The 144,179-nt window shown below is 41.3% G+C and overlaps 7 protein-coding genes, 1 long non-coding RNA gene and 1 pseudogene across 10 annotated transcripts; 4 read left to right on the top strand and 5 right to left on the bottom strand.

Moving 5' to 3' along the window:
* Positions 1 to 40,123: 40,123 nt before the first annotated feature.
* Positions 40,124 to 79,989, bottom strand: LOC124267448 (WD repeat-containing protein 47-like). The gene is given in 17 exon segments (XM_046702370.1): positions 40,124 to 42,556; positions 47,029 to 47,247; positions 47,562 to 47,684; positions 49,183 to 49,353; positions 50,504 to 50,597; positions 50,599 to 50,674; positions 51,109 to 51,199; positions 51,202 to 51,262; positions 59,108 to 59,175; positions 61,739 to 61,816; positions 64,939 to 65,304; positions 65,400 to 65,618; positions 71,566 to 71,697; positions 72,520 to 73,408; positions 73,410 to 73,454; positions 73,456 to 74,031; positions 79,642 to 79,989. Coding segments are annotated over 16 exon segments (3,258 nt in total). The 5' UTR covers positions 73,936 to 74,031; positions 79,642 to 79,989; the 3' UTR covers positions 40,124 to 42,410.
* A 2,174-nt stretch (positions 79,990 to 82,163) lies between these two features.
* On the top strand, positions 82,164 to 110,947 carry LOC124267447. The gene is made up of 10 exons (XM_046702368.1): positions 82,164 to 82,315; positions 84,084 to 87,055; positions 89,155 to 89,283; positions 90,290 to 90,810; positions 95,537 to 95,541; positions 99,175 to 99,233; positions 99,463 to 99,670; positions 100,960 to 101,076; positions 107,635 to 110,339; positions 110,713 to 110,947. Exons 2-10 carry the CDS (start codon positions 85,086 to 85,088, stop codon positions 110,945 to 110,947), a joined length of 5,949 nt encoding a protein of 1,982 aa, XP_046558324.1. The 5' UTR covers positions 82,164 to 82,315; positions 84,084 to 85,085.
* LOC124267457 lies at positions 89,165 to 89,285 on the top strand (annotated as a pseudogene).
* On the bottom strand, positions 89,750 to 93,922 carry LOC124267412. Its single transcript, XM_046702327.1, has 3 exons — positions 93,817 to 93,922; positions 91,157 to 91,227; positions 89,750 to 90,847 (listed from the first exon to the last, which is right to left on the bottom strand). Exons 1-3 carry the CDS (start codon positions 93,833 to 93,835, stop codon positions 90,137 to 90,139), a joined length of 801 nt encoding a protein of 266 aa, XP_046558283.1. The 5' UTR covers positions 93,836 to 93,922; the 3' UTR covers positions 89,750 to 90,136.
* Positions 101,119 to 103,816, bottom strand: LOC124267411 (zinc finger protein 93-like). Its single transcript, XM_046702325.1, has 2 exons — positions 103,747 to 103,816; positions 101,119 to 102,180 (listed from the first exon to the last, which is right to left on the bottom strand). The coding sequence occupies exon 2, from the start codon at positions 102,086 to 102,088 to the stop codon at positions 101,255 to 101,257; it is 834 nt and encodes a 277-aa protein (XP_046558281.1). The 5' UTR covers positions 102,089 to 102,180; positions 103,747 to 103,816; the 3' UTR covers positions 101,119 to 101,254.
* A 5,797-nt stretch (positions 110,948 to 116,744) lies between the features above and the next one.
* Positions 116,745 to 126,275, top strand: LOC124267446. Its single transcript, XM_046702367.1, has 6 exons — positions 116,745 to 117,504; positions 117,578 to 119,721; positions 119,844 to 120,344; positions 121,686 to 122,381; positions 122,750 to 124,635; positions 125,911 to 126,275. The coding sequence occupies exons 1-5, from the start codon at positions 116,745 to 116,747 to the stop codon at positions 124,598 to 124,600; spliced, it is 5,952 nt and encodes a 1,983-aa protein (XP_046558323.1). The 3' UTR covers positions 124,601 to 124,635; positions 125,911 to 126,275.
* LOC124267413 (RNA polymerase-associated protein LEO1-like) lies at positions 119,289 to 122,599 on the top strand. Of its 2 annotated transcripts, none has more exons than XM_046702328.1 (2): positions 119,289 to 119,393; positions 121,667 to 122,599. In XM_046702328.1, exon 2 carries the CDS (start codon positions 121,704 to 121,706, stop codon positions 122,481 to 122,483), a length of 780 nt encoding a protein of 259 aa, XP_046558284.1. In that variant the 5' UTR covers positions 119,289 to 119,393; positions 121,667 to 121,703; the 3' UTR covers positions 122,484 to 122,599. The 2 variants fall into 2 exon arrangements, with proteins under 2 accessions (XP_046558284.1, XP_046558285.1); XM_046702329.1 differs by having other exon boundaries at positions 119,308 to 119,396; positions 121,670 to 122,599.
* Positions 126,276 to 129,763: 3,488 nt separating the features above from the next.
* On the bottom strand, positions 129,764 to 131,136 carry LOC124267418. Its single transcript, XR_006896023.1, has 2 exons — positions 130,966 to 131,136; positions 129,764 to 130,904 (listed from the first exon to the last, which is right to left on the bottom strand). It is a non-coding gene; the product is annotated as an uncharacterized LOC124267418 (long non-coding RNA).
* Positions 131,137 to 131,374: 238 nt separating this feature from the next.
* On the bottom strand, positions 131,375 to 136,793 carry LOC124267408 (oocyte zinc finger protein XlCOF6-like). Of its 2 annotated transcripts, XM_046702322.1 has the most exons (3): positions 136,758 to 136,793; positions 131,480 to 133,791; positions 131,375 to 131,418 (listed from the first exon to the last, which is right to left on the bottom strand). In XM_046702322.1, the coding sequence occupies exon 2, from the start codon at positions 133,725 to 133,727 to the stop codon at positions 131,484 to 131,486; it is 2,244 nt and encodes a 747-aa protein (XP_046558278.1). In that variant the 5' UTR covers positions 133,728 to 133,791; positions 136,758 to 136,793; the 3' UTR covers positions 131,375 to 131,418; positions 131,480 to 131,483. The 2 variants fall into 2 exon arrangements, with proteins under 2 accessions (XP_046558278.1, XP_046558277.1); XM_046702321.1 differs by lacking the exon at positions 131,375 to 131,418 and having other exon boundaries at positions 131,425 to 133,791.
* Positions 136,794 to 144,179: the final 7,386 nt, after the last annotated feature.

Genomic DNA, 144,179 nt, shown 5'->3' with positions numbered 1-144,179 from the left:
AGGGCTGGGTGAGTGAATGGTTGAGGCGTGGCTGGGTGAGTGAATGGTTGAGAGGGGTCTGGGTGAGTGAATGGTTGAGAGGGCTGGGTGAGTGAATGGTTGAGAGGGGCTGGGTGAGTGAATGGTTGAGGCGTGGCTGGGTGAGTGAATGATTGAGAGGAGCTTGGAGAGTGATAGGCTGTGAGGGGCTGGGTGAGTGAATGGTCGAAAGGGGCTGGGTGAGTGAATGGTTGAGGCGTGGCTGGGTGAGTGAATGGTTGAGAGGGGCTGCGTGAGTGAATGGTTGAGAGGAGATGGGTGAGTGATTGGTTGAGAGGGGCTGGGTGAGTGAATGGTCGAAAGGGGCTGGGTGAGTGAATGGTTGATGCGTGGCTGGGTGAGTGAATGTTCGAGAGGGGCTGGGTGAGTGAATGGTTGAGGCGTGGCTGGGTGAGTGAATGGTTGAGAGGGGCTGGGTGAGTGAATGGTTGAGAGGATATCGGTGAATGAATGGCTAAGAGATGGCTTGTCGAGATATTATTGTTATTTTTTAATTATAATGAGAATCCCCAATGCAGATGTTATCAGTCTCTACATATTACCTGTCAACCTCAATCAAATTGGGATTGTTATGTTCCAGCCTCACGATCCCCATTTTCTTTGACTTTTTATCTTGGTACCCCCCAAAACGCAAAGTCTGCAATATGTGCATCACAAACTTCAAGATACAAAATATGCAAAAACATTTTGTGTGTTTGAGGCAGAATCTAACGTAGATATTAAAGTGCATAGAAAAGCTATTTGAAACTATATACAATCGCTTGTTAAAGTGACTCCCCCTTCATGTTTATTGAAAGAGCTTGTTTTGGTGTCACTACCCACGCCCTTTCAGACGACGTATTCATAAGGACATAACTTACTCCAATGTTTTCACTTATTCATACATGATGCCAAGGGTTCAAACTAAAAACTGAATGGCCACACAAGTATCATCTCTCAATATATTGTAAACAGTGCCAGCTTGAATATCTGTACACACAGTTTTTGAAAGATTAAAATGGGGTTGTCCTTGAAAAACAGCCCCCTATTAAATATAAATCAAGCAATCCAAATCTTCGACTGTTGATTATGACGGGAATTCATCCAATACTATCCTGAACATATTTCATATGATATTATCTGAGGGTTTACCATTATCCAAGAGGTACCAAATGATAGATCGTTTTCCATATTCTGCACTTTGTTAAGAAATATTATACCCCAATGTGTTGTGATGACTGATATCTCGTTAACCACATTACCCATATATGTGAAATTTTGGATATGGCTTTACTAATGATTCCTTCAGAAAACAATGGAAGCTTTTCAAACATTGGACATAGAGAATATATAGTTAGGCTGACTACTTTTTGAACTTCCCCCGTACACACGAACACGCACACGCACGCACACGCACTCACGCCCGCACACACACATTGAGCATTAATAACATTTCGCACACGCTTGCAAGTGAAAACATACCTGGGACCACGTGACGGCATAATCTGGCAAGATGTGGTGATACTGCTTGGTCCAGTGCCAAATAGCGCACAATCTTCTCTGGGACATTGGCGTACCATTGGAGCTTCATAGACTACAGTGCAGCTGGTGCAGGTGTGTGTAGACACGTCTCAACACGTCGTTCTTATTGATAGAATTCATCGCATTATTGCGTAAAGAGAGGATGACGTTATCTTAATCGGATAATATTGTGTTGATTTGGCAGGTTTAGAGGATGGTGTAGATCGTTTCACGTTTTGTTTTATCTGTGCCGAGGAAATAAACAAAGACTGGTTGCAGACCTACTGTAATAACGACATCATAATAAACATGGACTGGTTGTAGACCTACTGTATTGATGACATCACAATAAACAAGGCCTGGTTGTAGACCTACTGTACTGATGACATCATAATTAACAAGTTCTAGTTGTAGACATACTGCATTGATGACATCACAATAAACAAGTTCTGGTTGTAGACCTACGGTATTGATGACATCACAATAAACACGTTCTGGTAGTATACCTACGGTATTAAGGACATCACAATAAACAAGTCCTGGCTGTAGACCTACGGTATTGAGGACATCACAATAGAGAAGGCCTGGTTGTAGACCTACTGTATTGATGACATCACAATAAACAAGAACTGGTTGTAGACCTACTGTATTGAGGACATCACAATAAACAAGAACTGGTTGTAGACCTACTGTATTGAGGACATCACAATAGAAAAGGCCTGGTTGTAGACCTACTGTACTGATGACATCACAATAGAAAAGGCCTGGTTCTAGAACTACTGTATTGATGACATAACAATAAACAAGGCCTGGTTGTAGAACTACTGTATTGACGACATCACAATAAACAAGTTCTGGCTGTAGACCTACGGAATTGAGGACATCACAATAAACAAGGCCTGGTTGTAGACCTACTGTACTGATGACATCATAATTAACAAGTTCTAGTTGTAGACATACTGTATTGATGACATCACAATAAACAAGTTCTGGTTGTAGACCTACGGTATTGATGACATCACAATAAACACGTTCTGGTAGTAGACCTACGGTATTAAGGACATCACAATAAACAAGTCCTGGCTGTAGACCTACGGTATTGAGGACATCACAATAAACAAGTCCTGGCTGTAGACCTACTGTATTGATGACATCACAATAAACAAGAACTGGTTGTAGACCTACTGTATTGAGGACATCACAATAAACAAGACCTGGTTGTAGACCTACTGTATTGAGGACATCACAATAGAAAAGGCCTGGTTGTAGACCTACTGTACTGATGACATCACAATAGAAAAGGCCTGGTTCTAGAACTACTGTATTGATGACATAACAATAAACAAGGCCTGGTTGTAGAACTACTGTATTGATTGATGACATCACAATAAACAAGTTCTGGCTGTAGACCTACGGAATTGAGGACATCACAATAAACAAGGCCTGGTTGTAGACCTACTGTATTGATGACATCACAATAAACAAGTTCTGGTTGTAGACCTACTGTATTGACGACATCACAATAAACAAGGCCTGGTTGTAGACCTACTGTATTGATGACATCACAATAAACAAGTTCTGGTTGTAGACCTACTGTATTGATGACATCACAATAAACAAACCCTGGTTGTAGACCTAGTGTATTGATGACATCACAATAAACAAGTTCTGGCTGTAGACCTACGGTATTGAGGACATCACAATAGAAAAGGCCTGGTTGTAGACCTACTGAATTGATGACATCACAATAAACAAGAACTGGTTGTTCGCCTACTGTATTGATGACATCACAATAAACAAAACCTGGTTGTAGACCTAGTGTATTGATGACATCACAATAAGCAAAACCTGGTTGTAGACCTAGTGTATTGATGACATCACAATAAACAAGTTCTGGTTGTAGACCTACTGTATTGATGACATAACAATAAACAATGCCTGGTTTTAGACCTAGTGTATTGATGACATCACAATAAACAATGCCTGGTTGTAGACCTAGTGTATTGATGACATCACAATAAACAAAACCTGGTTGTAGACCTAGTGTATTGATGACATCACAATAAGCAAAACCTGGTTGTAGACCTAGTGTATTGATGACATCACAATAAGCAAAACCTGGTTGTATACCTACTTCATTGATGGCATCATAATAAGCAAGAACTGGTTGTAAACCTACTGTATTGATGACATCACAATAAACAAGAACTGGTTGTATACCTACTTCATTGATGGCATCATAATAAACAAAATCTGGTTGTAGAACTAGTGTATTGATGACATCACAATAAACAAGAACTGGTTGTAGACCTACTGTATTGATGACATCACAATAAACAAGAACTGGTTGTAGACCTAGTGTATTGATGACATCACAATAAACGAGAACTGGTTGTATACCTACTGTATTGATGACATCACAATAAACAAGAACTGGTTGTATACCTACTTCATTGATTGCATCATAATAAACAAAATCTGGTTGTGGAACTAGTGTATTGATGACATCACAATAAACAAGAACTGGTTGTAGACCTAGTGTATTGATGACATCACAATTAACAAGAACTGGTTGTATACCTACTGTATTGATGACATCACAATAAACAAGAACTGGTTGTATACCTACTTCATTGATGGCATCATAATAAACAAAATCTGGTTGTAGAACTAGTGTATTGATGACATAATCAACAAAACCTGGTTGTATACCTACTGCATTGATGGCATCACAATAAACAAGGCCTGCTTGTAGAACTTCTGTATTGATGACATCAGAACTATGTCGTCGCAAGCCATGGCTATAGCAATGTCCAGCTGTATGCTCCAATCCAGTTGTCAGGGGTTCGAACCCAGTTTGGGCCTTGGTCTATTATTTGGTGAATCAGCACCATACCCGTGGGTTCCACCGAGGAGTCAAACGTCAAAGACCAGCATGACTCCGGGTTTTCCTCCTTCATTAACCCGACACGCCTTGCACTGACTGGCATGACGTTAAACACTCTCCCTATATAATTTATATAAACAATTATTCAGGAAGAATATATTAGTGTTGTGGAATATAATTGTGGTGGCGGACTCGATAACCATGGAGGACGCCCTGTTCACTGACACCAGTTAGGAAGGAAAGCCAATTTGAGTTATTAACGCGAAGGTTCAGACAAGTGGACTTAAATTTGGTTTTGCACAGAAAGTGAGGTTACGAAATGAATGTCATATATGAAAGACTTGCATAAACAATAGAAGTCCTCTGGCTACAGATTTTATGAAAAGTTAGCGGTGTTCACTTCCTTGAAAACGACATTCTGCTGTGTACGGCAGCTCGTAATTGTCGCAGACATTGTTCACTTGTGACGAGTGAAAGAGAAATTGTGGCCGTCGATCTGATGTCCGTGACAACATTTTGACTTAGTCGTGTGTGAATCTTGATCTAGTATGGACAGCCTTAATCCCCTGATCTATCGCTGAAACAGACAGCCCGGCGTTCAATGATATATCTAAAGTGTCTGAATGCACAGTGGTCCTACAGCTGGTGAGGCATGGCAGTTAGACGGTTATTCCCTCACGAGTGCTCTCCCTTTTGGACGTTATCATTCGAACGTTCATCCACAAAAAGTAAGGACTTTCCCATTGTACTGTTTAATTTGGACAATTGGTTATATTATGTTAATGGTAGTTGTAATGGACAAAATATGTGTGATGCGACACGTCATAATTGATACCATCTGTGTGAGAACTGTTCAGTCGGGAAGTTGGCGTCCCCGAGGGCACTCTCCCGTCATCCAGTATACCACGGCGTCATCCAGTTTATTACTCACGTGGTCAACGTATGGGCAGTTGCATACTAATCTCGTACGTCACACGAGTGTCGTATCGCATTGACCTGTGTCGTAACGACTTGACCTGAGATTCCAACGATTTGATTGGATAACCGATGACCTCTCAATTAGGTCACATTCTGACGTAACTATTTTTTCATTCATAACAAACACGTGAATTCATTCATTCAACAACTTAAATGCATTGTGGGAATGTAAACATTGCGAACGTTGCCGTATCGCTGTTTAATTGTGAGTCATCACGGCGTCATCCAGTATACCACGGAGTCATCCAGTATACTACAGCATCATCCAGTATACCACAGCATCATCCAGTATATTACAGCGTCATCTAGTATACCATGGCGTCATCCAGTATACTACAGCTTCATCCAGTATACCACGGCATCATCCAGTATACTACAGCATCATCCAGTATACTACAGCTTCATCCAGTATACCACAACATCTTCCAGTATACCACGGCGTCATCCAGTATACCACAGCATCATCCAGTATACCACAGCATTATCCAGTATACCACAGCGTCATCCAGTATACCACAGCATCATCCAGTATACCACAGCATTATCCAGTATACCACAGCGTCGTCCAGTATACCAGGCATCATCCAGTATACCACAACATCTTCCAGTATACCTCGGAGTAATCCAGTATACTACAGCATTATCCAGTATACCACAGCGTCATCCAGTATACTACAGCATTACCCAGTATATCACAGCATCATCCAGTATACCACAGCATCATCCAGTTTACTACAGCATCATCCAGTATACCACAGCATCATCCAGTATACCACAGTGTCATCCAGTATACCACAGCATCATCCAGTATACCACAGCGTCATCCAGTATACTACAGCGTCATCCAGTATACCACAGCGTCATCCAGTATACCACAGCGTCATCTAGTATACCACAGCGTCATCCAGTATACCACAGCGTCATCCAGTATACCACAGCGTCATCCAGTATGCTACAGCATCATCCAGTATACCACAGCGTCATCCAGTATACCACAGCATCATCCAGTATACCACAGCATCATCCAGTATGCTACAGCATCATCCAGTATGCAGCATCATCCAGTATACCACAGCATCATCAGTATACCATCATCCAGTATACCACAGCATCATCCAGTATACCACAGCGTCATCCAGTATACCACAGCATCATCCAGTATACCACAGCATCATCCAGTATACCACAGCATCATCCAGTATACCACAGCGTCATCCAGTATACCACAGCATCATCCAGTATACCACAGCGTCATCCAGTATACCACAGCGTCATCCAGTATACCACAGCATCATCCAGTATACCACAGCGTCATCCAGTATACCACAGCATCATCCAGTATACCACAGCATCATCCAGTATGCCACAGCATCATCCAGTATACCACAGCATCATCCAGTATACCACAGCATCATCCAGTATACCACAGCGTCATCCAGTATGCTACAGCATCATCCAGTATACCACAGCGTCATCCAGTATACCACAGCGTCATCCAGTATACCACAGCATCATCCAGTATACCACAGCATCATCCAGTATACCACAGCATCATCCAGTATACCACAGCATCATCCAGTATACCACAGCATCATCCAGTATACCACAGCATCATCCAGTATGCTACAGCATCATCCAGTATACCACAGTGTCATCCAGTATACCACAGTGCCATCCAGTATACCACGGAGTCCAGTATACTATCCAGTATACCACAGCATCATCCAGTATACCACAGCATCATCCAGTATACCACAGCATCATCCAGTATACCACAGCATCATCCAGTATACCACAGCATCATCCAGTATACCACAGCATCATCCAGTATACCACAGCATCATCCAGTATACCACAGCGTCATCCAGTATGCCACAGCATCATCCAGTATACCACAGCGTCATCCAGTATGCTACAGCGTCATCCAGTATACCACAGCATCATCCAGTATACCACAGCGTCATCCAGTATACCACAGCGTCATCCAGTATGCTACAGCGTCATCCAGTATACCACAGCATCATCCAGTATACCACAGCGTCATCCAGTATGCCACAGCGTCATCCAGTATGCTACAGCGTCATCCAGTATACCACAGCATCATCCAGTATACCACAGCGTCATCCAGTATGCTACAGCATCATCCAGTATGCTACAGCGTCATCCAGTATACCACGGCATCATCCAGTATACCACAGCGTCATCCAGTATGCTACAGCATCATCCAGTATGCTACAGCGTCATCCAGTATACCACGGCATCGTCCAGTCCAGTATCCAGTATGCCACAGCATCATCCAGTATACCATCATCCAGTATACCACAGCATCATCCAGTATACCACAGCATCATCCAGTATACCATCCAGCGTCATCATCCAGTATACCACAGCGTCATCCAGTATACCACAGTGTCATCCAGTATACCACAGCATCATCCAGTATACCACAGTGTCATCCAGTATACCACGGCATCATCCAGTATACCACGGCATCATCCAGTATACCACAGCGTCATCCAGTATACCACAGCGTCATCCAGTATACCACAGTGTCATCCAGTATAAGTGTAATCCGTGTGTTTGAGTGTCTGCAGTTAAGTGTAACCCGTGTGTTTGAGCGTCTGCAGTTAAGTGTAACCCGTGTGTTTGAGTGTCTGCAGTTGAGTGTAACCCGTGTGTTTGAGAGTGACAGTGGCGAGGTTACTGTCACCATCGGGGGGGAACTGATCTTCCTCGCCACAGGCTTCCTGTTTTCCCGACGCCCGAAACTGCCACATGGTATGTTACTGATGTTACGGTGTTGCGTGGATGCGAATTGGTTATATCGTGCATGTTACAAAGACATTACATTTTAATAGTAGGGGCGGTGGGGTAACCTAGTGGTTAAAGCGTTCGCTCGTCACACCGAAGACCCGGGTTCGATTCCCGCATGAGTACAATGTGTGAAGCCCATTCCCGGTGTCCCCTCAGTGATATTGCTGGAAAATTGCTATGGGCGGCGTAAAACCATATTCACTCACTACATTTGAATAGTAAGCTTCGGGGAAGTATGACTTGTGTGTGCCGTGCCTGTAGATGTGTGACTGCTTCGAAAGGACATGGATCCTGCAAACGTTTCACGTTGTTTCACCGAGTGTGTTCTGGTTCTGACTGCCATGGAGGCTGGGAATCGATCTTTATCGGAAGATTCATCAGTAAAAAATGTCTCGTTCATCAGTTCATCAGTGAAACCACGAGACAACTCGATCTCCCCATGGAAAGGCACATGGAAAGGTTTTTGCCAGACGAAACTTGAAACTTGTCGATCTCTCCAGTAAATGTTCCAATGTTGTACATTTTTTATCTTCAAAGGGAACCACGCCCTGTATGTCGCGGAGAGATATTCACATAATTGTTTACAGAGGTATCACTGATTGCGCAAACAATTTTGAATTCAAGACTAGAATCAACAGTTATAAACGATAAAGGAACTTGGAGGAGTGTGATTTTTTTTTCATAAATACCTGTTTACATTACAACTGCGGTAGATATAAAAAGTGTTTATCACGAGTAACAGGTTTGCGTTCCATTGAAGGATGTGTGAAGCCCATTTCTGGTGTGCCCCGCCGTGATATTGCTGGAATATTACTGAAAGCGGCGTAAAACTAAACTCACTCACTCCATTGAAGAACGAGTTACTTATCACTGGATTAAAGTCAAGAAAGTAGTTTTCACCATCATCATAGAGCAGCCAATCATGGCTGGAAATCGATCTCACATTGTTCATACCCCCAGCGGGCACATAACGTTGAATCAACGTTGAATCAACGTTGAATTTTGGTTGTTTGGTTGATCAACCTTTCATAAACGTTGATTCAACGTTTATCATGCGACCAAAGAAAGTTAGTCGAGATTCGTTTAGTTGTCAACGTTGTTTCAACGTAAGGAACCAACAAAATGTCAACTAATTGTTTCCTTGGCAAATTTGATACATAATTCATATTGGTAATAGGTATCCAACTTAGCAACTATCATTTCGAACATTATTTTCATAAAAGATCAAGATCGAGCTAGTGACAGATATAATCTTATATATTATTTGATTGTGCATCGATCAACGGACGGAAATATTACGTAAATCGCAGTTTTAGGTATAAAGTCATCAGTTATCCAAATTGCATTACATTTGATATTTTCCCACAAAACTGTGAAAATTGTATAATTCCCGACAATTTGCTTTCAAACACAAGCCAGATGTTGACCTTCGATCGCCTCGTTTGGCCATATCCGGACATGCGCACAATTATCGCGCGCGCAAAGGCAGCTGATCGTTGTCAGTTCACTTTGGCGAAGTTCAACGCAATATCGTTCTATTTTCACCATCTTCACGGCATGCTGGTGTTTATTTGGTAAGTATGTCCTTCATGTATAATGAAAACGTAGGAATGCCGTTTAAATCTAGCAGTAGCAAGAAACTCCGAATTAGGGCTCATGTTTTATCTCACAAGGTTACCAGTATGTCACAGTACATGTTTCTCAAAATTTAGTGGAAGCCCGTGTTTTCCATGTATTTCTTTTGTTATTTTTCAATATATTTGCATGCATATATTTGGCATTTTACTATATAATCGAATAAGATTTCCTTTCGTACCCATCACCTGATTTGAATTTTGCAAATATACATTTTCAAATAATCAATGAAGTACATCAATATAAGGAACCGTTCATAATTAAATATATGGCTGCGGGTGGGGGTGTTGATTGTAAGGGTTGGAGGGTGGGGTGGGGTGTCACCCATTTTGTTCAGGGGAGCTAAGGGGTCAGCATTTTTGTACACACGCACTATGTTTAGAAATTATGGGAAGGGGAGAGGGCGTCATAGATAATGTACATGACATGCAGGGTGGGCCGTCTCTTATTCTGTACATACTCATACACTTTAGGGGGGGGGGGGAGGGGTGTAATTCACATTGTACATAAAAATCAACATCACCCCAAAGCCATACATTATGAACGGTCCCTAAGGGCAGCTATACAAAATGGGAAAGGATTAATCAACATTTTATATTGCATCCCATTATTATGAACATTTGTTCGTTTGAATAGATCTATCAGTAAATGATGCATTGAGCACGCCCTGAACCCTGTCAACATATGTATATTATTGGGGGGAGGGGGTGGTGGAGAATGGTGTAAGGAAATGCAACGAAAATTTTCACTTTAAAATGTCTTGTGAAAGTCTTTGTTAAGGATGAAATTGTATATAATATATTTTAACTTTTATTTATTTACAAAAAGTGTAACTTCACTAATGATTCTTTGATGGGACACCAAACGTTGCACCCACAGACTTTCATTCTTACACTTGTTTGGAAGGGATATGATAATTCATGTCTCTTAAAGGTTAAAATCTTACATACAACAGAAGTAATTTTAATGTAAGGAACATTTAATTATGAAATAAGATTATTTTAATGGAATTTGCAGAAATCTCATCTTCGAAGACTGGGTGGCAGCAATTTTGTGGATCACATAAAAGGAGCAAGGCTAAGGTAACACGTTTTTAACATTTCACTTGTTTCCAGTATATCCACCACAAAGTTTAAGAGAAAGATGATAATGCTCTTTCATTACCACCTGTTTTGAATATTTGTGATAATGTTTGGTCTTTTTTGGTGATAATAGTTGGTCTTTATTTTCATTTATATATTAAGGTTGATCATTTAAGAGAAAAAATTGACAATGATTTCTCCCGGAGATGTTTAGTTTAATGAGCACTCCCTTGCTTGGAGCCATATTGTTTTTCGACGTAAACAGCTGGATGCAAGATAGCACGCGAGAGGACAGAAGTCATACATTTATAGATATATAGAGATGTTTATTGCTGGGAAACACACTCTTCAGGTATTTGGTCAGCTGTAGAATTTGAATATGATGTTTTTTATTATTGTCAAAGGGTAGGTTTTTCATTATTTGCAATCTATTATGTGTGCAGTGAAACATACTGAGATTTGGAAGAGTCCATTATTTAAAGTACAGGTGTTGTTAGATATCAGCATTTTATGTACATGTTCCCTTGTTAAGATCATCTATCGAGTATATTAGAGAGAAGGTGTATATTTGTAGTGTTTTAAATCAGAGTTATTTTCAGTGTATGACCTACATTTCAATATGTTTTGGCCACCTGTCACCCCTTTGGTCAAATAGAGTAGGACTTCCATTTCTTGGAATTGAGAGTCAGAGATGCACTGTTTCCAAGAATTTGCGTGTGCCAGCGATGTTTGTTTACGAGTACATTTAAGTCTTTTTGAGTGTAGATTGGAGTTGTAAGAGATGTTATTCAATGTCTTATTATTCATGGTATGATAGATTATTTCTGGCAATGTAGAGTTTAATCTCATTATTTTATTGTTCATGATTCAGAGAAGCATAGTTATGACGTTGCAGATAATACGCACACATAATTCATTATATGAGAGATTTTCTAAGCGTTCCTATAAGAGATTAAGTGTAAACATTTATGAATTATAAAAAAGTTATTTATCTGAGTTTTATGAGTGTACAAATGACAAAGAGAGAGAGAGTAGATAATAGAGAATATATTGTATACTTATGAGAGCTCATTATTGTTTTCAGAACTCCATGATCCATACTTCCTTGTGTTTGGGAACAAATGGTGTTGGGAGACCTCCCACAATAGACTTGTTCTTTGACCTGTGAACCACCACCCATTTTGTTTTCTTATCATTTAATGTAAAATGGCTTTTGTTACAATTTATGACAAATTGCTACATCAGTTCAACTCCTATTAATTTGAAATAATCATTTCCAAGAATCCCTAAAGAAAACTAAATCTGACAGAATAACAACAATCTTCCATTGTTTTGCAGGACAATGTCAAACAATTTGATGTCAAGAATGAATGTTGATGGGCAAAACGGCAAGTTTTCTTCTAAGAATACAAGGTTGTATTCTATCATCTCTGGTAAGTTAATTACCAAGTGCAGCATTTTCATCATGACCATAGCAAATAATATATGACAGTAAAGCATCGTCTAATTCATCCTACCGGTAATTCATAGTCTAATTAAATAATCAACTTGCAATTGAGGATTTTCTTTGAAAATGTTTAAGAAAACTTCCATTCCTTCGGTTGAAAATATAAATTGTTTACACTTTTCGTCATATTTTGTATTGATGCTGTTCATATGTTCACATGCCAAGTTACAGCAGTGAAATGAACCTTTCAAGTGATTGATTAAACAAATACTTGAATCATTTAAGACAATATATCTTCCATATAACTTATTCATGTATTTAAATATAAAATTTCAGAATGTGTCCTATCTCAAGGGAATGAGATGGGAATGCATCCGAAGCAAATTTCAAGAAAGAGTTAGGAACGTTTCTGAAGTATCCACCTGACCGCCAGGCAGGAGTGGCAGAAAGAAGAGGAGCTGATAATTGTGTTTTGGAGTTGTAATTGTGTTGAAAAATCTGAACTGTGGTATTGAAATTGGTGGCGTAAATGTCACTTTGATGCTCTATGCAGATGATATTGTGTTATTAGCACAACAGAGATCACCTACAGACTATGTCATGTGTGATGTTTTACATTATGCATTAAACCACGTTTTCTGTGTGCGTGTGTGTTCATAAAGATTTCATGAAAAGTGACTTGTTTTATGTGCTGTCTTCAGGTATAGTTCCTGGTCATCTTGGATCCCTTTCATGGTGAAAGTAATTGCATTGTGTTTATTCAGGGTCTGTCTAAGAGCTGAAATTCAGACAAAATGTCTTCTCGACAATTTCCACCTTTTCAAGATAACAATACAACAGTAAATAGTTTTTCTTAATTTGGAATACTCTTTTCTTCTTACTGGAATTATACGTCCAACTGACATAAAACTTAAATGAACATTATATTGAATGTGGAATTTTAACCAAGTATTTTATCAGGTAAATATTTTTACTGCAATTTTCTGTTTGAACACTGTTTATTGCAGGTAGCTTTTTGGGTATTTTAGCTGGATGCAGGAGTTTGGTGCTACTTTATTGTAGTTTAAAGATGAAGTGCGAGTCTATTTACAGGAAAGCGTAATACCTCCCAGACACAACCACGAAACAACCCATTTTCAACGTTAATAAATATGTCAGACTTCAACATTGATTCCACGTCGGATATCTACGTCAAAAAAACTTTCATATACAGCCTATTTTCAATCTATTTTCAACGTTGAGGATCAACCTATTTTCAACGTTGATAATCGGTCAAACTTCAACGTTGATTCCACGTCGGATATCTACGTCAAAAAAACTTTCATATACAACCTATTTTCAATCTATTTTCAACGTTGAGGATCAACCTTTTTTCAACGTTGATAATCGGTCAAACTTCAACGTTGATTCCACGTCGGATATCTACGTCAAAAACTTTCATATACAACCTATTTTCAATCTATTTTCAACGTTGAGGATCAACCTTTTTCAACGTTGATAATCGGTCAAACTTCAACGTTGATTCCACGTCGGATATCTACGTCAAAAACTTTCATATACAACCTATTTTCAATCTATTTTCAACGTTGAGGATCAACCTTTTTCAACGTTGATAATCGGTCAAACTTCAACGTTGATTCCACGTCGGATATCTACGTCAAAAACTTTCATATACAACCTATTTTCAATCTATTTTCAACGTTGAGGATCAACCTATTCTCAACGTTGAAACAACGTTGATGTGCCTGCTGGTAAACCGAACACCTAATACCCCCAAGCCACACTTTTTACATATATCAAGTGCTTATGAGTTCCTTATAAAACATTTAATACGCAGCCCGTACGCTCAAAATTGCGAATTGTTCGATCACTTTGACTTATGTGTGCCGCACATCAAGCCTATAAATAACGAATTCAGCACATCCATTGCCTATTAAGTACGTATGATTTGAGAAACACTATTTTTCTTGCCGCAAATAGCTGCATATGCACTGCGCCGGTGTCCTCTCATTCTGCCTACATCTCATTCTGCCTACATCTCATTCTGTCTACATCTCATTCTGCCTACATCTCATTCTGCCTACATCTCATTCTGCCTACATCTCATTCTGTCTACATCTCATTCTGCCTACATCTCATTCTTCTGCCTACATCTCATTCTGCCTACATCTCATTCTGCCTACATCTCATTCTGCCTACATCTCATTCTGCCTACATCTCATTCTGTCTACATCTCATTCTGCCTACATCTCATTCTGCCTACATCTCATTCTGCCTACATCTCATTCTGCTTACATCTCATTCTGCCTACAGCTAAAACAACGCAAGTCATGGTCTGTTGGTCACAACTGTGAAGGCAGAATGAGAAAGCGATAGATAATACTTGACCCTACCTCGCCACAAGAAAAAATGGAAGAGCCTGATTTTTTGTGTGTCTTTTTTATTGTGTCTTCGGTTTTTTGTTTGAGTTGTTTTGATATGCGGACTGCTAGCTTCATCCTGTTTATAAGGACAGTGTTATGTTTTTATTACTTACTGTTTTCTTATTGTTACCTATCAATTAAAAACAGTGAACAGACTGGTTTCTCTCTAATCCACATTTAATCCTTTTGTTCTTCTGGTTAATTAGTTTTCTCTATCAATTAGCTATCTATTAAAAAGATAAGCACTGTTGATAAGTTTCTTGGAAACTCATCGCTACATAACCACGGTGTTATAGAAGATCCGACTACTCTGCGACTGATGAGTACCTTGAGGACCCGTGCCAGGAAGGAAGTCACACCTATTCAACAGATCTTCGAAGATGAGATGAGAACCCTGACCGACAGAATTCCGGTGTTCTCCACAGAAGACATGATGGAGACTATGCAGAGTGCCGACACCCTATTCATGGATGGTACATTCTATTCCTGTCCCAGCCTTTGGAACCAGCTGTATGCTGTTCACTGTCTCTCTGGTTCCACCATGTTCCCCGTTGCGTTTGCCCTAATGCCAAATAGACAAAGAGTGACACCCTATTCATGGATGGTACATTCTATTCCTGTCCCAGCCTTTGGAACCAGCTGTATGCTGTTCACTGTCTCTCTGGTTCCACCTTGTTCCCCGTTGCGTTTGCCCTAATGCCTAATAGACAAAGACTGACCTCCATCAGGCTGTTCCAGCAACTGAAGAATGTTGTCCATACTGTAACAGGTCCTGATCTAGATCCATCTACCATCCAGACCGACTTTGAGCTTCCTGCCATTCAAGCACTCGAAACTGTCTTCCCCAACTCTCATCTACGAGGATGTCTTTTTCACTACAGTCAGTGCATCCTTCGCAAGATCCAAACCATACGTTTGGTTCGACAGTACAGAGAGTACACCCCTCTCCTACACGACTTCTGCGACTGCATGGTGGTAAACCGAATGTTAGAACGAGTATATCGCGAACTTGATTCTCGTTTGAAGAGACTAAAGGAGGCCATTTATCAAGGTCGAAGGACAAAGCTTCAGTTTTTAGATGTCTCTGGTCATCTCTTGAAATTGAAATTGTAGATTGATGATGAAGATGATGATGATGGTGACATTACAATTATAATAATGATGATAATGACGGGGAAATATGAGATTTCTGGTATACAAATGTCTATATTTCATAGACCGCCTCCGTGGTGTAGTGGTTAGAGCGTCCGCCCGGAGAGCGGAAGGTCGCGGGTTCGATCCCCGACCACGTCATACCAAAAGACGTTAAAATATGGTACTTGTTGGTCCCTGCCTGGCGCTCGGCATTAATGGGTACAACAATGACTGGTCGGCTCGGAGTCAGTATAATGTGTCTGAGTGGGGTATTCATGCTTCACTGCGGCATAGTATCTCAATGGGCTAGCACTGTAAAACCAGCTCAAGTCTGGGCTAGTACAAGCAGCCGCACATACACATACACACGCATGCACGTCGTCATATGAGCGAAATATTCTCAAGCACGACGTTAAACCCAATTTCACCTCACCTCACCTCACCTCACCTCACCTATATTTCATATATATCATGTTATCTACTATAAATAAAATATGAATACAATCATGAATGTGTGATGTTATTGTCATGGTCAAGTCCATTGCTAAATTAGGAGTGGCCTGATTTTTCTCAATCTGCCTACACTTTTATTATATCTCTAGGCAGAATGAGATGTTGGCAGAATGAGATGTAGGCAGAATGAGATGTAGGCAGAATGAGAGTAAACCAGTGCGCCTGTCGAGCGTATTTCGGACGCACACAACTTATGCCGACCGCATGCCTAACGCACTTCCGACGAATGCCAGGACGTATTCCGAGCGTATTCCCGATTTATTAAAAAGGCGGCTGTTTTCGTTACCAGTGCAGATTCCATAGCGTGAACATCAACCTTTTGTCATCAGGGGCCGCCCGAGACATCATTTTATACCAAATCTCTAGTGTACCCTGGATGCTCGGCAAGTACGCTATTTATACACTATCTGTGCGTTTGTCATAAGTCACAAATATATACAATACGCTGCCCGATCGCAGGACAAACGGTACTAAAGTACTGTCGAAAATAGACAAAAAACTGTTTTTAGGCTGTTACTCTGTATCCCTAAAATTTACAGAATTGCAAATAGCATATGTCGAAATAACCCACTTCGGCCTAACTGGGCGTTCAGTGGGATGCGTAATAGGATATCCAGAAAAGCATGTTTACCCGTAAAATCGGGCAAAACTTAGAAAAAATACGAATAGCTGCTGAAAACAATAGATCAGACTATAGATGGCAATTTGGTCGGTCAGCCAAGTATGACGACGGGCCGTCGACTCACCTGGCATGAAATGCACGTGCTGCCTACAGGCACAAGGGGTCATCTCAATGTTTTTTTTGGTGCTTTTTCATGTGTGTTGACTATGCCTCATCTATTGATTAACATCTTACGTGTCTTTCTTTCATAATGTTTATGTTGAGATATGTAAAAGAGTATGATATCTGATAACCATAGAAACGCATCGCATTGAATGTATTAGGTGGCATGACCAACCCTGATCGCGAAGATCGACAGGACTGGATATTATTTGTAAATTGTTATGACATTCCGTGTACTTCCCCAGTATAATTGCCTTTAGGATTATCTTATCTTAGCTGATATCTCTATCCCCAAGCCCGACCCCAACGACCCCACCCGTCCAGGTTTTGCTTTTGAGACGACCCCTCCTACCTGTTTCTTTTTATAGTGACAGTGAGACAACATGGTAGCTACATCCTTAATAGTTTCAGCATGAAAGTTATTATTTTTTACGCCAGCTATCGTTTATAATGAAGCTACGTCTAATTTCAAATTGGGCATTTAAAAAGTGTCCTTTGTAATACAATATCGTCTCACACTAATTTGCATAAAGCCATGGTCTGTTCCAAATTAATCGCTTTGGACTTAGAAAAAAACGCATTGCTTATTTCTGCACTAATCTCTCCTCAGTAAAGTCCTTTTTCTTCGTTTCTTATGTCCCTACCACTGAGACTTGTAGTTAGGCCGAACTTAGTTTTACAGATATTTCACACTTGCACTTATCAACTACATAAATTGTAGAGATCAATGAGAAAATACAGTTTTTTTCTATTTCCGACAGTACTTTAATTCGTGCAATACGTCAGCATTCACTGGGAGTTCGTTCAGCGTGTGTTGTATCTGAGCTGCAAGTACGTTATGTATACAGTACGTCCAACGTACGCGGCTCATAACTCGTGCCGTGAGATCAGCGTATTGCCGCGTATGAACCGCGCATCCCCACGAACATTACAGCAGACTCGCACCGCGCTCGACCGATACACTGCGTATTTATAACTTATGACCTGCGTAACAAAGCGTACGCAGCATAGTTTTGTGCATGCCCAAAACTACCAAGTGTCCTGGGCCGTAATGTGCGCATACTGGCATACATTAAACTTACACAAAACCTATTGTGCGTTACGGCTGAATATGAAAGAAATGTCAATGCGCAACTCAAAAGTGTGACAGGGCCCCTTACTGCCTCGACAATCAAGCCCTAGAAGATCTTGGTATTGGAATCCTCAACAAGTTCATCGAACAACTGTAACACCTCTGGCACTCTTCAAACAACAACACGTGGCGTATTGACGTACAAACAATGGGCGTGGTGGCGATTAGGTGCCTGACTCTGAGGGGTGTGGGTTCGAATCCCGGATGGGACTCAACACAACAAAAGTACTAGAATCTGTACTTTTCTGAGAATGTGTAATCCCAAATATAACATGTGTTGCATTTGTCCATTTTCTAAATGGCATTGTGCATTCATAGCTTCAGCCTTGGGAGCAGTGCCAGTTTACACTTATCAGAGGGTTCACACACAGTCCGTGGTCTGGACTACTTGTCCGACTTCCATTTTGTGGCTGAGTTGGTTAGGCGGCTGACTTTGTGTCCTGGCGATTAGGTGCCTGACTCTGATGGTCTGGGTTCGAATCCTGGATGGGACTTAATCCAACAAGTACTAGTATCTGTACTTTACTGAGAAAGTGTCATCCCAAATAACGTGTGTTACAGAGAAAGTGTAATCCCAAATAACGTGTGTTACAGGGAATGGGTGTTTTTTTTCTCGCATGACACCTAAGTGAGGCAGGGCGATCAGCTGACACACAGTTTACACACAGTTTACAAAGTCCGACAGAAGCTAAAAGGAGAAGAGGGTGAAGTCAGACCGTTACTTGGGAAGAAGACATACTTGCCAACAGTCACGCCTTTGACTTGAGACTCACACTTCTATTTCTCATGTCTCTCTCTCACGACAAACTAGGTTCATTCTTTAGTATACACATTTTGACAACTTAAAATCACACAAACAGGTCTGAATACCTCGCTTTCAGTGACTTTTTTAGAGGAAATTATTTTGTAATCATGCGTTGGCCTCGCCCCAGAACCCCCTTCCACGTTCCATCCTGGGCCCAACCGGGGAGGGCCGCCCTTACACGGTTGCACCCCAGTATCTTAAGCTTTTTATCTCTTGGGGTTGGAAGCTCTGAGTAGATGGGCTGGATTGCCTGGTCAGTGTTCCTCCTTGTCCCTGGCTTGTCCTTCTGCTGGTCTGTGCGTGTTCTATCCGCTATCTGTCCACGCCCTGTCGGCTTCCCCTATCCTGCTTGCTTTTAAAGGCAGATGAACGACTAGCAATCTGTTTAGGTCGGCATCCTCATGGTCATTATGTGCTTAGCTTGTCATATTTGTACAAGCTTGACATATCTCTGACAATTGCACACGACTAATAATGTTACACTATACAGTGTTTTTGTTCAGTAGACAAGAGCTACACTTGTTATGCCACTGAATCATTAATCCTAGAAACTGAATCTGTATGCGTGGTTCACTCATACATTTTGACGTACATACGTTCTTCGCGAAATTGCATTCTTTAAATCAGTCAGTACTGACGACCCACTCCAATGACACTACATTTCAATCATCGGAATATTTATCAATGTCGTCAATATTATGAACATTATCAGCTGTTTTCCTTCATAAAGATGTGTCTCAGTCGTTGTTTACAGTGTACAGAATTCGATTCAGTGTGAATCATTCTTATCATGACATCCTTGACAGATGGGAAGATAATCACTCTGAACAATGGGGGACATAGAAGAAGAAGAAGAATACTTTAATGCCTTTTCAGGAATTTGTGTTACATCAGCAGAGCTACTGACACATTAGAGAGATACAAAACATATTTAAATAAATTCTTTGATTTAGGTATCTTCACATTTGTTTAAGAGAGATATGGTACTTGGAATAAAGGATGTACGGGGAAATATTCTCCCGTATACTTCCAGGTTCTCCAATAACTGGCCAAACTGTTGTAGATCATAACAGATTCGACAGGTATACATAATTGAAAAACTTTTTATAGGAAAAGTTTGATCGATACGACTGCTGATAACAGAATAGGAGAAAATCTATGCTGAGTGTGAATTATTTTTAACTTGCTTTCTTGTAGGGTTATCATTGACGTCTGGAACATCCAGTGGTCAGTTTCTGTTTACTCCAGGTAATTGGGTGTCAGCATCGACATCTGCAGTTCCTTGACGTCCTCTGACAAGTCCCAAACCATACACAATAACCATGCTGACAATGAACCTTCTGTGGATTGTTTCGTTCAGTGGAATGTGTTCCAACCTTGTTGCTGGGACGTCACCAGACATACGATATGGGGAATTCAAGAGGGCGCCAGGCAGACCTGTAACATGGGTTCCAGGGGGTCGTCTTGCGGAGTGCGCTGTGTACTGCATCCACGATGACAGGTGTGTCGCCATCGGAGTCGACAGGGACTGCATCGGGTTCAAGGAGATGCCCAAGACATCGACGAGCGTGTGGATGCGGGTTTCCGGAGCAGGTGCGCGGTCATTGGCTCGGTATTGTTTTGTATATATGATCTAGAGGGGCGGTGGGGTAGTCTAGTGGTTAAAGCGTTGGCTCGTCACGTCGAAGACCCGGGTTCGAATCCCCAAATGGATACAATGTGTGATTCCCATTTCTGGTGTCCCCCGCCGTGATATTGCTGGAATATTGCTAAAAGCGGCGTAAAACCAAACTCAGTCAGTCAGTATATGATCTAGAAGAAATGTTTGACTTAACATCTCTACTGAAACGTCGCATCGAACTTAACATCTCTACGCATAGAATGATTAAGTACTTTAAATTGACTAGCCAAGCCTGCCTTTTCTTCTATATTTTTTCAGTGTTACAGATGGTGGTTATTTTTGGGGTACATCAGCTGTGCTACAACGGCTACGTCTACTTAAATATGTTAACCGGAGCAAGATAATACCATTACATTACCACTGGATTTAGTTTTATGCTGTGGCAGTAATATATTGGTCTGGTCAGGTTTGATCACTCTCTGTGTGTGCGTGTGCGTGTGCGGGCGTGTTACGATATCTGGTTGCTAGATTGCATCACGACGGCATCTGTATTTGACAGAATCGGACGAGGCCTTGATCCCGAACACTGCCGCATGCCACCCAAGACACTCCAGGACATTGATCAGCGTTCCAAGGCCTTCTTCCTGCTGGCTAGTAACCGATCGCGCACCCTGACCTTGCTGGAGGGCCACAGAGGAAGATTAAGACCTGGACCCCAGACATACCGTCTTCTGGCAACACGTTCGGAGAAGACATTGCTGGTATATCTACTGGCGAAATGTTCGTGTACTACTACAATAAATTTGCCGTCTACAGAGGAAGTTTTTTCCAGACCCACATGGAACGTATGGTGATAAATGTCGGTAAGTACGACAACAGTGACGTTCCTTATCAAGTCATTGCATTGTACATTGCTATTCCTTTTGGTTGGATGTCTGTGGTGGCGCGTGGTCCTGTGCTCAAAGCTCAGGTCACAAATCAGTGAAGATTAAGCAGCGTCGAGGCTCGGAGAGTCCTTGGATGGGTGACCGTCTTTTGGCCGCTTGACACCTGAGGAGTGTCTAGGACTTGAGTCCTGCCCACAACGAAGCTACACATGTGACACATGTGTAGTCTCACCTTAGAGCAAGTGAGTTTCTTCAAAATTGTCTCCGTTCACCCAGCAGGAAAATGGGTACCCGGTGGAAAAAGTCAAATGACTATAACCTTCTAGCGCCTAACAGGCAGCTTGGGTTATCCGGGGGTAATAATGTGCTGCAGCCTGATTGTTAGCGCTATGAGCACACCTAGTGTGGAACACATTATTATTAAAGGGACACATTATTTTTTTTATTATTATTATTTTCGCGGATTCCTGTGTGCACTTGCAAAATCTCTTTACAAGTCGTTTATTGGTTACAGTTTGCGTGGGACCTTGGTAATGATTGTTTTCGTAATAATTAATGGAAGACAGTAAGCTTGATATTGTGTTGTTTATGTTCATATTCACCGTTTGAATATGTTCTATACACATACAAATAGGGTTGAGAATAGTGGCGACAGGGTAGCATAGTGGTTAAAGCATTTGCTCGTCACCACAAGACCAGGGTTCGATTCCCCGCACGGTTACAGTCTGTGAAGTATATTTCTGATGAGCTACGCCATTGCTGGGATATTGCTATAAGCAATCCTTGCTCACTCCTAAACCTGAGAAATACCTGGTCTCCTGAATATATATTTTAAATATATGTTTTAGATAAAAGAAAAACAATTAGAATATGTTACTCACGCGAAAAATTATTCATCGATTCCTGTCAGCAAGTGATAAATTTGGCGAGGAGAAAATATTTTTGGTAAAGGTTTCTTCAGAAGATTAGGTAAGTGGTTCAAGTATTTTCACTTGTTATTCTGAAGATCTGGGTTCGAATCCATACCTTCACACTCGTTCCTGTTATATTCGGACACTTGACGTAACTTCCATAGACTTACATGTTATTTCAGTGTAGCATAAATAATATTCATGAAGTGAGATTAGGATCGATCTTTGTAAAAATTTGACAGGCAAATTTAAAATCATCTCTGCTCTGCGCACATAATTTCAGTTCAATTTTCCGACCACTATTTAACTAATGACATCACATTTATCAACTTAAGTATAGTTCCACAATGCACAATCCCATAGACCGCCGTGTTAAAGGAGTTCACGGCACTGTACATATGTTGCTTGAATTGTTGCCATTCGATAAATAAGCAACGGAAAATTAAACAGAAATTATGTCATTGTAGGTAAGATGATTCCTCACAAATGTGCAAAATTTGACTTGGATCATACGAAAAAAAAATTCATGAAAATTATTTATGCTACACTAAATTAACATTTAAGTCTATGGAAGTTACGTCAAGTGTCCGAATATAACTGACACGGGTCAGTAGGTACACTGTCTGGATCAAATTCTTGGTGCCCCTTGACAAGTTAGTGCTGGAGTTATTCCGGTGATAACTTCACTCGCGGTTTGTGCTTCAGATGGTATAATAGGGGGTTTCGTGGTGTACCGAGACTCGGCGTTCTTCTCAGCTGGGAGGAAAATCAAAAAGATGGACTTGACCGACCCCAAGTTCAGGACAACGATCCTTGACACAACACCCGTGAACGCCGTCCCTGTATACCAGGATTACATAGGCGGGAGGTGGTGAGTGACAGGGTGATGTTCGACATTTCATTGTCAGGTGTAGCTTCTTATTGCTTAGTCCTCCCTATCTTACAGAATGTACTGGCTGCCGAACAGCTATCGCCATATTTTAGTGGTTTTTACAAAATTACTCCGCCGTTCGTTAAATTAATGAAACAGAATTAATTATTATACTTATAATTAGCTATTCGCCGATGTGTCCAGCCCATTCACTGCCGCCGATCATGTTTTTATATAACGCGGCGGAAGGGAATCATGGCAGTATAAAGAGATGTTTTCTCACAACTGACTGTAACAGTTATTGCTATTTCAGAATGTCTCATGTCATTCGTGAAATAATATATACATTATATCATACAGTAACCTCGAATAATTGATTGTGTGACTATTTGAGTGTTTCTTTTACAGTAGTGTGATATAGGGAATGAAACAATTAATGACTTGTAAACTTGAACTTGCAATATATAGATCGTGTGACATCCCCCCGACTAAGTAAAACAAAAAAATAGGGTTCATAAACTTATCTTTAATTTTTTAATTCTTATGTTACTTACCGTAAAAAAAAGTTCTTTTGCTGCTCTGAATTGTTGTCAAATACCGTGGGGAAAAATACCGGAATTGTAATTGACCGGAACTGCGCAGGTGTGATACTGATGTATTGGCGATAACTGTTACGTGGCGATAACTGTTCCTCAGCCAGTACGTATATGTAACACAACTGGTTCTGGAACATCCGGGAACTGGTCTTTGATTTGCATGGGCGGATCAATCGCCCCCTTTCAAAATTCCTGGATCCGCCCATAAAACGCAACTTGTGTGCTTGGTGAGCATAAACTATGAAATATTTCGTTTCATATTTTCTTACTTCACTTTCGAAATTCAAGAGGGATCAGTATTAAAACTTTGTGTTGGTGTATTGCAGCAGAAGATATTGACAGTCAGTGAGTCGCGTTTGATACCTGTTTGTACAGTATTTTACTTGTATCATCCCGATTCATTCATGCAACACAAAGTAAGCAAGTCGCCCTTGACCTTGTTAGAAAACCCATGAACAGAAGATGAGTGTACAATAATATGAAGCCAGGGTTATATTCTGGGTTTGAACCTACGACTATTGCACCAGCTGAGTAGTTATCTGCTATATCGTGCTGTATGATAATTAGCATGCTGTATCACGCTTTAGTGTTGTGGACAAACTATACTCTGAAAATCAGTGTTTGGTTGTTATAATTTCGCCATTACGATGCGGGTTTGTGTACATGGAAAGAAAGCACAGCGCAAAAACGCATTTTGGAAACTTTAATGCACGTTTACATTCGAAAGTGCAAACATGCATGAAATGTCATGGAGAAAAAAATGCTTTGGCAATATTACAGTTCATCACAAAGTGCTTCCATGGCCTTCAAATCGCCAAACCTCTCAACGCCATCATCCGGCATTGGTGGGGCAGGACTTCTGTCCTACGCGCACGTGAACGTCAACCGGCGGCCCAGACGTTAAATCAACTGTTGCAGGCCAGAATTCCACAAGAATTCAAAGACTTATTCAGTCCATGCCGAGACGGTGATGAGTATAGGGGCTCCGTGGTGGCTACATCAGATACTGAAGAATACAATTCAACTGTAACGGACGCCTTCACCTATTAGTGAACTGTTTATCAGCCATACAGGCTACAAGATATTTGGCTGCAACTGATCCGGGAAGAACATGTGTTATCCCCATTTTAAAGTTATAGAATCGTGAAAATACACCTATGCGTTTCCCTTTTGCCAGAGTATATATACATGCACGGATATGGTATACCCGTATTTTTGACCGAGTGTTGTGACAACATTGAATCGGGTTATTTTCTGACCTTGACCTTCTTAATATACGTCTAGATAGATTCAGGACCGATGTCATCCAAGCTGAACCATTGATCCTATCTCTCGTCTGTCTGCCCTTATCATCTCTTGGGCTGAAAGGAAAATAATAGGGTCCAGCGCCTCCTTTGGTAAGAGGACAATGCGGAAGATGCAATCCGTTGGTGGCCACTGGCGGCAGGAAGCTGTGGAACTTCCTCAGCACATGACCATTGACGTACACCGTAGGTACATGTTGGTGTATTCACAGGGGCGGTGGGGTAGTCTAGTGGTTAAAGCGTTGGCTCGTCACGTCGAAGACCCGGGTTCGAATCCCCAAATGGATACAATGTGTGATTCCCATTTCTGGTGTCCCCCGCCGTGATATTGCTGGAATATTGCTAAAAGCGGCGTAAAACCAAACTCAGTCAGTCAGTATATGATCTAGAAGAAATGTTTGACTTAACATCTCTACTGAAACGTCGCATCGAACTTAACATCTCTACGCATCGAATGATTAAGTACTTTAAATTGACTAGCCAAGCCTGCCTTTTCTTCTATATTTTTTCAGTGTTACAGATGGTGGTTATTTTTGGGGTACATCAGCTGTGCTACAACGGCTACGTCTACTTAAATATGTTAACCGGAGCAAGATAATACCATTACATTACCACTGGATTTAGTTTTATGCTGTGGCAGTAATATATTGGTCTGGTCAGGTTTTGATCACTCTCTGTGTGTGCGATGTGTGCGTGTGCGGGCGTGTTACGATATCTGGTTGCTAGATTGCATCACGACGAGGTGAGGTGAGGTGAAGTGGGTTTAACGTCGTGCTTGAGAATATTTCGCTCATATGACGACGTGCATGCGTGTGTATGTGTATGTGCGGCTGCTTGTACTAGCCCAGACTGAAGCTGGTTTTATAGTGCTAGCCCACTGAGATACCATGCCGCAGTGAAAGCATGAATACCCCACTCAGACACATTATACTGACTCCGAGCCGACCAGTCCTTGTTGTACCCATTAATGCCGAGCGCCAGGCAGGGACCAACAAGTACCATATTTTAACGTCTTTTGGTATGACGCGGTCGGGGGATCGAACCCGCGACCTTCCGCTCTCCGGGCGGACGCTCTAACCACTACTACACGGAGGCGGTCTAGCCTAGTGGTTAAAAGCATTTGCTCGTCACCACAAAGACCAGGGTTCGATTCCCCACACGGTTACAGTCTGTGAAGTATATTTCTGATGAGCTACGCCATTGCTGAGGATATTGCTATAAGCAATCCTTGCTCACTCCTAAACCTGAGAAATACCTGGTCTCCTGAATATATATTTTAAATATACATTAGATGTTTTAGATAATAAAAAACCAATTAGAATATGTTACTCACGCGAAAAATTATTCATCGATTCTTGTCAGCAAGTGATATATTTGGCGAGGAGAAAATGTTTTTTGAAAAGGTTTCTTCAGAAGATTAGCTAAGTGGTTCAAGTATTTTCACTCGTTATTCTAAAGATCTGGGTTCGAATCCATACCTACACACTCGTGCCAGTTATATTCGGACACTTGGCGTAATTTCCATAGACTTACATGTTATTTCAGTGTAGCATAAATATTATTCATGAAGTGAGTTTAGGATGGATCTTTGTAAAATTTGACAGGCAAATTTGAAATCATCTCTGCTCTGCGCACATAATTTCAGTTCAATTTTCCGACCACTGTTCAACTAATGACATCACATTTATCAACTTAAAGGTCACATGCAACGTAAAACACAACTTTGCAGATTCTGATACCTTTCGGTATGGACTTACCGAAACAAATCATCAAAAATGCAAATTCAACTTATAAAGTTGAAAAATAACGTGATGAAAAAAAACGCGCGAAATCGGAGTTCAAACGATTCACTAATTTTCCCCCGACTTTTCTGGGGAAAACTGGTTTCAACAGCTGGGCTGCGCTCATAGCACGTGCGCAGTGAAATAGGTTCGCGCAACTTGGAAGCGGGCTGTCCGGTGAATACTCGGTGAAGGCTTTGGTGTGAGCTATTTTCCTAATGATTTGTTGATATCTCACAGGCGCGAGCTTTTTATATGTTATGACAGTAAATAAACTGTTTATATAATTTCATTTGTCTATTTCACCACACGTTCTTCTTACCGACTCACTTTCTCAGTTCGATACTTAAAAGCAATGTCATTATTTAGCGTTGACAGAATTTCTAACTGTGATATAGATATGTCGTTGTCACAGACAAAATTCCATGTCTTGTTTTATTGACATCTGTGTGTCTGCCTGCCTGTCTGCTAATGACAATATTCAATACACAACTGCGATCACTGACCACATGCAATTTGAACTTAACACCAATCAGGCTATACACCATAAACAAAATGCATTGATTTATGGCCCGAGTTCGGTCTCTGTCACATTATGTAATTACACAGACAGACAGGTGTGATACTTGAACACATGACATGTTATGATGTCTGTTGATTGCAAAATGTTATACACAAAAAATGAGCATATATTTACAAAACCCAACATCTCTATATATACACACACAATGAGCCGTGAGGGCATACGCAAATGAACCAGCCGTTACACTTAAGTGCACGCGCACCCGCTCTGACTGGGTTCGGTATCCCGGCTGCTTCGTTTCTTGGGAAGTAAACCCAAGTACACAATATTGCACTTTTGATTTGCGATTGTACGCTTATAATTTTGTTTATATGTTTTTTCATAACCAGCAATGTATATGATGTGTCATGAATAAGTGATAATTGTGTTTTAATTATGTTTGATTTTTTGGTTGCATGTGACCTTTAAGTGTAGTTCCACAATGCACAATCCCATAGGCCGCCGTGTTAAAGGCGTTCACGGCACTGTACATATGTTCATTGAATTGTTGCCATTCGATAAATAAGCAACGGAAAATTAAACAGAAATTATGTGATTGTAGGTAAGATGATTCCTCACAAATGTGCAAAATTTGACTTGGATCATACGAAAATTAAATTCATGAAAATTATTTATGCTACACTAAATTAACATTTAAGTCTATGGAAGTTACGTCAAGTGTCCGAATATAACTGACACGGGTCTGTAGGTACACTGTCTGGATCCAATTCTTGGTGCGCCTTGACAAGGTAGTGCTGGAGTTATTCCGGTGGTAACTTCACTCGTGGTTTGTGCTACAGTTGGTACAATAGGGGGTTTCGCGGTGGACCGAGACTCGGCGTTCTTCTCAGCTGGGAGGATAATCAAAAAGATGGACTTGACCGACCCCAAGTTCAGGACAACGATCCTTGGCACAACACCCGTGAACGCCGTACCTGTATACCAGGATTACATAGACGGGAGATGGTGAGTGACAGGGTGAAGTTCGACATCGTCTGATTTCTTATTGCTTAGTCCTCCCTATCTCAGAGATTGTACATATGTGTAACGAAACTGGTTCTGAAACATCCGGGAACAAGTGTTGGATTCGCAAAAACAGATCAGCTTCTCGGATAGCGTTTACCAAAACGTACTTGTGTGCTCGGGGAGCATAAACTGTGAAATATTTCGTTTCATATTTCTTACTTCACTTTCTAAATTTCAAAGGGATCAGTATTGAAAACTTTGTTTTGGCGTGTTCCAGCAGAAGATATTGACAGTGAGTGAGTGATTGATCTCGTTTGATACCAGTTTGTACAGTATTTTACTTGTGTCACCCCTGTATGTCCGATTCATTCATGCAACACAAAGTACAAATCGCCCTTGACCTTGTTAGAAAACCAAGAACAGAAGATGAGTGTACAATAATATGAAGCCAGGGTTATATTCTGGGTTTGAACCTACGACTATTGCGCCAGCTGAGTAGTTATCTGCTACATCATGCTGTATGATAATTAGCATGCTGTATCACGCTTTAGTGTTGTGGACAAACTATACTCTGAAAATCAGTGTTTGGTTGTTATAATTTCGCCATTACGTTGCGGGTTTGTGTACATGGAAAGAAAGCACAGCGCAAAAACGCATTTTGGAAACTTTAATGCACGTTTACATTCGAAAGTGTCAACATGCATGAAATGTCATGGATAAAAAAGTGCTTGGCAATATTACAATTCATCACAGTGCTTCCATGGCCTTCCAAATCGCCAAACCTCAACGCCATCCGGCATTGGTGGGGTGACTTCGTCCTACGCGCACGTGAACGTCAACCGGCGGCCCAGACGTTAAATCAACTGTTGCAGGCCAGAATTCCACAAGAATTCAAAGACTTATTCAGTCCATGCCGAGACGGTGATGAGTATAGGGGGCTCATGGTGGCCACATCAGATACTGAAGACAACACCCAACTGGGAATGGACGCCTTCACCTATTAGTGAACTGTTTATCAGCTATACAGGTTACAAGATATTTGGCTGCAACTGATCCGGAAGAACATGTGTTATCTCATTTTAAAGTTAGTAGAATCGTGAAAATACACCTATGCGTTTCCCTTTTGGCAGAGTATATATACATGCACGGATATGGTATACCTGCATTTTTGACCGAGTGTTGTGACAACATTGAATCGGGTTATTTTCTGACCTTGACCTTTCTAATATACGCCTAGATAGACTAGACCGATGTCATCCAAGTTGAACCATTGATCCTATCTCGTCTGTCTGCCCGCAGTATCATCTTTTGGCCAGAAAGGAAAAATAACAGGGTCCAGCGCCTCCTTTGCAAGAGGACAATGCGGAAGATGCAACCGTTGGTGGCCACTGGCGGCAGGAAGCTGTGGAACTTCCTCAGCATGACCATTGACGTACACCGTAGGTACATGTTGGTGTATTCACAGGGGGCGGTGGGGTAGCCTAGTGGTCAAAGCGTTCGCTCGTCACGACGAAGACCCGGGTTCGATTCCCCAAATAGGTAAAATGTGTGAAGCCCATTTCTGGTGTTCCCCACCGTGATATTGCTGGAATATTGCTAAAAGCGGTGTTAAACCATACTCACTCACTCACTCATTGCGAGTGAGTCGGTGTCTATCTCACGGCTGTGTTCGGGGATCAGGCCTACATGGGATTAGATACGCCTCACAACTATTCACTGGTCTGTTACCATCCTAATCAATCAACCAGCAAAATAGTTGCAACAATTTGACAAAATATGTATGAATATTTACCACTTTTGTTCAACCAGTGAGCGATAGAAACATATCAAAGGTAGGAAGGATTCGGATTTACGATTTGAACTAACGAACACTGGTGGTGCTTAGCCTAAAAGGGGTAGCCTAGTGGTCAAAGCGTTCGCTCGTCACGACGAAGACCCGGGTTCGATTCCGCAAATAGGTAAAATGTGTGAAGCCCATTTCTGGTGTCCCATAATTTCTAAAGCGGCGTAAAACTACACTCATTCACTCACCTAGCCTTCAAACTATAACTGGGGCGGTGGGGTAGCCTAATGGTTAAAGCGTTGGCTTGTCACGCCGAAGACCCGGGTTCGAATCCCCACATGGGTACAATGTGTGAAGCCCATTTCTGGTGTCCCCCGTCGTGATGTTGCTGGAATAGTGCTAAAAGCGGCGTAAAACCAAACTCAGTCAGTCAGTCAGTCAAACTACAACTGCCCTTTGCACGCAGGAATAAAGTGATGTATTTATAAGAACGAAACGTTCTTACCAAACTTTTCTTTCATCTTCTTTCATCTCTCCTGATGAAGTAGATCCGTGAAGATCTGGGTTAGAATTAGACTTCGGCAACCCATGTTTGTCGTAAGGGGCGACTAACGGGATCGGGTGGTCAGGCTCGCTGACTAGATTGACACGTCATCGGTTCCTAACTGCGTACATCGATGCTCTTGCTGTTGAATACAAGATTGTCTGGTCCAGACTTGATTATTTTCATATAGCTAGACTATTGCTGAGTGTGGCTTTAAACAACAAACAAACAAACCAACTGATGAGATATATACAAGAAAATTCGAAATATATCTAAAGCCAACATCAATCATCGTGTACTACTTTTACAGGTCACGCCATCTTCACCCTGTCAGCTGTTGGCGACCTATGTCGCCTTGACGATATTGCATCTAGATACCCACGCCTACAAATGAAACGGGTGGTACGACTCGCGTACCCGGCGGTCCTAGGTCAGATGCTGATGCACCATGGGAACAGGGTGTACATAGTCAGACCCAACAAGAAGTGAGTATATCGGCTTAGAGTGAAGTGGGTTGTCTTGCAGTGATTGTGAGATTAGTTTCCATAACAACTTTGTTCTTTGCTTGTTTGTCTTTGAAGTTCTTTGCACCCATATATTTTTCGTGCTTTCATAATTTGGGGGTCATCATAACGGGAGTTGGGGGACTTTATTTAGGTGTGATTGTGTTTTTGTTGACAGAGCAAAGGTTATTTATTGGGACGAAGCAGGGGTTTGAAGCCATTAACAGCGGATCCTGACACTGCAAGAGGCCGCAACCCTGCACATCAACAGTTAACTATGCCCGTATTGCATTTATGGCATTACGTTCGTGCAAGAAAACGATAGTACAGATTTATCCCATCCTTTCCTTTCAGAAATATTGATGCCATGGATATGAAAATTCGTGTCTTCATCCGCGACATGGTAAGTGGCGACTGTCTGGACGGTCCCCCAACTGCCGTTACAATAGTGAAGTAACACCCAGTAGCTGAAGGTGTTCAAGATAGGCCTATATCCTTTCAAGCAACAAACACAGCGAGATTTTACAGCCAACTCCAGTTCGTTGACATCAACTTTCAGCAGTCTCCGGTACCACCGGTTTGTGTGAAGTGTTTATGTGACTCTTGTAGCAAAACTCGATTACGCGACACTTGTCACAGCCTCGATCACTTCAGTGATGGACGTAGTTTCTTCAACATGAGAACACAACAAGTTTATGATATTATTTGGATTTCTGTTCCATATATGAGGATACCAATGAAACTGCTGTTCGCGGAATGACATTTATCGTATTTGAAGAATGTCTTTGTAATAAGGTTCCGTGCAACCAGTTATGGCTTATATACGACAGTTCAGTGTGACGTTGCTGCCATGGGTGTTATGGCGTACATATAAAACAGCTTAGTGTGGCGTTGCCTGGTTGTCCGTGAACACTATTCACTTCTTGACAGTCTTTGCCATATTTGGATCTGCAGTGGACTGGGTAAGTTCTACCTGCCCCAACAATAACAGTCGTCTTGATTGGACGGACCTGTTCCGAAGCGAGGGAAGTCTTATGTGCAAGGATCGGTTTTAAATCGGTCTTTTTCACCCTTTACACTGAAAACTTGGGCACAGCATAGAGAATTACCACTTCAATCGACATATCTATGCTGATGACACACAGCCTGCTAACCCTACCTCCAGAAGCAACAGTATATAGCAAGATTTTGAGACGATGTTGATGTTAATGTTGAAGAATGGACGTCAGCCAACAAACTAAAAATATGTACGGCGAGTGCATAATGGTTTATCGGAGTGAAGACTGGACTTATATTATAGAATTCTCCTTGATGATTCACTTGTCGCCCTATAACAACCCGTCAAGATACTGGAGTAGTGCCTGATCCTCAGCTCTTTGGGAACAAACATATCAATCATTCAGCCAGAAGCTGCTTGTTAGGAACATTGAGAGGATCAGAAAAACCCTACAAACGAATCAGCCAAACTATTCGTGAACGGCCGGGTTGAATACGGCCACCGTCTCTTTGCAGGTGCCCCTTCACATCTGGTAAACAGGTGTCAATGGAAACAAATTACTGACTGACTGAGTTTGGTTTTACGCCGCTTTTAGCAATATTCCAGCAACATCACGGCGGGAGCCACCAGAAATGGGCTTCACACATTGTACCCATGTGGGGATCCAGAACCCGGTCTTCGGCGTGACGAGCCAATGCTTTAACCACTAGGCTACCCCCACCGCCCCATACAAATTACTGCTGCGAGGGTAGTGTCCTCAGTCACAAGCACGATCACCAGGTAATACCTACTTCCTGTGTAACAGAATAACTTTCAGAATTCCCTGACATGTCTACCTGTTCTTGTTTAGAGGTGCTCAACTCTTCTTATATATAAAAACAGTACAGTGTTCCACAGAGTTTCCAGGCTATCCATGATGTTATGGCTTAAATACAACAGTACACAGTGTTCCACAGTTTCCAGGCTATCCATGATGTTATGGCTTAAATACAACAGTACACAGTGTTCCACAGAGTTTCCAGGCTATCCATGATGTTATGGCTTAAATACAACAGTACACGGTGTTCCACAGAGGCGTTTCCAGGCTTTCCATGATGTTACGGCTTATATACAACAGTACACAGTGTTCCACAGAGGAGTTTCCAGGCTATCCATGATGTTATGGCTTATATACAACAGTACACGGTGTTCCACAGAGGTGTTTCCAGGCGATCCATGATGTTACGGCTTATATACAACAGTACACAGTGTTCCACAGAGGAGTTTCCAGGCGATCCATGATGTTACGGCTTATATACAACAGTACACAGTGTTCCACAGAGGAGTTTCCAGGCGATCCATGATGTTACGGCTTATATACAACAGTACACAGTGTTCCACAGAGGAGTTTCCAGGCTATCCATGATGTTACGGCTTATATACAACAGTACACAGTGTTCCACAGAGGAGTTTCCAGGCTATCCATGATGTTATGGCTTATATACAACAGTACACGGTGTTCCACAGAGGTGTTTCCAGGCGATCCATGATGTTACGGCTTATATACAACAGTACACAGTGTTCCACAGAGGAGTTTCCAGGCGATCCATGATGTTACGGCTTATTTACAACAGTACACAGTGTTCCACAGAGGAGTTTCCAGGCTATCCATGATGTTACGGCTTATATACAACAGTACTCAGTGTTACACAGAAGAGTGTGCCGGCAGTCCATGATGTTACGACTTATATACAACAGTAAACATTGTTCCACAGATGAGTTTATTGGTCAGCTGACTAGATATAGGCTGTGTGAGGAGGTTGTCCTACCAATGAACACAACACTACGAGACCAGTACTGCGAGGTCCTGCTATTTAGCACCTATCTAAACCACAATGCTTAAATACATGTCACTGGAACAGAGGTTGACAAAAGCAATAAACTTGACTCAGTCCTCTGAAACATTCAGTACTGTTGTGCAAAAACAGAGTATATAGTAGCATGTGTCTTGCTGGGAATCTGAATACACACAGCTGTTGTGGTGCACAACATGTATATGTTGGTGATCAAAGTAGACAAATTTAACATATGTATTGATATAAGAACAGGGCTTGTGATGTATCAATAGTTGGGGCTCAACTTCAAGAGTGATTAATCTAGGACCTTTTCTTGTACGCTTTTGTGTTGTCATAAATGTGCACCAAACTTCGCACACAAGTTCAAACTGATCCAAATTATGGAGTGCATTGTGGAAATAGATTTCTTTAGTCATTTACTGTCCTTTGGTCACCACTGTCCTCCACCTGTCTGGCATGAGCCACTGCAGATCGAGCAGATCCCATTCATTACAGACATCAAAATATTTTGATTAAGAAATCTAGTTTTTCTTAAGATGATCCAATATGTTCCTTTTCTTACATAGCTACGTCCTACATAAAAGGTTTCTTCAAACAAAAAGACAATGTTTTTCTACATATTCTTTTCAATTTAATCAATGAAATAAAAATAACTTGAGACGCAAACAACTCTTCATAGTCTTGAAATAATCATCTCTAATTTCAAGAAGAACCAAAAACCTGAAATACATTTACTTATCATGAAATGCATCATTTCCAATCTGACTTGCCATTAAGGATCCTATGGACTGAAACATAACACAAAATAAACTACTGAAAAGAAGTTAAGGACCACCAATTTTCATACATCACCATATTTAATGAAGTCATTACAGATGGTAATACGAAAACAATTGGGTGGTTTAACTTATTTAGAGCAGTAAATACCGTTGCAGAAGCAAAAACGGGATCACATGCAAATAAACACTATAAATGTATCACAAATCACAGTCAAGCGTTGGAAGAACAGGGTACAACACTGGAACTATCAGCAGGTGCCAGCTGTGGCACTGGGATGCAGGCTACACAACTACACTGAGTACAAACTGGGACATAAGGACTGCCAGTCACAAATATAGTACAAAAGTTGTCTTTGTGACAGGTCTTGAGAAAGACTTACAAAAGAATGGACTCCCAGTCTTGGTCAGTGTGCAACAAATCTGACAAAGGTTTTACATGTCTTGTCTATATCACAGCAGGAGACACTAAGCATGGGCTTCAATAATACTTCTAAAACATGGACCAACATATCCTTTCATATCATACTACAAACTTAAGTTAACTATGTTAGTATGAAAGAAACCAGTGGTCCTAAACACTACATTGTTTTGTGGTAGTATATTTTTACATGTAAATAATCCAGAGTCTTCATCCAGAAAAGCAAACTAACTCCAATGTTAGATCTCTCAGAAAGTCCTGGTGACTGTCGGGACATCCTTAACTACTGAAGGTTTGTTGTCATGTGGATGATTTACAGCAGAATTAGGCTCACATTTATGTAGCACGGCACTTCCTCTTTGTGTCAGCTTGACATAGGGAGGCAGCGTAATGGGAGTCTGGTTGAAGATGTATTTCTCACACTGATCAGTTGCAGATTGACCAAGGACATTTACCCATGTCAATCTGGGAATCAAACCTGCATCCACTGGATCCTGACACCTAAGGGGCATAACCCTGTACAGCAAGTTATAGCAGCTTGCATCATCTGGCCACCCATACACACCTTATGTGAAGAACAGCAACAAGTACGATCAGTAATAACACTGTTGTAAACACCAGGGTCTAGATTTTCTAAGCTCTCTTAGCGCTAAGATAGTCGTAAGTGCCATACATTAACATTAACTTACGACTGCCTTAGCGCTAAGAGAGCTTTTGAAAATCTTGGCCCTGGGTGTAAGAAGCATGAGCAAGCAAACTGAGACAAGTCTTTAACCATGACTTCCTTCCAGTCATGGCAACATTATCCATTGTATAATGATAAATGATAAATACACACAAACAATACATCTCCACATCAGTGAAAATACAGGAGGATTGTTGGTGCTACAGAGGAACAGCAACACAAGTACTCCATCACATGAACAGTAGGTGACATTGGTGGTAAACCACATCAAGGAGAAATGAGGTATTAAGACGTCCATGTTGATGGTATGTCTGACGTCCACCAACAACATCAGATAGACTCAAGCAGGAACACATACACCGATTTTCTCCATTTATTTTCTCTCCATTCGATTATCATAAACACTCTAGGTGCATATACTACCATGCTTCCCTTGGGAAAAGCCTTGGAAGGCTCCACAACACATGCAGGAAGTTATCATGCATCAAACACAAAACTTGCAACATGAAAATCTGAGATCCAGAGTTATAAAGAATTTCCATGCATGCCCATTGTCGTAATGGGTTAATGCTTTAAAACACATTCAGCTGTTCACAACACAACAGAAATATAAATATGAATAATCAAAACCATTCAACACTTTTTCCAAACCCTGGTTGACAGGTGCTTGAACAGGCTTAATTGTCTCAAACCGAACAAAAATAATGTCTTTACTTCTCAGTATCTGTTTCAGCCACAAATCATTATTTTACCATTTTGAAAATCTGACAAAAAGCAAAAATACTTTCATTTCTCAATAAATACAAACTAATGCTTATAACTGAAGTTTATTATATTACTACACCAGAAGCAAGCCCGCGACACCAGATAGTCATTAAAACCATCCCTCAGTCTCTGATTATGTTCATGACAAATGCAGGTGCTTGATCATGTGGGACATGAGTGATATCACATGTACACCTTTACTGTGGCCATGTGTTCTACATACAGCCTTCCCTCTCATCCACAAATCCACAGTCACAATAAGCAATAAAGTTAAATGACACATTTACACACACTCATAAATACATAATACAAAGTGAATCATAACATCACAAGCTTCTCCATCAAACATTTAGATACATGATGTTGAGAGACAGGCAGCATGTCTGCTACAGCAAGGTAACATCAGTCATCAACATGTATGATAGTTTATAAATAATACATATTACATATTTTGATTAATAAATCAAGGAAATGATATATTCTCCAAGAATTCCATGGAAACTGTTGCCAAAGCCATCAATCAAGTCACCAGTACAAAAAAATTGAAGAAAATATTTATCAAAATATTTACACTAAAATAGTGTTGCCATGGTTTCATGTGCTGTGAAATTTTGCCACCTTTGTTACAATGTGCAATGCCATTATTACAGCTTGTATTGTCACAGAAGCAACATATGCAGTAAATATGTTAAGCATTTCTTATATCCGTATCTTTCAAATGAACAAACAGTTCATGAATTTATCGCCAACAATAAAAATTGGAAACCATCTTTTATGTTCAAGAGGGACACCGTTCTGACAGAGATGATGAGATCTGACAGACATGTATTGTTAACATACCAGGGTTATTATAATATATTTAGCAATGTAACATTTGATAATAAAAATTGAAATATAAATGTCCTATATGAAATCATATGACATATTGATTACTTCATAGTTTCACATTATAATAATTTAACAGTGTGCCCTAAGGTAACAGGTATTCCTATATTGCCAATAAGTTCTTATTGATCCATGCTGGCACCATACATGACACATACATTACTGAACAAAGTCGGTAGAGTATGCACTTAGACTTCAAAATAGAGTAATGATGGACCTGTCATTCACACATTCACACAGATGTTTTTATTAAGATCAATACTTGCAAGTACTGACGGCAACCATTTACAATTTTACACCGGATGCGTGTTGATGGAATATTCTACCACATGTTTTGCTGGTGGTTGGCAGGTATATTGTTAAACCTTGCGACCATAGCCATAAGCCTTGCATGAATATGCACAATCTGTGTCTGATGAACTGAGGCAAGAATCAACATAGTCAATATCAGTAATAAGTAATATCAGGCAGAAACAAGGACAATACAGAGTATCAAAGAAAGAAGAATACAAAATATAAAATGTCATGAATTCAAAGAAGTAAACAGGGTCACAATGAGGTAAGTACAATGGCCTAGCATAGAGAAAATAGGAGTGTTGGAGCAGAGCATCAGAGACAGGCTTCACAGTGAGCAGAATGAGATGTATCCAGACATCAGTGAACTGTCCAAGTGAGGATGTTTTTAACGCTGCATTGAACAGTATTCCAGTTTTATCAGGGCATGGCAGTTTCTCAGTGTTCGGAAACCAGGGAGTAATGCACCACTTCGGTGACACCCACAAGCATATCTCTAGTAGTAACGTCAATTGGCACCACCCCTGGGACTGAATGGCCACCACATCCTAGTGTCAACATGCCTGCTGTATCCTGGTCTTCATTCGTCATACACAGCCCCACCCCTTAGGACTGAATGGCCACCCGGGAATCCTAGTGTCAACATGCCTGCTGTATCCTGGTCTTCATTCGTCATACACAGCCCCACCCCCCAGGACTGAATGGCCACCATAGGAGTCCTAGTGTCAACATGCCTGTTGTATCCTGGTCATCATTCGTCATACACAGTCCTACCCCCCAGGACAGAATGGCCACCATAGGAGTCCTAGTGTCAACATGCCTGTTGTATCCCAGTCATCATTCGTCATACACAGCCCCACCCCCAGGACAGAATGGCCACCCCAGGAGTCCTAGTGTCAACATGCCTGTTGTATCCTGGTCTTCATTCGTCATACACAGCCCCACCCCCCAGGACAGAATGGCCACCACAGGAGTCCTAGTGTCAACATGCCTGTTGTATCCTGGTCATCATTCGTCATACACAGCCCCACCCCCAGGACAGAATGGCCACCACAGGAGTCCTAGTGTCAACATGCCTGTTGTATCCCGGTCATCATTCGTCATACACAGCCCCACTCCCAGGACAGAATGGCCACCCCGAGTCCTAGTGTCAACACGCCTGCTGTATCCTGGTCATCATTCAGTCATACACAGCCCCACCCCCAGGACAGACCACCATGAGTCCACCCAGTCATCATTAGATCATAGGAGAGTGGCCACCCTAGTGTCAACATGCCTGTTGTATCCCGGTCTTCATTAGGTCATACATGGCCCCACCCCCAAGGACTGAATGGCCACCACTCATTAGTCATACACAGCCCCACCCCCAGGACAGAATGGCCACCCGGGAGTCCTAGTGTCAACATGCCTGTTGTATCCCGTCATCATTAAGTCATACATGGCCCCACCCCCAGGACTGAATGGCCACCATCAGGAGTCCTAGTGTCAACATGCCTGTTGTATCCCTGGTCATCATTAAGTCATACACATGGACTAATGGCCACCATTCCCTAGTGTCAACACGCCTGTTGTATCCCGGTCATCATTCATCATACATGGACTACTACATTCTACAAGTTGCAGCTCAGCTGACTGAAGCACTGAACTTTGGGCATTGATACATGATGCATCAAATTTGGCACAAACAGATATTTCAAAGTTCCTATCAAGGACATACATCTCTACACATCAGATCTACATTAGGACTGGTTGATTTAACTTGATGGGGCAATGAGATAGTATTTAACTAACCCTCCCCTCCTTCCTCCATCCCCTTCCCTCGATCTACAGAATGATGGCAACACAACTTATGTACTACACACATAAAACTTAACCATGTCCATGTGCAAAATATGAGCATGTAAGCACTGTCATCTAACATGCCTTTGAATTAAATTAATTTTTATGTGTTGGTAGAAAAAAATTAATAAATTACATTTATTTGTCTTTGCATACAAACATAACAGATTAATGCATATCATCAGACAAACACTGCCTTTACTTGTAACTAGTGACAACCATGTATGTGATTTAATCCATACACGTGACATCAACGTAGATCACGGTACATGAGGAAGTCATTTTAATTGAGAATTTGTTGATGATAAATTCTTTGTGTGTGCCCCTGACAGGGTGTACAGGAATATACAAGGTTAACTGTCTTGTATGCCACAGTGAGTGGACCTAGTGGGACCTATCAGTCATGGATGGGGACAATCACCGCCATCTTTAACCCCTCTGGAACATCCATGATGAACCCCATATCGTACCTCCATTCTGATATGATACATACCCTGGACCTATTCTCCACTACCGCTTTGTTCAGTGTTCAGTTTGAATGACACAGCTCCAATTACAGATGTAGAATCAAACTGCAATGTTCTCCCATGGTTATAAGAAGCGATATCACAAGTCTGCATCTCAACTCTATGTCCTCACAAACACAACCCAGTTCTCAGTAAAACATCTTTCCCTATCAAACAATCATTCATAACAGCATTGTGATTCATCTAGATAGATCAAAGGCTCGCTTGGATAGGATTGTGAATTTTGAAATAGATCTGTGCAAACTTGGGTGATGTCTTTTGATTGGTTGTTGATTTGAAGCTCATGAGCAGGAGGAATACTCTAGATAGGTGATAATGAGCTGGAACCGGGAAGTCACTTCCTACATGATGTATCGGAGGCAACAAGTCCAGGGTATGATTCATTACAAAATGAAAATGTACATCGAGGAACACATTACAGCTTCATGTTGACAGCATCAGCTTCTAGAAACTGCAAGAAAGTTCTCCATATCATGCATGCAAAAAGATGGTTATACGAAAAGTTACACATGACCCGAAACTAAGGGGTTAGCACAACCAATATGTCTGCTGTGCCTGCATCGCTGGTTCTGGAATATGGCACACAGTTACTGAAATACTCAGCTCAGATCCAATACTTCCAGATATCTCATCCATGTGGAGACTGACAGCATCACACAACAACTGTGTACATTAACACATGGACATGCTACACAGACTGGTTACCATGGTTGTGCTGGTGTATGAACTGCATATCAATGACATCACCATGGATACACAAAAGCAAAGATTATCACTATGGATACACAAGAGCAGAGATTATCACGATGGATACACCAAATTATTCATATGTAAGCTATCACCATCATTATGAGAAGTATATCACCATGAACACAAGTAGAGAGTATCACCATGGATACACAAAGGTAGATCTATGTTATCACCATGGATACACAAAGGTAGATCTATGTTATCACCATGGATACACAAAGGTAGATCTATGTTATCACCATGGATACACAAAAGTATATCTATATCATCTCCATGGATACACAAAAGTAGATCTATGTTATAACCATGGATACACAAAGGTAGATCTATGTTATCACCATGGATACACAAAAAGTAGATCTATATTATCACCATGGATACACAAAGTAAACATTAGCAGCACGGTTACATCAAAAGTGTTTTCACAGGTTTCAAAAGAACATTGAGTCTCAACAATCAGTCCTTCAACCAATGTCATCACAACACACATAAATCAACACTTATACATATGATAAAAAGGTACACAATTCAGTTTGGGGCACTGCCACATACTGTCGTGGGTGATGACTGACACAGTATGGTAGCAGGCCCTGAACATAACGATGACACAACACATACTGTATGCAGTATGGACACTGGTGAACAAAACAACACTTCACCATGGTGGCACCGTGATACAATGACATCATCAGATACAAGGGAGATAACCGTGCAGTCAACACCTGGTGAAGACAAGCTCTTCAGTGACTTCAGATAGAGGTGGAGATGTCAGACATATCAGATTGAATATCAGGATATTAACTAGTTAAGATAAAAAAATTTAAAGTGTCATCACTTTGTGATTTGTATTCGGATACAATCTATCAGTAATTACTTTACATCATCCAGATCATTTGATGTAGAAGAATATTTTTGCTAACATATTTCCACAATGAAAGAGAGGTTTTTGAGACAATTGTTGAGAAATCTGTGAATATCTCACCTGACATTAACTGAAACATATGAATATCTAGAAACAGATTTACACAAAATATGTCATACTCTTGACCCTGAAACACAGCTGATGACAAATGATCAGGATCTGTATGACCCCTTGTGAAACACTGTCCTTGACTTTTCATGTGACCTTTCAGTTTAACTGGCAGGAAGTGCCCAGCTGACGACTGTACGATCAGCACTAGTTGTGAGGAAAGCCAGCTGCGAGGGATGCCAGCGACACTGGATGACCTTGTCTCTGTGCTCCGCAACCACCACACTCGGGAGGGGTCGGAAAAGGTCACCTGAAACAAGGCACTGGTTGGTGAACACACAGATCATATTTTTCAGAATGCAGAAGAACACATCTACCAATAACAATGAAAATGACAGTTCAGAAAAAAGGCTATTGTCCACAATAATGTTCCTTTGTTCTCATACTGTGAGTGAGTGAGTGAGTGAATTGAGTTCTATGCCGCACTCAGCAATATTCCTGTATTATGGCGGCGGTCTGTAAATAATCGAGTCTGGACCAGACAATCCAGTGATCAACAACATGAGCATCGTTCTGCACAATTGGGAACCGATGACATGTGTCAACCGAGTCAACAAGCCTGACCACCCGATCCCATCAGTCTCCTCTTATGACAAGCATGGGTTACTGAATGTCAACATTCTAAACTGGACCATCTCGGGTTTGTTCTCATACAGACAACGCTCAAATCATCTAAAAAGTTTCTGACTGAAGAGGAAGAATATTTAGGATATTCAAAAACATTCAAGCTTGATGAAATGGAACAGTAAAATAATCATGACATTATCAATAACGAGAGTCTGTGTTGTTTTACGGCAATATTCCAAACTGACAACAAGGACACCAGAAACTCACACTTGCACCCACGTAGGGAATAGTGAATACTTATACCAGCAAGCTACCAATTACCCCTATTGTCATTAATACTCTGTGTGTTCAGATGTAACCTGTTTCACAAAGACTTAACATTAGACTTCTCACCTCTCAGACTAACTTCTGGAGTATATTATGTGCCAAGAGTCATCAACCAGCCATAAACCTCCACAACCATCTATGTCATTTCAGTGACATGAACAAATTTTAATGCTCCACATGTATGAAGGCTCAAACACATACCTGTAGCTATGGCTCATTCATGCAATCATTAATGAAGGATATTGGATCATCCAGATACGTGAGTGAGTGAGTTTAGTTTTACGCCCCACTCAGCAATATTCCAGCCATTTGGCGGCGATTTGTAAAGAATCGAGTCTGGACCAGACAATCCAGTGAACAACGGCATGAGCATCGATCTGCGCAATTGGGAGCCGATGACATGTGTCAACCAAGTCAGCAAGCCTGTGTCCAGATACGATATATGATCATTAAAACAGAAAATGCTTCATGTTAATGCAGTAGGTGTGGAACGTTTCAGTTTCTGAAACTACTTCCACAAACACAATGAATTCGTTTACTTGATCGTTTTTTGTCTTTTGTACTATATCTCCATTGATAATGATATCACAAGGGAATCAGCATCAGGGAAGCAACAACCAAGTCATTGTGTCGGACCGCTCCATCCAATCAAGGATCGTTATTACTGAGTTGGGGAAAATGGACTCCAAAAGCTAGTGTTCTTATCAAGTATCAGAACAACACATTCCAACTTATTATCCATGTAACTGAATGACACAGGAAGCAGTGGAGTTTCTTGGCTGTCTGACTGAACATATGGCACACTAGTGTGGCACAGTACACATGGTGCCCACAGTTCACGTACACACTGGTACCTGACGTACCAAGTCCTGTGACCACAGTCGCAGTTAGCACATACACCTTTGTTTACAGCTTTCCGTTGGTAAGTCTCCCCACGGCCAACAAATATGGAACTGGGTTAGTGTAAGCAGATTATCTCCCTTGCATGGCTACTTGAGCAGCTAATCAAAGCATGCATATCATTGTACCAGGATTAGTCACTGAACCTTGATCCCATAACTCGCATAGCACCAGCCTCCACACAGCTCAAAGCAGATGACATGTGTTATTTAACATCAGAAGTGAATCTATTATTCTTTAACACTTCTCAATGCAAAATAATGTTTTAAATTGATAGCTTTAGCAATGATTTTACCTACAAAGTACTGACTGAACAAATTTGTCAACAATATACCAAATTTGTCGTTATATTATGAAAGTTGACAAGGACCAACTATATCACTAAAGTTAAAAATATTAACTAAACAAACTTTGTACTCAAACAGGAATATTATTTAATCATGATGGAACAAGAGGCGTGTAACCAGCTTGGTCATCCATTTAACAAATACTTTATGGGGTGGGGCCTTGCACCATTGCCAATGGGAAGTGACTTCCAACACATGCCCAGGGGAGATAACTCCAAACACATACTCAGGGGGAGGTAACTCTCAACACATGCTCAGGGAGAAGTTATTCCAAACATATTCCAGGTGATGTAATTCCCAAAACAGAAACTCCTCCCCAACCCCATCATTACTGTCACCAGTGTGGAAACAACCATTACAAGAATGTGAAATCTTTGGAATTGGTGAATTTTATATCAGATTGGTTCAAGACTGCATAAAAGCAACCAACCTCCCTTCAACATTATGAACTTCCCTTGAACCGCAAAATACATATTACAACAGGCATCACTAGTTTGTAAAGTGTTGATGTCAGGTCAGGTGGCCTGTCCCAGTTTCCCAATGGAAAGATGCATCTATTACCCATGGAAGACTACACCAAACATATGCCTGGGGCTGTAACTTCGTCTCAATCATACAGGGTCCCTTCACAAACAGCTGGCTACTGACCCCACTGCCCCTCCCCACAAACAACTGGCTATGACTGTCATATGAGACAACCAGGATCCAGTTGTGAACTCCTTCCAGACCACAACTGTTGATTCCCATGTTGTCATTTCTGTGACAATTATATATGTTTCTGATATTATTCGGTCAACAATTACTGAAGCTGACAACCTCTGTATCATTCCATTGTCATCATGACATGTCAGACAAACAGAAAGTGTCCTCTACAAGCTGAGTTTAACTTCTAATTATACTAAAGCCAGTTTTGACAGTTAAGCACCTGTGTTGTGTGTTATCAACTACACACTACATCTTCCGAACAGTCACTACACTTGGACATCTTCATCGAATCTTACATAAGGCCTAAAAAAAATAATGTTGTGGTTCCGATTACCCGACCGACCCTTGAATTCTGGTGCCGACCCTACTTTTTTTAAGCTGTATAAATGAAATAAGCTTTTAGATACCACTGTTTTTTTCCAGCACCGACGGACATCGATCATTCTGATAGAGAAAGTCGACATGATGGCCGAAACCTTGATAATACATTGATAAATGTATTATTAGTTTGTACTTTACTTCTAAAAAAAATGTTTAAAAAAAAATCCTACCTAACTACCCTAAACTTCAAAGAGGTGTAATCGGAACCACAACATTTTTTTCATTTGGCCTTACTTCCAGCAAAATCCCCATGACAATGGTTGTTGTTATACCCAAACCTTGTGAGTTAAGAACTCCATCCGTATTTTGGCACTACCTGGTGGGACATGTTTGCCACATCATGTAGGAATTCACCAAGTGGGGACATGCAGATCTGATTTGGTAATTTCATAGGGTGGGCATGGGAATTTAAACCAATCAGAACAGCTGTAGCATTTGTTGCAAAAAATAAACTACCGAAATCTGATACTATCAAATACAAGAATACATGTTGCAGCATAAAGCAAAACAGGAGCCACACATCACAGGTACACAGAGCCCCGGACTGCAGATGGTTAATACTGCTGCAGTAAACCAATATATACACAAATACACTGATGTTCCCTCCCATGGCTCTGTTAATATGACAACTACTGATCCATTCAGAAGATCAAGATGGGTTACATCATAAAATTACAAACTAAAACAGTGGCATTGCTATGGTATTAGATCATAAATTTTACTAAAGCTGATTTGTCAAGTATTTAACAGAATGTCAATAACATGTTAGCACCAAAACATAAGGATGAGGTATTCTGATTGTTTCCAAGCCTTCAGAGAATGGTTAGGGTTAGGATTAGTTGTATGGAAATTAGCAGTATACATACTCTCTCCTCCTTCTGTGGAACAGGATAAAGATGCATAAAATACTCAGATCACACACATAACTGGGAATATTAGACATTAAACACCAATGACATGGGAGAATAATCATACAATGTTACACAGGGTCATGCTATGGTAGTTTAGGGATGATGGCTAACATTCATGCAGATACATTCAAATAAATACATTGATATTGCCACAAGAATATGAAATCAAAACTACTGCTAGAAGCATGCAAATAAATGAATTAAAGGGTAACAGTTCAAGATCCTAATCTAGAGGGCACACAAACATACATATAATCCAAAAAAATCTAAGGATCATGAATTCTTTCATAAAACATTCTTGATATTATGTATTCAGTCTTCTCAACAAAAAAGATGTCCCCCAAATATTCATGATCCTTACCTTCTATTGGTCAGTATATATCAGTGTAAAGGCTGTGCCTTGAAAACAGAGCCCTAGGTCAATTTCTGTAGGGTTTGTGGGCAAATAATAGTTTGTACGCCTGGTATTCAATGACACCTGAAGGAATTGTGAAATTCAAGGGAAAAGAAGAAAATCGTCATGGCACAGCCTTAGCAATCAAGGACACATGCCCTATGCTTCAAGGTTGCAATTTGGGACATACCATGAAGGTCGGTGAGTACAACCCGGCCGTCGTAGGAACCAGAGAGAAGGTAGTAGGCATTCATCGAGAAGCGAGCTGATCGGCACTCGCTGGTGTGTGGCTTGAATGTCTGGACCACCTTGGCCCCCCGGATATCGTACAGCATGGCCACTCCGTCCTCATGTCCAGACGCCAGAAGGCGGCCTGACGGGTCCACGCACACTGAGGCGAACGGACTGCCTGTAACAGAACACACATATCTCTAGTTCTGCTGATTAACATGCTGTCAGCACAGTTTGATATATATCATGGTGGCTTGTATGTAATTGAGAAGACCAGGCAAACCAGTGACAGAAAATACTTTCAACGATCATATAATAAGTTACAATACATAACAACCAAGTCACAGAGACTTCATATCTAATTAACTATTCTCTGAAGACCATGAACCCCTTTCCAAATGTGAACCCCCGATAGGAACCCACCTCCCTTGCTGTCTGTAGATGCATGCCTCTTCCCTTCCAACCCACTCTACATGCATGAATCATCCCTACCTGTCTGGCTGGCTACTACAGTAATGGCAGTGGACGCTCGCAGGTCCCAGAAGCGAGCCGTCTTGTCTTGCGATCCACTCACGAACATACATCCTCCCCAGGTGTGCAGAGCGTACACATGACCTGAACAATACAACAGGTGTATTAGTAACTGTGACTCTCCAGGTGTGCAGAGCGTACTCATGACCTCAACAATACAACAGGTGTAATAGTGGCTGTGACTCCCCAGGTGTGCAGAGCGTACACATGACCTGAACAATACAACAGGTGTATTAGTAACTGTGACTCTCCAGGTGTGCAGAGCGTACACATGACCTCAACAATACAACAGGTGTATTAGTGACTGTGACTCTCCAGGTGTGCAGAGCGTACACATGACCTCAACAATACAACAGGTGTATTAGTAACTGTGACTCTCCAGGTGTGCAGAGTGTACACATGACCTCAACAATACAACAGGTGTATTAGTAACTGTGACTCTCCAGGTGTGCAGAGCGTGACATCCTCAACAATACAACAGGTGTATTAGTAACTGTGACTCTCCAGGTGTGCAGAGCGCATTACACATGACCTGAACAATACAACAGGTGTATTAGTAACTGTGACTCTCCAGGTGTGCAGAGCGCATTACATGACCTCAACAATACAACAGGTGTATTAGTGACTGTGACTCTCCAGGTGTGCAGAGCGCATACATGACCTCAACACATAGTGACTGACCTGTGCAGAGCCGCACAACAATACAACAGGTGTATTAGTAACTGTGACTCTCCAGGTGTGCAGAGCGCATTAACATGACCTCAACAATACAACAGGTGTATTAGTAACTGTGACTCCCCAGGTGGCAGAGCAGAGCCTCAACAATACAACAGGTGTATTAGTAACTGTGACTCTCCAGGTGAGAGTGTACAATGACCTGAACAATACAACAGGTGTATTAGTAACTGTGACTCTCCAGGTGTGCAGAGCGTACATTATGACCTGAACAATACAACAGGTGTATTAGTAACTGTGACTCCCAGGTGTGCAGAGTGTACACATGACCTCAACAATACAACAGGTGTATTAGTAACTGTGACTCTCCAGGTGTGCAGAGTGTACACATGACCTCAACAATACAACAGGTGTATTAGTAACTGTGACTCTCCAGGTGTGCAGAGCGTACACATGACCTCAACAATACAACAGGTGTATTAGTAACTGTGACTCTCCAGGTGTGTAGAGCGTACACATGACCTCAACAATACAACAGGTGTATTAGTGACTGTGACTCTCCAGGTGTGCAGAGCCAAGTTGTTTTCCACGGTTATGGTAGTCTTATCAACTTAACTAACAAAACTCTTTAAAACTAAATTTTCATGAAAATCACAAAACAAAATAAAGGACTTCAGATAGGACTTATTGCCATACAATATTTTTAAAGGATATAAGTTAGATTCTCCTGTGTTTAGATTCATTTGAACTAAGACCTGAAATCGTCTGTAATGACAAAAAACCGTCATGTAAGATGGTCCCACAATCAAATATAAACATTCTTAACATTAAACAGATTACAGAAACAGAATAATTATGTTTTACTTCTGTTCTTATTGAGATACTTTCTGAGTAGGACATAACCCACCTGTGTGTCCTGTCATGGCTCTGATTGGTGTCCCAGTCTCGCAGTCAGACGCGTAGATCTTACAGTCACCTGCACCGCCACTGATGAGCAGCGACGATCTGTTGGTTGTGTCCTGCATGAACACCACATCGCGAATGGTGCCGTCATGGAAAGATAACTCCAGTTCTGCACCTGAAACCCAGTACAGTGTTACACCTTATGCCGACTGAAGTAGGCAGGGGAGAGAACTCAGTATGTGGATGTTGTTTATGCCCAGTCAGCAATATCACTGCTGGGTCTCAGAGTAATTGAGTGAGTTGGTTTTACATCTGTTTGGAACAGTATCTCGGTCATATCATCTTTATGTCAGTGATATGCCTGAAATGATGCATGTCTTCTTTGTTGTTAAATGCTGCTCTGCAATATTGCTGCCATCAGAAATGTTACCATTTTGGAGAAACATACGTAGATATGGTGCTGACAAACTGGAATCACAATCACAGCAAATCTTTGGTTCAAACCCATGATTGAAGGTTTTGTCATGCCAAAAGGATTCATGAATCATACTGCCTGAGATGACAGTGCCACTTAATCAAACGTACAGCCACAGAAAATGAACAGAATTGTTCATCATAATAACAACTTAAACCAAGTAAAATCAAAGCTGTCTGTTAGCGATACAAAGCAGTCTGTAAGTGATACCAAATCTATCTGTGAGTGATACAAAGGCTGTCTGTGAGTGATACAAAGCAGTCTGTAAGTGAAACCAAATCTATCTGTGAGTGATACAAAGGCTGTCTGTGAGTGATACAAAGCTGTCTGTTAGTGATATCAAGGTTGTCTTTGAGTGATACCAAGGTTGTCTTTGAGTGATACCAAGGTTGTCTTTGAGTGATATCAAGGTTGTCTTTGAGTGATACCAAGGTTGTCTTTGAGTGATACCAAGGTTGTCTCTGAGTGATATCAAGGTTGTCTCTGAGGAAGGATACAAGGTTGTCTCTGAGTGATATCAAGGTTGTCTCTGAGTGATACCAAGGTTGTCTCTGAGTGATACCAAGGTTGTCTTTGAGTGATACCAAGGTTGTCTTTGAGTGATACCAAGGTTGTCTCTGAGTGATACCAAGGTTGTCTTTGAGTGATATCAAGGCTAACTGTAAGAAATCACAACCACATACTAATGATTTCAGTGCAGCCTGTACATAACAGACATCAGGATTGATATATGGTAACCACTTGAGTCTTCTGGCTTCAGTTACCATCCAGTCTCACTGTGTCTTCAGTCAAGAATGGGCATATGAAAGGACACAGACGCTTCACTACCTCCTGTGGCAGCAATCCTTACCATCTGGCTTAGCCGCATCTGTGTTGAAGCGCATCAGCTTGATGGTCTTGTCGTTGGAGCCGGTGGCGATGAGGTCCCCGAGGGGGTTCCAGGCCCGCGCAGTAGATGGAGCCTTTGTGATGCCTAATGCTCTTGTGGACCACGACTGCTTCCTGGGTCACGTGATCCTCTCTACAACAAGACACTGCTATTTAGTGTGATCACACAAAACACATTGTTTCATCATAAAAAAATACTCTCTTAACATTCACAAGAAAACTAACTGTGCATGTTGTCTTCTTAAAGAGTCCCTTCTAATGATCTCATCTTCCTAAGAATCCCAGCTATTGATCTAATCTTCCTAAGAATCCAAGCCATAGACAGCTAGAGACATAAACACACATTGTCAAATACTACAAGCATGGAGGGTAACACACACAAGGGTTATTATGCAGCAATCTCACAGTAGGACCACTCTAGAGACCTTTTCTGCCACAGTGACTCTCTACATCTGTAAAGCATAGCTACCTAAGTGCCAATGTGAAAGAAACCCCATATAATACCCTCGAAGAGCACGAACCTATGTCTCGAACAAGGTTCACTGAACAATTTCTACGCACACCTACCTAAGGGCTGAGGTGTCTGGGAAACGACAGATACGGAGCATCTTGGAGTTGGAGCCGACAACGTAGAAGTCTCCATTAGGATGGAAGGCCACGTCCTGATAGCCTGCTGATCCTCGAGGGTGGACACCGCCACGAAGCGCGGCCGATTCCCGCCCTGCAATACAAGACACACTATACAGACAGTGTTTGTTTCTATGTTAATGCCACATTCAGCACTATTCGATTATAGTAGTAGCATACAGAGTCAGGCCAAATGAACGAGTGACTGATCATATGAGCACCAGCTGTCACTCATGGAGTTACCTGTATTACAGGTTGCTAGGGACCTCCTCTGACCAGGAATACAGGTGTCGTATAGTACAAGTAGCCACATGGCCAATCCCATAAGATAACATTTTTGTTGGGATCCCAGGATTTTATTCATAAATGCCTTTCATGCACTTTTAAGATATATATGCTATATCTCTAAAAGCAGGAACAGGGTAAATGTTACTTTTCTGGACCTGTCAAGCATGTTCAGTGAACAATTTCTTACAATGAAAATTATTTCATTGAACTAAAATATTCACTGTACTGTGAGACATCACATAAATTAGAATAATTATCAGTCAGTGCAGTATACACAAGTTCAAGGCTGTTACCACCAGATCTTCCTTTGCTCAGTAGACTGAAATATGTTCAGCACAAACTGGGACAAGTACAGCTTACTGAGATTAATGCCAATAACAGAATTACAAGTTTGACCCTTCCATTCAACCATGAACTACCCTTACAGTTTTTCTCACCATGAGAAATGTGTTTGTTGTTGCATGTAAGAAAATAAACAAGAATGAAAACACAGCAGTCTTACAGGCCACAAAGGGGAGTTGCCCACGCACTCGGGCAGCCGCAGTCTCCGTTTGCCAGACATCATCCATACATCGCGCATTTTCCCCTCAGACATCTTTAACAGTGAGGAAGCACTTGCTACTTGTTTGGGATTCTATCTCATTTACTGTCAACAGTGGGGACAACAGCCATATCCTGCTCTCATGTCAGTTCAGACAGGTACGCAGATCAAACCCAGAATGTGTCCAAGTTATAGAGTACTATTTTAATACGACTCCATAAATCATGCCTAGTTGCTAGGCAACATCACCATTATCCATCTAAATATACCCAGTATCATGCCCACTTGTAAAGAAAATATTCCCCAAGCATATTATGTCCAGTTGTTAGGTAAACATCCTCAAACCACATCCAATCATGTCCAGTGGTTAGGTAAACATCCTCAAACCACATCCAATCATGTCCAGTTGTTAGGTAAACATCCTCAAACCACTTCCAATCATGTCAAGTTGTTAGGTAAACATCCAAAATCACATCCAATCATGTCCAGGTGTTAGGTAGACATCCCCAGTTGTTAGGAAAACATTGCTGTGCATATGGTTGTTTGAGAAACATCACCAAACATTTCTAATCATTTCCAGTTGTTTGACAAACACAGCTGAAATCTACAGATGTGGTTTGCAGTTTACCAGCCACTGGTTACACAGCACTAACAGTTTCAAAGTGAAGTCAGCTCAAACTAATCACATATATTCATCCAAGAAGAGTTGTACCAGCTCCAGTGTTATAAGCCCAGTTCATACCGCTATGAAAGCTAACAATGTCCACAAACTGTTTCATCCCTAGAGGCATGGTACACGTCCTACCATGACATCTAGGATCAAACTAAGCTGGATGGCGTGTCAGTAATCTCTCACTTCAATCCGTGAGGTGGTTAGTGTAGGAACCGCACCATATGAAAGAGTTGGAACTGCGCCATATGTGACGGCTGGCATCGAGCTGTACGTTATTGCTGGGACTGAGCTGTACGACACTGTTGGAATGGAGCTGTATGTAAGTGCCGGCACTGAGCTGTAGGTCAGGGCTGGGACGGAGCTGTACCTCACGGCTGGGATCGACGTGTAGGACACTGTCGGGACAGAGCTGTAGGCCAGGGCAGGGATAGAGCTGTAGGAAAGTGTTGGGACTGCCCCATAAGTCAGTGCAGGGACTGAGCTATATCCTATGGTTGCAAGGGAGCTGTACGGCATTGCTGAACGAGTCTGGCTGGCTATCAACTTGAAACCCACACAACTAAGCTTGTACCGTCACAACTTGACACCAACAGGTTTACCCAACTTAATGTCACAAGGACAGCCTTCTGGTAGTACCACTGTAGGAAAGTGAACGTTGAAGAACTTCCGTTGTTACCAAATAAGTCAAATTTGACGTCAATCTAAAGAACACAAAGACAATTTGCCTGATGTCTATACACACATCCACGAACCAGATCAAGTAAACAGTGCTGTCGTGGCTACCAATAACCTACAGTCTGAGATGAATAGCCACAACTACTGGGTCAGTTCCAAACTCTCATAAACACTTTTCATATAAACCTCTTATACACTTGCATGAATACCCTCCTGGATCATACATTCAGGTAACACTCCCCTCAATACAGGTACACGGGTCTGCCTGTAGACAAGGAACTTTGGCTAAGGACTGAATCTGTCTAATCAATAGGCTCCTTTGTGGGCCTTTTTGCCTTCGTGTTGTGTACAGCAATACCACACAGCTACCCTGAATAGAATCACTTCAATGACCTCTCTGTCAATGGCAGTTGTATTGTGTATGATATTTATATGATAAACACAACAGGGAGATATGTGCAATATCGGCCTAGGGTACAATAACTGCACTGTATGACATGTATGACATATAGCTTTCTATTGCTTTCAGTAAAGTAAACAACTAACAAAAAAACAGACTGAATCTGACACGTACCTCATTTCCTCCAATACATGCCAAACACAAACAGGCGCTGGAGTGAGTCAGGTGGGTTTTGCACCACTTTTAGATTCATGATCATAGAGTTTTCACCTGGATGGGTGAGTGAGTGAGTAGGGTTTTATGCAGCTTCTAGCAATGTTTACTGTCATAGTGGGCACTAAGGCTGTAACGATTCACTCGCATATTCGGTGAATCGAACCGTAGCCCTTCATGAATTCAATTCGTTATTCGTGATCACCAGAACCGAATAATAACGAATATTTACGATTTTTTAAGGGAGCATGTTTTACTTGAACCCTTGTATACTTTTGGAAAGTGAGATATGCAAGGATTCAATATGTACTAGCATTGCAGTAGCTCAAGTGATGTTAGTCTTCCAAGGCCACACATGGTACTGTCGACTATAACTATTACATACCAAATTTGAGTGTCATGAGATCACTGGTTAATGCTGTGACAAATCAAAACTGTCAACATGGGCGTTCCATATTATTGTACATCAATCACTGAACTACAATATTGTATTCGTGAATAATTATTCGTATTGTTACCCAATATTCATGATACGTATCATATTCGCCACATAGTGTATTTGTTGCAGCCCTAGTGGGCACACCAGAAAATGGCTTCACACTGGACGTTCATGATGGGAATCAAACCCCAGGTTTAGTTGTGCCAAGCAAACGCCATAACCACTTGGCTACCCCATCATGTTTGTCACAGCCTAATTCAAAGAGTAGAATATGGATAGAAAATCAAATTATGAAAAACAGTTTTCTAAATCAGGTCTGTCCTACATGCCAGATCTACACAAGCAGTACATAAATTACTCCCATTGTTCATGGTGCTGGGTCATTACCTCAGCATAATGTCAGATAAGTACAATTACAATGGGTGATGTCAGTGTGAGAGGAAATATGGTAACTGTATTGTGACACACAACCTCTGACACATAACTGAGGTGTGACTAGCATAGCACACAGCTCTGTTCAGAGGTCATTTAAAGGTTCTCATGGGATGCTGTCATTGTTAATTGGTCTGTTCCGTCACCATCACCTACTGGCTGTTGGAGGAGAGAGGATTACACAGAACTAAAGGAGTTCTTGTGACCGCTTTCATCTGCTTTTCAATGTGACACTCGATTACATGACAGTTGCATGTAAATAACATGTCTCCTCCAGACAACCATTGGCTGATCATTGATCCAAGCTGTCAGGAGAATGACACAATGGTGCACCTTAGATAACAAGAATAGGTTGTGACAGCGAAGTATAGCCCTTCAAACATTGTACAGATGTCCTGGAATGGGACACCATAACTTGTACTGAGGGTGGGAGAGTAGGGATGTTATTTCACAATCAGCCATAACCACTACTGGGTCACAGTGACACACAACCATGGTTACACTGACACATGCTCAACTATTACTACATAATCTCTGTGTGTTGATATGTTTCTTTTCTATGTTTCCACTCATGTGCAGTGAACCTGACAGGACAATATATGAAAGTACAACTACTTCAATATGCAGTGGCGGATCCAGAGGGGGGATTCAGGGGGTTCGAACCCCTTTAAACACACACACACCCCACTCCCCCTTGAAAATTTCTGGATCCGCCTATGATTTGTCCTGACAAAAATGCATCAATTTATTTCTGCAAATATCATCCCTTTCATCCTCACATTAGTTTCGCTATTTACAGTGTTAACATCACTGATTATCATGTTTACTCACAAAATAAACAACATCACATACATGATGTTTGACTGCAGATTGATTTTTTTACATAACTGCTACCGTATACAGGCATTAGGACTTTAAACAAAAATGAGTGCCATCTACATTTTGTGGGATATTAAATAGTCTCGACAGCTGATTCCATAGGCATCACAAAAATCAGAATACACAGACATATCTACCACATTTGCAATGTCCATAGCAGATTACCAGATTGCCACCATACCATTATCATAAGTATGACATTTCATAATCATTTAAAATATCACTTAGGTCAAGTACAGCGTTAAATCTGCATGTGTATAAAGCAACTTAAAGTGTTTTCCCTCCATCTTGACAGGAAGAATCTGGAACCAAATGCATGTGCAGAATGTCGTTAGCCATGCTTAGACATTCGAGCAGATCCCACTCATATGTAAACCAGCCACATCTTCGTCATATTCCTGGAAAGTCCCTCAGGTCTATCTGGCCATTATTGCTAAATTCTAGCAGAAGAAATATTGACATTGTCCTGAATCTCTGAAAGATTTTCGCCTCAGTTATCAGCAGCAGACAGCTGGACAAGCAACAGTATGTAGGGAAATCAGAAAATAATGGTGTTGGTGGCTGTGAACCCTGCATCAGGGGTTGAAAAATCCAAGGGTTGCAGATCAGTCCATCATAAACCGAAACCAAGCAATTTATTCACAAAAATGTTCAAATGCCCTGCTTATTTCCTTCACTGGTGCTACAAAAAAGTCAGGACTATGTCTTACCAATAACATCACACTTAAATGAGTGAGTGAGTGAGTTTGATTTTACGCAATTTTTAGCAATATTGCAGCAATATCACGACGGGGTCACACTTAAATGAAGCTTACACATCATTAAACCAAATGTTGATATAAAAAGCTGTTTAAATTGGGTAGAGGTAACAGCTGGTGACTTAAAATTTAAAGTCACATCGGCAATATTTCAGCCATATCGTGACTATGAGGGTAGAGGTAACGAAACTGACCAATCAGAAGTTGTGTCAGTACAACATGGTGAAACAGCCACATCAACATTCTGCCCTTATCAGCTGTTCTGCATCGTAAAACATCAGAACAAAAGAGTCTGAATGAAAATCCAATCCTTGCAAATGGAAAAGTATGATATCTTTCCAGGTCATTGTATTCCAAATATACTGTCTTGACAGAATTATGTAAACAATGAAATGAGTGGGATCAGACAACTTAGATTCCAGACGTGTACATGTTTTAACAAATGGTCTGGGACAAGACCCAGGTCTTTGACCTTATGCCCATGGTCAAAACACTCTATATTGCCATTCTAGTCTGTACAATACTCCTACCTACCGACTGCCGCCATATAGCTGGAATATTGCTGAGTGCAGCGTCAAACTAAACTCATTCACTCACTCACTGATTGGTCAGTCTCACTCTGTGGCATAATAAAGTACAATATACAGTTGTATTGCTCGGTCCTGTGCTGTGTATACCCGGTACACCCAACATGGAGCTGATTCAACCTGTAGACCATGTGGTACAGCAGTGACCCCAAGCATTTGAATCTGTAGCATATACACCTAAGTACACTTGGTAGGAGTATTGTGAGTTAGTGAGTGAGTTTTACGCCGCACTCAGCAATATTCCAGCTATATGGCGGCGATCTGTAAATATTCGAGTCTGGACCAGACAATCCAGTGATCAACAACATGAGCATCGATTTACGCAAATGGGAACCCATGACATGTGTCAACCAAGTAAGAGAACCTGACCACCCGATCCCATTAGTTGCATCTTATGACAAGCATGGGTTACTGAAGATCACGGGTACTGACCAATCAGAGAACAGAAACCAAACAATAGCTCTAAAATACTCTGCATGGATTTAATGGTCCTTTTATTTATACTGGCTAAAAGTGTCAGGTTTTCATTTTGACATGACACTTCCTTAAATATTTTTTCCTAACCTAATATGACACTGTATCGGGCAACTAAAGACACCATAATTAATAATATGTCACAATTAAGGACTGAGTGTATATTTTTCAGTTCTTTGAGGTATGAATCAATAATACATAGTGAAATGTAGTGGAAACCTTTCAGCATAATAAACTTGTTATGGTGTCTTCAGTTGCCATACACTATGTATAGTAGGATTAATATGTTAGCAAAAAGATATTGGACATGACTGATGCCTCCCTAAATAGTTTTGCTAACCTAAGACACCATAATTAATAATATGTCACAATTAAGAACTGACTGTATTTTTAGTTCTTTGAGGAATGAATAAAACAAAACCAGGGCTCCAGATAAGGGCCGTATCGGCGTATGTACGGATAAAAAATATGCGCGATACGGTAGGAAATAATTTGGAAAACGTGAGCAGATACGCACGACTACAATGTTCCTAGAATCATTTACAGGCGTATGTATCTGAAAAAGTATTGTTTTATTGTTTATTGACCTGTTTACACAAGACTAGCAACGTTGTGGTGCATATATGACACGAAACACAAGACTACTGATATGCCATTAAATTCCATTCAGTACTCTTAAGATTTTCCAGTTCTCCTATATTGAAAAAATAAGGAGTACGTACTCCTGATGTTGAAAAATTATCTGGAGCCCTGCAAAACTGATGTGTAAACCTTTGTACAACGTTTACAATCAAAACAGTCAATAATTAATTGTGACATATACTGCAGCATAGTGATATCAGGCAGCTGTTGTATTGCAACAGTGATACAAGTCTTGTAACACACATTCGTATTACATACACGTCGGAACATAACAATGGTTTCACCATATGCATGTAATTCTACTCAGTGAAAGAAATGTCTCTTAAACTAGTTTACAGGAACATATGTATTCATATGTTGTCTGTTTGTATTCAAAATGGGCATTGTTCACGAATAGCGTCTGACCCTCTGACAAATCCGGCAGATCTGCCAACGGTCCGATAGAAGTCTACAACCCGCCGGCCCCAGTGTCAGACTGTATATTTCACAATGACTTTCACTGAAGTTGTTATATGTGTCATGTGACACTTGTTTGCTGTTTATAAATCTTATTATGTTTGTTAAAAATTCCAATGCCAGTTATAAGAAATGTTAAATATGAAATGTGTGTTTTAATTTTATTCTATGGGTCCTGTGAATTTTGAATGGGTCAGACAGACATCTGAAACTTACAGGACCCAATGTCCTGTTACTTTGAAACACCATTCATGAACACTGAATGGGACAGCAAACTGACATTCACCAACTAACTGAGAAAGTGATACCAAACAAGTATATTGCCAGTAACCAGTGCTTTTATACAGCCACAGTTCTTACAGACTGCTTGCTCAACTCAAGCACATGGCCAGAATGATGTCGTACACAGATGACACTCTAATCATGTCATGCTGGGAGGGAAAACAAAGAGTGTTTGGAAAAGATAGAAGCCAACTCCTTACCCTGGGTGTGGTAGACTGAGGGGGTCCAGTCAGCTGCGACATCTGTAGATTGCCGCTCTTCTGGTCATCTGCAATACAAACATGGATGCCATGACACCTCAGTTCCTCAGAGGTTAATTCAACAACACTGTCACTACATTTAACACAAGAAATAATATACCACAAAGGCAGAGGTACCACATAGCAAGATTAAAAGTACGAAGAGTCATCAAATTATGAAAAGTTTACATGACTTCAAAGAAAAGCAACAAAAGAAAGGACAACAATATACATGTAAATGTTAAATTACAAATTATGGTTAAAAAATCTACACTCACAGCTTATTGGACAAGAAAACTACCTCAATGAGCATAACGTGACAAAGAGAGTACCAGTACAGAAAAGAGCATGGAAACAGTAGACCTTGATTCAAGCATATGTATTGTTACTAAAGAAAAAAAAAAACAAGTTATGCATAATGACTAATTTAGGGGACGATTTTCTAGTGAAGACTGAGCCCACAAACTTATAAGAATATCCCCACACAGTGACGATCCATAACACGATTTGTTCAGTTAGATAACATTATAGTTAAGTGGAACACGAGTGTTGATTCAGAGGAACAGGCACAAGTGACAGGGCAAGGTACATGAACTGAAACAGTTAAACAAAACAAAAAGTATTGGCAAGATCATCACACACCAATACAGTCAGGCAAATCAAAGATTCAAACTCATGACCAGCAAATCCTGGCGTCTAAGGAAGACAACTGTGTACAAAGCTGTGGCACCTTTGACCACTGTGCCATCTGTTCCCCAGGATGGACTGAAATGTGTAATGGAGAGACACAAACCGTCATAATGTGAGACGAGATGGGACATAGTCTGTGTGATCCATGCCCTCGTAACATCTCGTGGTTCCTGTTCCCAGGAGATTGCATGTGCTGGCAAAGTCCACAAGAACACAAGATGAACAAGCACAACCAGTCACCAGTCTGAGCTTTGTGAGGCATAAACAAGGAAAGCAGAGTCAAGGCAAAGGTAACTTTTGAGAGAACTTCCAAGTTATAAACCTAAAAGACTGACTGACTGAGTTTAGTTTTACGCCGCTTTTAGCAATATTCCAGCAATATCACGGCGGGGGGACACCAGAAATGGGCTTCACACATTGTACCCATGTGGGGAATCGAACCCGGGTCATCGGCGTGACGAGCGAACGCTTTAACCACTAGGCTACCCCACCGCCCCTATAAACCTAATAGAAAATTCAGCAGAGCAATGTTTCTTCCTAATGATGATTAGGATGAAACTGACCAAGAATAACTGGACATGCAGTTACCATTAGAACCAGCATGATAGCTGATCATTCAGTATGTAAATACCACATGCTAATGTTGAAACATGATGCATTGGTTAAAGAGTACCAGAGAGCAATTAGAACAGGAGCCCAACACACTGTCATGTGTCAAAGAAGAAAGCAGTGCTGCATGACACTGTCATGTGTCAAGGGAAGAAAACAGTGCTGCATGACATTGTCATGAGTCAAGAGAAGAGAGCAATGAGCATGACACTCTCATTACAACAATGTGCTGTATGCAAGGAATAAAACCATTTTCATTGTCTTTGCAAAAATGAAAGTAATTCAAAGAAAAATCTGTTATCAGTAACCATGACAATAGCAGCCACAGAATGTTAGTTCTCTCATATTAGTCATGCATGGAGCACTTATGCTCACAACATGTCTTGCAAAGGTCATGATGATAATCTGACAAAAACATATCAGTAATGTGGTATGAGGATTTGTGATCTGGTTAGTTCTGTCAGTAGTGTTGGCGAGTTAGCATCATGTCATTTCATTATTTGCCATGAAAGTTTTGTGGCATATGTGGCATGTCAAAATAATCACAAGTCATGTCAGTATGTGAAGCAGTATCTTGTCACATTAGCATTGTGTCATGTCGAATTTTTGTCATGCCATGTTAGGGTCATGCCATGTTAGTGTCATGCCATGTTAGTGTCATGCCATGTTAGTGTCAAGTGAATGTCATGTCATGTTAGTGTCATGCCATGTTAGTTTCATGTCATGTTAGTGTCAAGTGAATGTCATGTCATGTTAGTGTCATGCCATGTTAGTTTCATGTCATGGTTGTGTCATGTCATGTTAGTGTCATGTCATGTCATGTGAATGTCATGTCATGTTAGTGCCATGTGAATGTCATGTCATGTTAGTGTCATGTGAATGTCATGTCATGTCATGTCATGTTAGTGTTATGTCATGTCATGTCATGTTAGTGTCATGCCATGTTAGTTTCATGTCATGGTTGTGTCATGTCATGTGAATGTCATGTCATGTCATGTAAGTGTCATGTGAATGTCATGTCATGTCATGTTAGTGTTATGTCATGTTTGTGTCGTGCATGTTAGTGTCATGACATGTTAGTGTCATGTTATGCTTGTAACATTTGTTGATCTATAAAGAGTCAACCTGTATTATTGTCATGGTGACCATGCTAGTCATATTAATGTCATGAACTGTGTCATGAGAGTGTCATGTCACATGGCTTACAGTGTTAGAATCACAGCAATCAACTCAAGCCGCATGTCTCAGCAAACCAGCACACCTCTACATATATACATGATGGGGTGATTATACCTTTTACCACTGGGGCAGGCTTGGTGGTTTTAGACTGGGCACCTGTCTTACTGGCAGTGACCTTGGCCTTGTTCCGAGCTGGTGAATAGGTATTGGAGATCAAACACAGAACCAACAAACAGCTCAGAGAAATGCTGACATAGACAAAAATTATATAAACAGTGTTCAACAGATCATGCAGTCCTTTGAGGTGTGCTCCTAAAGTATAGAAATGTATGGCTATTATTTTCTTACACATGCAACTTAACAAGGAATCTATATGAAGTTTATGGAATGATATCTAATTTGAAAAATGAACTTCCAAACAATTTTGTTTATCATTGCTTAAAACTTGTTTATCATTGTCATTGGTGATAAAGGATAATGAAAACAGCTCTTCAGATATTTACAAAATATTCTGGATGTTGCATAAAATCTTTCAGAGAGATGGTAATCAATGTTTTTTTCTGTGTGCAGAGAGAAACTACACAGATCTATTACAACACGTGGCGCCACCTGTAACAGGAACTTCAGCGTTCACAGTCATAAATTTGGTTCTTGAAATATGTAATCTATATATAGCTAGTTGTATGAGGATAGCACCAAGTGTATGAAAGAACATTTTGCAGGCCCCCTGTCAGTGTGAAGGAATATTACACTAAAAATACAGTAAGAGTTGTGTACTGAAGGCAGGCAGTAGGAACCGAAGACAGACACCGAGAGCAACTGCTGTACGTAGAACGCAAAGTTACCCATGCAGGGCTCGATTTAAGAGATGTTAACCTACTTGCACCAGGTGCAACCTGAGATAAAAACCTAGTTGCACCAGCCAAATTCCAGTTGCACTGATATTATTGCAATATGTAAAGAAAGAAATAAGCTATTGAATTATTCAAAGGTTAGAAGAAAAGTGAGCTGACATAATTATGCCTATTATGTTAGATTTATTGTCGATTAATTTCTCAAAAAATAACTTGCAAATGGTACAAGACTAATAACTAAGTTGCACTTTGTAATATTGGGTTGCAGCAGTGCAAGTAACAAAGCACTAAATCAAGCCCCGCCATGCATACTGACAAATCAAGAGGATGGAACAACACATGCAAATGAGGGATAGACCTGTCACAAAGGAAATCAAAATGACCAATCAGGATAAATAGAGCAAGTACTGATGAAAATCAAACAGACCATTCATGGGCAAGCAGCTTTATAAGGGAATTCAGTCTGACCAAACATAAATAAAGCAGATATTAGGAAAATCAAAATTGACCAATCATGGTTAATCAGGCACTACAGAAAATCAGACCAATCAGAATAAAGAAAGCAGGTATTTATGAACATCAAAATAACCAATCAGGGACATGCAGGTAATATAGAAGATCAGACTAACCAATCGTGGTGAACAAAGCAGGTATTTAAGGACATAAACTGGCACATGATGGAAAAGCAGGAAATAAAGGAGTGAGTGAGTTGGGTTTTACGCCGCTTTTAGCAATATTCCAGCAATATCACGGCGGGGGACAACATAAATGGGCTTCACACATTGTGCCCATGTGGGGATTCGAACCCGGGTCGTCAGCGTGACGAGCCAACGCTTTAACCATTAGGCTACCCCACCACTCCTAGGAAATAAAGGAAGTCAAACTGATCAACTCAGGACAAGTAAAACGGATCAACTCAGGACAAGTAAAACTGATCAACTCAGGACAAGTAATATATAACAGACACAAAACTCTTTCCATAATGGTCAGAAATTGCCGCTACATGCAGAGTCCACTCCACAAATCTGACCCTATGCATGAGCCTATGAATCACTATCAAATAGTGATTATACTGGGCACTTGTGAAAAGAAGAGTGTTTCTTCCTCACCAGGGTACCCAGCATCAGTTCATCAAAAAGCTAACTGACTAATCAGAGAATAGAAGCTATTATTGGGAGTAAAACTCCAATCACAAATTGGGGAAAAACTGATCAAGCTAAATACTTCAGATGATACCAAGAAACATACTACATTGAGCACAAAGAAAGACAAGGTGAGATATACACTAGAAGGTAGATGGGTGAACTGTGTGGGAGGTGATGATCGGATGCCAACGGAGGCTGAACACGGAGGGAGATATTTGATAAGGGATCTGATTGGCAACCACTACAACAGCTGTTCGTATCTCCAGCCTGTGGGAGATACGAAATATATATCCTAGATCATCTGAGTCAAGTCATCCTACTCAAATAACTATATACAGCATCTAAAAACTACACCAGTCTCAAACCAAATTGAGCATCTGGGTCTCACAAGAGCATGATGATGTAGCTTGAAGATAAAAAAGTAACGTATCTTTTACCCCAAACTTTAGTGTGATTCATCTAAAGTATCTTACTAGCCCAGGAAAATTGCAAAACATACAAAGATATATCAACCGGCATGAAACAGTTTCTGAACACAGTACATCTGTCTGTTTCTTTCTGTTACCATAGTTATGCCATCTAGGAAAGACACATCTACAGGTGAAATTCTGCAAAACTCCAAAGAGATGTAAGGTTTTGTTGATGTCAGTTTTCTCCACAATTATTTTGTTCAGTCTGTTTGTCATATTAGTCTGTGAAAACCTTGAACAGGAAGAATCTCAATAATTACAAAAACGTCCTCAGGTTCCCTGACGAATCACATGATGGTCATGTGAACAACACAAAAATAGTTGACCCACATGGTCAGTTGAACAATAGCTAACATTGGGTCAAATACCACAAAACAAAACTGACTGACTGACTGAGTTTAGTTTTATGCCGCTTTTAGCAATATTCCAGCAATATCACAGCGGGGGACACCAGAAATGGGCTTCACACATTGGGCCCATGTGGGAATCGAACCCGGTTTTCGGCGTGACGAGCCAACGCTTTAACCACTAGGCTACCCCATCGCTCCACACAAAACCAAACAAGAATGTTGGTTATTTCAAAATGAAGTCTGGATTCAGAACATTGGCCATCTGAAGAAAGGCTGAAAGATCCAGAGGCCAAAGAACAGCAAAAGTTTAAACTTCTGCAGATATCGTATCTTGGACCTGACAGACATACAGTTATTGGGACGAGACATTAAATACCATGCTTTAGTAAACAGCAATGAACAACAGCGAACACACGCTTCTCTGGCGAAACTTGAAAGTTAGTTGGGTCAGTTGACCCCGTCTTCTCATGCGGACAGACATGGAGCAATCTATACCTGGTAAAGGCAATGTCTTGGACCTTGACCCATCTGGTACACTCAGACTTCGTGCGTCTCCTTTGGTCGGAGAAGTTGCAGGTTTTGGACTTTTAATATTTCTTTTTGTCATTGCAGGAGATCCATTAAACACCGGGGTCTTTGCCCCTACTCGGGAACTGTCATCACGTAACTTAGCAGCCGAGTCAGCAGCATGGACACTACTCCGACCGTACGATCGGGGCAGAGTTGAGTATTTCTCATGAGGAACACGAGAAGAATCAGGCGGTATTCGTTTTTTCTCGACAGCTGCCTCCTTCTGACTGAAGGAGATGGATTCGGAGAGGGAGAGGGGGAAGTGGGCGTGTTCCCAGCGCTGCGACACTTGTCAAATAATGGGAACGGTTCCAGGAACAGGCACGGTCTGGGAACATTGTCTAGTGGATCTGGAGAGGGGAGATCAGTGTTTATGAAAAATTTACCTGTTTGTTGAGAGGGGGACTGTGAAATACTGGAGTGCGGTGTGAGATTCAGGCCCTGGGGGTGTCCTTGGGGCACCTGCGAGGCAGCCTGGGGGACAACCTGTGGGGTGGCTTGAGGGGGATGGGGATGAGCATTTTCCTGAGATGTGATGGGTGATGTTTGAGACACTATGGGGGATGATGTTGAAGGCAAGACTTTAGGCGTGCTGATTTTCAATCCTGCATGAAGCAAAAACAAAATTAACACAACAGCCACAATTGACAACTGCAACAAAAACTGACATAATAAATAAACATTAACAGTAACACAAGAAATATACTTGTACAAAGCAATATCTTACAGGAATGACTGTATCTCAAATAGAGTCAAAATCTCAGATAGTTACATTTTTAAATGTATACAGTCCCACCAAAACTAATCGTTCACAAACTCCACAAAAGATGTTTATGAATATACCCGGTTCTTTCATTTTAGAGTGCGTGTGCGTGTGATGTGTATCATGTCAAGATATTTCATTCCAGCACTCATATAGTCTTAATTTGTCAAACTGAACTACTATTTCATAATACAGGCAGACAAATTCTATACATGCATGTATACACCAAGACAGGTATGTATACACCAGGACAGGTATGTACACACCAAGACAGGTATGTAAACACCAGGACAGGTATGTATACACCAAGACAGGTATGTAAACACCAGGACAGGTATATATACACCAAGACAGGTATGTAAAATCCAGGACGGGTATGTGTACACCAAGACAGGAATGTATACACCAGGACAGGTATGTATACACCAGGACGGGTATGTGTACACCAGGACAGGTATGTATACACCAGGACAGGTATGTATGCACCAGGACAGGTATGTAAACACCAGGACAAGTATGTATACACCAAGACAGGTATGTAAACACTAGGACAGGTATGTATACACCAGGACAGGTATGTGTACACCAGGAGAGATATGTATACACCAGGACAGGTATGTATACTCCAGGACATGTACTTACACACCAGGACAGGTATGTATACACCAGGACAGGTATGAATACACCATGACATGCATGTATACACCAGGACATATCCTCATACACCAGGACATGTATGTATACACCAGGACATGTATGTATACACCAGGACATGTATGTATACACCAGGACAGGTATGTATACACCAGGACATGTATGTATACACTGGGGCATGTATGCATACACCAGGAAAGGTAGGTATACACCAGGACAGGTATGTATACACCAGGACATGTACTTACACACCAGGACAGGTATGTATACACCAGGACATGTACCGGTATGTATACACCAGGACATATCCTCATACACCAGGACATGTATGTATACACCAGGACATGTATGTATACACCAGGACAGGTATGTATACACCAGGACAGGTATGTATACACCAGGACAGGTATGTATACACCAGGACAGGTATGTATACACCAGGACAGGTATGTATACACCAGGACATGTATGTGTACACCAGGACAGGTATGTATACACCAGGACAGGTATGTATACACCAGGACAGGTATGTATACACCAGGACAGGTATGTATACACCAGGACAGGTATGTATACACCAGGACAGGTATGTATACACCAGGACAGGTATGTATACACCAGGACAGGTATGTATACACCAGGACAGGTATGTATACACCAGGACATGTATGTATACACCAGGACAGGTATGTATACACACCAGGAAAGGTATGTATACAAAATACACCAGGACAGGTATGTATACACCATGACATGTATGTATACACAAGGACATATCCTCATACACCAGGACATGTATGTATACACCAGGACATGTATGTGTACACCAGGACATGTATGTATACACCAGGACATGTATGTGTACACCAGGACATGTATGTATACACCAGGACATGTATGTATACACCAGGACAGGTATGTGTACACCAGGACAGCTATGTATACACCAGCACATGTACTTAAACACCAGGACAGGTATGTATACACCAGGACAGGTATGCAGGGTTTTACATAGCTCTTCGAAACTAGGAGTCCTGGGGACTCAGGGCATATTTTCTTGAGAGTCCATTTCCAAAATTGGGAGTCAATCAATTTGCATGATATCAGTGATAATGGATGCTTCCCATTTGATAATGAGTACGTTATGATATGTATTACTTTCAATGTCATTAGAATAATGATTGTAAATCAAATGTTTGCATATTAATATGGAATGTCATTACAAACTCAGAAAGTTCTTTCCCAGAAAAAAATTATATTGTGACCAGAAGGACTCACAGGATTTTAGTTTGGGGGTACTTCACCAAATTTCTGCGTCCAATACGCAGGAATCTTGTGTCCCGTAAAACCCTGGGTATGTAAACACCAGGACATGTATGTATACACCAGGACAGGATGTATGCACCAGGACATGTATGTATACACCAGGACAGGTATGCATACAGTAGGAATGTCAGCAGATGGCAGCTACCCATATAATAATGATCTCCTGATGAAAAAACTTCAGTTACACTCAATATAAACAGGTAACATATTAACCTAGAGGTAAATTCTCTCTAAATCTTTAACTTTAAACATCAGGGTTTTAGGTTTTGATAACGTAATGGCAACAGCGCCATCAAAAATATGTTCATGTCTGTCTAACTCAAACTTTTTCTGTCCTCCCTACTGAAGACATATGTTATGTAAAGCCAATGAGAAATGCACTTCCCACAAGTAAAGTGGATAAACACATGGTTTAATTTCAAATCTACTCTTGTAATCCTGGGTTAGGACAACTTAACTTTATACTTGTTCCACACACTGTTCAGCTGATGTGGCAATCAGGTAATTACACGCCATATATACATATTTAGGCATCAGATAGTTGTCATATTTCCACATATGGCCATCGACTATCAATGAAACATTCCCATTACACATGCTACACATGTGTAACAGCAGTAGGAAGGCATCAGAGCACTGTACTCGAGGGCCTTGATGGGGCCTCACATAAAACAACAATATTGTAGTAAATACCAGCTTATTCCTTATGTAAGTATTGACTGTAGGCTGCACAATTACAATACTTAAATACTACATGAACCTACGACATGTCTATATCAGTGATTAAATGCCCTGAATGTACCTGCTATCTGACTAAAGGCCCTGAATGCTCCTGCTATCTGACTAAAGGCCCTGAATGTTGCTGTCATCTGACAAAAGGCCCTGAATGCTCCTGCTATCTGACTAAGGCCCTGAATGTTGCTGTCATCCAACTAAAGGCCCTGAATGTTGCTGCCATCCAACTAAAGGCCCTGAATGTTGCTGTAATCCAACTAAAGGCCCTGAATGTTGCTGCCATCCAACAAAAGGCCCTGAATGTTGCTGCCATCTGACTAAAGGTTCTGAATGTTGCTGCCTACCGAAGGCCAACCATCAGGACCCTCATCTGTGTCCATCAGTTCTAGCAAGACAATAAACAGTGTGACATGATGCTTGCACTGCACTATAGATTACCATTACTCCACCTGTGCCAGAGTCAATAACACAATATTCTCAGCATCAATATTTTGATTGGAAAGAAACATGTTTCTATTTTATTGTCAGGTGTCAAGTGTGGTTGGTGGCCATCATCAAATATATACAATCATAAATATGGTCACAATCAGCACGATGAAGGCAAGCACAATGTTACAGGGATGTACCTAGACACAATCACACCTGTGTCATAAAACATTCTTCATTGAAACAAAGCACCTCTCCCCTCATGATGTCATAGTTCTAGTTACAGCTTTAACAGTTTTATAGAGATTTGTATCACACTGACAAAAGGTCCAAAACAGAGTCTGATGAAACTGTCTCAAATGAAATGTTAAACGACAACATTGCATTGAAATAAATCTAAACATAAGAAACACAAGCAGTTAACAACTTTTCTCCCAGTTTGCCTGAAAAGGGCTTCTAGTTGCAAATCCTAGATAAATCCCTGTTGTAGTACCAAGCAAGATGGAGATACAGATGCCTAACTCCCGTTGGTACAGGTTGGAAATGATACAGGGGTATGATATTGTATCATGATAACAGGTTTCACATACAAATCATCAAATTTCAGTGACGCTCACAATGAAGGGTGAAAGCAAAGCTTAGTTTGAGCTTAAACACTTGGAGTGAAAAGATTAGATGACTGTAAGGTTACTGGTTAAACAAATTTGATGTGGAACATTTTCCCAGAGTTCAAGAGATTTGTGATGATTCTCAATGAATTACAAATATCAAAACATCACTTTGCATTCCTCTTCTCCTGCAGATATGGAGGGTGATGCCCAAATTTGAAAATGTTTAAATTGCTGTAATTCTTAAAAAAGATAGAAATACAATCATGCAAAATTTGCACTGCACTTTTCCTTTTGACAAACAATGTGGTCTCAAAATTTAAAAACAAACAAAATAATAGTTTTCAAGTTACTGGCTGAAAAATGTTTTGGATGGACGGACAGAATTTCTCAGTATAACTATTTACCCCAGACCTAAACCAGTCTAAAAAAAGATATATAAAGGCCATGTGATGACTGTATTGTGACCCTCCTACCAAGACATATATGCTACAGGGTTCGAAATACGCCATATATTAGCATGCCATGGCACAATAAATATTGAAATGGCACGGATAAAAAAGGTTCTTGGTGCCCTTAAGGCATGCCTAAAGTTTTAGAGACATAACTCACTTCTAGTCATTCCAAAATCCCCTAGTAATCCCCAAACCAAAACACTTACGCAATGACAAACAGGCAAAAACATTTATTGACTTTATCGCCCAGGAAATCACTGGAATTATGATGGATGATATAAAAAAATGTGGTTGTTTTTCCATTTAGAGTGATGGGAGTACTGATAGTTCGAGTAATGAGGAGGTAATTGTGTATGATTGATATATTGAACAAGTGAACCTGTCACAAAATTCTTCAAATTATCATCATCATTGCTACAGTCATTTTTAAACTGAAAAAGATGTGGGCACACTTGATTTCTGAAAGGCACACTTAAAATCTTTGCCTGGTGCCCTAAGGCACACTTAAAACAAAATGTATTTCTATCCCTGTGCTATACCCCATGTATCTCTGTATGACATTAACAATAACATACAAACATTTATGTGTGATGTAGGTGTACCTTGATATTACTGATGAGAAGCAAGGCTAAAGAGTGTGAATCATGCTCAACATTCTACATAGCAGTGTTCAAGCACAGTTAATATAATCATCTAATTCAATATCAAAGGACAGGTTATTAAAAAGACCCTATAGATTCAAGTATGTCACAGGGCCATCCCATCCTCGATAATCTCCAGGGTATACGTTACAATCTCTCTCCACTATACCCTGGATGCATCCACGGCTTGGCCCGATGATTTTATTACCTCACTTGGCTAGCTTTTTATCCAGTCAGGTGTCTACGCTGGGAAGTTGAGCGAACCAATCACAACTCACTTTCGCTTCTTAAATTATCTAACCGTTTAAACTTGGCAACACAATTGATGCAGTGGGTACTCTGAAAGATGTGTAAGGAGTTCTTTTATATATTTTTTGAAAGTTTCAGATCTGTCAATTTGTCTGTATTATTTCCCAAAAAATCTGAGTGGTACTGCGAACAAACCTTCGCGACTGCGACCGCTATCTTTGTTGACACTGGCAAGCTCGGATGTAACGGCGGCATAGCTGATTGGCTACTGTGAGAATGCGGAGCCAGCCAAGGGAGGTAATAAAATCATCGGGCCAAGCCGAGGATGCATCCAGGGTATAGTGCAGAGTAATCGTAACGTATACCCTGGAGATTATCGAGGATGAGGGCCATCCTGGGGCTGCCATGTTCATGCCATGGATTCCAAACATAAATGACCCAGTCGCCCGACCAAAGTACAGTACAAATACATGTCACAAACTAATAAGGAGTCACACTGATTCACTCTTGTAGTTATTAAAATCTTCAACTTGTATAAGATACCACTAACCACGCTATATGATACGAGATCTACAAAAAATGTAACTATAACAATTCATGAAATTAACATAAACAGAAACATGTAACAATAACCAGAACGTTGGTTACAAGCCATCAAGTACCTGTTGTCATATGCACCTACCTGGGTCACCGACTATCCTGGGTGTGACTCCCCAATCTGAGGGAAGGTGGGGGTGGGGGGTCATCATTGTAGCGGTTGTCCACAAGGAGGTGTTGCTGCTTGCTCTCAATCTCCTGCAGCTCCTTCTGGTAGATCATGTTGGCTGCTTCTCCTGTAACCATGGCAACCACAGAGTGAGACTTTGGGATCAAATGTTGCAGTGAACAGTTTACACAAAATGCTTCAATATGTGACTTTATGAAAAGTCTGATTACAATCAGTTGGAAGCTATTTGCAATTTTACCATTTCAATAATCCATCAAATACAGCGATGTAGAACTACTGGTGCCCCCGAACTGTCCCATCCCTCAAGGACCGCCTCCGTGGTATAGTGGTTAGAGCATCCGCCCGAGAAGCCCGGAAGGTCGCTGGGTTCGATCCCGACCCGAGCGTCATACCAAAAGCGTTAAAATATGGTACTTGTTGGTCCCTGCCTGGCGCTTCGGCATTAATGGGTACAACAAGGACTGGTCGGCTCGGAGTCAGTATAATGTGTCTGAGTGGGGTATTCATGCTTCACTGCGGCATAGTATCTCAGTGGGCTAGCACTACAAAACCAGCTTAAGTCTGGGCTAGTACAAGCAGCCACACATACACAAGCACGACATGCCATGCACCTCTCTTCACCCATCACTCAACCATGCCCTGCACCCTCCCCTCCCCTCCCTCCTACTCAACCTGCACCATCTCAAAACCCTCACCTGCCCATCCCTCCTCCCCTGCTTCTAGGCGGTGGGGTAGCCAGATGGTTAAAAGCTGCTCGTCCTGGTTCCTCCCATGGGCTCAATGTGTTAAGCCATTTCTGGCACCATGATATTGCTGGAATATTGCTACAAGCGTACTAAACTCAGTCAGTCAGTCTCCCCTGCTTCTACTCCATACTTTATATTTATCACAACCCCAAACTCAGTCTCCCCTTGCCCTGCACCCACCTGGAGTTCAAGCTGGTCCTGTAGAAGCTGTCTCTGCCTCTGGTACTCCTTGTACAGCTCATTGCTGGAGTCATGCACAGAGTTGCCTTGCACAGAGTTCCCTTGCACACTTGGGGACATCCTGGAATCCATTGTCACACTCTGTGACGGTGACATTGATCTAGGGGGGTTAACTACTGATCCTGGTTGGACCTGACCTTGAACCTGACCTCTGGGTGAAGCAGTTGGAGGTGTTGAACTTCTCACTGGTGGTTTCCCCGGAGGAATTCGCAGTGGTGATTTGATTTCATCAGATATAGAAGTGTGAGTGTCTACAATTTCACCAGTGGCAAACAGTTTGTCAACAGACATAAGCATTGGATTCTTCAAGGAATTGTTGAGGTTGGTTCCGGGGGCCATTGATCTAGAGAGGATGTTGAAGTCATTAGAAGTTGACATGCTGTCCTTCCGCCCCTGGAACAGCCCGCTTGTGAGTCCATCAAACTGTGGGTTTAGTGACCGCGTCATGATCTCTGCTGACCGCGGCCTGACTGATGGAATAGCTGAGTGAGGAAACATCTTAGGTTTGATGGACGTGACCAGGATCTGCTCTGACCAAGAAGCCTCCAGTGAAGGTCTTACAAATGGTCGAATATCTACATTCAGGGGCTTCTGTTCAAAGGGGCATGAGAAGGTATCGTATGGGATGCTCTGTAACCATGACAACAGACTAAGATCAGCATCATTGAATCCCGTGTCACTCAGAACAGATGAGAACTTGATCTCACTTTCATCATTAGTGGCCTGCTGCTGGCAGTATTCAACACAAGACTCGTAAAGGAGTCCCTTAAGCACCAGCTGGATGAGACGGTCATTCTGGGCGTGCTGTTCTTCAAGTCCCTCCTGTCCACGGGAGGAACTTCTCCACCAGCGCGATGTCATTAAAGCACTGAACTTCGGGCATTGCTTGGGTTCCAGTTCTGGAATTCAACATGGTCCGAGAGTTTAGGGAGAGACAGAAGAAAACAGAGGTTGCTGTATTCCTCCTTGCTGGGACAGAACTCTTCGAGGGAGTTCAAACATTTCACCACCTCCTCCACAGTGAACTCGTAATTCTGCATCACATTAGGTTCAGATTTAATGCACAACAACTCCAGATACTTATGTTTCATTATGGTGAACTGGAACCCCTTCATGTCAAAGTTGTCCACAGTGATGAGAGGCTGGATGAACTCGATGACGTCATCCCACTGTCCGTCGAGAATGAGTTGTCTGAGGAACAGCATATCGTCAGAGAAAAGGCCGTTAATGATTCCTGTCTCTCGCTCCATGGACAACATCGAGATGTTGAGCTGCCTGTTGTGGAGAAACTCACAGATGAGTTTGACCACGTCCACTTCATTCATGACGAGATTTGCAGATGGCATTGTCATCTACTCAGAAAGGGCTGTCAATCTTCTACTCCTGAAGCAGATCTATGTCACAACTCTATACACTCTGTCTTTGCGACATCCTAGATGCCAAAATTTCTGAAATCATACATGAAAACAACAAAATTAGAGTTATATATTAATTATAATAATGTGCAACAAAGTAGAATCAGGGATACAGGTAAAAGGGATAGTCAACACAGAGATATCACGAGTCCTTACTCAATTTCATTATTTTCAAACAAGCAGATTTACATTAATCTAGACCCCCAATAATAATGAAAATATTGGCCCTTTAACAGTAGAAGACATAACGAGTACGCAAGACAGTCCCCGGTCATGCCTGCAAGTGGCTTAGTGGTACCTGAGGGGAATTCCGCATGCCACACAAAAATGTGTTTAAAAGTGTTATTTATTAAAATAATGAAACCGAATTTGGACAGTTATTGATAGTTGTTCAAGTTATTGATGACATGGATGAAAACATAAAAGGAAATATTAACTTTTCAAATTTGGACTGATATGTGCCAAATTTGAGTAAATTTTGGAAATTCAGGATTCCAAACAGTTACCAAGGACATAAATGACCTTATCAGGCACATGTTAAAGGGGAAGTGTACACGATAAAATCACATTTATTCTTATGTGAAACAAAGTGAAATATTTTAATTATTTAATATCAATGTTTGAAATTATGCACTCATTTTTCTTACAATGTAAGTATAACCCTCAAAATAAGTGCTGAAATGTTATGCCATTATGCGGCCCTTGTGTGCAGAGCTAAACAGGTCGGAGTTACTGCCCTTTGGTTATGACGTAATTGGTGCCACTTGATTTTAGACTGGTCTCCTGTCTAGTCCCAAATCAAAAGATAATAATACTGAAATTAATCACGCGAGAAATGTTTGTGAAAATACGAAAGAAGCATAACAACTGAAAATGTAAGCAGCAGGACAGATTGATCGTGTGTATTTTCATTCATAACCTCACATCAATGATACCAAATATGTGTAACAATGTTGACGTACGTATGACATCACTATCGGGAAGCGACATTTGCAAAAAGGCGTGTTTACTGACACGAGTACGCCGGATTTTTCGACGGAAAATTTCATTGTTTCAAGCAACATATATACATAAATGTGACATGTAAGTTGTTCAAAACATTCTGACAATCTGCTGGTTGTTATTTTCATTTTGTTTTCATTGTGGCCAAGGGAAATAGTCAGAAATGAGTAGAACTTCCATTGTCGGTGTGCGTGAGTTTGCATCAGTCACGGCATCACGCTTTCAGAAACTATAATATGTTGTGATGAATCGTGGAAATCATTGGAATACACCTATTTTATTTAACACATTCACCGATGGCAAGATAGATGTAGTGCATAAACGTTTTAGTTTTTGTGAAAAACGATACAGTTGAAAGACAACTGACTCAGGTTGAATGTTGTATAATTTGGTTACAGGGTAACACTGTTTGTACAATGTATACGTTGTTTCAAACTGCAACGTGATCACAGTGTGGAACTGACCACATAGCCAGCTGAAGGCCAGGCAACAGCTGGATGACAACAGTAGCCTGTGCATCGAGACACTAGAACCACACCTATACCTGCACCACGTGAAATTGGTCTAACAACGTCATTCGTTTATCGGTTTGGCACAAGTGACGTCATTTCCAAGGGACATAAGTCATGGTGTATTTATTGTGGACATAGAACTCTCGGTTAATGTGGAAAATTTGAATCGATATAACGCAAAAAATAAATTAGTGACTTCTGATATCTGCACTGTTTTGGCTATAAACTACTTGACAAACACTTTTTATGATGAAAAAGTGCAAGACAAAAAGGTTAATTTTCGTGTAAACTTGCCCTTTAATCTAGCATAGACCAAGTAAGATTTCTGCATTGTACAGTCACAGCTGACTTTAGTTACAATCACAAGTAAGTCATAAACCACTAACTTATGAAAATAAATATGAAAAACTCAAAAAGTCTTAAACACATTAAAGTGACAACATATATGTTAGCCTTGTGCTTAAAGTGGTCGCCCGTCATGCTGAAGATCGGGGTTCGATTCCCCACATGGGTTCAATGTGTGAAGCCCGTTTCTGGTGTTCCCTGCCGTGATATTGCTGGAATATTGCTAAAAGCTGCGTAAAATTAAACTCACTCACAGTCACTCACTGAAGCATGTGGACTTTATCTCTGACCTACCATAGACACGAAGTATAAGGATTGTTAATAATACCTCCACTCAAACATACCATAGTCAAAGCACAAAGACTGTCATAACCAGGGCCCTTATTCTCGAAACGTTCGTAGCCCTAAGAATTCTTAACTTTGATCCTAGACAATGTGTTAAGAATGGGCTTAAGAAGTTCGTAGCGTTACGAACGTTTCGAGAATAGCTAGCCTGGACTCAGACCTTCCATAGTTGAAGCACATGGACTGTCATTACCTAACATATATTTGGGATTACATTTTCTCAGTAAAGTACAGATTCTAGTACTTTTGTTTGGTTGAGTCCCATCTGGGAAGCAAACCCACACTCTCAGAGTCAGGCTTCTAATTGTAAGCACACAAAGCCAGCACTTGAACCCACTTAATCGTAACATAATAACAAATACGTGACTGTCATCCTTCGATAAACAATCCTCCTATTTAATAAGTAACAAGTAATAATCTTAATTTTTGTTATTTTTGTACAGATTACCATAGTGAGTAAATTTACACATTACACATGTGCATTAATAATAATATCTATGTCACCTGTCAATGTGTATGATGTTTGTATAAAATGAATGTACCTACTGATGTGAATAAAAAAAAAATGTGAAAAAAAAAAAAAATCCTACCAAAAATAAAAGAATTAAAATAATAATAATAATAATATCTATGCTTCTGCTAATTGACACAAATGTAACTCCATCAGATTACAAATCCTGGAACCATGATTCAATGTGACAGTCTCTTCACAATAAACTAACTCCTGCCTCCTCTTGAGATCAGGAAATCTACAATTTATCAAACACAACTACTATAGATATACTGAAGAATAACTTACTCACGCCATGCCATTACAGATAAACTGTCCCTCATGGATTAATGTCGAAATCGTCTAACCAAGGCAAGTTTGAGTTATTATGTTGGAAAGTTTTTAAGCACAGACTTGTATAATGTCAACTGTGAAATCAAGGAAGGGCAGTTGGTAGAATGTCAGAGCATCTGTGTGGATAAAATCCATAACAACAGTGTTCACGAATAGCGTCAGACCCTCAGACAAATCCGGCAGATTCGCTGACAGTCAGATGGAAGTCTACAACTCGCCGGCCCCAGTGCCCGACTGTGTTTTTCACAATGACTTTAACTGAAGTTGTTATATGTGACATGTGACACTTGTTTGCTGTTTATAAATTTTACGCTTGTTAATAATTTCAATGCCAATTACAAGATATGTTAAATCTGAAAATTGTGAAATGTGTGCTCATTTTTTCTTCTGTGGGTCCTGTGAATTTTCAGTGGGTCAGACAGACATCTGAAACTTACAGGACCCAATGTCCTGTTACTTTGAAACACCATTCGTGAACACTGAACAACATCTATCAGTTAGTTTGTCTGGTCCAGTTATCTATAAGCCCTCCTCATATGATTCGATATTTTTAAGAGGTATGACTGGCTATCGATATACTTCATAGAGATCGATAATTGTGAACTAAATATCGATCAATCATCGATAAATATATAAAAAATCTGTATATTTCGCATCAATGGTGAGTGGTGACGTGTTTATATATGGCTTACTAACAAAACTGAATCCAAGTAAGCACAAGGTACAAAACTATCATAAGTTACTATCAACTACAACTTAGGAATGACTGGCAACATTTCTCTGTGGACTAACAATTTTCCCATCAGGTACATCACATAGTGTGCAACATCTGTGGACTGGTGTAAATGTGATTTATGTGTACTGATGTACATGCACAACAATTTCTAACACTGAATTATGTCTTCCAGGTTTTGGGTGTGAACCTAGCTAGTGATAACTGGGATATCTCTTTGTGAACTCTGCATATAAACACATAATTATGTGAACTCTGCATATAAACATATAATTATGTGAACTCTGCATATAAACATATAATTATGTGAACTCTGCATATAAACATATAATTATGTGAACTCTGCATATAAACATATAATTATGTGAAATTCAGAACAAGCAACTCAGTGAGCTACACTTTTCCATACACAATGTTCCATGACCTGTGTTCCTATGAAATAAGGCGACTGACGGGATTGGGTGGTCAGGCTCGCTGACTTCGTTGACACATGTCATTGTATCCCAGTTGCATAGATCAAGGCTCATGCTGTTGATCACTGGATTGTATGGTTCAGACTCGATTATTTACAGACCGCCGCCATATAGCTGGAATATTATATTGCTGAGTGCGGTGTTACACATCAAATCAACCAATGTCTAATCAGCTGCCAACATAGTTTGTGACTGTCATCATTCAGCGTGTAAATAAGACAATACACAACTAACTGCTAATCATAGTTGTCAAAGGAAATACATGCTGAAGAAGCATCTGTTTTTTGGTCTGGTACCATGGTAATATTACAGAACACTTTGGCAATATTAGTTGGTGATACCTCAAATATTTGATATTGTCCAATTCATTAATCCTAATGAGTTAATAAGTAATATTTGACTTTGTACCAAAAAAACAATGTACCCAGAGATTATGTATCTCAAACAGTAATTGAATTGTTTTGATAATGCAATAGTAAAGTGACAGTCAAGTCACTTTAGGATGATAAAATTGATACATATTATTGAAACAAATGCAAAATCATTTTCAGTACACAATCGCACATGTATTCTTTTCACAAAATCACTACAATCCATTTACAAGAGGAAGATGACAGTATTGAGAATGGAGTAATTGCTTTGTTGTTTCTGCTGGCATTTGTGATCTTAACAGTTAGACATTTGTTTCTACATATTCCCCTATTAGCTACACTTTGCCATTTTTACAGACGTACAGTAGACAGCACTGTTATTGGTCATATCTGACTTGTCTTCTGCTCACTGCAGACAAGCATGTTATACAAAGATAAAATTACGGACAAAATTACACGTCTTGGCATAAACCACCTCATCTCCCTAATATTTCGCAAGTCTAAAACTGTCTGTCTCTATGTCTACAATTGTGGAATCCCATTGTTTACTTGAAGAGCAGCAGTTGCAATGCATGCAGAACCACAAAGCAAGCAGACAAAAGTGTATTGCTTTCATCAAGTATGTTAAAGTATGCAACACTAATAAGTCATCTGTCTGCTTTGGTACTTTAGATCAATAGCCTTCTGTAATGTGATGAGAAAAGTGGCAATATGATATTATTTCTTGTCACTTTAGAAATGTTTCCTATAGTATGCACAGACAGGTAATCCAGACTTCAGTTTTCATACAGACAATTTATACTCACAGAACATGTATAAGGAATATCTGACTGATGAATCAGTGAAAGAGGAGAAATACCACAGAGCATGATACTAGTCTATGATGCATGTTTCTGCATGAAGGCGTTCGTATTTGTTTCATGTTTACTGGCTCTTGTTCTTGTTGAAAAGTACAACAAACCAAAACTGTCTTTCAAAACCTTTAAATAAACGAAAATAGTGTGTAAGTAATACTTACAAAATCTGTCGGTCACCATGAGCCCGTAACAAACAAAACATCGAGCATTTGTAATCCATTTGACAGATATTCAGCCATTAATTTAGGCCGGAAGCTGTCAGCGCCGCAAGGGAGGTAAGTCAAGAAAGCGTACATAAAATGCAGCTATGTAAGGCCATTTTTCTGCTAAATCTGCCTCTGAATCAAAATCTTGACAAGGACAATGTTTTCAGTTACCTTCGGGGAAACATGAAGGTAGGAAAATATTGTAATAAACAGGGAACCGATTCAACCGGAATTATGATGCGTTTTTAGAATTTGTGATCTAACAGTTACATGGACTGTTGCAAATGAACAAGGAAGGATAAAAATATCTCTCATCTAATTTACTAAATCATGCAGAGAATTGTGACAGAACAATATAACAAACACCATGTACTCTAATTACGACACATTTACTGTCAAACTGAAATACATTGATATTTTCATTGACAGGTAACTTTAAAATATATAGCGTCTTCTGGGGGTGTTTAAGCAGAACACCACCAATAGAATAAACTACAAAACACACTGAACATAATTATGCACAGAGGAAATCCCGTTCACTAGTCCCTTAGTAAGTCTCTCTGACAACATTGCCAGTGTTTGCGTCACGGGGTGCAATGTCTTGCCATGATGAGCACTGAGAATTGTTTTCTTGCGTTGCCTACGGGTTTTTCCACCAAGTGCCAATTTTCTGCTCAGTCTATCTTCTTTTCATCTGACGCAACCTTGCGCTCATGCTCCTCGTGACGGGTGTGCGAGGGGACGACTCGACGAACGATGACCTTGATGATTTATTTCTTGAATATCGACGGTACCTCTTCCTCCACAGTTTGTACACAGCACAGAACAGGATGCATGATGCTAAAGATGTCCACAGAGCGGGTTTCAAGAACTCGACCTTGGAGACGCTACCATCGACAGTGGTGCGAATGATGCATGGTAGAGATGCATACAGGGGGTTCCATATGTAGAAAATGAGGATTATTGGCGACGTAAGGTACACGAGAACGCTCAGAACATCCCTCAGGAACACTCGGGTTAGAATCCTGTAAATATTGGAACTCTTCAACAGCCATTCCATGACAAGAATGCTCAAGGATGAGATTAAACAGACAACGGCACTCTTTACCTCCAAATGGGAGGCTAAGATCTCCTTTTGGAAATACCCCACAACAAACGACCACAAAAGGAAAGTCTCTGCGCTCAGTAACGACGAAATACGTCCCACGGATGTTGCTATCACTCTGAATGGCGCCATCAAGAACTTGGCACCGAAGTGCGAGTACATAACGAGTGTTGGATTCATTGTCAGGACATGTTATCACGGATGTCTAAAAACGGTCCTTTGAACGTTGATATGACGCATGACGTCACAGATAGCGTGACGTCAGAATCTCTTTATCACATGACGTCATGGTTTCGAGCATGGTGTCATAATGTCATTGTCACATGATGCGTCACGTCATATCCATTCTTTCAATGTGAGGATAAAGGCCCAACGACCTCTGACATGACGCATGCCTTATATATACCCGCGTTGAAATGCGGCCGCGAATGTCTGTGTGGATCCGTACCGTATGCATGGTATCAGTTTGACTGACTGACTGAATTTGGTTTTACGCCGCTTTTAGCAATATTCCAGCAACATCACGGCGGGGGACACCAGAAATGGGCTTCACAAATTGTACCCATGTGGGGATTCGAACCCGGGTCTTCGGCGTGACGAGCCAACGCTTTAACCACTGGGCTACCCCACCGCCACGTATCAGTTTGAGGTACAGAACAATAGAAAGAAGAAGTCCACAGTAAAATTCTAGAATCTCTTCTGAAATAAACACATGTCACCTTGAATAAATGCCGGGTCACGGGCCTTCGTAAGAGGCGACTAACGGGATCGGGTGGTCAGGCTCGCTGACTTGGTTGACACATGTCATCGGTTCCCAATTTCGCAGATCGATGCTCATGCTGTTGATCACTGGATTGTCTGGTCCAGACTCGATTATTTACAGACCGCTGCCATATAGCTGGAATATTGCTGAGTGCGGCGTAAAACTAAACTCACTCACTCACTCACTCCAACATATATAAACTTAAAGCGTGTATTCATGTCATGGTCGCTTTTTCGTACATAAGGACGAAACTTCAATTAAATATGCTCTGTTATCAAAAGGTATCGATGTAACTAATTTAATTACTATTTTCGAAATAATTGTGAACGGTTATCAGTTTCTCTTAGTGCATGCGATTCACTACATTTGTAAGTGTATGAAACTAAACTCCACAATCATTTTGCTGGAACGCCTTTCAAAAGTGCTGTCGTCTCATAGATTTTATAGACTATGAAAACAAACGTATAGCAAATTCATAAAACACCATACTATTTCTGTAAAGAACCCACGTATGCTCGATCATGATTTTTCGATTGACTTTGACGCACAGTTGCACGACCAGCGGATGCGGGAAGGGGGATAACTCATGTTGTGGCAAAATACACCTCGAGTCACTTTCACATGTTGCCGACATAACGCCTCTCAGAATGGAAAGCGACTCGACAGGTCGCACGAGGACTGGAATATGTCATCTTTAAATTACTTCCTGGTTATTATGATATATCACGGCTATGATAATAGGCTGATCATATAGACTAAAGGTAAGCATGTACATTGCATGAGAATGGGGGCGATGTTGCCAGAATCTATGGAGAGCCGTGTTTACACACTGCAAAGCTTTCGACAACTTCTCAGCTGAGCGACGCTCGTCAGAATTTCAGTACTTATACGATTTATTGCTGTTTGATAAGGCTAACTAAACTGATAGTTATTTGCAGTTGTCATGGTAATGAGAGAGCTCAGGCATGATATATAGATAGTTGTTGGCTGTAGACCCGTACACACAGACAACATGGCGGGCTGTTAGGCCTGTCTGATTCAGTCTTATTGAGCGCTCGGGATGTCTTGTTTTCATACGCAATATCATCATTGATGTTATCAGTCTATAAATGAGGTTTTAATGATAATTGGAGCATATTGTGGTTTCATCAACCATTTGGGACGAACCCCGAATCTCTAGTGGAGGTCAGGTATACGATCACCGATCACCGGGTCGCGTCAAACTTAAACATGTCTATAATGGCACTTGTTGTTACCCAGCATGCATGTCGCTAATACTGTCTAGCATGTTGCTATGTGCAGTAACCTTTATCAGTAATGGTTTATCACAAGCATGAAACCATCTGTTTGTACCAGTATAGAGTGAGTGAGTGAGTTTAGTTTTACGCCGCTTTTAGTAATATTCCAGCAATATCACGGTGAAGGACACCAGAAATGGGCTTCACTCATTTTATCCATGTGGGTAATCGAACCCGGGTCTTCGGCGTGACGAGCGAACGCTTTGACCACTAGGCTTCCCCACCGCCCCACCATTATAGAGAGAATGGCACTTGTCACATGCAAGTGACTTTCGTGGCTACACAACCGTGAGGTCGTCTATACAAACCAATAATAGCGATTTGAAACTATGATCGTTTGTTAACCGACCTTTATCCTAAGTTGAATAAAATTCTGAGATTTAAATGTTCAATTGGCAGGGTAAAATTATGAGGATTCGCAATCTTATTTCCTTTTATTTGATTTACCTTTTTGTTTAAAGTGAAATTCATCGGTACGTTTTCACGGCAAACATACAAAAGTGGTTACAGCCTTTGCTCCAAGCGCCGAGCTCGATTCCCCACATGGGTTTGGTTTGGGTTAGAATTGGTCTTCAGCAACCCATGCTTGTCGTAAGACGCGACTAACAGGATCGGGTGGTCAGACTCGCTGACTTGGTTGACACATGTCATCGTATCCCAATTGCGTAGATCGATGCTCATGCTGTTGATCACAGGCCTGTCTGGTCCAGACTTGATTATTTACAGACTGCCGCCATATAGCTGGAATATTGCTGTGTGTGGCATTAAGCAACAAAGAAACATAATTTCCTACCATTTGTGAAAATCTTTCTGTTCGAATAGTTTGGTGCCTCGTGAACAAAACATCACGAAGTTATATTGTCCTTATCCTGAGCAAATTGCCATCGAGTTACAATGATATTTTGTTATGCCCCATTTTCTTTATGCGTGTGTTAACCTCTCTGTCGTCTTTTGACGTCATAGAGTAGAAATGGAGTAGGGTGATATATTTGGGGTATTTATCTGGTAAACTTGCCTCATTTGACTCGCTGACTTGGTTGACACATGTCATCTTATCCCAATTGCACAGATCGATGCTCCTTCTGTTGATCACTGGTTTGTCTGGTCCAGACTCGCTTATTTACAGACTGCCGCCATATAGCTGAGTTTGGCTGATCAGTGTTTTAGGCAAATTTTAAAGCAATAAAAGTTTCTCATTATGATAGATATTGACGGGTTCGTTCTTTTCCAGGCAGTATATCCTCAACAAGCATCACAAGTTCCTTGAAGTGTTAGATGTCCTTGCACTGCATACCATGTGAAAAACAGGAATAGAGGTTATCTTCCTCAATGGAGACGCTTATCCTAGAGTTGTCACGAGCGATACATATAAAGAATTACCCCCGCAGACTTAACCAAGCATTAACGTAGAGCTATGGAGACGTGTACAGAGCAGGGTAGTCCAGGTGCTTCAGAACCAGTGTCATGTTCCCCTTGGGCAGTGGTACTGAACCAAGACCAGTCTTCCTCCGACTCTGGCAATGACAAGGACTGTGCTACACACGATTCCCGAATACCGACAGATGTTGAGCATCAAGAAAACGAACACAGCAGAATACAACCAGAACGTGTTGAAAAATCTGACACGTCCGACAGAAGAACCACTGGTACCCATAAAGAAGGAGCTCTCAGAAGAGCTGGGGACCACCAGGACGCAGAACATATCGGACGATGAAGACTCTATGATTGACAATCTTAGTGATCGGGTGGAGAAACCCAGTGATCTTGAGGAGAAACCTCAAGACAGGTCTGTATCAGACAGAGTCCTGAGGCGCAGATATCAGAAGGTGCTGTGCAACCAATGTGGTATGTATATCGAAGAGAAGAGCTTCAAGAACCACCTTATAGAAGCCCATCCTAGGCAGAAAACTAACTATGTATGTACTGACTGTGGTAAAGGGTTCAACTTTGAAAGTGGTTTAATTCTTCACCGGGCTAAGCATCATGGTGGTAAACTACCTAAGAGGACAATGAAATCAGCATCCCCACGTTCTGATCCCAAAAGAATAAAAAGTCACATACAAATGTGAAATTATCCTGTGAAGTTTGTGAAAAGACGTTTAAGCATATAACATCTCTTTCTATACACTTGGAGAAACACGCATTGCCAGAGATATTTGAGTGTGGAATATGTGATAGACCACTCGTTACCAAGGAAGCCTATGAACAGCATAAGGAATTCCATGAGGGTCTTATGGCGAACCAGTGTTATATATGTGAAAAAATATGTGTCCGATCTGCAGTGTTCAAGGAGCACATAAAGAAGCACACATATGAAGCTCAGTATGAATGTGATAAATGCTCAAAGATATACTTTGAGGCGACACATCTTGCAGTCCACATGGTGACTCATGCCCAACAGGCTGGCATCCAGTGCAGCATCTGCAAGCTGAAGTTCTCCTGTAAGACGGACCATGACCGTCATGTGAAACAGCACGGAGAAGGAGATGAACCCAAGAGATGTGAAATCTGTGGCCAGAGCTTTCCCACGAGGAGCCTTCTGAAGGGTCATGTCAGCATGGTTCATCTAGGGAAGAAGGGTCATCCGTGTAACATTTGCGGTGAGGAGTTCTTCAAGTTGAAACACCTTCAGGCGCACCATCGGGATCACGCTGTCAAGAAGGTCATCGTGTGTAACATTTGTGGAGAGTCTTTTGGTCTGAGGTCTAGTTTGAGGACACATATGCGAGTTCATCAGAATGATGTCATCTATAAATGTGTCGTGTGTCCAAAGCAGGTTACAGATATGGAGGCTCTGAAGGCTCATGTTGATGCCCATGCAGACGAGGAATGTCTCGACTGCGCCGAGTGTGGGATGCAGCTGGAAGACTGTGATGAGGTGATGGTGCACATCCGGAAACACAGGGGTGGTCAGCTGACGATGACAGAGGAAGAGTACAAGTCCAAGAAGAGACACGGATGCTCTAGAGATCCAGAGAACAGAGAACAGAAGGAGAGAGTGCCTGTGAAATGTAGCACCTGTCAGAAGACCTTCCACTTTGTGTCCAGTCTACAGTCACATATGCGCATCCACCAGACAGATCAGCTCCTGAACTGCCATATCTGTCATGAGGCGTGGCCAGGAGTCAAGGTGTTAAGAGAACACATCAAGACCCACAAGAATGACCTGAAGAAAAGCTCTGAAGGTTCTTGTGACACAGCTGACCCTTCCACTGATCCCACTAAGTCCTCCGAGGTTGGGAAGAAGAAGAGGCATCGTTGTGACATCTGCCTTCAGAAGTTTGTGAGCTACTATGGTTGTAAGACACACAGACTTCTCCACACAGGCGAGAAACCTTTCCGCTGTGATGTGTGTGGTCAGAGCTATGTCCTAGCAGGGTCACTGAAGGTCCACATGCTGTCTCATACAAACGAGAGGCCCCATGTCTGTGAGATATGTGGAAAGAGCTTCAAACAGCCCTATATCCTCCGCGAGCATCAGATGTCCCACACGGGCAAGAAACCGTTTCTGTGTGATCTCTGTGGCAAAAGTTTTGTTAACAAAAAGAAACTAAAGCTGCATACTTTTGTACATACCCGTGAGACTCCCTTCAACTGTAAAGTGTGTGGCAGAGGCTTCAGGGCCTTTGTGACAAGACAGAAGCACAAGTGTGAAGGCCGCACACCTCCACAAGGACCTTCTGCAGATACTCCTGCAATCAGTTCCAGGGACGTGGGACTTGTGGCTGCCGCAAGACCTCACACAGAGCAAGTACAGCTGACACATGAGTATCCTTCCTCGGTGCCGACCTTTGGAGACTTCGACTACACTTCAGTTCCAGGGCCGGAATACAACGTCAGTACCCTTGGTTACAAACACTCTAAAGGGCAGCAGCTTTATGGACAGGATCCTTACCAACCAGCTCATAGGTCAATGGTTGGACAGATATTGCCCGTTTTGAATCGTGATTACATGCCGCCAGTGTCTCGGTTCATAGATCCGAGGAACGCCCCTCTTCCGGTGCCCGCCCCCGTTCCTCAGCAACCACAACCACCACTGCACTGGCAAGGTTCGCCTCCTGGTGCGTCGTGCGGAGAAGGACTTCCGGAAGAGAGGGAACATTGCCATGACAACCAGCAATTTCCGGTTGGGGCGACCAGGATAAACTTTGGATGGAAAATGTCTGACGGAGATGAGGGAACAAAGGAAACGCCATTTTGCTAGTGCTACATGTACCCAAACCGGTTTAGACGCTGACTTCATTTGAAAAGGCTGGGGCAGCCCAAATGTTTAGGTTTCGCCAAATGTATATATGCGTATTTTTCACTGGAAAAATATATTCTTTGTTGCTGTGGAAACTAATATTTCAACTGAGACTGATAATAAATAGGAAGTGAGATTGTTGAAGCTCCATTTGCAACATGTTCACAATGTAGTTACAGAAGGAGGAGGCAGCTGACGAGTTGCCTTCCCTGGCTGCGAGTAACAGGTTGCGTTTTAGACGAATGCTGTTTGGGCTCAAAGACTGACGAGCTCCATCTGTTCTTGTTAATGAATTCAAGTTCTTCTCAGAAATTTGAAAATACAAATACTTCAGTAAAGTTAAGCTTTCACTTTATCATTTTAATATCATATTGGCTGTCACGTGCTTGATTGCTTTACGTCTCCTTTAGGAATATACCAGCTCTATTACGGCGGTCTTCAAGTGATGGCTACCCGTGAAGATCCGGGTTAGAATATTGATCTTCAGTAACCCATGCTTGTCATAAGAGGTGACTAACGGGATCGGGTGGTCAGGCTCGCTGACTTGGTTGACACATGTCATCGGTTCCCAATTTCGCAGATCGATGCTCATGCTGTTGATCACTGGATTGTCTGGTCCAGACTCGATTATTTACAGACCGCCGCCATATAGCTGGAATGTTGCCGAGTGCGGCGTAAAACTAAACTCACTCACTCACTTCAGGTGATGGCACCTGGAACAGACGATCCAGTGATTGGTATCCTGAACATCGATACAGGATACTGTGATACAATACATGCAGTCATCTCCGCTCCATTTAGTAGCCTCCTACGACAATTAGATGGCTGTGGTCTCAATCGATACCAGGCCCCGATTTCTCGAAACAAACTTAAGTTTTTACTCAAATTCCAAACTGAGTTTGACAATTTGAATTTTTAACTCAACTATATTTTTTTAAATTAAAAAGCCCAAACAAGTTAACTAATCTATCCACCAAACTCAAATTGTCTACTATGTTTGAATTTAATATCGATTTCAGTTCATTCTCTGAAATGCATTTTCCTGCGTTTTCTCAAATTTGAGTAAAAACTCTAACTTAAGTCAGAACTCAGACTTAAGTTTGTTTCGAGAAATCGGGGCCTGATATTCCTATGGATTCAGGGTAAGGGGTCAAACAGAAAGTTGAAACAGGAATTCACGGAGAATGATATTCTGCAGCATTAGTCACATAGGGATTCCGGGTAAGAAATGGTCCCCAGCAACCCATGTTGGTCGTATGATAGACACAATAGACCGACTGCGACTGGAACGGTATTTCAGTGTGGCAATTACCTATTCATGATTATTTTTATTGTTTACATGTAGTTCGATGTTTGGGCATGATATGCGTCAGTCTACTTAATGTTGAGTTTTGAGCACACTCCGGCGCAGTGATGACTTACCATAACATCACTGCCACAGGCTAATTTGCATATCACGTGACCGGACTTTTCTCTTGTTTGTAATCAAACGCGCATATTCATAATAAGAAGAGACTGGCCTTACGCAAGCTTTTCGGCGCTCTCTTCATAACGTTTTACATTGTTACATATATATTCTTCCACAACTGCGACAGTAAGGTCTATGACAGTACATATTTAGATATCAAACTGGCTGCATCGTTTGCTCTCTGTTGGCGTCGATGACAGCACGTGGAGCCGTACAACCTATGTAAACAAAGGATCGCTACGCAAATCGAAATAGTGTTCCATGTTTTAGGATATTTTCTCAGGAACACTAAACCATTTTATCAAAGATGTTTAATTAGATGCGTAGACTCGTCAAAAATAAAAGAGTTAAGAAATATGTAGATTATATTGGATGGACGGTGCAAGATGTCACATCTTTGTGGCCTGTGGCAGAAGTACTATGCTGGCAGGCCGCATTGAACTCTGGGTAGGATAGTGAGTTTTGAGGTGCGATTACTTTAAGCAGTATAACACTTACGATGGTGCCGCACATGTGATGGTCATAACAGCAGTGGAGAAGTCGTGTGGTTATCCAATACCCAGTATTTTCACGCAACGATTTGCCGAGCAGTTGTTCAGCAGAGATCATGCGTTTAGGGATCATTTCTATAGCATGCATCGCCACGCCTTCAGATAAAACTGACAGTCTACCAAACTACGAGGACGATATCCAATGCCCAGTATTTTCACGCAGTGAGAAGTATGTGACTGTTTCGTAAATTAATTTCGTATTCACCTTGGAATACATGTGTGCACATGATGACATTAAACGCTGGGGTAAATATTTGTTCTTCGCTGATATAACGCGGACATATATGGAAACAGCACAGAGGGCAAAATATAGGTGCACGTGTACCGTTACAGTACAGGGCCCCGTTCCACAAAGCGATCGTACCGCTAAGATGATTTTAACTCCCATACTTTAACATAGACTTACGACTGTCGTAGCGCTACGATCGCTTTGAGGAACGGGGCCCAGGCTTCTAGCAGCCTGTCGTAGCCGGGCGACTAAATGGATCGGTCAGACTCGGGGGCTTGACTAATGGCTGTGACCTCATCGCATCAGTATTCATGATGTCAGTCACTTGGCTGTGTGGACAAAACTCATCTGTCGCACAACATTATTCAAAAGCAAGAGGAAACCCGTACATTGCGAAAACATATTTTATATGAGAACACTGTGCATTTATACGTTAAAAGCAGAACAAGTGTATAAAAACACAAGATCATTATTAAATGATTATAATGATATATGCCTATGATGTACGACGTTTATCAGCTATATGGTGTTATCATACTAGATTTAACAACATAGTTATGTCAACTGCAGGTATAATATCTGATAGCAAAAATATATCTTAAACACATTTCTTTTATAAATTGGTGTAAACACGTTTTGAATACTGTAAACAGAAATACATCAACATGAATATGAAAAAATCACCATATAAACCTCGATTTCTAAATAATTACCGAATCTTTATAGTGATCCATTTCCTAAATGTCATTTTTTGGCCAAAGATGTTACGAGGCAATTCAGCGTGGTTGTACATCTAGCATGTGACGTTAGCATCACGGCTGAAGGAATAACGTCGCGTGCGGAAGAACCGGCTAACTCTGCTGATGAATTTCCTGATGCTGGATCGTCGGCGTGGATACAGACGACGATACTGAATCGCTGCGGCAGGCGATGTTCTGAGATGAAGGCAGAAGCTGCCGCTGCTGCTACTACTGCTGCTGGTGGTGGTGCTGGAGCTCGTGTCCAAGCCACTGTCATCCTCGCCGGGGTACACGTATCTGAAATTAGCGTCCCCAGTAGCCCCGTCGTCCCTGGCGCAGGGCGTGGGATACCCGTACCCAACCCTGACACTTGTCTTGGCCAGGCAGCGATGGAGGGGCGTGTCAGAGAACGAGGATGAACTGGATGAGCTGGAGGACGTCCCATCAGCTGATATGAGCAGAGAGTGGATGTCGTCAGCTGATGACATGCTGCACATGGCACCGTTATGTAACTGGCCTTTCAGTCTCCTCAGATCATTCAGGGCTTTGTTGATTGTGGCGTTTGTGGCCTTTCTGTGGAACAGTGTGCGGAGTAGACGGGTTTCCTCCAGGGACGGGTGCAGCATGTACGTGACAGCGCGCCGGTCATCAGACACCCAAGGGGAGATAAACGCTGACTCGCTTCGGAAAGCAGAAGGGCGGAGCTTGGCCCTTACTGCAGGTGTTGGTGGGTCCATCTGCACCACAGGACGGGAAGGGCGTGGCTTGAATACGATTCACAGTATTTAAAATTCGATGTGTGGTTTGCATTACTCAATGGGTTTTCGAAACAACATGTTTAACAAAACAATGCAATGAACCTGATACTTGATACGTTTTACTTATATGGCTTTAGAAGAAAAGAACAATCGCCAGAGTTCAAATTTAACATATATCTACTATATCTGCATTAAGGCTACACCCAGACATATACCAGAAACCCAATACACCGAATCAGACAAACATTCTGCCATTTCAAGTCAAAAGGGGTCTAACTGAACGAAGCACGTGATCCCAGCTAATGCAGTACTGACCAGATATGGAGGTTTGAGCTCGTCGTCTGAAACCGCCTGCAGCGCACAGTATTTCCTCATGTCCTTCCACGCTGTACAACACAAATACACCAGTTGATGTCATTCTAAAACAGCATACTTGTAGTCTAGTGAGAGAGTGAGTGAGATGGATTTTGTGTGCAACTACTAGGACACCAACAATGGGCCTCCTACATAGTACTCATTGGGGGAGTCGAACATGGACCTTGGGCATGACAAGCGATCGCTTTAACCACGACACTACCCCCCAATCCCTGTACATTAAGAGGGTTTTCAAAATAGACATGTTTGCTAAAAGGGAAAGTATGACAAGTGATGTGGGTATGTTTTGTGATGCATGTGTCACACAGTAATACACTAACACCCTTTACCGCCTCCGTGGTGTAGTGGTTAGAGCGTTACGGAGAGCGGAAGGTCGCGGGTTCGATCCCCGACCGCGTCATACCAAAAGACGTTAAAATATGGAACTTGTTGGTCCCTGCCTGGCGCTCGGCATTAATGGGTACAACAAGGACTGGTCGGCTCGGAGTCAGTATAATGTGTCTGAGTGGGATATTCATGCTTCACTGCGGCATGGTATCTCAGTGGGCTAGCACTATAGAACCAGCTTCAGTCTGGGCTAGTACAAGCAGCCGCACATACACATACACACGCATGCACGTCGTCATATGAGCGAAATATTCTCAAGCACGACGTTAAACCCAATTTCACCTCACCTCACTAACACCCTTTGAGACATAGCTGCCTAGCACTCCATCCTTGGCCTCAGAGGCATCTAAATGGATCAAGTGGTCACGTTTGGTCACTGGATTGACGGCACATCGTTAGCATACGGGATATCTTCTTCTACATTGGTAAAGAATGTGCACGAGCGGCTTCCTTTGAAACTCTATGGAAGTTTTATCACCATATTTATCTGCCTCGCTAAAACAGCAGGGTTTGGGAGGCTTTCCCGACCGTTGTCTGGAAGTCTGTATTCTCACGTCACAAGGCGTCTTACGACAAGCAAGGGTTGCTGTACATAAGTTTTATTTCGGATCTTCAACGGTAGAATGGTCTCCGGGTAGCATAAGTGAGTGAGTGAGTTAAAATTTATAGTCACATCGGCAATATTTCAGCTATATCGTGAGCAAATGAAGTTTTAGATTCATAAAAATTAAACGTAAAGTTATAAATATTTGTCAACAAACGACAGTAAAACAACTAGATTATCACAGATATTAATTTAAAACTTTAAAACTAGTAATTTAATCTAAAATATTTTAACTATGCATGACAGGACAATATATAAACAGGCTATAGATTGCCAGCGACTGAAGGTAGATCACCATTCTAGGAACCACAGGGACTTACAGTACATTTGGTTCCTGCATGGATCCTAGCTGGATTTACACCATCCCTTCAGCTATTAGTAATTTTAGATAATCTAACCATAAATTAAAACAATATGCAAGTATATATACTACGATTAAAAATAGTAGTAGGTTTCAATAAATTTATCATAAATACAGCATCTAACCACCAGATACATGATAACTCCAAGGTTACTCCAGAGTCTACCAGTATTGCTGAGATAACCAAGTCGTAAGTCTTGGCAAGATTACAGAATACCGGATACCTATCCGCCATTTTTATTTTGATTGCGCATTTATTTTTGCGCACTTCGATTTTGTTTCCTTAGCAACGGCACGCGATGAATGAAGGCTGCGTTGAAGCAGCGTTCAATATTAAATATTAAATATTAAACAATATTAAAGCTAAAAAAAGGTAAGATAATGGGGGTAAAGGGGGTACCCCCCTTTATTTAAAAGCCTTACCTACCTTACCTTACCAATCAAAAATGACTTACCATCAGAGTGTTCCCACACTGTAGAGTTCCTTTTCCCAGCATGCATTTGAATAAAATTTCAACACACGATTACTTTTTACTCTGTTTACGTCAGTGAACGCTGTTAAAATCCCCAGTTTAGGTTTCCTAAACCGGAAGTAAGGTTAGGAATTCGATTTTAACCTTATTTTTTACCTTAAATTCTTATTTTTATTGGGATCGCTCGCAGGCTCGCGCTCTCTGTTTCTTCTATATATAGGAGCCTCACGCGCACAATAGAATGAATATAATTAGGTATCCAGTATTCTGTAATCTTGCCAAGACTTACGACAGTCATAGCGCTAAGAGAGCTTTGTGAAACGGGGCCCTGGTATTTACGGTTTCAAATGGGGGGTGGTGGATGAAAGAGCTGCACTTACAATAGCAATGATATTCAAGACTTATAACAAACATCTTCTAAAATGCTTCACTTGAAAAACGACAACTCTAGACTGAGGCATCCTGTATTGAAAGTACGTTCTCTAAATTGAAAACAAAGTACGTTTATCTCCTGTTTCTAGTATTATTTCCACACAGTCCTAATAATTTTCATTTATTCTTTTTCCATAGCAAATCCTCATCAATTTTCCCACAATATCTTCAGTATGATGTTTTCTTTAGATGAAGCAACACAGAAAATGGTTGGCATTTACTGTTGGCCGGTTCACAAACATGCAAGCACTGTTCGGAAACAGTGGTACCGAATACATACGAACTACAGTCCATACATACGTTTGTATTAGAATAATAGAATAATGAAAACGGGTGTACTCACCGACACGCGTTTCTTTCATCCCGAATGGGCGGTGATGTATAGTCGGCACACCTAGCTTCTTGGACGTTGTCGCCCAAAATATGAAACTATCAATGACGTCATAAACAGGCAAACGAGAACAATGAGATGACGTTTACAAGTGACGTCATAGTTCCGATTTCGGCGTCAAACCCCGCCCCGCCTGTGTGCTGTGCTCCAGGGGATCGAACCATTGGCATTCCACGCTCTATCCAGAACACCACGGAGGCGGTCGAAGACCGTCAGTGTAGAAATATTGAGTGTGAAAAGTTTCGATATTTGCGCTTCGATTCAGCAATTCTCAATGTGGGATGTGATGTCATGTTGCTTTAATATTAATGAGAACAAACCAAGCGCCATAACATGGCAAAGATGTTGTAATGTCAACTATTGCAAATTTACAAGATAACTACCCTAAGGATAGCAGTCAAAAGACGACAGAGGGGTTAACAAACGCATAAAGAAAATGGGACATAACTCCGCTATGTTTCACACAAGATAAATTTAACTCGGGTCACTCGGTGAGAATTTGTTGTGGATAAGGACAATACATTTCCGAGATGTTTTGTTCACGAGGAACCAAACTAATCGAACACAAAGATTATCACAAACAACAGGAAATTATATTTGTTTGTTGTTTAACACCACACTCAACAATCTTCCAGCTACTAAGTATTTGCCGTCGGTCTGTAAATCAACGAGTTCGAACCCGAGTTTGAATCAACCCAGTGATCAACAGCATGAGCATCGATCTACGGAATTGGTATGCAATCACATGTGTCAACCAAGTAAGCGAGTCAGACCACCCGATCCCGTTAGTCGCCTCTTACGACAAGCATGGGTTGCTGAAGATGAATTGTAACCCGGGTATAGAGTTTTAAATTATAAGACACATACAAGAGGAAGTAATAGTGAAACGGATGGCCGGTCAAACACGTGGACTAGGCCGTATGTCCCACATTCACCTGACTGTGTGTGTATTTTGACAAATTACGTAGTACCAAACTCACCTTGAAATGAAATAACAACATTTTCCAAATCAGTTAAAGGAAAATACGAACGAAACTCGTACTCGTATTTCCGCCTATTACGGAAACACCCGACAGTTAATGAGCAGAGGGGGTATTACGTGACTTGACGTCATAAGTGCCTGTTGCTGTTGTTTAATGTCTCTGTTTGTTATATTGACAGTGGTCTAGAGATTAACAGATATCTTACCCAATCTCAATTTATAGTTTAGAAAATCTCCAATGTATGAAGAACAGTGCGTTTTCATTATGAAATTACATAAAAAACAAACCTTGTAAACCCTACACTACTGTTTCGGGGGGCCATGAAGATCCATGTGTTACAATTAGTCTTCAGCAACCCCTGCTTGTCCTTAGAGGCTATGACTGGATAACCATGCCCTCTGACGTGGTTGACATGTCATATTCCAATTGTGAAGATCGATGCTTATTGTGTCAATAACAGGATTGTGTGGTCAAAACATGAATTTTTAGTGATCACCGATATAACTCCATCTGAGGACTTAACTTCCTTATGTTGCGTTATGGGTTTTCAGACGCTTAAAAACATCTTTTGTTATCTCGATTATCCCACCAACAATTTTAAACATGTCACTAACTAAAAGAAGATATCTTTATACGAAACGCAATTCATCATTCAAGAGTTCACAATGTCTGTGCGCTCTTCGTTGCAGGTCCTGTGAGTACTTCGTCGGTCAGACATATGACTTCCGAAAATCTTTGATCTGAAGAATAGTTATCAACTTCCAGGAAGACAGATGTTTCACTCCAAAACGAATATTTGTTGCTTTTTGCCTAGTCGGCAATATTCTAGTGTCGAGCGGGCGGTGGGGTAGCCTAGAGTTCGCTCCTCATGCTGAAGAGACCCAGGTTCGATTCAACACATGGGTACAATGTGTGAGGCCCATTTCTGGTGTCCCCCGCCCCGATATTGCTGGAATATTGCAGGAATATTGCTAAAAGCGGCGTAAAACTAAACTCACTCACTCTCTCTAATGGCCAGCAAATAATACCACATCCACTGGTTGACATAACAAGCAACAGTTCATGCTGTCAGATATGAACCAGTGTGGACAACAGTGTCATGGACCAGTTCTTCAAATGGGTATGCATAGAATAGTGTTGTTTCTTCAGACTATCTAAATAAAACACCAAAAATAGAATTCACATTTTTATTGATCGGTCAGAAAATATATATTTGGAATAACAACTTTTAGACCAGACCAATTTTATTTCTTGTTTTACGGATTTTTGTCCTCAGAAAACCTAAAGGCAGGAGGGAAAAAAATGAAAATAAAATCACCAGTCAAAATAATATTACTTCTAATTAGTATTTTACTTTTGGCAATTTATGAAGTGTATAATTATGGGGCAAAAAAACAATCTAAAAACTTTTTTTGTAATTTTACTTTTTTGGCCAATAAAAACATTAGGATTTTATATTTTGAGCGGGGAAAATTAATAAAAAAAATTCTTATTCTTTAAAAAAATATGACAGGCGGATCCCTAAAACAAGAAATAAAATTGGTCTGGCCATAACATACAATATGTTCCGACATTCATCAACTCAAGTGACAATAACAGAAATATAACTATTATAACAACACAACAAAAACAAGCTTTAACCACATCAAGACATGCTGACAGTCTGTGCTGTCTCAGTAATCATAATTGTTTGTGTCCCTTGACCAAGGTAAGGGATGTTTTGTTATATACAAGTATGCTACCTCAAGTGGTACGCCTGGAAAAGCCAAAGTGATACACTAAATAGGCTCAGTGAACTAAGCTGGACCTGAAGAATATAGCCTCCTTGCGAAGAACCCAAAAGGACCTGGTCAACATAATTCGCTTTGAAGAACACAAACAAGCCCTGATGGAAACAAAAACAGCCCTGTTCATCATGAATATTTCCTGATCACTATGAGTGAGTTTGCTTATGGCAAATGTTCAATATCTGTGGTGAGTGGTTGAAACTAAAAGATGATTAGACATATTCTAGAGAAATATAACTTTCAAATTCTCCTCTCCAGAAATAATGTAACACATTATGTGATGCAGCTACAAAGTCACACACACTTTTGAGTACTGTGAAGCTATACATTGTACTTGAGCAAACAATTCTGTTTATATCACACGTCTCGATATGTCAGTGAAACAACTGTCGATTCTAATCAAATATGATTATCAGGCTTTCAAACTGGATTTTCACACTTCTGTTTTGATGTTTTGGTTCCATAAACCAAACAACAAAATAATAAACACCAAAAATGGTTTGTCCAGGATGATGATGTTATCAGTGTGCTCCCATGGACCCGGCATCCCTCCAACAACTGTCGATCAACATTTGATTCAGCCCGCTGGTAGTCTTCATTTGTGAGTGAGTGAATGAATGAATTTAGTTTTATGCTGCACTCAGCAATATTCCAGCTACTAAGTATTTGCCTAAGTATGAGCATCGATCGGCGCAATTGGGAACCGATGACATGTGTGAACCAAGTCAGTGAGCCTGACCAGTAATTGTACTAATACTGCATAGGTTACAACTAGTCTCAAGTGAGAGGTGGTCGAGTTGACTGAAGTGAAGTGTGAACTAATTACATCAAACACATCATCCACTCAGGACCATGCTTCCAGAATCCCAGAACATAATAACGTGATCATGTCACACATGCCGTAAAATAGCATTGATGATATGTAACCCGACAACTCATCTTCTTTTACATAATGCTTGACCTACAAACACTGATTTACAGTTAATGCTTTAGTCTGTGAATGTTCAAATTGTATAGGTGAAAATTCCATCATGACAAATTAGGAATAGAATTTAGTGTTACAATGAAAATGATTGCATGCAATTGGGGGGAGTGTTACTGTACATAGGTCTAATGAATTATTGAACATTTTAAAATTAAAATTTAATTTGAAATACTTAGACACAAAAATTTAATCAACCACTGTTTCAAGACACAAAAGTTGGTCAACATGGAGGCACACACTTCCCTTACTGCCATCAGTACTTGAGCACAAATCAGATCCTGACAATATAATCAGCTGAGGAACGCACCATCTGTTTGCAGGCATTCTATGAGTACATAAGAATACAATCCATTTGTAGGCTTACTAGGAGTACTTGGATTTATCATCCAAAACTGTGTTCCACAGGAGATATTGCTTGTGTGAGATCATACGATATCTCCTGGGAGATATCATTTTGACAGTAGATTTAGCACAATGCCCTGACAATGCTATGACGTCATGAACTTGATGATGTCACAATGCTATGCCATCGCCGCACTGCAAGTCTAATGGCAGTACTGTGTTCAGAGATGTACAGTTTTCATTGAAGACTAATGAAGTGTGATTTTTGATGATAAATAGAATCTCACCCTAGTCACTTTTGATATCAAATATATCAACTCTCGTTGATGATCAGCAAGCCTTATTTGTTACTTTATCAACTCGTGGTGATATATTTGATATCAAAAGACACTCGGGTGAGATTCTCTATGTACCATCTGTTTGCAGACTTACTATGAGTACTTGGATGTACCATATGTTTGCAGACATACTATGAGTACTTGGATGTACCATCTGTTTGCAGATTTACTATGAGTACTTGGATGTACCATTTGTTTGCAGACATACTATGAGTACTTGGATGTACCATCTGTTTGCAGACATACTATGAGTGCTTAGATGTATCATCTGTTTGCAGACATACTATGAGTACTTGGATGTACCATCTGTTTGCAGACTTACTATGAGTACTTGGATGTACCATCTGTTTGCAGACTTACTATGAGTGCTTATGTACCATCTGTTTGCAGACATCTTGGATGTACCATCTGTTTGCAGACATACTATGAGTACTTGGATGTACCATCTGTTTGCATGTGTTTGCAGACATACTATGAGTACTTGGATGTACCATCTGTTTGCAGACATACTATGAGTACTTGGATGTACCATCTGTTTGCAGACATACTATGAGTACTTGGATGTACCATCTGTTTGCAGACATACTATGAGTACTTGGATGTACCATCTGTTTGCAGACATACTATGAGTACTTGGATGTACCATCTGTTTGCAGACATACTATGAGTACTTGGATGTACCATCTGTTTGCATGAGTACTTGGATGTACCATCTGTTTGCAGACATACTATGAGTACTTGGATGTACCATCTGTTTGCAGACATACTATGAGTGCTTGGATGTACCATCTGTTTGCAGACATACTATGAGTACTTAGATGTACCATCTGTTTGCAGACATACTATGAGTACTTGGATGTACCATCTGTTTGCAGACATACTATGAGTACTTGGGCATGCTGTCCCCCTCATGGTACCGGTTCTGCTGGGAGGGGTAGAAGTACTGCATGGGGGGAGGAGCAAATGTTTGCACAGCTCGTCGCTCCACGGACTGGTCCATGATGGCAGCCAGTCCTTCTTGCATCAGAACCATCTCACCACTCTCCCGCGTGAACACAGATGAGTAGGAGTGGCGTGAATCCAAGTGTGGCGGAATTGGGTCATTGATAATCTGGTGCTGTGAGTCCAGGCCCTCCACAGTGTATGGCTTCTTCCCTGCACAGGAGTCCATGTGAGCATAATGAATTGGGTCAGCTGCTGGTAGCATCAGTGGCTGGCCTTGAGGTGTCAGTGGAGGATGACCTGGAGCCACACCTGGAGGTGGCCCTTGAACTGCTTGAGCAGGATCCGATGATGGCCCTGAAGGAAGGCCTTGCTGAAGTCCCTGTGGAGGTCCATGAGGAAGCCCTGAAGGGATTCCAACTGGAATCGGTCCTGCATGGATAGTATCATCTGGTCTCATCTCATACCCTGATGATGTTGGAATCACAGACTTCCGTATACTTTCTATAGACTGAGCATATTCTTGTAAAACCTGATCATGGCTGTCTGCAATACTGCTTGATGGAAGACTGCATCCTAATGTCTTAGACTCTATAGTTCCTGATTCAAATTCAGGAAGATCTGTGACTTGATTTGGGTCAATACTGACAGCAATACGAGGTGATGCTCGTTTCTTGTTAATGTTCTTGTGTCGGGCCTCGTGTCTGCGGACCTCCTTCTTGTTGATGAACCCTTTACCACATACAGAACACTTGATGAGATTATCAGGATTATGCCTCTTCATGTGGTCTGAGAGAAACACCGACTTGGCGAAAGCCTTCCCCACAGACATCACAGCCGTAGGGTCGTTCACCGCTGTGGTAGCCCATATGACTCTTCAGGTCCTTGTTGTTAGGGAAGCCTCGGTTACACAACTCACAATATATCAAGATCGTCTTGCAGAACTTTCGCTGATGAAGCTTGAAGTAGGTTGGATCTGCAAAAGAATCTCCACACATGTGACATTGAAGGAGGTTCTTGCCTGTATGGGTTTTCTTGTGAATTTCAAGATAGTACACATTTCTATATTTCTTCCCACATATGTCACAGTCGTGTCCTGTGTAACCTTCATGCATTAACTTGTGAACCTTCAGGGCCTTGCCAGTTGTGAAGCGCTTACCGCACACTTCACAGATAAAGTTCTTTAGTCCAAGGTGGATCTTCTTGTGGTTGTGCATCTGGAGGTTCGAGGCGAACACCTTGTGGCAAGAATCACATTGGTAGGGCTTCAGGTCACTGTGGACCACCATGTGTTTGGGAACGGATGTCTTGTATGCAAAACCCTTGCCACAGATTTCACATAGATAAGGCTTCTCGCCGGTGTGGACTCTTCTGTGATTGGTCAGATCACCTGGGTTGATGAAACTCTTTTGACAGTACTCACATTTGTAGGGTTTATCAATGATATGAGTTTTCAGATGACTCTTCAATCTGTTTGCACTCACCAAAGCCTTACCACAGACCTTACAAACATAGGACTTAATACCGCTGTGGATGTTTTGATGATCTTTCAGAGACTTCCCTGACTGGAAAATCTTGTAACATATCTCACACTTGTATATGTCACCATCATGGGAAGCTTTGTGCTGTTTCAGAAGGGTCAGACTTGAGAAACATTGTCCACAGTTCTTGCAGGTGAAGGGTTTGCCTGTCTCACCTTTGTGTATCTCCTGATGCAGCTCGAAGCTCAACTCATCCTTGAAAGTGATACCACAGTACATGCAGCGATAGGGTTTGCCATTTCGGTGCAGGCGGAGATGGTTCTTCAGGAGGGAACTCTTGATGAAAGTTTTCGGGCATAAAGAACATTTGTACTGCTGGTCGAGTGACCTTGTCTTCTCGTTTCCCTTGTGGTCTGTGAACATGTGTGAACGAAGGTCTTCTTCATCTGTGAACCCCATCCGGCAGACTTTACAGATATGAACAGGAATGTTGCTGTGATAGTTGAGGGTGTGTCGCTTCAGTGCTTTGATTCTACTGAACAGTTTCCCCGCACTCCTTACACTGGAAGACCTTCTCCCCCGAATGTTCCCTCACATGGACTGTCAGGTCACTCCTCTCCAAGAAACTCTTATCACAATGCTCACATTTGAAACACTTCTGCCCTGCGTGACTTCGCATGTGCTTCTGGAGACTGCTCCTCGAGTCAAACACTTCGCTGCATACATCACACGTCAGGTTCTGCACATGCAACACAGAGTGAATCGACAATTGGATTTCGGAATCAAACTTCTCAAGGCACTGATCACATTTTATCTCCTTCTCGCTCTTGACTTGGTCCCCAATATATTCATCCCTGTTACTGTCAACGGATGGACAACCATCAGAGTCATCATCTGCACGTTCTTCACCTAAACAGGTAATAGGTCCCGTAACAGCATCTTTAGAAACAACCTTGACCTTGGAGATCTCTGACTCTGGTCCCAGATCTGCAGGTTCACCCTTCTCTGTGGAGTCCTTGAATGTTGCTGTCTGACCTCTGTCGGACCCTGACCCAGAATCACAAGCTACATACGAATCATCACATTGTGAACATTCATGTGCTCTTTCCTCAGCAAAGATGCTAAATCTGATTTCTGTCCTGTGTGATGTGACACTGTTTCCACACTTTCCATACACATCAGTGTTGTAGACACTGAGTGCTGCATCCTCACAAAGAAACAGTTTCTCATGCAGTTTGTCAAGCGAGAGACTTGCTGCCAGTGGGGAGAACTTAACATGGAGATCCACGGTATCAGCTGTACAATATGTTTTAGCAAAGTGACACCGCAGTGCAACTATTCTGCTCCCCTCGTCGGCTGGATCCATATTTAAATGGCTGATGGTATGTGACCTTCACATTTAGAATAAACTGTCATGTTTGCGTATAGTAGGACATGTTCTTCCTCTTTTGATTGTATCTGGAAAGAGAAACACAGTAGATTAGTGTAAGAACATGCCAAACTGAAAGCCATTTTGCCATACAAGAATAATTTGGCCTGTGAGTGATAGTGGTGGTCCGATTAATTGAAATAATCGAAGATTGGTCGCAGTGACTAAACGACCAAGCAATCGAACATGTTTTCTCATAATCGAATGCAACCAATCTTGGAACACTTGTTTGCATCAACAATATTTTTCACAAGGTTGCTTTTGTCTGTGTCATAATTACATTTCATAGGCACAACAAGCTCGTTCCAAGTCATGATTGAATTTATCTTCAAGAATCCATGAAATCTGTGTTCCTAACATACTAATAATCCTTTAAATATGCAAAATTTGCAAATGGATTTCGTTTAATTTGCAAAAAAAACCAAATTACTACATGTTTTATCTTTATTTTTTCCAAAGACAACAGGAACATTTGATAAATGACGCTAACCAATTATTTTCGATGATTGATCGGTTGTAAGGGACCAATCATCAATTATAAGATTTTAACCAATTCCCAACATGAGTGAGTGAGTGAGTGAGTGAGTGAGTGAGTGAGTGAGTGAGTGAGTGAGTGAATAGGTCTAAGACAAGTCTCAATCTACAACCCTGGAACTTGATCCCCTACTGCCTGACTTTACCTGGTTACACACTGTAGGTCTCAAGAGATGGGTACAAAATGAATGATTTGGAATTGTTTTAATAGAGACCTTGCAAAAACTGTTGGTAAACACATATAGAGAGATCTGATGATGCAAAAACCACTAAAGTATTATTGAACAATTAAAACTTTGAAGGAATGTGAGCAAAATAGACAGTAATGTGAACCCAAAAAGCTTGTTTTGCAACCATGTAATTTTCTTATTTTCATCAAACAATATATCATATCCACATCGTCATCCTATTCATGACTTACCTGACGCGAGTACACATAAAAACCATCACAGACCTATTCAGTGTCCATGACAAGATAAGAGCGATATGACAACTGGGAAACAGGAAACAAGAAAACCCAGCAGTAAATTACGGGATAATTGTTAGGGACAGAATGCGACGCCCAGTTCACGTGACTTTAGCCAAATTTGTAAATGACATTATGACAGAATATTTTTATGTCCAGAACGTACAAATGTCTTATCTCCTGCAAAATCACTACCCATGGAATGGAATTTGTGCGTTTAAACACCCATGATTAAACAATTTGAATCAGGATACTAAATTCCCTATTTATAGAACTTAGGAACGGAAGGTGTATTCTTTGCATACGTTCTTTAAAAGTGTTGACTAATTTATAAAAGGTGTGACACTTTCCGTATGGTAACACACGTAATCGATATCAATGAGGAAAATAAGTCACTTGGTTCCCGGCCCGGTCCGTTGGTTGAGCTTGGTTACCAGACCAAACGGAATACTGCATCACAGGCATAGGGTCATGTCAGGAATTATCGGGACACGTGTAGTGAATCAGGATATATGCTAACACATATGAGTCTGTGTGTTGATAAATATATATCTGCTTAATGACGGAAAGTGACATATCTGAAGGCATACCTTACTTCGTATCCATTGTTTTCAATAACCCCTCACAGTACGACAGAACTTGAGAAAACTCCAGTCAAGGGGAGATAACTCAGTGGAAGGGTTAACCGATGGAGACCACTAAATATTCGCAAGACGGAGCCCTTCCCATCAGCATTGAGTCAATGTTCAAAGTCTAAAATCTGTGCCATTAGAATCTTCTATGACAGAAGTGCTTTTGTGTTACACCTTATTTATTGCAGCAAAACGACAGGTCTGACATCATTTATCAGTCAATAAAAGATCAAATCCAAGAACGCTGTAGATTATCCCTGATCAAACGCAACAGACAACAGTCTTGAAAGTGCATCGCAGCTTTGTAACTTTATAATAATATTCAAGACTGAGTTGTTTTAATAAAAAATGATATGAAAATATTTGTTAAAAAGAAAGAATTTTCTGGAAACATATTGGAGCTGTGCAAGCGACACCCTCACGTACAATACAGGGCCTAGATTTTCGAAGCTCTCTTAGCGCTAAGATAGTCATAAGTCAATGTTAATGTATGGCACTTACGACTGTCGTAGCGCTAAGAGAGCTTCGAAAATCTAGGCCCTGGCTTGAGATTCCAGCTTTCATCACTCGTGTCACGCTTCCATGACAAAACAGTTAAATATCATGCCCTACTTGGTTCATATGAAAAATCACACCAGTAGGAATGAATGCATCGTTTCCAATGACTTTTCGGAGAAGACAATGAGTAATTATGCGTTGGCTTCAGGAAGCGGAACCCACATGAGGATCCAACCTGGACCCGGCCGGGGCCTGCAGTCCTTGGATCCCGGCGTCTCTTGGGGTTGGAAAGAGCTCTCAGCTCAGCTCAGACTGAAATGCACCATATGCACTGCAGCGTAATTCTTTCAGTCGTTTTCCCCTTCATGGCCAAGATGACAGTTCCACTACAAACCAAAGGAGAACAAACGCGTGTTCAACACCCCTTCGGATAGATCTCCACAGCTCACTGGACCTAACTGGTCAACTTTAGGGTGATTACCGTCAAAACGACCAAAATACCATTATCTCATAGCACACGCGCACACGCACACGCACACACACGTACAATATTATCCCCGTGTCACCTCACTTCACTTCTCACCTCAGCGATTAAAAACGACAGTAGGCAGAACTATTTTTATCCGGTGAGGATGGTAAACACATCATTTTGGAAGAGTGCCAAATAATATGCAGTTTCAAACTGTAAACAAACACCAATAACGTATACTTTATGGGAGGATTTTTGTAGAGTCGTGAGATTCGAATAGGGACCAAATGCAAGCTATGGTGGCGAACAGGTCTATACATGACGGAATGGAGAGATGCTCCAGAAAAGAACATGAACGTGAACTCGACGACAAAGCGTAATCACATTAATACGCAAAAGCTAAACTCACTCACTCAATGTTCTTTGCTGCAGTACATCATTCCTTATTACACAACGGAATCTATATCGAGACGCCACATCATAATATAATAAGAAGTTGTCATCCACAAAGTGTCTTACCTTTCCTGGCATTACAGCACATTGAATTTGTATAATACATCCACACATCCCAAAATCATTTAAATAGTGATGCTCGATTGAAAGCAAATCTATGTTGTGTTGTCAAAACTTTGTCTGACGTGAATACTCATAAGATATACCAGGGAGACTGTTGTAGATTATCCCAGGATATACTCATCGAATTGATTCATCCTTGTACAGGTGCAGTGTGCGAAATAGTTTCCAAGTTTTGCCTCATGTCATGTACAAAATCAGTGACCCCTTCCCATAATTTCTAAGTATAATTTTAAACATATGTTATTGTACAAAATTGCTGACCCCCCTAGTACGTGTGTACAAAATTGCATGATTTAAAAGTGTATTATAACTTAACTAGTCGGAGAGAGCGGTGTATTTATAAAATCACCCCATGAAAATTCACTAGCCAGTCGAGCCAGTGACTGGAGATTTACTGGCCCGACTAGATATTTATTAGCCACGGGCTAGCGGACCAGTGGCTTTTTCGGACACTGCACAGGAGGAATGAAGATCTCAAACCTCGAAAAGATATAAAAATCATCGAAAGTGTAGGCGATCGAATAAACATTTCCATAGCGGTATCAAATTCAGCTTTCAAGTATTATCTCCCTTGAATTAATAGCAGCCATTGCCAACAAACTCCAAGAAATGTATGTTTGTTTAATTTCTAACGAATTCTTTATTATGCGCCAAGGAAAGAGGAACACAATCATCAATGCGGGTAATTGAATACTTTCCTGTTTTTATTATTTTACTGTTTATTGCAGAGGCAATAGCGGACGAGAATAGTCTACACAGACAAAACCACACTGACGAGTCGATCATAGTTGCTGCAGTGAATCTAGGATCAGAAACAAAACACTGATGTTGAATGCCATTGTACTTAATAGGCCAGAATCCAGAATGCAGTTTACAGAGCTAATGATCTCCTACTGCCCACCGTGGGTCTCACCCCACTGATCTCACGTGCCCCTTCCGTTCGTCGAGCTCGTACCTCCTGGTTGGTCTCAGGACTAATGCTGAAGGGGTCGTTGTCGGCACAGGTACTACAGATATGTACCCTAAACAAAGTCAAAATACAGAAACGTACCCGGTACCCTTAAAGGCGGACGAGTCCATATTCCGCAATCAAAAACCGAAACCGTATATATGTAGTTGTTCCCGTTCAACTGATTCCGAGTGGTATTCAAGTGCATCGCGAAATATCCGTTACTGTGTATTCTCATTACTTACATAACACAATCAAATGTATCTAATACAACAGTATTACAGTTCCAGTCAAGAATACGACACAATGGGAATGGAATCGTCCTAGGGTACGTTTCTGTATTCTCATTATGGCCAAGGTACATATCTGTAGTACCCGTGCCGACGACCCCTTCAGCAGGACTAATATCAAATTTGATACCCATCGCCCATTTATGTAACATTTTCTCCCCCACCTCCTCCCCTTCCTCTTCTTCTTCCCCTCCTCATAATAAAAGGCTAGTCCCTACATATGTTTAAATTTAGAACTTTTAGTAGAACTATTTTTTCAAGCCCCTGATCATTGTCATGGGAGTTCTTGAGATTAGATCTGACAAAATTGACCCCCCCCTAAGGCAACTAACATTCAGCAAGGGGCTTCTTGACTTTCATGCTTATTTTCGGACACTGTCTTACCTTCAGCATGTTCAGCATCTTCATCCTTTTGCAGGTTTCACCACAAGCCTGGCAAAGGGAGGTAACTGAACATGGCTGGGGAAGACTATGTGTCTTTAGTCAGTGTACAGAAGAACCCTTGCATGTACATCAGGACTGTGTGTGATGGAGATGTCGGCATTGGCAAGGATTTGTTTTGCAACCACAGAATATATTCAATATTGTTCTATTGAAACATATTGAAAGAAGAACTGCTTATTTGTGATAGATTCTCAGTTTAGTAAGGTCTCAAGACTGGTTGTTTGTTGAATCGATATGCTCACCTTCTCCTGTGGATTCATGATAACTGTTATCATGATCCACAAACAGATTGATTCACGGATATAATGAAAACATTTCTGTGCAAGTTTTTGAGGTTACTTGTACAGTCCATGATGCTTGTTTGTCAGCGTTGGAATCTTCACTGTATTGCTAAAAATGAAAAGTGTCAGGGGAAAACATCATTTGTGATTGGCATCAATAAGACACAAGACAAAAACTGATGATCATGATGTTACAGATGTTACAATCTTCTGGTAGAGCTGATTTTGCACAGGGGAGATTATTTACTGATGCCACATTAACATTATTACAAGAGTAGATGCCAGGATCAAACAAATCATTTTCGATGTTGCAATGCTTTGGGAGAAAACTGCTGACAGACTAGTGGTCCAGTTGTTGTGTCAGCTCTCCTTTCATCATGCCCAAGAGTCGACGAAAACGAGGCCAGCCAAAGGATAGAACCAAGGTGAAGGACAAGCCTGTGACAAGTCAAGAAGAAACATGTTTGGCTCTTCTGCAGTGTTCGTTTGTCCAGGCCACTGTGTCGGATGCTGCATTAGAGGTCAGCTTGAAGGTCGAGCCCGGAGTGACTGACTCCAACAGACACATCTTCAGTGCATTCATTCATGGAGAAGTCAAGTGCAGTGATGTCTCTACAAAGATTCTGCCAGTCGAGGTGTATGAGAATTGTGATTGTGGAGAACAGATGCAGAAGCAAGACACTGTAATTAGTTTCACGCTGATTGCTTCTGATTTTAAGTCTGAATGTAACATCTGTCATGACCATGGAAACTTGACCAGTAGATCATGTGCCGACCTCGAGAGCTGTGACAAGTCTGAGATGGTCATTCCTATGGACACGCAGTTGAAGGGCAAAGGTGAAGGTCATGCACCTCCCAAAGACATCTTTCCTGAAGAAGCATTTACTCCTGGACATGAAGCAACTGAAAATGACCTTATAACTGTAAGAACTAGTTTATCTGAAAGGCCAAGGAGATCTAGGACTAAAATGATATATAAAGATTTTGAGAGTATGTCAGACAGTGAAAGCATGTTGGATTATGTAGCCAGTGGTGATGGTGATGTTGTTGATGATGTTGAAGACCGAGAAGGGGTTGGAGGAGCTGCTGGTGCCAGCATGGGACGTCATGGGGGTGGGAGGAGGAGGGTAAACACTGTAGGGGAGAGGAAAGGAAAGGCCAAGTCCTTGGGAGGAAAATCTTATAAATGTAAAACATGTGGCAAAGATAAGTCAAAACTGACTGGAAAGGGTGAGAAGTGTCATAGTGGATGTAAATATGCCAGATGTGATCTATGTGACAAACGCTTCAAATCTTTGGAAATGCTGAAAAAACATGAAAAAACTCATTCTTCAGAACTTACCTCTGTGTGTTCTGTCTGTGGTTCTTCCTTTCAGAGTGTGCAACATTTAACAAGACACATGAAAACTCATAAGGCTTCCAAGGAGTTCAAATGTGACACATGTGGAAAATCTTTTTCGGATGCATCCTCTCTGAGGGTTCACACTCGTGTCCATACTGGTGAGCGACCCTATCAGTGTGACACTTGTGGGAAGACGTACACAGATTCCTCAGCCCTGCGCAATCACAGGAAGTGCCACAGTAAGCAGAAGTTTAAGTGTGATTCATGTGACAAGACATTCTCATCCAAGATGTCCTTGAGAAGCCATCAGGGCATTCACACAGGGCACCGACCTTTCACCTGTACTGTATGTGGGAAAGGTTGTTTGACCAATTCTCACTTAAAGAGACATGCAAGGCTCCATACAGGGGTTCGGTCACATAAATGTGACTCCTGTCCGAAGGCGTTCTTTGATTTAAGAGATTTGAGTGTTCATCGCCGTGTCCACACAGGTGACAAACCCTTTAGCTGTACTATGTGTGACAAGACGTTCACAATGGGGAGCTCCCTGAAGAAGCATATACTTCTCCACAGTGAGTTGAAGCCGTTCAAGTGTGATGTTTGTGACAAAGAGTGTGTGACGGAACTGCAGTACCGCTGTCACATGAAGATACACAGTGATGACAAGAAGTTTATCTGTGAGTTGTGCGGCAAACGGTTTCTCACAGCAAGCAATCTCCGTTCCCATGACATCACCCACAAGGGTTACAAGCAGCACAAGTGCGACCAGTGTGGGAAGAGTTACCGCAGTGCATGGTACCTGCAGATCCACAGGAAGACCCACACAGGGGAGAACCTGATCCAGTGTCACTCGTGCGGTGACTGGTTCATCGATCCCTCCTACTTCAAGCTGCATCAGCGGAAGTACTGTAAGGGGAGGCTGGAGTACTGCAGTGTGTGTGGCCGGGGATTCCCCACCAACCGTGACCTCACAAGCCACATGGGCATTCATACAGGTGAAAGACCGTTTGGCTGTGAAACCTGTGGCAAGGGTTTTGCTAAGCCTGAAGCTTTATCAGAACATGTGAAACGGCACACTCTGGAGAACTGTGTCCGATGCAAAGTGTGCAGCAAACCCTTCATTAATACAAACGAATTGCGGAAACATGAAGTCCGACATGGAAAAGTCAAGCTTCGAGCAACACTTCCTGATAATCTGAAACCAGGCAACAGAGATATTGACATGCCACAGACAGAGCCAGATTGGGAGCCATGTGACAGTGACTTGGAGCCGAGCACAACAGCAGAGCAGCAGTTATCTGGTGATGCAAGACCCATGGCACAGAGCACTATAGCTGATGGGAGACCTTCCGCCTTTACTGAGACCACTGACTATAATACAGGGCATATATCACATGCACCATCTGTTCAAGATACAGGACATATATCACATGCACCCTCAGCTCATGATACAGGGCATATATCACATGCACCCTCAGCTCATGATACAGGGCATTTATCACATGCACCCTCAGCTCATGATACAGGGCATTTATCACATGCACCCTCAGCTCATGATACAGGGCATTTATCACATGCACCCGCAGCTCATGATACAGGGCATTTATCACATGCACCCTCAGCTCATGATACAGGGCATTTATCACATGCACCCACAGCTCATGATACAGGGCATTTATCACATGCACCCTCAGCTCATGATACAGGGCATTTATCACATGCACCATGCAGCTCATGATACAGGGCATTTATCACATGCACCCTCAGCTCATGATACAGGGCATTTATCACATGCACCCACAGCTCATGATACAGGGCATTTATCACATGCACCCACAGCTCATGATACAGGGCATATATCACATGCACCCTCAGCTCATGATACAGGGCATATATCACATGCACCCTCAGCTCATGATACAGGACATTTATTGCATGCACCCTCAGCTCATGATACGGGATATATATCACATGCACCCTCAGCTCATACAGGATACATGTCACATGTACCCTCAGATCACAATACTGGTCAGTTCTCTCATGTTCAAACAAACCTTCAGTCAACTGCAACCACCTTCAGAACAGATGGGGACTACAACGAACCTCCCTCCCACCTGAAGCCGGTGGATCCCAGCATGACGTCCTCTGTAGGCGGCCATGACGGTGGTCTGTACTCCAGCAGCCTGTCCAGTATACACCAGGCAGACATGATGCTGTCAAGGGGGGACCACTCCGCCATGATGGTGAATGACCAGGGTCAGATTGTGTATGACGGACAACATTATGCCATGTGTGAGATGCAGGACAATTCCTGAATACTTGTAGAGTGTTGGTGACACTTGTGGTATGTTTATCATGTTCACAGAACTCTGAGTGTGGGGTTTTTTCCCTATTTTTTTATGTTTATATACAAATGAATGGCATTATCTTTGTGATTCATACATAAAGGATTCACTTATTCATATACAGTCACACTAACTGTTTCGGTTGAATACCATTGTCAGTAGTAGCAGCGTTGTCTCAGTGAATCTCACATTCCAACTCCTTGTCCAATAGACCGATCCAGTCCCGGCCGATAAGCCCCGCCCACTTCGTTTTTGACGTTAGGGGGACAACCACTGGCAAATCACAATGGCGTCACCGCCGGCGAAACGTTACGTGATTGCGAACGTTGTTGGTGAATTCTGCTTGTGATACTTTGGTATCCGTCGTTTGTGAATGTTATTTAAAGAGGCAAGTTATACGTATGTGATTTTTAATATATTTTAGATGGCAGATTACAACTGGCGAGTGAAAATGAGTTACATGCCCGATGAAAAAGCATCTCGACTAGCTGCTGAGACTGTAGGAAGCGTAATTTCTTCGAATCAATTAATCTATCTGGCAATTATTCACCACCGTCCACAGATATTAGCAGGGGAAGGATAACTGAATTTTGTTGTTTGGGTTTATAATTTTAAAACTCGTGGAACACAACCACATGTTCATGTTGCAGATCGCTTCGTATCTATAAAAAAGATTATCAACACTGCGCTGCGTGGCGCTTTACTTATCCGTTGGCGTTGTTCAAATTTAGTTCAATAATCTGAAAACATGGGTTTCTATCTTTTAATGAATTAAGAGAATGGTAAATAAAAAGCAGAAAATATTTCCGTCTACTACTTCATGCACCTTATTTGTCTGTACAATTAATGTAAACAAATCAATCACAGCATAATCTATTTGATCTTATTTGGAAATCTGGAAACGGTAATTGGGCTTGTAAACAATATGTTTCCATGGACGATCTGGACATACCCAGAAGCAAATATTCAACAGCTGATCTGCAGCAACTCTCAGTAAAGTTTCTCTCTTCAAAATCTGTACACCATGATAAAATGACACTGAATATAAGGAAATCATTTTTTTAATCATCATTTCAATTTAATTTTTCTATATGTACTTTGTTGTGGAATCCTAATTTACATACAAACTTCCACAATACTGGACTTCATGAACTGCCAGCGTTTATGTACAGGTATGTCACAGCACCAGAACACAAAGAAGATCCAAGATACTGTCTGCACCTGTACACTAGCTGACCCATCTTCCAGAAATAGGAAACATGTGATGCAAAATTTTGGAACAGAGAATCCACAGTTATCCGAACAATTAACTAGCATTGAAATAGAATGTTACACAAAATACAAATGTAGATCTATTGTTTTTTCATCAGAGATGTTTAACTGCTAACTACTAGTGTAAATAAGGTGCAAAGAATATATCCTATGTTCAAAGCCTTCTGTCAATACAATTACATATTGACATTATTGCTTCTTAATTAAACAATGATAATCTTTGTTTTATTAGATCTGAGACCATATCCCTAGAGGACATAACACTGATTTTGATCTATTTCCTATATACTTACTGGTGTCATAACAATTATAATAAAGTTGATTCAAAATTTGGTAAAAGTCATAACAAAGTTTTAGGAAAACAGACATGAAAATGCCCTGAAGCGTTCACCTCCTACAAACCAGTGTGCAATTTAATATGAAGCTCATTTTGCAAATAACCATCAACAAACCTTGAACAATTTGTCCAAATCCACCATCTTAATAAACACTAGCTTTGGCTCAGTCTTCAAATATTAGTAACCTCCTAAAAAACTTATGATTTATCAGAAGAATTACATCAAATATGGGTTAAATATATGTTTCAATCTTTATTCCGTTACATGAAAAGTCACCTGAGATTTTTGTAAGTTATTCTGTTCCAGGACTGGATAATGCCTGACCAGGGTTTGACCAAAACGTAGCCTTTGCTTTTTCAAATTTTCTGGATGTTGAAATAACTTTAATGAGTTATGATACTAGCAATCACTTTCAGAATTATCTTATTAGTAAATGTATTATTTAAAAAAACATCTAAAAGCAGGAGCCAAGAAAGTTAATACCTAGTGATTGTCCTGCCATGATATGTATGGTGTTTGTTTGCCTAGTTCTGCCTTAAAATCTAAAAAATCTGATATGTCAATCAATTGAATAATTATTTATTATTGATTAGATTATTATTAATTTTATTACCCTTCCACGTTTACTAAAAACAGCAAGATTCTTAAAACATACCTTGCTATCATTTCCAGTGAATTAATCAAAATTACAGTTGTAATATTACTCCTAAAATGTACCATTATATGTGAATAATTTATGTGGTAACAAAACTTCAAATAATGTTCTCGTAATTAAGATATACACTTTATTTCACTCATTCCAATACTCCAGAAAGTCACTATTCTTCTCACATAGTTTTCAGTATTCGATCAACATGGAGGAAGGTAATTCAGTTCAAAGTCCCATGCAACTCTTTATAAAAATCTGAAATATTTAAAGCATGGTTTTATAGGCACTCATATGAACTAATTTTGATACTTGGATAGTGCATGATAGGCAACTGCTGACACTGACAATATTTCCGCTTTGAATAAAAAATATTACTCCTCAATATTTTGCTCTGTTAACAAGATACTGTAGGCCTTCAGATTGTGCTTATGAAACTTAAAACATCCTACAATGTGTGACAAATTGAAGACTATCTAAGAGCGAAGGGGACAATATCTGCCTCATTGTTCTTTCATGTAACAAGTTTTGCTATTTCAGTTGACCCTAACCGAAATGAAGATTTGTTTACATCGTGTCACGGCTTTCTCGCCTGTCTCATTTGAGCTTTATGGCATTACCAACTCAATGCCTAGTAGTGACTAAAAACGTTAAGCAAAACAATTTTGTAGTTACAAGAATTGTCTGTGTTTATAACACTTGCAAAGTCTTAAACTGCTATTTGTTGTCATCAATTGGTAATGATTTTGCACATGTGCAAAAGTGTGGAAATTCGTGCAAATTCTCATCAGCAGGCAGACGTAGGTTTCCTGAACGATGGTGCAGACATTTAACTGATCGTTAGGCCTATTGCGTTTCTTGATCCGCCTCCATTTTTGTTGTCTTGGCCATAATGGTTTTGTTAAGGTACACATCAAATCGCAGCAATATGTAATAAATATAGCGAGTGTAAATGGCATAATTCGAAGCACATCGCTTCGGATGCATCGTTTGACCCTGGAAATAAGTCTGACAAATCCACACAGCGCGCCCGGCCTGCTGATTGGCCAAAATTGACGCATGCGCCAGTTTTGATTGACAGACTGGATCGGTCTATTGTAACACTTGTGGAGTTACCACCGAATACTTGTGGAGTTGAGTGTCATTGTCATCACACAAGCCACAATTCCACAAGCCCTGTAATAGGACTTATGTTGAAAATGAGTTTTCAAATACTTACTCGCTTTCTGTGAAATATTAATTTATTTGTAATTTGGTTGCTGAAAGTGATCTAGAAAGCAAGTTATATCAGGGTAAGATTCCAGACCACTTTGAAGTGGTATGCGTAGGAATTTATGTTCAGACATGATGATTCTTGTTATCCAATCAGTTTTATGCCCTATACTGTTGTAATAAGAAGTGAGTGAGTGAGTTGAGTTTTACGCCGCACTCAGCAATATTCCAGCTATATGGTGGCAGTCTGTAAATAATCCACTCTGGACCAGACAATCCAGTGATCAACAGCACGAGCAACGATCTGCGCAATTGGGAACTGATGACATATTTCAACCAAGTCAGCAAGCCTGACCACCCAATCCTGTTAGTCACCTCTTACGACAAGCATGGGTTAGTGAAGGCCAATATTCTAACCCGAATCTTCACGGGTCTGTAATAAGAAGTATTAAATACTTTGGGAAAAGTCACCACTGTAGCTTCCTTGTTTTCATATTGTTGGATTCAGTTGTATTTCTAAACATCAACATCTGACTTTGCTTCACTGTTCCTGTTAGCAAATCTCATCCATTATATACCACTTAACTTTTGATGAGGATGTTTTTCTATGGTATACAGTTCTGATTAACATTCACGCTTGAAGACATGGGTTCGATTCCCCACATGGGTACAATGTGGTAAGCTTATTTCTGGTGTCCCCTGCCGAGATATTGTTGGAAAATTGTACAAGTGGTGTAAGACTTAACTCACTCACTCACTCTGATTCACATATGTCAAGTGTGTCAAGAATTACATGTCCGATTATCTCCATGAAACGTTAAGCTGTGTATGTTGGCAGTGTGAACAATGGTGTACACCCAGATCAATGTAGGTATTGTTTTGGCCTTCTTGAGTTTGTCTACGTGAATTGTGTGTTATTCATGTGGGTCAACATTACAGAGTTGATAAAACTCGTATCAAGCACAATAGGTGATAATGTAATGCTTCACTTATTATATGCAAGTAACATAATAAAGTCGTATTGCATAAGGTGTGGTTTGTGATGATGTCATTACCTACATGTTGACTATATTGGTTCAGTTTTCAACATAACCACTAAGCCATGTATAAATCTAATGTGTGAAAAAGTTACAAATGTGAATGTTATTTGTTGAATCGCACACAAAATGAACCAGTAGGTGAAGACTAGATCAGGTTCATACTACTTGATGTTCCCATGTGAGAAGACTGTTTTATGTTTTCTGAGTGCTTGATTGTTTTATCACATTTGGTTGGTTGGTTTTGTTGTTTAATGCCGCACTCAGCAATATTCCAGCAATATGGTGGTGGTCTGTAAATAATCGAGTCTGGAGCAGATAATCTAGATATAAACAGCATCAGCATCGATCCTCGCAATTGGGATACGATGACATGTGTCAACCAAGTCAGCGAGCCTGACCACCCGATCCCGTTAGTCGCCTCTTTTGACAAGGATGTGTTGCTGAAAACTAATTCTAACCCCGGTTAAAGTGATACATTAATCTTAAAAAAAACCTTTAGCACTGTTCTAATTGAAATTAATAGATGTAAGTCACATGGCCAGTGTCTACCTGATCTCAGTGAATATAACACTGACTTAAAGCTACATTTTGATCATTATCATGTAAATTTCTAGATCAAATAACAATATTGTCTCCTCCTTTGAAGGGATGTGATAATAAATTTCATGGTGTTTGAATACCATATGAGGTTCTTATAATGGGTATCTTGTGAGGTTTCACCTTTCACCCTCACACCCACACCCAATCCTCCCTTTGCCCCACAATTCAAAGGAGAAAAAAAACAGAAAACCACCTCAAAACATGCCTTTTGGAAATGATACACTATGAAACAAAAAAATAAATATTTAAAGATCAAACGATAGATATTTTGTTTGTTTATCATCATTTGAAGACTTGTTAATGATGGTAATAGGCTTGACTCAATACTCCTGTGCAGACATTAGTAAGGGCCACCCATTAAAAGTTTAAATATATTTAACAGTCATATGAGTATTGTTTGGAGCAACACTTTCAAGGCCGTTTCCTATTCTTTCAGTGCATACTGGTATGGATATCACCACTTGATGGGTACCAGCACTGAGAGGAAATTGGTCAGTGATCTTCAGGTGGTATTGAGAAAATCAAAGTGAGTGACTGTCATTTGTTATTGCTCATCAAGCTGGAATAAAGAATTCCCAGTCAATTCTGTGGAACCTCTGGAACTGAACAGGAACACTTAGGCCTTTGAGTTCATGGTGGCATGGTCAAAGAAAGAGAAGATGGCACAGGCATCCAGATCACACATGAAGAGAGGTGTTGGAGTCGTTAAGGACATTAACAAATCAAGTCTTCAGTGCTCTGTTTCCAACATTAGTTTTTTGCTCGGAGTTTTAGAAATGAGACTGATGTTTGAATCTGAAGGTTGTGAGAATCCGCTTTATGAAGAATTTGTAAATGGCACAGTGACCTGCCTGTCTGACTCAAGGTCTGAGGTGGTTGATGACTGTCCAGAATGTGGCCAGAAGGGTCGACAGACCGCCTTTCACATTGTGGTGACATCTGTTAACAGGTGCTCTTGTACAGTCTTGGGTGACAAGGCTGTAGATACTGGAGACACTCAGGCTGATGAACATAGACGATCATGTACAGTCTTGGGTGACAAAGCTGTAGATACTGGAGACACTCAGGCTGATAGACATAGACACTCTTGTACAGTCTTGGGTGACAAGGGTGTAGACACAGGAGACACTCAGGCTGATGAACATAGACGATCATGTACAGTCTTGGGTGACAAAGCTGTAGATACTGGAGACACTCAGGCTGATAGACATAGACACTCTTGTACAGTCTTGGGTGACAAGGCTGTAGACACAAGATACACTCAGGCTGATGAACATGGACACTCTTGTACAGTCTTGGGTGACAAGGCTGTAGATACTGGAGACACTCAGGCTGATAAACATGGACACTCTTGTACAGTCTTGGGTGACAAGGCTGTAGATACTGGAGACGCTCAGGCTGATGAACATGGACACTCTTGTACAGTCTTGGGTGACAAGGCTGTAGATACTGGAGACAGCTCAGGCTGATGAACATGGACACTCTTGTACAGTCTTGGGTGACAAGGCTGTAGACACTGGAGACACTCAGGCTGATAAACATGGTCGATCATGTGCAGTCTCTGTTGATAAGGTTGTAGACACTGGAGACACCAAAGCTGATGAACATAGACACTCTTGTGCAGTCTCTGGTGACAAGGTTGAACTCACTGGAGACATTCAGACTGGTAAACCCTCTTGTACAGTCTGTGGTGAGGTGGTGAATGATGACCCTAGAGATGCTGATCAACTGCAGGGCTATACTTGCATGAAGCAAGCACCTGTGAATAAGACTGCTGATGGAGACAGGAAGAAGTTTTCATCTACTGGATCAGGTAGCAAGTGTCAATGTTCAGATACAGGAAATCAAAATAGTGCTTCAGAGTCCGCTGAAACCCTGACCAATTTAATACAAGATAAACATACTAGTGTGAGTGGTTGTCTCAGGCGCGGTGGAAGAAAGAGACAGACAAGAAAGACTGATGACTCTGATATGACTGCATTATGCTCCTTGACGGACCAATCTTTAAGCAGATCAAAATACCCCAGAAGTTTGCCACCAACACATGGAAGGAAAGGGACAGAGAATCCTGAAAATATGAACTCTAATATTAAATCAGACAACTTCTCTTGTAGTGTGTGTGATATTGTATTTAAGACAAAACTGCAGTTGACAAGACATATGAAATCTGTGCATGATGGTATGAAATGTGAGAGCTGTGAGCAGCCTTCTTTTGATGATTCCCATGCTGTAGAACTTCATATGAGGAACAGTGATGGAGTGCAGGGAAGTGACGCTGCTGGGAAGACCAACATGGCTGCCACTCACAACATACAGCACAAGGCTGACACATTCAAGTGTGACCTGTGTGGCAGGTGCTTCCTCATGAGGACACAGCTGCAGGCTCATCTGACTGTCCACACAGGAAATCGACCTTTCACTTGTGGTTTGTGTGGCAAGCCATTCCTGTCAAAGCTCCACCTCCACAAGCACATGAAGCTCCACTTAGGTGGGAAACGGCACACATGTGACCTGTGTCCTAAAGCTTTCATATCAGCCAAAGATCTAGAGTACCACCGTACCAAGCATACAGGGGATAAGAAGTTCAAATGTGATGAATGTGGAAGCTCATTCACTGTCAAGGCATCTCTGAAGAAGCATGTCCTACTGCACTGTGATGTGAAACCATTCAAGTGTGAATGCTGCAAGAAAGACTTTGCTTCCTTTGGGCAACTTCAGAAACACTCAAGGATCCACAACACAGTGAACCCTCTTGTGTGTGAGGTCTGTGGCAAGACCTTCCCGACCAACAACTACCTCCAGTCCCACAGGAAGACTCACATCGGGTATGAGAAGCATCGGTGCGAAGTGTGTGGAAAGTCCTACCGAGAAGCTGCCTATCTGAAGATCCACATGAAATCTCACACCGGCGAGGGGCTCTTGAAGTGTGATCTCTGCTCTGAGAACTTTGCCGACCCATCTTACCTGAAGGTCCACAAGAAGAGGTTCTGCCGGAGGAAGACTGTGCAGTGTGAGGAGTGTGGCAGGGAGTTTGTCAACCAGAGGGATCTGAGGTTTCATCGTGGAGTTCATTCTGGAGAACGTCCACATGAGTGCCAGGTGTGTGGCAAAGGCTTCATGAAGGCTGATGCTTTGTCTGAACATGCCCGTCGACATGACGACAGCTTGAAAACACATAAATGTGATATTTGCTCCAAGGGTTATGTATGTGCAAGTGATTTGCGGAAACATATGAAAACACACAATAAGGTCAAGAGTAGAGTTCAGTTACCAGATAAATTCAAGTATGACCTTGAAAATAGTGATGCCAACATGCTTCAAGTGAAAGCACAAGAATTGAGTGAGGCAGGACCAGTAACCCCAAAAGTACCCAGACATCAGAATCTTTCAGTGGACATTCAAAATATTTCACTACCAACAGAAGAACAGGAAGAGAATCCTGAAACCCAGGTCATTGAGGACTGTGACCTTGAAAGGATCACTGGAAAGTTCAGCAGGAACACTTTTGTCAGTGTGAAGGCCAGTGACAAGGGTGGTGTTAAGGGGCAGTCAGGGGAAATAATCCACTTCAGGAGTCCAGCAATATTCTCCAAGGTGAAGCAAGTGCTGATAAACATTTCATGGCTCAAGGAGATGGCATGAATGTACAGGCCAGTGATAGTCTGGTCTACACAAAGGCCAGCAAAGCTCATGTCAATGTACCTGGAGACAATAATCTGATCTGTGTGCAAGACAGTGGAAGTCAGTGTACTGCCCAGGGACATGAGGATCAGGTCAATGCACAGGGACACATGGATCAGGTCAATGTACAAGCCAATGAATGTCAGGTCAATGTACAAGCCAATGAATGTCAGGTCAATGTACGAGGCAATGAAGGGCAGGTCATTGCCAAGGTACGCACAGGTCAGGACAGTGAACAGGAGCTCAACAATCAGGTCAGTGTACAAGCCAATGAAGTTCAGGTCAATGTGCAAGCCAAGGATGGTCAGGTCATTGCACAGGGATACAATGATCAGGTCGGTGTACAAGCCAATGAAACTCAGCTCAGTGCACAGGCCAGTGAAGGTCACATGAATGAAGGACACAAGAGTGAGAGTGACACCAGTGATACAGAACAGGTGAAAGGGGAGGCAGAAGACATGCTGCTGGACATGGCCAGCATCTCCTCTCCCATCCACATCGACTCCCTCGACCCCAACTCCAGTTTGGAGAATGCCCTGAACGCCCTGATGGGTGACACGGACCAGATGCTCACTAATGCATACTACAAGCTGAATCTTCAGGGGCGGTCTCCCACCTAGTTGAGGCATAAAGCAGTTGCATAGGTTTGTTTAATATGTCAACTTGAAGTGTGTATCCTTGTGTAAAGAGTGGAGTTTTAAAGAAAACAAACAATACTATAAGCTGAATCTCCCTTCATGCGATTGTAGGGGTGAGTGAGTGAATAAGTAAGGTTTTATCAATATTCCAGCCATATCACAGCAGGTGACACTGGAAAGGGGCACCCTTGTAGGAATTTGGGGTAGACTAGGATGGCACAAAGCGATCTTTGTGCTAAGGTGACAGTAACTCCCATATCTTAACATAGACTTATGATAGCCTTAGCGCAGAGGTTGTTTTGTACAACGGCACTCAGGTCAATAAGATCCCATGCTATCATGTTGAAGGCATCTGAATGGATTGTGTGATCAGACTCTGTTTTTCTTCTTCTATATATCTTTATTCCCCACTCAGTTATAGTTTGCCACACTAGTGTGAATTCATATAAATACGCATATATGCATATATATGCAAACATATGTACTTACACATATACATGCACACACATATATACAAGATACAATGTACATATTTTGCTGCTAACCATATAAGTGTATGTTGTAGTCCAAAATATATATGGTTCATTGTGTGCCTTTGTAACAAGAAAGCTGAGATCGGTTCTCCTAATATCAAGCACTTGGGGTAGATGCAGGTAGCAGCTGTATTGTATGTCCCCATGGTCTAGAGTATGGTGATCTACCTTCAGTTGCTGGTGATCTATGTCTGTATTTAGTTTGTATTGTCCTGAATAATGGTATAATTTTAATGTTACAAACTAGCTTTTCTTCTGTATTTGTGGTAATCTAGTTGTTTTAGTGTCTGTAGTTGACAGATTTTACAATACAACTTTATATATTATGGGTGTACAACTTGTTTTAGTCACAATATGGCTGAAGTATTGTCGATGTGATTATAAATCTTAACTCACCCCCTCACTCACTCACTAACTTTGGCTTTGAGCATCACTCAGTCTTTCACTAAACTGTCGTTTTCATTTCTTGCAGTACAGAAGACCAAGGAATGGGCCCCATGAAGTCCATCCAGGCTACAAGATCACTACAGCACAGGGGCAGCAACACCTTATAGTGTCAGGATGAAGGTCTCTCCATGAAGCTGTCATCTTGATCTGTGAAGATGTCTTTTCGAATCTATGACTGTGAGGCTTTGTGGCCCAGGCTGCCCTTGTGAAGCTGTGATTGGGGATCTGTTAGACTCAAGCTTTCCTTGTGAAGCTATACGACTCCATATTTCCTTCTGGCAGCTGTGATGACAGTCCTTAGAGAGCTGTGTGGGTGAAGATGAGTCAGTCAGGGAAGATGAAGGAACCAGCGAGGCGAGAGGGTGTGAAGCAGAGCCTGATTACAACCATCCTTCAGTGCTCCTTCACACACGCTGTTGTACAGGATCGGACTCTCGACCTAAATCTGAAGCTTGTAATGGGAGAGGATGATGGTGATGGGCAGATGTTCAGCAAGTTCGTCCAGGGGGTTGTGACATGTACTCAAGTTGTTGCAGAGTCCGTCTGCTCAAATGAAGCAGACGGCTGTGACAGGTGTGGGGAGAGGCTGGAGAAAAAGGAGACACTGATCCGTATCAATTTGACATCAGTGGATGAGAACTGTGCTTGTGGTACTGGAGTGGAGGTTACTGACTTTCCAGATAAAAGTGAATCTGATTGTGCAGTTCTGAAAAACACTGCTGAGCCAAAACAAGCCAGCGTTGACCCTGCTGAGTCTGTGACAGGGAGTGATGATGATGATGATGAGGAAGAGGAGGAGGAATGTAGTGATGATGAAATAGATGAAACGTTTGAACAGTTTGACACACACATGGATGAAGAAAGTGATAAGGCAGCTGATGATGATCAGCAGAAGAAAACAAAAACATCTGATTTATCAATGGACAGCGTCAAGAACAATGAGGTGTTCAACACCAATACAGGGAGACCCCCGTCGATCTTGTCGACCACGAGAGAAGTATGTCTTAGCTTTGAAAGCACTGAAAGAGCCAGAAAGTTGTTCTACAAAAGCTTTAGAGGATGTGGAAAGAGGGACATCACTCTCAGGAGAGACACTTGAGTCTAATGATCCACCCTGGGAACAGGCAGACATTGTGTCTGATACAGACAATCCACAAGTATTAAATAAGAAATCAAAAACTAAAAGAATTATTGTTAAAAAACCTGTGACCAGAAGTCGTGTCAAAAATGAAAGAAAAGCAAAGCATAAAGCTGTGTCCCCTGAGGATGAGCTGAAGGTTACGAGTCAGAAGGTTTGTGACACATGTGGCAGTGAGAAGAGATGTGCCTGTGCAAAGCAGTATAAGTGTCTGGTCTGTGAGAAAGTTTTTAAACATGCATCCAATCTGCGGCAGCATAAGGCCTCGCACTGACGCCAGGCCCTTTGTCTGTGATGTGTGTGGTCTGGGGTTTAAGACAAGAACAAATTGGAAGACCCACAAATATCGTCATGCGAAGGCATTCAAATGTGATATCTGTGACAGGGCATTCAGTCTGGCACCTGCCCTCAAGTACCACATCCGCACCCACACGGGAGAACGTCCATTTCAGTGTGATACTTGTGGCATGACCTTCACCTCAACAGGTGGACTCCGTGCACACAAGAAGAGACATCTGACTAAAGAAAAGTCATTTATGTGTAGCATGTGTGACAAAGCTTTTATGACCAAAACAAATTTGGAGACGCATATTCGAATCCACAAAGGAATACGCCCCTTTGCCTGTCCATACTGTCACCTTCACTTCGCTTCCCGTCCCCATCTCAACAAACACAAGCGACAACATACAAAGGAGAAAGAATTCAAGTGCAGTTTTTGTTCCAAGGCTTTTTTCACACAGAAACTTCTAGATGTACATCGTAGTAAGCACACAGGGGAGAAGAGATTCTCCTGTGAAGTGTGTGGCAACAAGTTCATCACGTCATCCACCCTGAAGGATCACCTGCTTCTGCACAGTTCAGTGAAGCCGTTTCAGTGTCACGTCTGTCAGAAGGAGTTTGCTGCCAAAAAGACGCTGAAGAAACACATGCAGATACACAACACGGAGAACCCTTTGGTGTGTGAATTCTGTGGCAAGAAGTGTCCAGCTCCAAAATACCTCAAGAGCCACATGAAGATGCACACAGGCTACGAGAGACACCAGTGTAGCATCTGTGGAAAGAGTTACCGAGATCCGCGGTACCTGAAGATCCACATGAAGAGCCACACAGGTGAAGGGCTGATTCAGTGCAGAACCTGCGGAGAACATTTTGCAGATCCTGCATACCTGAAGCTTCACCAGAAGAAGCACTGTAAGGCAAGGAAGGAGAACTGCTACATTTGTGGGCAAGGTTTTGCTAACAGCAATGACCTTGTTCTGCACATGGGGCTGCACACTGGGGAGCGACCGTTCGGATGTGAAACATGTGGGAAGGCTTACACCACATCTGAGGCCTTGGCAGAACATTCCAAGCGCCACGACATTAAAATGAAAACCCACCAGTGTACTATCTGTTACAAACGTTTCTACACATCACATGACCTGCAGAGGCACACAAGGCGCACTCAGTGTTCGAAGGGATCGCGTTTTGACGCGACAGGTAACAATGCTTCCAAGCATGTGACTGTCAGCACTACAGGAACAGGAACCATCTTGGCAGCTGAGATGGAAGCTGGTCGATCCTCCAACATGCCAGTCGAGGAACATCTCATACACTCAGCTGAAGAAAGAGTGACACACGTGTTAGGCCATTGTGAACACACTATCAGTCATCCACTGCCACGGTCAGGTGAAAAACACATACTGACTCAGCAGCTGCCACAAACAGCCAAAGAGCCAATCCTTCCAATAAACCGATCATCTGAGGAACATGTGGTAGTGGATCCTCTAGGCCACCTGTCCACACAGAGCCCAATGACTGAACCCTTGTGTCATTTGTCTGGTGGCATCCATCCTCCAGGTCCTGACCCCAGTAAGAGCCACACACTCACACAGTTAGGAGGCACAGCAGAAATGCCTCTGTCCAGCACGTCGGGAGGGGGACTCATCACCATCGACAGCTCAGTGATCGACTCAAGGGTTCAGTTGGCTGGTGGTGCTGGCATGGAGTCATCTGTCAGTCTCACAGCTCTCCCTCCAACTGCTGGGTCCTCTTACGTCATGTATGACATGCAGGGAAGGGAAGGATGCCCACCGTAAATGAACTGCTGCTGTCCTGGATATAGCTTTGTTTCTAAAGTACTGTCGGAAATGCTAGAAAAATGCTTTTTAGCCTTAATATCTTTATAAAGGTGATAAATGTACGATGTTGTCAATATATCAACTCGCCTATTGTCTACCTAATTTTTATTTCAATCGATTTAACATTCCCATGAATTTAAAGGGCAGTTTACAGGAGAGAATTTGGTACCAAAACAGCAACTTAAGATTTATTCAGAGTTTAACAACAGAAATCTGAAATAGTCTTTACATTTATGCTAATAATACAGGTGGTGTAAAAATATGAATTAACGTTTTTCCTAAACAAATAAATGTTGAATGTTTGTGTTACTTTACTTAATTATCGTTTTCTTTATTGAAGAAATATTAATATAAATGTTAAGTCTTGAATAATAAGTTTCCCCTCATGCATGCACATCTTTATCACAGCGTCCACTATGGCCAACGATTTGCAGTCGATTGTTGCAAAGGTTTATAGTTTTTTTCTGCTTAAAAAAGACAGAGGTAAACCTTTCATTAGTGTAGAGAGGGTTTATTACAGAACTTGTAGAGCTGTTGGCATGTCTTACCAACAAGTTTACAATATTGTAAACAAATCAGACAAGACAGGGACCGTCTCATATGCAAAACCGGGACGTAAAACCATCCTTGACAACTTTGACAAGGGAGTGCTTAGACGGGCGGTCTACAAACTTTATGAAAAGAAAAATATATATAATATATCTTTGGCAAACTAGATTAAACTGACCAAATTACATCCATATTTTTTCAATGAACTATACTGTTGACATGCAAAACATTTATTAAAACGTTGCACATTTCTACAATCAATCGATAAGATAACACAAGTGATAGGATTCTTTCCAATGTACAGTAATTTGTATGTTTATTTCAAAACAAACACACATACACAAATGATCCCTTACATAACCAATACGTATACTATACGTACACATATTCAACATTTTGCAGAAAACATCTATTGATATGACCCCTCGCCCGAGCGTGTGCTCAGTTGTCAATTTCACCTGTCGATACCGTGCATGCTGATGACGTAACACAGGCAGTTAATGTTTGTTTCAAATAACGTCCAACTACCCCTTATTTTTCTAAGTTTTTGGTATTTTCATCAGTAAAAACACAGTTTAGAGCATGTCTCAAAATTTATTCCCTCGGTCTACATTAGGTAGATGTTTCTTGAAGTGATATTTGTTATTTAAGTAACTGTAACACCTCTGAATTTTAAATATAAGTCAAAAAGCATTTTTCTAGCATTTCCGACAGTACTTTAGTATCTTTGTATAATGCCACTTTCAGTTTTGTTAGTGTAAGTTCATTGTTTAGCACCTCTATCTCTTGGAAACAAATGCCAAATTATTGTGCAGGTTTCTAAAAATCTGCATCCAAGCTTTAGATTGTAATTCACAAAGAAATAACATTATCCTTGGGGATCTTGTTGAATTTCTTCTCAGCTCCTCCAATCTGGGCACAAACAGCTCATTACTTTATATGCCAGGCCCTTCCACACTCACTACTCTGGTGTACTGGTACTTGTTGCATTGTCCCAGTGTTTCTTGTCACGTGAACATTTATGTTGAAATATACCGGTATGCTTCAGCAGCCGGTACTTGAAAGGTGCGACTTTCCATGTGAAGGTGAGGTGAGGTGAAATTGGGTTTTACGTCGTGCTTGAGAATATTTCGCTCATATGACAACGTGCATGCGTATGTGCGGCTGCTTGTACTAGCCCAGACTGAAGCTGGTTTTATAGTGCTAGCCCACTGAGATAGCATGCCGCAGTGAAGCATGAATACCCCACTCAGACACAGTATACTGACAGTATACAGTCCTTGTTGTACCAATTAATGCCGAGCGCCAGGCAGGGACCAACAAGTACCATATTTTAACGTCTTTTGGTATGACGCGGTCGGGGATTGAACCCACGACCTTCCGCTCTCCCGGGCGGACACTCTAACCACTACACCACGGAGGCGGTCTCCATGTGAAATCACTGGACTAGGTGTGATCAATCATTTATCTGGTCCAGATGTAATTATTTACAGAATGCTGCCATATAGCAGGAATATTTCTGAGTGCAGCACTAAACCAACTAATCACTAAACTAACTAGCATGCCTTGGTTTCACGGAGGGTTTGTCCGCTGTCTGCACCAGCTTTGTTATTTGATCAATATTGAACTGACATCAGTGTTGACAATATCACATGAAATGCAAGTAGTTGTCAAAATTGGCAGAATTTTAGAAGTCCCTGGATCTAAATGCTATACACCAACAAAAGCAGACTGATCACACGCTGTAGTGAGGTGATAAACACACCTGAACGTATCTTCAGTGTAACTTTGAACATATGAATACAGCTCGTATACACCCTGTGTTGTATAAGCCTTGTATTATCTGGTTTGTTATTTCACTAGATATTCATAAGTAAGAATTGTGTGTGTACATCTTTGTCAGCTAAAATGAATCATTTGTTAAGCTTACTAGTTGTCATAGTTGTTGAGAATCACTGATCAAATTTGTTATGGAGAGTTGAAAGTATGGTATTTGAGTGACAATAAAATATATTATGTATTCCTTTTGTTTTTGTGTTCATAGGTAAATGTGTTAATGTAAATAAGATTCTTGGTCAGAATATGTTCTAAGTATCCTGTCAGTGTCCAATTGAGTCTTTGTGTCCATTTGTTTGCTGTGTCTGTGCCCAATTGTCCCCTTGTTAGCCGTGTGTGCCACTGTGTCCAGTTGTGTGCCATTATGTTTCCATAGCGTCCTCCAGTCCAGTTTTGTCCCATTGTGTACGAGATCCGGGGTAGAATAGGTCTTCAGCAACCCATGCTTGCCACAAAAGGCGACTATGCTTGTCGTAAGAAGCTGACTAACGGGATCAGGTGGTCAGGCTTGCTGACTTGGTTGACACGTCATCGGTTCCCAATTACGCAGATTGATGTTCATGCTGTTTGATCACTGGATTGTCTGGTCCAGGTTCGATTATTTACAGACCGCCGCAATATAGCTGGAATATTGCTGAGTGTGGCGTAAAACTAAACTCACTCAATCACTCACCCATTGTGTACGATGTCCCAGTGCACCTTTGTGTCCCAGTGTGTCATTGTATTTGTGGTAAGGCTGACAGACACATAGTATCCCAAGTGTGTAGATCAGTCACTGCATTGTCTGATCTAGGTTAAATTATTTAGTGACCGCCATCATACAGCTGGAATATTGCTGAGTGTGGCGTTAAACAACAAACACACATTGTATCCAATAGTGTGCTGTGTGTCACTATATCCAGTAGCTACAGAGGTTCACAAGTTGTTTCACCCAGAGACACCTGGTGCATTTTCTGGAGTGAGTGAATAAGTATAGTTTTATTCTGCTTTTAGCAATATTCCAGCAGTATCACGGCAGGGGCACCCGAAATGGGCTTCACACATTGTACCTATGTGAGGAATCGAACCTGGGTCTTCATCTGGACAAGAGAGTACTAGGCTACCCCACTGCCCAACATTTTCTGGAAGTGAACTCATATGTTCCATGGATGACAGAAGACCCATGTCAATCACATGCAAAAGTGTAGTGTTTCAAATAAGTGGTAAAAGTGAAAGACCTTATGTACGTGTTGAAAACCTATCATTGCAAAAATATAGGGGGTGCTTAATTAAGTTATTTGTGTATATATCACATGAAACCTGAAACTGAGGTGAGGTGAAATGGGGTTTAACGTTGTGAATATTTCGCTCATATGATGACGTGTGTGTGTGTGTGTTTTGGGGTGGGTGGGGTGGGGCTGCTTGTACTAGCCCACACTTAAGCTGGTTTTATAGTGCTAGCTCACTGAGATACCATGCCGCAGTGAAGCATGAATACCCAACTTAGACACATTATACTGACTCCCAGCCGACCAGTACTACATGTACCCATTAATGCCAAGCGCCAGGCAGGGACCAACAAATACCATATTTAACGTCTTTGGTATGACGGAGATCGAACCCGCGACATTCCGCTCTCTGGGCAGTTGCTCTAACCACTACCGCAGGGGGTCGAAACATGAAAGTATTGCTAAACAATTTCACACACAACTTAGAACAAGATATAAATAGCTGTATTTTAGTGTATTTAATGTGTACACGAATGCAAAGAGTATCAATAGGAGGCTTGAAATCGGATCACCTCCATCGTAGATGATCCCCTGCAACAACCTAGACTGTCACAACGGTTTCACTCACAAGTAATCAATCATCAATACTGACAACAATATGTGCAAACATCACTGAGGCACATACGACACAAGGTAACAATGAGAGTAAACACAAGCCTATTACATATCCAGTGTACAACCTTCAATATGGACACCTGCACTTGAGGTGGGTGCAGGAATTGTCACAAGTTTAGTTGGGGTAAAAGTCTGGTTCAAGCTTCATAGTATGAAATGCCTTCGTCTAAACTGTGTTCAGTCAAACTTAGTAAATTATGCAGAGCTCCAGATAAGATTTAGCTCATGTGGGTACTGTACCCACTGTATTTTTTTGGAGTGGGTATTTTGAATGTTGAGTGGGTATTTCATTTTCCGTTACCCAATGCTTTCAAATGTGTGAGTATTTCAGTCACTTTACTCACCTAAGTATTATGTCATTGAGCATGTTTACTAAGCAGGTATGTTCTGCCTTATGTCATACCTAATCAAAACCAACATAAATATAATGGAAATTATTTCATAAAATATCACTCATTCTCTACTGACATTACAACACTTGTCCTATACTAACAGTACAACTTGATAGCAATCGATGTCTTTTTCATTACGCAAGCGTGATTTTTATAAATATATTCCGTACGCATTTGTTTTAAACTTTTTTGCGTATCTAACATTTTAAATGCGTAAATGGTACGCAACAATTATTTTTCAATGCGTAATTCTATGCATATTTTACCCGGAAACGCAGCTTATCTGGGCCTCTGTTATGAAAGTTACACAACATATGTGAATTCATTCAAGAATCCCTACCTATACATTTAGACAATCATCAGCTTGTCTGCATTCAGGAAAAGTGCACTCTCTCTGTTGGACTTTATGCTATATTTACAGCACAGAGCTTCTTTGGTCTTGAACAGATAAAACATGGTGGGAAAAAATCATCATTTTTCCAACATTGCTAAATACTGATATCAGTGAATAATAATGGGAGTGGAGCTGACTTTTTTGTTCCTTCAATATCACAATAAGGGGAGACCAACTGTAGACAAGCCTTGGGCATGAGGAACTTCGCCCATCTGTCTGTCCTGAAGTGAATTTATTATGACTATTGGAGAAAAACGAACCATTGTAAAACTTAAAGAAGTTCATAGAACATTTATAGTGTACATCCATGTACGTGACGACTCCATAACAGTCTCGTTTCACAATGTCCACCTTTATCACAACACTAGACTTGGGTAAACATAACAACAGACTGGTACCAGGGCAGGTATCAGTAACAAGGAGATAGAAAGATACATGATAATATCGGAAACAAACATTTAAAGGATCAGAAACTTCACAAAATACAATTCTGGACATAACATCAACAACCTACTGTAACAAAGCAGTACCTTCTACCCCCACTATTTATATACAGCCATATTCTACTAGATTCATTTCAGAAGAATGTCTGTACACTGTACCTCCTTTCACAAACATGATTGTCATAAAGACGGAGCAACAACACATTATTGGTAAACCCAAACTGACACTGAATTCATTAGAATGATGTTCAACAATGCACCATATTTCCCAGCAGCAATGACAGCAGCTATATGACTTGTAGATAATCAAGTCTGGATCAGACAATCTTGTGATTGATATTATGAGCAAAGATGTCAGGGATGATGGTACAATGACCACCTGATCCATTCTGCCACCTCTTATGACCAGCAGTTGACCAATTCTGAACAATTCATACCTCCACAAGCAGAAGTAACTATAGGGAGAGTTTCTGTGAACCCTGAGACTGAATGCTTAACGCTCTACCATCTTTATTTTTCATTATTATTTATTATTGGATATTTATATAGCGCACATATCCATGCACTAGCGCATGCTCAAGGCGCTGGTATTTTTCCCCTCAATCATTGGATGTCAATCTCACAGGCACATCTTATTATCAATCTCAACTCCCTGGGGAGTATACAACTGTTGCTGCCACAAGGCACGCCGAGTTATTTTGGCTTTCTCATCCTAACGAGGTCCCTTACAATAATGAGTAGTGAGAAGGGTAGTTCTTGTTAAACCTGAAACTGAGTGCTCAACACTGCACCCTATCAGTAGTGTGAGGGATAGTTCTTGTTAAACCTGACACTGTGTGCTCAACACTGCACCCTATCAGTAGTGTGAGGGATAGTTCTTGTTAAACCTGACACTGCATGCTCAACACTGCACCCTATCAGTAGTGTGAGGGATAGTTCTTGTTAAACCTGACACTGTGTGCTCAACACTGCACCCTATCAGTAGTGTTAGGGATAGTTCTTGTTAAACCTGACACTGTGTGCTCAACACTGCACCCTATCAGTAGTGTGAGGGATAGTTCTTGTTAAACCTGACACTGTGTGCTCAACACTGCACCCTATCAGTAGTGTGAGGGATAGTTCTTGTTAAACCTGACACTGCATGCTCAACACTGCACCCTATCAGTAGTGTGAGGGATAGTTCTTGTTAAACCTGACACTGTGTGCTCAACACTGCACCCTATCAGTAGTGTTAGGGATAGTTCTTGTTAAACCTGACACTGCATGCTCAACACTGCACCCTATCAGTAGTGTGAGGGATAGTTCTTGTTAAACCTGACACTGCATGCTCAACACTGCACCCTATCAGTAGTGTGAGGGATAGTTCTTGATGATAGCAGCTGCCTGAAGAAGATGTTGCACAGAAGCCTCATTCTCGTAGGCCATGTTGACGTCAGCTGTTGTGGCGATGGGATGCAGTTGCTGTAGCTGCTCGCCTTCTGGTGTAGAGACGATACTGGCTGCTGGTGGGGGTGGGCGGGGCATGCTGAAGGACGGGGGTGATGTGAAGTGGACAGTTGCAGGTGGGGGACTTGTGTACACATGGCTGATGGGTATAGAGTCATGGATTGTAATATGGCCACCACGAGAATCCAGGACCTGAGTACTGGCACCGGAGGTGTCAATGTCAGGTGTTACTGAGGTGATGGTGTAGGTAGATGCACTGCCATGGTCCACAATGGAGTTGTGATTGTACCTATTGCAGGTCTCCCCAGGACCAGGTACTGCTATGTCTGAGGGAGTAGACACAACCTGCAGGTGGGCTGTGTTAGGGGGGAACTGACAGACCGCCAACTGATCAGTAGTCTCCACCTCCACTGCTACCTGGTCCAGGTGCTGCACCTGATCAAGGACTTGCACAACCTGGGGTTCATGATCTATTCGCCCTGGTTTAAGTCTCTCTGGAAGACTGGCTTTCTTCTTTTTATTTACATGACATTTCTCATGTCTCTTCAACTCCTTATTATTGATGAAGCCTTTCTTACAATACTGACAAGTGTGGCAGTTCTCCAGTGTGTGTCTCTTGGTGTGCTCTGCTAGTAGTGGTGCCTTGGCAAAAGCTTTGCCACAGATCTTACAGCCAAAGGGCCTCTCCCCTGTGTGGAGTCCCATGTGACTCTGTAGGGCCTGGTTGTGAGGGAACTCCAACTCACATAGGCTACAGGATAGTGGCTTGCCCTTACAGAACTTCTTCTGATGCAGCTTGAAGTAGCAGGGATCAATGAACCAGTCCCCACAAGTGTGACACTGGATCAGGTTCTCCCCCGTGTGGGTCTTCCTGTGGATCTTGAGATACCATGCACTGCGGTAACTCTTCCCGCACTGGTCGCAGCTGTGCTTCTGGGGACCCTCATGAGTGTCTTTGTGAGATTTCATGCTTCCCTGTGTCCTGAAACGTTTCCCACACAGTTCACAGATAAACTTGCGTTCATCTGTGTGTATTTGTCGATGTTTTTTCATCTGCTCTTGCAGGTGGAATTCCTTGTGACACAAATCACATTTGTGTGGTTTCACACCTCCATGCAGCACCATGTGCTTGGGTACAGACTCCTTCAGCTTGAATCTCTGCCCACATATCTCACAGGAGTATGGCTTGTCTTTAGTGTGTGTCTTCTCGTGCTTCTTGAGATATCGTATGTGTGAAAACTTCCGGTTACAGATCTTGCATGTGTGACCATCTCCTGTCGAATGTGTGGTCATATGGCTTTTTAAAGTTTTCATATTTAACAACTGTTTTCCACATATATTGCACATGTGAGGCGATTTATGATTTAGTTTCACATCTGGTTTCCTTTTTCTTTTCCCAGGCTGCTTTGTTTCTTCTTCATCCAAGCCATGTTTCTTGATATGAAATGAAGCATCATTGTCACTGTCATCCCCATGGCCTTCCTTCATGTCACTTTCTTCTTCACTGACATCACCAACAAACTGAGCATCTTGTTTCCGTGTCCGCCTCCGCAACTTTCTACTGGCGTTGGCTTCTTTGTTCATATTGTCAGATTCTGAAACTCTGACAGCTGCCTCAGTCTCTGCAGGGACACTGGATTTTAATTGTCTGACACTCCTCTGTGGATCCACTTCTTCTATGATTGGAATGTCTTCATTGTTCTTGTCTTCGGTACTGGTGTTACTTGTACAGTGTTCAGATTCACCATCACAAGGCTGGGATTGATTTGCTGTCACATCCTTACACTTAGAACATTTGTAGACTTCTTCATCCACTCTAATTCTGAAAGCCAGCACCTTACATTTTACAATATTACTGGTTCCACATTCAACACATGCACATGAAGTTTCCGAAGAATGTATTTCAGTTGACACATTTTCAGACTTGGTGATGCCATCTTGAAGTTGCCTAAGGACCTCACTGTTACTACCAGACTGTACATTTAGTGAAACCTCCAGTTCATTGTTCAAGACCACCATCTTTATAAATGTGCACAAGAGCAAAGATGTCATCTCTTGGGGTGTGGTCTGTGGCGAAACATTCAGTTTCCGCTTTCTTGCAGTGTGAGTCTTTGTCATCATTGCATGTTTTCTCTTCTTCATTTTGCAAAGTATTCAACAACCAACTGCTTCCGGAAGACTGCACATGTATCAACTTGTCTTCTGTCTGTAAATAAAATATGATGTAATTAAAACAACAAGACAGGACATATGTGTGCTACTGTGTATCCTGAGAAGTGTCTTGATTACCCCAAAAGTACTCTGGCCAACACAGTCCAGAAATATAATAATTCTTCCAGTCTACTGACTCGGATATCATGATACTTTTCAAATCCAGCAGTTAATAAATACCCATATTATGCCCAGGGCTCGAATTAGTGCTTTGTTACTTGCACTGGTGCAATGCAATATTGCAAAGTGCAACCTAGTTATGAGTCTTAACTTGCACAAGGTGCAAGTCAATTTTTGAGAAATAAATCAACAATAAATCTAACATTATAAGCATAAATATGTCAGCTCATTTTTCTTCTAAACTTTGAATAGCTATGGCACTGAAATATTGCTATTCATATACACGTTTCGGCTATGACAGCTCATGTAAACAGGGATCAGCTGTGTCTCTGTGTTGCTGTGGTTTCATAGGTACTACATCATGGAAATATGTTTATGTGCACCGAAACCTCTGACGTGTTTAACACACTACGTTGCAACTGAAATTTGGCTGGTGCAACTAGGTTTTTATCTTAGGTTGCACCTGGTGCAAGTAGGTTAACCTCTCTTAAATCAAGCCCTGAATTGCCAATTATGCAGAAGCAGTGTCTCATTTTCCCACAACCCACGAGTAACAACGTAGACAGACGGGTCTTAGTCAAGAAGCTGGACACAAAGTAGTAACGAAATACTGTAACTATTGACATTATCTAATAGAGTTGGGTACCACGAAAAGTTCAGTACCACGGTATACCAAGGTTTTTGTTCAAGTACCATGGTATTTACCACGGTATACTGTGCTGCAGTAACTAATAACTAATGAATCTGATTGTCTTGTTTAATGATTTTGAATGAATTGGACCATAAAGTAATGTCATAACTATAATAAACAAGTATGAAAAATACAAAAGTGTTTAAGACTTCGTTTTATTCTGTGAATTTCAGCCATCACAACAGGAAACTTCCACAAGAAGAAATCTGAAAACTTCAAAACTGAGCTCACTGCCAAGTTCAACAACTCAAACATTATGAACAAAATAAACAATCTTGTTAATTCCAATAAGTCAACGACATTAAGCTAACATAACTTGACAATATCACAAACTGACTTCACAAAAATCACTTGACTAGAAATATTACAAGATTCACGGCTGAGCATTGAGATTCTTGAATTCAGCATTATTCAGGTATTAAATTACTAGGAGTGCAAGTTTTAGTTTGCAAAAGCACTCATCACTATAGTACTGTCGGAAATAGAAAAAAACTGTTTTTAGGCTGTTAGTCTGTATCCCTAAAATTGACACAATTGCAAATAGCATATGCTCGAAATAACCCACATCGGCCTAACTCAGGGGATAGTCCAGAAAAGCATGTTTACTCGTGACGAAACATCTGCTGAAAACAATAGATCAGACTATAGATGGCAATTAGGTATTCGGACCGTCGACTCACTTGACATGAACTGCACGTCCCACAGACACAAGGGTTCATCTCAGATATATTTTATGCTTTTTCATGTGTATTGAATATGTCATTGATTATCTAATCGTACAACATCCCCAAGCCTTAACACTGTCAGCAACACCGCCTCGGTGTTAATCATCAATGATATTGCTCAATGGTATCTATCTCCTTAATAGTTTCAGTATTAAAGTTTTTATTTTTTACGATGATCAAACTAAGTTTTTCATTGGATATTCATGTCATTTGTTATACTACATTGCTCCAAATAAAGCTCATTTCTGCACAAATCTCTCCTCAAAAAAATCCTTCTTTAACATTTCATAAAACCGCTTTGCATTTTAAAGAAACCAATTATAAAACTGAAAAACTTAGTTTAACAGATATTTCAATTGAGATCACAAATTTTGCTAACAAATAACAAGTTAACAACAAATCTGTGATGAGAAAATAGTGTTTTATTTGATAGAGGCATTTTAAAGAAAAATTATAATGGTTTTCTGCAACCTTCAGCAAACGAAAAAAGAGTTTTCTGCAACCTTCCACGGTACGTACTGGCTCATGGAAAACCGCCCATCTCTATTATCTAAATCATCATTTGATGAGAATCTCTGATTAATGTTAACATGTACCACTGCTTCAAACATACAAACACATGGGTGTATAGCTTACAGTCACATTTATGTCCTGTATACTGTTCTGAAACTAGATGTAGAAACAGTAGTGTCAGTAGTGTCTGTTTTCCTGTAAATGCAAAAACATAGACAAAGGGTCTCTCAACAATGATTAATGGGAGCAATACTCCAATACTCAGTCGTCATGCCTAGGCTGCTTTAATTAGCTTCTGTAATCACCAATGTTGCCAATTAGTGTTGAACATAAGTCAAACCAGACATTATAGCTAGTTCATTACAAGAAAACATTGAAATTCTCAAAGACAAAAGCACTATCTATATTTCAATACTTTAAAAGTGTGAGTGTTGTGCCATCTAAATTAGACAGTGGAGTTACTTGCAGTTTTTTTTTAATATGTACGTCAGTATTTTCATTCACGTATCCATGGTTATCATGATTGATACAACAACTCAACATATTACAAATACGGTGTAACCAAATGTGAACGTGTATTTCTTCTTGTGAAAACTAAAACGACACAATTGAGAACATGTCTGGCTCGGTATTATTACTGTTGACGCTTTTACGTCATAAGCAGGTCTAGAGCAGTGGCTGATTTGGTATTGTATCATACACAAAGCTTTGGACTGACTTTAGCGTCCCGTGGAACACGATTCAAGTTCCAGAATCATGTCACGGTAAATTCCTTGAAATGCTTAAACGACCACCACATTTTTATTCAGGCATTATTTATAAAACAGTACTATGATATTCAGATGGCAAATGTAAATAGTGATCTCTATTGAACAAATGAAGAATTTGACAAAGATGAATTGTAAAACTCACACAAGGTTTATTTGACAGCCATTTTACCAAGGGGAGTAACTCCTGATGCTTATCGTGTTCTACTCTATTTTATATGTGTTCGCTCTACTAATGTTCAAACCCAACGGAGGAACTTTGGTGGAAAAATGTTTTTATCCATTTTTTGGAGAGTGTACCGAGAATATGAATGTTTTTATGCTACCTTTCGTCATGTTAACTTCTTTAAATAGAAAAAAACGAAACTATTTTCATAAAGGTATGAAATGGTAGACGGACAAGTGGAAGCCAGGGATTGTTAACCCAGGCATGGTTGATGGGGTAACAATAGTGTTATTTAACAAGGGATAAAAACAAACAAATGGAAGCCAGGCCTAATAGTGATAATTACAAGGACAATGAGGCCAGCAGTGATGATTAAAAGCGCTAGGCAGATATGTTCCCTGGTCACGATTGATTGCTGGTTGGCTTCTTCTGATGACTATGGCCTCTTGCAATTTCCTTTGCCGCCAGTTGTTGCTGTTCTTAGATAAGACTTTGGTGGCTTCCCCATACAATGGCGTGGTCCTGGTTCTTGTTGATGTGTTCAGAAACAGCAGATTTTGTTGACGAGGTCGAGTTTGTTGACGGATGCTTGGTGTTCTTTGAGTCTGGTGTATGTGTGGCCACAATAGTAGGGAATGTGGTATACACATCCTCTGGGGTTGAGGGGTGAGCTGCTGGTGCCTCTGCCATTGGCTTGCAGGAGGGTTTTGATGGTCTTGTTGCTGGAAAAGGTGACATCAATGTTACCTTTGTTCTTTACTAGACGAGAGATCTCATGGCTGACAGGGCCTAGGTAGGGAATGGTGATCCTGATGGGTGATGGGGCAGCTTTGGGTTTAGGCTTGGAGGCTTTGAAGGTCTTGTTGATGGTTTTAGAGATTAGATGTGCGGGGTGAGTGAGTTGAAAGTGTCCTTCAGATGGTCCAGTTCTTTGCTGAGAGCATCAAGATGGCAAATCACTTTTGCACATCAGGTGAGCATGGCGATGATGGCGTTTTATCTTGGGAAGGTGGTAGGAGTTGTAATGGATGTACTGGTCTGTGTGCGTGGGCTTGCGGTAAACAGAGGCTCTAAGTCCATTTTCTGTAGTTTGGAGGAACATGTCTAGGAAGGGAAGGTGTTAGTTTGTTTCTGTTTCCATGGTAACTAGATTCTTTGGTGCTGTGCATTGAGGTGATAAAGTAGTTCTGTGGGATCGTCCTCGGGGGCTATGATGGTAAATGTGTCATCCACTTTCCGATACCAACAGTGGGGTTTGAATGGTGCACTGATTTTTTTAAGGATGTCATAAATATTTTGGTGATGAGTGGAGACAGAGGGCAACCCATGGGCAGTCCATGTATTTGCTTGTAGATGTTGTTGAAGGTGAAGTAAGAGGTGTCAAAGCAGCTGGAGGTGAGGCTGTGTTTATGAACAACTAACATCTAACATTACCAGGCTTTCATGACAAGGGTAGCATTTGCTGCATCATAATGGTTACCCGTCATAAACACATGCAAAGGCAAGGCCAGGGTTCACCTAAACAGTGTTTAAGCAAGTGTTTCTTTGCTACGTATTGCCTTTATTTCTAATTACCAACTTAGAATGGTATTGATTGATTATATGAACGTCAGAAATAGCTGGTTATTCTTAGTTTGATACATCACTGATATCAACATACCCTTGTTTTGTAAGCTGTGGATTTTGTCAGCGAGGTTGTAACCTGTGAAGCACACAACCTGGGTCATATTTTGTAAACATCTGGAAGAAAAGCTTCAATGCTACTGATGTAAATTTCAGACTCCCCTTGCACAGCTTCAATATTGCTGGTTGTAATTACAGGGACCTCTGATATAACTGCAATATTTCTGTTCTTGAAAGGCATTTAATAGTTGGACGAACAGGAATACATGACATGTTTTAAAGCAAATTCATCAGGGATTCGAACCCATACCCTCAGAGACTTTGGGTGATTAAAGATTAGGTGCCTGACTTTTGAAGGTGTGGGTTCAATTCTGTATGGGTGGTGGAATTTGGTTTAACGTCGTGCTTGAGAATATTTCGCTCATATGACGACGTGCATGCGTGTGTATGTGTATGTGCGGCTGCTTGTACTAGCCCACTGAGATACCATGCCGCAGTGAAGCATGAATACCCCACTCAGACACATTATACTGACTCCGAGCCGACCAGTCCTTGTTGTACCCATTAATGCCGAGCGCCAAGCAGGGACCAACAAGTACCATATTTTAACGTCTGTTGGTATGACGCGGTCGGGGATCGAACCCGCGACCTTCCGCACTCCGGGCGGATGCTCTAACCACTACACCACGGAGGCGGTCTAATTCTGTATGGGACTCAACCCAACGAAACTAATAGATTCGGTATTTTACTGAGAAAGTGTAATCCCAAATATAACATGTGTTACACCTGCTGCTGCTGCAGAGGCTGAGATGCATGACTGTCAACAATGAACTCATGGAACATCCTCTGTATTCATGTTTGGCACAACCTGATGTTGAACTCTCAGTGAGTGAATAAGTTGGGTTTTATGCTGCTTTTAGCAATCTACCCACAATATCACGCGACTGTCACTTGTTAACTTGAAGTAAGAACAGTCCTGCAAACATTGCACATGTTATGATGACTGACTGACTGAGTTTGGTTTTACACCGCTTTTAGCAATATTCCAGCAACATCACGGTGGGGAACACCAGAAATGGGCTTCACACATTGTACCCATGTGGGGATTCGAACCCGGGTCTTCGGCGTGACGAGCCAACGCTTTAACCACTAGGCTACCCCACCGCCCCTGTTATGATGACATCATTTCTGTTGCGGAAGACTGTTTTCACCTCTGGGAGGCAACCATCTACAACAGTGAGATCCAGGCAACTATGCATCATTTCCAGAAATGTGTTGTCATCTATTTATGTTGAAACATAATTAGACACCAACTCCATGATTGCAGCCATAGTCAGACTCTGGAGAGCTTGGCGCCAACAAGAGAAAATATACACTCATTCTTTAGCCAGGATTTATTCACAATTATACAATCTGTACACTTTTTACAAATAAATACACTACACTAAATACATCCGTGGTACATTATGAAAATAGTGTACTGAGTTTCTGCACATCCCTTATATTTACACTGACACACATCCATGTACTGGTCCCTGCTACACCATGGAGGGAGGCTCCATGTACAGCCTGTGGACTACAATCACAACACTCTGCTCACTTCCTGGGGCAGGGATTTCAGGAATCATTTGGGAAATAGAAGACAAAATTTGAATTCCAATGTTATAATATTTAAACAGAGAATTTCTTCCTGAACAGCATTTTTCACTTTGAAAAAAAAATATTCCTCTTGTATAAAAATAAACTCATGATTGAAAAAAAGAAAGAATCTGTTCCCAACATTAAAAAACTTATTTCTAAACCACCAACGTAACTGTGTGTTTCTGAACTGAAGGTATCTTCTACTGTAGCAGGTGACTGGATCAATACAATAACTCAATGGAACAGCAAGGTACAGTGATGGTACAAAAAGGGTACAGTGATGGTACAGTATGGGCATCATCATTGTAGCATGAGTGAGTGAGTGAGTATGGTTTTACACAGCTTTTAGCAATATTCCAGCAATATCACGGCGGGGGTCACCAGAAATGGGCTTCACACATTGTACCCATGTGGAGAATCGAACCCGGGTCATTGGCGTGACAAGCGAACGCTTTAACCACTAGGCTACCCCACCGCCCCTCATTGTAGCATGAGTGAGTATGGTCCTACACCACTGTTAGCAAGAGGGGGGTGTCTGAGGGGGTGCAAATATTGTGTATATACACGAAAGGTACATTGACTGTACAGATACACAGTAAGGCTACAGTAAGTGTTCATTTATACAGTAAGGGCACCATAATTGTACAGGTGTAATGTATGGATACAGTCATAATCTACAGTGGTACAGTAAAGATACAGTGATGGTACAGTAAAGATACAGTGATGGTACAGTAAAGATACAGTGATGGTACAGTAAAGATACAGTGATGGTACAGTAAAGATGCAATGACTGAGCATCTACACAGAGATGACACAGCAAACTTACAGTGATACAGTACAGGTACAGTGATGGTACATTTACACTACAGTGATGGTACATTTACACTACAGTGATGGTACGGTAAGTGTACAGTGATTATTGGTACAAAAATAGGCATCTGTGCAGAGGTGTACAATTTGAAAAGTGTCTGCAGAAAAATACCCATTCACGTTTGAATGAAATTAAAGTGAAACTCATGCTTGTTTCAATCCAGTTGTGTTAACTGTAAATGTCTGTGGTGGTTTTCAAATAAGTCTCAGAATTTTCGTTTAAACTTTATTAAATTGTTAACATGAGCTTCAGTTGGTCCACCTGCCCAGGTGTAGTGGAGCACACAAGGAATGCACTGATACAGCTGCCATCATATACCATGTTTCCTGATACAACAGTCCTGAGTGAGTGGGGAGTTCGGCTGATGCTGCTTGGAACGGTTTTCTAGTTTCCATATTATGTGTCAGTTCAGTCTTTAAGGAAGTGATATTTACCACATCAGTCAGTCTCACGTGAATGGGCATGGTTCTGGCAAACTGGGGAACATATTTAGGGCAAATATGGGACATGAATCCATGATCACAGGATCCTGTCACACCTAAGGGAGGCAACTTTAAACTTGTGTCTCAGCAGTGGAACAGACAAATCATCAGAAACCAGATCAACTGCAAATGATCATTTCAATACTTCCACAACATTTTCTGCTTATTTTTACTGGAACAATTTAAAAAAATAAATCTTGATATTCAATCACTAATATTCCACTGTTCTCTGCTTTGATTTGAATAAATGGCAAATCGGACATTTTACACAAGCTAATCAGATGCCTTCTTGCTCCATGAAAATGTCTACTTGTATGTCAGTTAACCAGAGTACTTGTTGATTCCTGGGCTGTCCCCAGTCTCCGACATGTGATACACCTAATCATGTTTCATTTGTTGTTGATTCTATGTCCATTTTGAAATGGCTGTATGAAGAATGTTTTTGCAATATGCTCACCTCGTAACTACCGAGGTTGGCAGGACGTAACTGTCTATCCCCATCAAGACCAACACCATCCAGATTGGGAAGGAATATATATTTCTGGATAGCAAGTTTAATTTCAACAGTAAAATGTTTATGCTGGCCAGTAATCCTCCAGAAAGTGTTTCAGAAAGCACAGGAGTGCTGGAGGGATTAACCTGTGAGGATCTTGTGATAGGTTTCAGCTCAGTTTGTGATGGGGAAATTGAAGGTTGAACTACTACAGGAGTTTAGTACAAATGACGCACAGCCCAATAGTCTAAACTACACCAATGCAACCTGTACAACTACACAACTACTCCTACTGTACAACTACACAACATTCACACCTCGGTAGGAAGTCTGCTGTACAGAAGCCCCCTTCACTGCAGGGAGATAAGTGATAACACTTGACGCCATTTCATGAAGGAAGTTGTAAACATCTGCTGAAGCTATGTAAACAATGAGAGATTTCTAGAAGTATTTCCAAGCCATTGTATTTGTGACTTAGCTTGAGAGAATACTTAATGTGACTCAGTGCACAACAGGTGTATTTGGTGATGGGATGTTATGCCTTCAGTGAGTGATGAGAGGTTATTCCCTCAGATCAACACCCAAAACACTGGATGCCTCTCAATATATAGAAGAATGAACATAAACACGTACTTTAAGTCTTCAACAATATAAGCAGCTGTTCTAACTACACCTACTGAGACAGGCACTGTAGAGTCAGCTGTACTTGTCATCCAACTTACGAATTCATGCCATCCTGGGCTTTAGACAGCATTTGTTTGTTTACTTGCATCAGGTGTCATCAACATAGTTTACAACATACTGTTGTGTGAGTCAACTTGTATGAAACCAGTCCATTCTGTGTGTCAACTCTGGTGTATGTGAGTCAACTTGTATGCATGTAGCCAGTCCATTCTGTGAGTCAGCTCTGATATATGTGAGTCAGCTTGTATGTGGGGAGCCAGTCCATTCTGTGAGTCAACTCTGATATATGTGAGTCAGCTTGTATGTGGGGAGCCAGTCCATTCTGTGAGTCAACTCTGATATATGTGAGTCAGCTTGTATGTGGGGAGCCAGTCCATTCTGTGAGTCAACTCTGGTGTATGTGTGTCGACTTGTGGGGTACCCAGATCCTTGTGTTAGTCAACTCTGGTGTATGTGAGCCAACCTGTATGTGGGGAGCTAGTCCATTATGTGAGTCAACTCTGGTGTATGTGAGTCAACTTGTATGTGGGGAGCCAGTCCATTCTATGAGTCAACTTGTGTGGAGGCAGACCCTTGTGTGAGTCAACTCTGGTGTATGTGAGTTAACTTGTATGTGTGGAGCCAGTCCATTCTATGAGTCAATGTGTGTGGAGCCAGACCCTTGTGTGAGTCAACTCTGGTGTATGTGAGTTAACTTGTATGTCTGAAACCAGTCCATTCTGTGAGTCAACTCTGGTATATATGAGTCAACTTGTATGCATGGAACCAGTCCATTCTGTGAGTCAGCTTGTGTAGAGCCAGTCCACTAGGTGAGTCAACTCTGGTGTCAGCTTGTATGCATGGAGCCAGTCCATTATGTGAGTCAGCTTGTGAGGAGCTAGTCCACTAGGTGAGTCAACTCTGGTGTCAACTTGTATGCATGGAACCAGTCCACTCTGTGAGTCAGCTTGTGTAGAGCCAGTCCACTAGGTGAGTCAACTCTGGTGTCAGCTTGTATGCATGGAGCCAGTCCATTATGTGAGTCAGCTTGTGAGGAGCTAGTCCATTCTGTGAGTCAACTCTGGTGTATGTGAGTCAACTTGTATGCATGGAGCCAGTGTATTCCGTGAGTCAACTTGTGTGGAGCCAGACCCTCGTGTACACAAGTCAACTTGTATGTGTGGAGCCAGTCCATTCTGTGAGTCTTGCGAGTATTTGGGCCATCTTATATCTGTGGAGCCACTGTGTGGGCAAACTCATGTGAACCAACATCTATGTTATCTAGAGGTTAGACTGAAAAATCTTTGCCTGCCCTCATGTAGTATGTTCACAGGTAAAAAACAAAATATGTTGAGTTGACTCGTGTATCGTGTCCATCACAATAACCACCAAACCTAGCCTTGGATGTATCACTTCTGGGTTCTCATATTAATTTTGTCACATCTAAATGAGTATCATTTACTTGTAGACTTATTAGTCATGGCGTCAGTTAGAGATCTGGTGAGGTCCTTTTATACAGACCTAGCACTATTCATACAAAACATATTTTGAAGCTTATCTTACCTCGAATTACATCAAATCACATATGATGTAAGGAAATTACCGATTTTTTGCAAATGCAAATCGAT

This window comes from Haliotis rubra, unplaced genomic scaffold (genome assembly GCF_003918875.1).
Source record: "Haliotis rubra isolate DU_JTF1 unplaced genomic scaffold, ASM391887v1 Scf131, whole genome shotgun sequence".
In the NCBI taxonomy this organism is placed as follows: domain Eukaryota; kingdom Metazoa; phylum Mollusca; class Gastropoda; order Lepetellida; family Haliotidae; genus Haliotis; species Haliotis rubra.
Note: the sequence above shows the minus strand (reverse complement) of the source record. Positions and strands in the feature narration are given on the sequence as shown.

Excerpts from the sequence above, each read along its gene's own strand:
- LOC124267447 (XM_046702368.1), top strand. The coding sequence starts at position 85,086 with ATGGCGAACCAGTGTTATATATGTGAAAAAATATGTGTCCGATCTGCA. Across the intron at positions 89,284-90,289 it reads GTATTTTCACGCAGTGAGAA|GCAGAAGCTGCCGCTGCTGC; the intron begins GTATGTGACTGT and ends TCTGAGATGAAG. Across the intron at positions 110,340-110,712 it reads CCCTCAGCTCATGATACAGG|AACAGATGGGGACTACAACG; the intron begins GCATTTATCACA and ends AACCACCTTCAG.
- LOC124267411 (XM_046702325.1), bottom strand. The coding sequence starts at position 102,088 with ATGGATCCAGCCGACGAGGGGAGCAGAATAGTTGCACTGCGGTGTCAC.
- LOC124267413 (XM_046702328.1), top strand. The coding sequence starts at position 121,704 with ATGAGTCAGTCAGGGAAGATGAAGGAACCAGCGAGGCGAGAGGGTGTG.
- LOC124267412 (XM_046702327.1), bottom strand. Across the intron at positions 90,848-91,156 it reads AGCTCAAACCTCCATATCTG|CCACGCCCTTCCCGTCCTGT; the intron begins GTCAGTACTGCA and ends ATCGTATTCAAG.
- LOC124267446 (XM_046702367.1), top strand. The coding sequence starts at position 116,745 with ATGGCACAGGCATCCAGATCACACATGAAGAGAGGTGTTGGAGTCGTT. Across the intron at positions 119,722-119,843 it reads TTTCATGGCTCAAGGAGATG|GGACATGAGGATCAGGTCAA; the intron begins GCATGAATGTAC and ends TGTACTGCCCAG. Across the intron at positions 122,382-122,749 it reads TCTTGTCGACCACGAGAGAA|TTTTTAAACATGCATCCAAT; the intron begins GTATGTCTTAGC and ends TCTGTGAGAAAG.
- LOC124267408 (XM_046702322.1), bottom strand. The coding sequence starts at position 133,727 with ATGAAGAAGAGAAAACATGCAATGATGACAAAGACTCACACTGCAAGA.